Source organism: Pseudorca crassidens, chromosome 9, assembly GCF_039906515.1.
Source record: "Pseudorca crassidens isolate mPseCra1 chromosome 9, mPseCra1.hap1, whole genome shotgun sequence".
Taxonomy (NCBI): Eukaryota; Metazoa; Chordata; class Mammalia; order Artiodactyla; family Delphinidae; genus Pseudorca; species Pseudorca crassidens.
The window spans coordinates 71,592,407-71,736,585 of record NC_090304.1 but is presented as its reverse complement, the minus strand read 5'-3'; the positions used below and the strand labels follow the sequence as shown (position 1 = coordinate 71,736,585).

General features: G+C 39.2%; 1 protein-coding gene and 1 long non-coding RNA gene across 8 annotated transcripts; one reads left to right on the top strand and one right to left on the bottom strand.

Moving 5' to 3' along the window:
• Positions 1-37,908: 37,908 nt before the first annotated feature.
• On the bottom strand, positions 37,909-56,715 carry LOC137230758 (uncharacterized). 5 transcript variants are annotated; one of them, XR_010946244.1, is made up of 5 exons: positions 56,335-56,715; positions 54,087-54,168; positions 43,496-43,625; positions 42,928-42,981; positions 37,909-38,413 (listed from the first exon to the last, which is right to left on the bottom strand). It is a non-coding gene; the product is annotated as an uncharacterized lncRNA (long non-coding RNA). The 5 variants fall into 5 exon arrangements; XR_010946242.1 differs by having other exon boundaries at positions 43,496-43,628; positions 56,335-56,713; XR_010946245.1 differs by lacking the exon at positions 56,335-56,715 and adding an exon at positions 55,374-55,517 and having other exon boundaries at positions 43,496-43,628.
• SESN3 (sestrin 3) lies at positions 55,699-132,213 on the top strand. 3 transcript variants are annotated; one of them, XM_067750755.1, is made up of 10 exons: positions 55,699-56,050; positions 101,768-101,833; positions 104,420-104,617; positions 106,075-106,257; positions 108,291-108,527; positions 109,248-109,422; positions 115,031-115,170; positions 115,998-116,188; positions 118,575-118,719; positions 131,978-132,213. In XM_067750755.1, exons 1-10 carry the CDS (start codon positions 55,973-55,975, stop codon positions 132,014-132,016), a joined length of 1,452 nt encoding a protein of 483 aa, XP_067606856.1. In that variant the 5' UTR covers positions 55,699-55,972; the 3' UTR covers positions 132,017-132,213. The 3 variants fall into 3 exon arrangements, with proteins under 3 accessions (XP_067606856.1, XP_067606854.1, XP_067606855.1); XM_067750753.1 differs by lacking the exon at positions 131,978-132,213 and adding an exon at positions 120,779-128,803 and having other exon boundaries at positions 55,700-56,050; XM_067750754.1 differs by lacking the exon at positions 131,978-132,213 and adding an exon at positions 120,779-128,803 and having other exon boundaries at positions 55,701-56,050; positions 115,052-115,170.
• Positions 132,214-144,179: the final 11,966 nt, after the last annotated feature.

Sequence of the window (144,179 nt, the reverse complement as noted above, 5' to 3'; positions counted from 1 at the left end):
CATCAGGGCTAGCATGAAGGGTGTTTATTGGGAGGAAGTGAGAAATGAAGCCAAGGAGGCAGATTTTGAAAACTACCCTTGTGCCATACCAAAAATTCAGAGGAGAGCCAAGAAATGTACAAAGGTATAAAATGTCCAAAGAAGAAAGGAGCGAAGGAAGAGAAGGTTTTTAAGCAAGGGAGTGATAGAATCAGATCTGGGTTTTGGAAAGATGATGCTGGCAGTATCTGAACAGTGAATTTAAAGAGAAAGAGATTCGCAGACAGGGAGCCGAGTTAGGAGGCTACAGTCATTATTCAGGCAAGAGATGCCCTAAACTAACACGGTGACACTGGGAAAAAGTTAAATCTTATGCATTACTTTTATTTCCCCTATCCTACCCTTTACTTGACCACCTCTGTGGTCACCATTTCTGCACAAACTTCAGCTAGCTCTGGGCAGGTGCAAACGGAGGGTGCATCCCCCCAGCCACAGGCTATGTCCGCCATGCTTCTCAACCAGAATCTCCTCTGATGTTGCTGCGTGGAATGCCCCAAGAACCCACTCTTCAGCCTTTCACAAACAATCCAGAAATATGAAGGTATTAACGCTCAGGGGGGCCTGCTTAAATGATGCTGCGTGGGCGTCTCCCGTGTGGACTGTTCTGAGATGCATGTCATAAGGCTCCACAAGACATTTTGCAGGACCAAGACCCCATGGCAGTGACCAGCTCAGGACCACAACCTTGACTGTCCTCCTGTTCCTTCCAGATGCTCTCCCCTCTTCCTTTCGTGGCTCGCTGGGTCCACCGTCAAACACACCACCATAAACAGGTCTTACATTTAGTTTTGTTCTTGGTGGAACCCAGGCTACAGCAGGTAGTCACAGAACCTGATAACTCGCACCATGGTGGGTTCCAGAAAAGGAAAAGATTTTACAATGGCTGAGGTTTCCACTGTGGATGAAGGAACTGGCATGTGTTGGGGCTACTTGATGTGACTGTGTCCATCCCTGACACACACACACTCACACAGACAATTCCCTTTGCACTTTATGTGGCTAGAATCCAGCTCCTGGTTTGTGAGTAGCTGGCTCCCTGTAGCTCTGACTACCTTAGGACTGTTCGCTTTCTTCTTTCATGTATATGTTTTTTCATTTCTATGTTGTCTTCTCTCCTCCTCTCCCTCCTCCCTTTGTTCCCTTTTTCCCCTCATGTCTTTCTTTTTCACTCACATCACACAGTCCCTTTTCATGTCCTGAGGTAAAATTCTTTTCTAAAAGTTTTTATTGAAAGATAGTCGATTCACAATGTTGTGATAGTTTCAGATGTACAGCGAAGTGATTCAGTTATACATATATATAAATATATACATTCTTTTTTAAATAATTTTTTTATAATTCTCTTCCATTATAGGTTATTACAGGATATTGAGTATAGCTCCCTGTGCCATACAGTAGGTCCTTATTGATTATCTGTTTTATGTAGTAGGAGTGTATATATTTTAATCCTGAACTAACTGAGCTAAATTTACATAGAGAACCAATAAGTAAATTTGTATTCAAGATAGGAAGGCAAGAATAAAGTTAACCCATCACTTCACAGGGTGATTTGCTAGCTGGGTGGTCTGGTGATTTGGGGTACCCTACCTGGGTTCTCGTGAAAGGCAACCATGACCGGGTTTGTTCCTCCACCCACTGGGTGTGGAGGATGCCTCTCTGTACAGGTGGGGCAAGGAGGCAGCCTCTTCCGTCAGAGGCCCAGTGCAGGGTTGTACCAGGGTTGGGGGCAGGGCTGCCTCAGTGGTTGAGTTTGTCTGTTACCGAGCCAGGTTGCAATGAGACTCTCTTTCACATTATAAAGTCACAGTGACAAAAATGTGAGTATGGAAACATGACCATTCAACAAATCTTTACTGAGCAATACTTCCTTACTCTACCTAATTAGACTCATTGGAATAAAATCCCAGACATTTTTCGTGATGCAGAGAACCTGTTTTTTTTTTTTTTACAACCCATACCCCAGAACCTGGAGTAAGACAAATGAAAGTGAAGCCCTGTCCTCTACGTATAAGTCTCCAGACGCTTACAAGCGACAATAAAACGTCACCACCACGCCACCCCAGCCCTGCAGCCGTACACCCACCCCTTACTCCCTCTGATCCAGGTTACAGAAATCCAGTTCCTTTCTTATAATCTACAGAATGCATAGCAAAAGAGGTTGCTATGTTAAGACCCAGACTGGAAAAAATTTTTTCCTGTCTTTGTAGCAAGCTATCATTTTTAATTTCCTTCTAAGTCAGACACCACCTCTGAGATTTGCCTCTTTTCATTGATGTCAGCAGGAACTGACCTCTTGTCAAGCTGTCCTGGATCCCTACCGTCAGTTCGCCTTTGACCAGAAATATCTATATAAGCAGAGAGAGAATGAGAGCATTTATCTCTTTAAAAAAATTCCATGTTCTGTGTTTAAGGTCAGTTTCCCAAAGATTCACTTGAGGAGTTGGGGTGGAGGTGTTGGGACAACTTGCCAAAGAACCTGGGTCAAAAGCAACCAGATGAGATGCCATTTTTTTCACATGCAAACAGTGACAAAGAGATTTGTTTATGCCTTGTCATGACTGGACAACCCAAATACCATCAAGCCTGTATCAGCAGTTGGGTCTGGGTTTTGTCATTGTCAGTCCCTGTGGTATTCAGAAGAGATGCTGGCTCAGGAGGGCCAGCAGAGTTTAATTTCCAAATGCATCTGAAATCCTTTAAGCCTTTTGTTGGAGCCATTGCAAAATCATAGTGACAATAAGCCTTTTTTTTTTTTTTTTTTTCCCTTCAGTGGTTGCATCACAGTCACCAAGACAAGCACAACTGACTCTTTCTCCAGAGAGACATTGGCATCTGTGGTCCAAAGGTTAAGTATGCTGGGGCCTGGCTGGGTGAATTGCCTTTCATTTGAGACTCCAAGTGAGTGCAGGCTGAGCTCAGCGGCCCGCTGGGGAGTGAGAAGCAATTGCTAGCTGCTTTTTCTTCAGGGAAGGAGAGCAGCATATGGTGTTCTGTGTGTGACACAAACGGTTAATTTCTACAGCTTTTCTGTAGTTTCAGCAACTCTGGGATTAGAAGGGACAGGTTCTTTACAATTCCCTCCAATTTCTCTGTTACTTTCCAAGTCTCTGCTTTTGTCCTGCTGATTCTCTTTCAGCGGCTTTGTTTTGCTGGGAGGTAAACACTTGGCTTGGGATTGAGGGGGATTTAGCTGCTTTGATTTTTTTTTTGCTGCTTATACTCGAGTCGCTGGAACAGTTATTTCAAATCTTGAGATAATCTTAAGTGTTTCTATCCTACAGGTGTACGCAAACACCACACACACACACACACACACACACACACACACTCACACCCTTCCATATAATGTTTATTAATGATTGTGAAACTATATTGGTCCATATGGACTAAGGATCAGCTGGAACAAAGACAAAATATTTGACAGATTTGGAGGTGGGGGGAAGGAAGAGGGAGGGAGAAAGGGATGGAGGGAAGGAAGGAAAAAGAGAAACTATTAATAATAATAGCTGCCATTTATCGGGAACTTTCTATGCACTGGGCACACTAAGTATTTTACATGCATTCGTTCATTGAATTGTCTCCAAACCTTTCAGACACAGGGGTTATTACTATCCCCATTTTACAGATGAGAACATTGAGGCCTAGATTACTCAAGACATGATCACAGATCCAAGCCAGATTTTTCTGACCAAAAAGCTATTCCTAATCATGATGTCATAATGCCTATCAATAGCACACGACTGCCCCATTTTCTCAGAATTCTGTTTTAAAGAAGATAATTGTATCATTGCTTTTTCATGGTAACAAGTCCTGAGGGTTACAATGATAATGATAATAACTATAATTGTTGGTACTTTTAGGTATCAGACCCAACCATTGAAACTTACATAGAGTATCTCACTTAATGCTCACACAAACTTACATGTATGTAAATAATAATATATATTATTCCCACTTGACCAATGAGAGAAGCAAAGGTAAGACTTTTTAAGTAAGCATCTTGTCTCAGGTCACACAACAAGCAAATGGCAAACGGGAATTCCAACCTAAATCATCTGATTCCGAAGTCCTAAAACTTCTCAGAGTCTGTCCATTTTTTTCTTGCTCTTTTCTTAGGAAAAGAGCCCCAGAAGAGCACAGTTGTTTAACGATTTTCTAGTTTATTCGTGAGTGCCAGCAATCTCATTTCTAATGCATATAGAGATTCATGCATTGAACGTACCGTATAAGTAAATTTGGAGAGATAAATGCTTCATAAAATGAGAAACAAGCATTTATTGAACTTCTACTATATGTCAGGCACAATGCTGGGCTCTAGGAATACTAACATTCAAAGGAACCCTCAGTACACAGATAAGGAGGCTCTTAGACAAACACTCTCAATAAAATGTAGTGAGAACTGTGAGGGGCTATAGAGTGCATGCCCAGATGAGGGGCATTTAATGCAGTGCAGGCTCTGGGAGACTCTGGTGCCACACACTCATTGTTTGCAGATGCCCAAGTCTGCAAGGCTAACACAAGTTTAGAGGGTAACCGTGTTCTTAGCAGTTCATGAAACTGATAAACAAAGTAAAAGGTTCGCCATCGCCTGCTAAAAAATGGAACGACTCAGCCAGACCATCTCACAGCGTCCCCCCCCGCTCCAACCTCCGCCCGGGCCCCCAGCCCTGCCCACCCACCCCATCAGGACTCTCTTCCAAGGATGCTGAGTAGCCAGCAACCCTGTGACACCTCCCTTCTAGCCTTAGGTGACTTGACTAGGTGGACAGCCTGACTAAAGATGGCCAGTAAGAGTCTCTCCCTCAAAACCTTGTACCACAATCAAATGCACCACTAGTAGTTCATTTCTTAATGTATTTTCTGCTCTCTGCTCTTTAGATCGTTCCTTATTCTCTGTGCCCTGCTCTCAAAAAGACCGTAATTTTTCTTTTTGAAATGACTGCTAATAATATAAAGTCATAGTACCTCTAGGTTTGTATTAAAAAAAAAACAAATTTTCTTGACCAAAAAAAAAAAAAAACCTTGTACCACAAGACCTGGAAATGATTGTCTTTGCTCATCTCCAAATTTGAAAGATGAGTGGCTATATTCGCCTGGGCCATGAGAAAAACAAGTAAAATAGAGAAAATCAGTAAGGGAAAGAGAAGAGCGAAGCAGACAAATGATGAGAAGTAGAGACGAGACTTCACAGCCCCTGGGAGACGGAAAGAGAGCTGTTGAAACTTCCTAATTTCCTACAAGTTTCAGTGGGGCTCACTGGTACTTCCCTTGAATGCTGGCAATGCCTCTGTTTTATTTTAATAAATCCTTTTATGTGTTTTAGCTGGAGTGAGTTTCTGTTTCTTCCTACCAAAAGATCCATGACAAGAATACCTTCAAATCCTTCTCTGAGTCATAAACTTATCATTTTAATCCACCATTTCGCCTCAGCAATCAGACCCAGCCAGAGCTACTTATTATCCGTCAAACGCATTTAGCCTTTTGCTGCCTCCGTATGTTGCTTGATAGGTTCTCTCTGCTTGGAATGCCCATCACCTACAAGTTTAAGTGTCCATATCCCAGCCAGCCTTTGAACCCCAGCTGGAAACTTCCTCCATATGGCTTCTTGGAACCTTTCTGGTTACAAGTAATTTCTCACTCCTCTGTGGAGCCTTTTATGTAGGTTTCCTGGCTCTGACGCTTTCTTACTTACAATAGAGCTGTCAGTACACCCAGCTATTTTTCCTAGTAGAGTGTAAGCTCCTGGGGGCAGAGATTTTGTCTTGTTCTTTTCAAACGTCATCAGTGTTTATTTAGCACACAGTAGACATTCAAATGTTATTTATAGAATTAGAGAATAAATGAATGATTTCAAATTACCAGAATGCATAATTAACTGAAAAATGTCAATACTCAAATTTTAGAGGGAAAAAAAAGCCAAGTAGAGAACTTAGATCATATCAACTATATAGTTGAAGTATAAATTACAATACTTCAGAGATTAGTACAAATTCAATCAGGTCTTGAACTTAATCTCTAAGGTTTTTTCCACTACCAAAAAATAGCCATGCCTATGTGATTCCGTACTTCATCCATCTGCAATACTCCACAGGGAGACCTGAGGTTAATATCTGAGCCTTGAGATGCTGTATATTTTTGGTGACTAAAAGACAATCCTGTTAAAAAAACATTGGAACTAAACAAAGAGTTAAATTTTACTTGACTAAAAAAAAGAGAAAAAAAAAGGACAATCCTGTTATCCATTCACTATATAACACTGTATGTAATTATTTCTTATAACTATTTGCTTATTATCTCACATCCACTGGAATATGAGCTGCATGAGGGAATGATTTTTATTTCACTCATCAATGTATCCCATATGCCTATAAGAGTGCTTGGCAAAGATGTGGCACACAATTAATAATTGTTGAATGGAGACTTCCCTGGCAGTCCAGTGGTTAAGACACTGTGCTTCCACTGCAGGGGGCGTGGATTCGATCCCCGGTCAGGGAACTAAGATCCTACATGCAGCGCAGTACGGCCCATAATAATAATAATCTCAAAAAATTAAAAAAAATTGCTTAATGGATGATTGAATGATGAATGAATAGGACATATAAAAGCAGGTAAGATGTAGCCTCTGCCCTCAATCAGCATCCAGTTACCTTTAGTGTAGAAGACATTTTGAGTACCCTGCCCATATCCCCCTTACCAACCAGTGCCCCCATTCCCCAGATGTGCCTGCAAACAGCTGGCAGCTGCCCCCTTCCCCTGAGAACTGCACTTAGTATACAGGAACATCTCTTCCAGAAAGACCTGGGAGGTTGCACACTAACTCCAGAGGTAGCCTGTAGCCAATGGCTGACTGATAAAAGGATCTAAAAATTATCCTCCCTTGCTTTGGTGTGGGAAAGTTCTGTGGTGTTTTCACCATCTAGAGTTCCCCATGAGATCAAGCTAAAGCTAGCCTTCAGCTAAATATACATCTTTATCTGGCTCTTCCTCACCCTGCTTTTCTCACTTCTTCCCTTACAGGCTCACTGGAGAGCACTCCCTCAATAAATCATCGCCATAAAAATCCTTGTCTCAGGCTCTGTGTAAATTCTTGGGGATTATTTATTATCTATTATGTGCCAGGCACTATTTTTAAAATGATATATCTTTTTTTTTTTTTTTCAATACGCAGGCCTCTTACTGTTGTGGCCTCTCCCGCTGCGGAGCACAGGCTCCGGACGTACAGGCTCAGCGGCCATGGCTCATGGGCCCAGCCGCTCCGCGGCATGTGGGATCTTCCCGGACCGGGGCACGAACCCGTGTCCCCTGCATTGACAGGTGGACTCTCAACCACTGTGCCACCAGGGAAGCCCCTTAATATATCTATTTTGAAATCTAATTTAACTTAATCTTACCGTCACAACCAATTTTCAAGACAGTTATCATCCCTAAATTACTGATATAAGCTAAACATTTGCTTAATATATTCTATGTGGTCCAAGTGGAATTTGAACCCTGATCTACCTAACTCCAGAATCTCTGTGCCTCATACTATACAACATAAGTGCAGGAAGTTATTCATATGTTTTGGGAACATTTTTGATGACAAAAAGAGAACTACATGAGATTTTTGTGGCTGACCCCCAGTTAACCAGAATATGCAATTAATCACAACTTCCTGATCCTTAAAATTCAAAGTAATCAAATAGTCTCTCCTTTCCCAGACTTGCTATCCCTTCACATTCCGATGAGAGTCTGACTTAGGAGTTGATATGTTAGGGAGTCTTTCAGTACTTTTCACTGCATCAGATCTTTAAGTAAATTCTTGGCCCCATGGGAAAGTAGATATCTGTTGACCTATTCTGTTGATTGATGGAGACTTTCAGACATTGAGTGATGTCCACCAAGTCCTCATAACACATCTTCATCAGAACCAAGCATTTCAAATTCCTTACCCATGCCTCAGATTTTCAGATTGTTATCTTGCAAAAATCCACAGCTTTCACCATTCCTGAGAGAGAAGAGTCCCTGATAAAAACCTGTTTTGACTCTAGTCTGATTCTACTAGTCAAGAATGGGGGGAAAATATGTATATGTGAAGAATAATCATCTTTCCAGGGCAGAGTTTACAGCCTCATAGACCAGATTAAATGGAATTGGGGAAAGATAATATGTAGAATTAAATTCTTCAAAGTATTTAAAATTAAGAGAAATAGATAATTCAAACATTTCTTTTCTACTGGAGATACTTGGACTGCTTTGCTTCCAGAGCCCATCTCTTTCAAAGGCGTATTATATTTTTATAAAGGAGATTTTGAACTCCTAAACACTTAAAAAATTTTTTTTGCTGGTTTGAAAAAGGAGGGATAAATAATAGGTAGAAGTATTACAAGACAAATGTGGGCTAGAATGATAAAACACAAACATAATACTCATAGAATGGGAAATTATATAGACACTGTGGCTCATGGATGTTTCTGATGCTTTCAGTGGAACTATTAAAAAGGGATATAAGTTAGATTATGGAGTTCTGTATTCTTCTATCATGGGTATTTTTTGTTTCTATGAAAGCAGTGCTCTAGATCTTCAGACCCTATCTAGATTTGATTTGCACTGGCAACAAAAGACTTTGTATCAAAGAAGAAAATCCAAAAAAGAGATTTCATATAGGTCTTCTAGTATAAAAAAAGGAGAATTGCAATGTAATCCCCAGTATAAAAAAAAACAAAATTTGTAACTTCATTCTACTAATGAGTATGCATTTTTACGTGTTTTTGAACATCTCCTTTCTCTACAGCTGAATCTCCCCAAACAAAGATTGGCAAACATCCATTTTCATTGTAAAAATGAACACTTGGCTACCAACATCTCAAGGAATGATTATAGTGTGAAACACAAAAATAGTGTCATCAAGTGGAGAGACCAGTGCACTGGGCCTGGGAACCTGGATTCCAGCCCTATACAAACTAATTTTGTGATACTGGGTATTTACTCGTTCTTTCTTGGTTTCGTTTTCCTCAGTTGCATATTGAGAAGATTGAACTAGACAATCCCTAGGGTTTCTTCCAGCTCTATCTTTATGTGAATTCGCATTTATGAAATTAGTTTAAGTCCTTTGGAGAAAGATCTCAAAACCTCTATAATCATTTTCCCAAATTAAGTGAATTATATTTCTCAGAGCATTTCTTTCTAGGTTACGGTAAAATGATGAAACACAGCTCTCTCCCCAGAAACATATGTCATGTTGAGACCAGCTCCTTTGAAATATATTGGTATTATTGAAATCATGTTGAGGTCAGATACGCGAACAAGGAAAATGTGATGGACATAGGTGAGAGGAAATTATACAAGAGCAAAGATCTGGGTAGTGACTCCAGACTAAAAAGTTTGGACAGACAACGTAAACCTAGATAAGTCAGAAGTCAAGTCCAAACAGATCAGCCAATGCAATAAGAGTGGAGCAAATATGGTAGGTCAGAGCAGACAATGTTCAGAGTCTGGGATCAAAGAATGGGTAGTAATAGCATTGAAGAACAGAAGACATCAAGGAGAGATCAGACTTTAAGGCATAGCTTATTTCCCTCTATGCTATTTATATTTATAAGTAGCTGTGTCTATGGGTGCTCACTGTAGTCAGGATAATGTGAGAAGTTGTACTGATAGAGTAAGATACTGGTTCAAGTAGGAGATTGACAAAGATTTGGGAAGATTGCTTTCCATCAGAAAGCATCAGAAGATTCAGATGATTTAAGGATACTAGAGAGGAGATGAGATAAGGAAGGAGAAAGCAATATGTCTCTCTTAGACACTTGTTTTGTCCTGGCTCTGTATGGAAGGAAAACAAGCTACTCCCTACTTCCCTTTTGCTCTCATACCAAGATGAACCAGTAGAGCTAGCACCAGGGAACATGATCTGGGTAATGAAGGTAGGGCCGTAATCCCCACCCTCACAGAGGACTCCTCACAATAACCGGCATAACCTTCACCTCTTTCAGAGCAACCCCTTGGGTTATACACAAGAGAAAAATGTAGAAGGTCACTCTGTATAAGGACTCTCTTATCCATCTCTATCTGGCTGTGTGTGAAAATGCTCTGACTCATTCTTCATTCAAACAGAAAAATTTAAGAGAGCAGTTGTTATAGAAATACATGGCAACGTAGAAGGTTCTGTAGACACAATAAAGGTTCCTTTCCTAAGAGAGAAATCTTCTTCTGTACCAACTGACTAGTTGGGGAGGGATATTCTGATTTATATTTTCAATAAATCTTCTAGCAGCTCTATGGAGAGTATACTTTCAGGGCCGTAAGAATGGAAGCAGAAAAACCAGTTAGGAGGCTTTTTAGGAATCCAGTGAGAGATGATAGTGACTTAGAATTCCAGCATTCACCTGTATCTGTTTTCCTCACCTTCCATGCACGTGGAAGAATTATACTTCCTTTCCCCTTGCAGTTGGGTGGTGCTCCATGACTAGTTCTGGCCAATGGATTGGTGTAGAAATGGTATGTATTGCTTCCAGACTGGAGCATTTGATTTCTGGATGAGACCTTCTTGTGTTCTTTTATCCCCTCAAACTGTGGCTAGTAAATTTCCAGATTGTGCAGACACTTCAGTGAGGGGCCTGGAGTGTGGAGGAAGTGGAGCAGAGCTCCTCACTGATGTGCAGTGGACATGTAACTGAGTGAGAAGTAGATATTTGTTGTTTAAACCACAGAGATTCGGGGATTATTTGCTACCACAGCATAACTTAGCATATCCTAAATGATATTGACACTAACGGTAGAAATGGTGAAAATTAAGTAGATTTAGGATGCAGTTCAGAGGTTTGATTGACAGGACTTTCTGACAGATTAGAGATAAATGGCAAAACGAAGAAAAACCAAGGATGACCACGACAATACAATAAGCCCATAGCTGGCGTTGCTAATCAGTTATAGCTCTTGTTCATACCGAGCTCAATTCCGTTTCACAAGCCTTATTAACACAAGCTCTAGAAATGTACTAGAGTAAGAAGGAGAGATGAATGATACGACTGGCCTTACCTGGGAGAGTATGGTCTCTTGCATCTTCTAATTCTTATAGTCTTTGACTCTATTAGGGACTTAGAGTCAGTTGGTTAGAATTTTTTATCATTGGGTTGGGATGAAGTGAACACAACCAAATTCATTTCAACCTCCCCCAACAATAAAACTGAGGACATTTCTATACCATTACTAACTTCAGAGAAAGTCAGGAAATAACTGAAGCATTAAAAGACATCTACCTCACGGGCTTCCCTGGTGGCGCAGTGGTTGAGAGTCCGCCTGCCGATGCAGGGGACACGGGTTTGTGACCCGGTCTGGGAAGATCCCACATGCCGCGGAGCTGCTGCGCCCGTGAGCCATGTCCGCTGAGCCTGCGCGTCCGGAGCCTGTGCTCCACAACGGGAGAGGCCACAACAGTGAGAGGCCCGTGTACCGCAAAAAAACAAAACAAAACAAAACAAAAACATCTGCCTCAATAAATATTTTATGAAAACCAAAAATCAGAAAAGAAGAACTGACTTCTTGAGTAACAACTATTGGTAGATTTAGGTGTTCAAAAAACTTACCCTAAAATACTTCACCCTAAAGCTATATTTGATTGAACTAGATTTAAAAGGGAATTGACACAACAAACTGGTGAATATAACAAAAAAGAAGCAGACTCACAGATATAGAAAACAAACTAGTGGTTACCAGTGCGGGGGAGAGGCAATATAGGGTTGAGGGAGTGGGAGGTACAAACTATTGGGTGTAAGATAGGTTCAAGGATGTATTGTACAATGTAAGGAATATAGCTAATTTTTTGTAATAACTGTAAGTGGAAAGTAACCTTGTCAAGTTGTATAAAATTTTAAAATTAAAACTAAAAGATAAAAAGGAATTTCAAAAGTCCTTTGTTGAAAACCTTGCCTTCATAAGGACTGTGGCTCTGACACTGATTATGTGACTCTGGACAAGTCACTCTAACCTCTCTGAGGTTTAACTTAGTCATTTATAAATCAGGAGTAATCATGAAGGTTGTTTTGAGAATTAAATTAAGTAACGTGTATAAAACTCATTGTCAACTACACAGTAGTAGTCTAATAGGTGGAATTATTATTATTTTTAAAGACTGAACTACAGTCTTTCCCAGAAAAGTCTGGTTCTCTTTCCCTTATTTTTGAGCCCACATAAAACCTGATGAAGCTACGAAGGAGACATGAGAAGTTTAAATCACTATAAATTCGAATCATGACACTGTGGCATTGTCAATATATCACTGCCCTCTGACCCTGCATATCAACTCATGTGGGAGAAATTAAATCACTATTCACTGTTAGTTATTAGAACTAATGAAATCAGTAGAGCATGCTCTCACTAATTCAAGCATTTGTTAAGCAGTTTCTTTTTTTTTTTTTAATTTATTTGTTTATTTGGCTACGTTGGGTTTTTGTTGCTGTGCACAGGCTTTCTCTAGTTGCCGTGAGCGGGGGCTACTCTTCATTGTGGTGCACGGGCTTCTCATTGTGGTGGCTTCTCTTGTTGCAGAGCATGGGCTCTAGGCTCATGGGCTTCAGTAGTTGTGGCGCACAAGCTTAGCGGCTCCACGGCATGTGGGGTCTTCCTGGTCCAGGGCTCGAACCTGTCTCCCCTGCATTAGCAGTCAGATTCTTAACCACTGCGCCACCAGGGAAGCCCTGTTAAGCAGTTTCTGGTAATAATCACATAGACTAATCTTAGCTTCATTCTCCCCACCCCCAACAAACCCTACTTCTAAGAGGCTGATAGAAGGAACATATCCGAACCTAGCTCCCAAATCACTCCAACACCAATTTCTCAATTCCCTAGATTTTAACAATGGAATTAAAGCATGACAGCTGAACACCAGAGATACAAGGTATTGATAAAAGAAAGGGAGCCCACCAAAAAGAATCTTTGAGTGACCATTAAGTTTAATGCATGCACATAACAATAGCAATTTGGTCATAAGATTTGAAGACACCCTGTATCTCTATTACGGTGCTGCCATGAAAAATAAAGCAAACTAGTCTTGACAATAATTTAGAAATGTGATTAAATCCAATCATGGGTAGGTACAATTTTAAAGAGTTTCTCTAATTAGATTCTGAACAAATTCAACCACATCTTGACTTTTTTCCCTTTGGGATATCCAATAACTTAGATAAGACGTGTAATGTCTATTCCCTAAGTCATTAGTTTTAGTTAACAGCTAATTGAGTCCTAGTTTTTGATATCAAAATTCCTCTTTGCATCTATCTCCAGGTCTACACAGCACAAAGCAATTAAAAACTCGAACAATTATACAGTAAATCTAGGGAAGTTAACTAATAAGATACATTCAGACTCTGGTTCTGTTTAGAGTGTTTCATTCAAAATTACCTGAAGGCCTGTTTGTAGTATGAATCCACATGCTAGTTTCTGATTCTCCACTATGACAGTAGTTTTAAGAAATATTTATTGAACACTTATAATGGGCCAGATAGTTGTGTTAGGCACTAGGAGTGCAAAAATGATTTACACTTTCCTGCCCTCGAGGTGCTTAGAGTCTAATAAGAAAGACACACGAACCACACTGACACAATGTGATAAATGCTTAGGGAGATGCACAGGTGATGCTGAACTTTCAGCACACCTTGGCTTCCTCAAAGAGATGATACCTCAGCTGAATTATAAAGATACACAAGAGTTATTCACACAGATGGATTAAAGCAGGCACCTCGGACACAGGAAACAGCCTGATCAAAAGAAATGTAGGCGAAAACAACTATACCTCAACTAAACTAAAAAAAAAAAAGGAGGAGCCACAGATTTGGAGACAATGATTTGCAGTTCAGCTTGGGATGTGTTGTAGGAGAATGAAGTAAACCTAGCAGGCATCTTGATAGAAAACAAACAAAGCTGAGAGGAGAGTTAGGGCTGGGAATGGAGATTTGGAAGTCATCAAATGGCGCAGGAGAGGAAGACAGGGAAACACACCAAGGGAAAAGATCGTAAGGTGAGCTTGGGATCTTGAGGAGCACCCAGGCTTAAGGGGTGGAAAAAGGGGAAGAATTCATGACAGGAAAACAGAGAAATGGTCAGAATGCTAGAAGAACCAGGAAAGAAACCCAGAATGTTGAAAGTTTCAAGGAGATGGCCAACAATGGCAAATAAACACCAAAATGCAACTAATACCAGCCTAAAGTAATATGCATTCTATTTAGCCATAGGAAGAACATTTACAATCTCTTAAGCCATTTCAATGGTGTCGGAGGAGTAGGAAGGGGAGCACGAGTTTAGATTGCGCTTCTTGACTAAGAAGAGGAATGAGCTGAAGGAAAGTTAAAGAAATAAGAAGGCATTCTAAACTAAAAGGAAAGGAGTACTAGAAAGTAAGAGATTGACTAAGTAGAGAAGACAGAAGATAGTGGAAGTGTTGAGGATGCTGTGGAAATGTGAAGGAGTGGGGAGAACGGCTTTAGATAGGCCGATGTTCTTAATATTTTTTACTGTGGCCCACTGTAAGAAATACATCTCACACAGTACACCCTCAAAGATATACTCACAATCATAGATGTAAAGCAAAGTTTATGAGACAATATTTGCCCTTACAACATATTGTGTACCCTGAAATTTTCTTTTCATTCTACTTTATTCCATTAAAAAGTGCTAGTCATACCCTGATAGTTGATTTCATGCCCTCCTGACACATCAGGGCCCACAGTTTTCAAGAACACTGGAATGAATGACTCTTCAATCTCAAACTTCAATCTCTAAATCTCTAAACCTTCCAAAGTTAGAAAAAAAATAAAGTAGGATAGAGATGAGGATAAATATATAGTTATACAGAGTAAGTTGAGGTATTTCAGTCCTCACGGCCTCACTTTTCTTTCCTTTTTTTTAGTTGAAGTATAGTTGATTTACAATGTTGTGTTACTTTCAGGTGTGCAGCAAAGTGATTCAGTTATACATACATATATATCTTTTTTTTTTCAGATTCTTTTCCCTTATAGGTTATTACAAAATATTGAGTATAGTTCCCTGTGCTATACAGTAGGTCCTTGATGTCTATTTTGTATATAGCAGTCCATATCTGTTAATCCCAAATTCCAAATTTATCCCTCCCCCCCTTTCCCCTTAGGTAACCATAAGTTTGTTTACTGTGTCTATAGGTCTATTTCTATTTTGTATATAAGTTCATTTGTACATTTTTTAAGATTCCACATATAAGTGATATCATATGGTATTTTTCTTTCTGTCTGGCTTACTTCATTTAGTATGATCACCTCTAGGTCCATCCATGTTGCTGCAAAGGGCTTATTTCATTCTTTTTCACGGCTGAGTAATATTCCATTGTATATATGTACCACATCTTCTTTATCCATTCATCTGTGGATGGACACTTATGTAACTTCCACATCTTGGCTATTGTAAACAGTGTTTCAATGAACACTGGGGTGCACGTATCTTTTCAAATTATGGATTTCTCCAGATATATGCCCAGGAGTGGGATTGAAGAATCATATGGTAGCCCTATTTTTAGTTTTTTAGGGAACCTCCATACTGTTCTTCTTAGTGGCTGTACCAGTATACATTCCTACCCACAGTGTAGGAGCATTCCTCATTGTAGTTTTGATTTGCATTTCTTTAATAATTAGTGATGTTGAGCATCTTTTCCTGTTTCTTTTAGCCATCTATATGTCTCTTTTGGAGAAATGCCTGTTTAGATCTTCTGCCCATTTTTTGATTTTTTTTTTTTAATATATATTGAGTTGTGTGAGTTTTTTGTATATTTTGGAAATTAATCCCTTGTTGGTCACATCATTTGCAAATATTTTCTCCCATCCTGTAGGTGTCTTTTCATTTTGTTTATGGTTTCCTTCGCTTGCAAAAGCTTTTAAGTTTAACTAGGTCCCATTTGTTTATTTATGTTTTTATTTCCATTACTCTAGGAGACACAGTCAAAATGGTATTGCTAGAATTTATGTCAAAGAGATGGCCTCACTTTTCTTAAAGTAAAAGTTGAGGTCATTAGTTGAGTCCAGGGAGAATGGAGCAGGGTGGAGGGCATAATGACAATGATGAAGGTATAGAAAAGTCACTGAGGAAAATGAAACAGGATGCTGAGCAGAGAGAAGGAAAAGGCTGCCCAGTGGTGCTGAGGACCCATTTAAGCCAGAAAGCAAGCATTTGTTGTAGCCCCAGTCTTGATGGTTCTACTGATCAGGTTCTCGGTTCCATCAGGTTTGTCAGTTGTATTTGCTACTCTTTCACCAGAGAATCTGGTAAATTCTCAACAAATTGTTACTGAGTGAATGTTACTCTACCTAGGTGAGCTAGTTCACTACCTGAGTTGAAAATGTCATACTGGCCATTTCAATTCCTGTCTCTTGTGCAGAAAAGATACAATGCACCCTCCTTAGATCCTCCTACCTCCCGCCACCCCCACTAAGGCTTCCCTTGGGAGCTTCTGCACTCGGAGAAGTGTTGAACTGTCCAGTTGACAGCACTGAGCATGGCACTTGGCACCTTGTAGGTGCAAGTTGTTTATTGATTGGCATCTAGCTTGTGATACGTTGTGAGAGCGCTCTGTATAACCAACTTTGTGTTTATGCTGTTTGTCCAACAGGACAATTCTATGCAATGAAACTGTGAAACAGTTCTCTGTGTTTGAAGCAATCTAGCTCCATTCATTCATTCAACAAATATTTATTGAACCCCAACTACATGCCAAGCACTAGGGCAAGCACAGGGATTGAGTGTGAACAAGAATGACAGGGTCCCTGTGCTTAGGGAGATAATATCCTCTCTGGGGGAGAAAGAGAGATGACTTTGTTTTATTTGGTTTGGTTTTTGAGTGATGGGGGAGGGGGGTGTGGACCGTACACGTGCAGGAAGAGAGAACAGCACGTGCAAGCTTAAGGCTGTTATGACGTGGTTCATGGTGCTGGAATGTTCCAGGAACTGAGATGAAGCCAATATGACCACAGCCCAGTGATGGAGGGGACAGGCACAGACTGGGGGTCTTGCAGGCATGTTAAAAATATCCATCTCCTAAGAACAAAGGAAAGTCATTTTGGATAGGGGAATGATGAACAGGTTGCCATTCCTGGATGTACCTAGGCGTCTGAATACTTAACCAATTGTTTATCCTAGTGAGGTATCTCTCAGCTGGCAGATCAGTCGCAGATCTGGTTTCTGTTTTGCTTTGTTTTGCTCTTGTAAGTATTGCTGAGCAGGGTCTGCAGTTTTGAGCCACTTCCCTTCCACCCTCACAATTTCATTTTAATTGTCTAGGAGAATCTTCTTCTTCTCCCCCTTCCAACTTTCAGGCCAAATGGTGATAGGAGTCTTTGGAAGAAATTTACATTATTAAGAGCCTGGGGTTTGCAGAGAAGATAGGACTGAGCACTCAGGAAGTTTTAGAGGCGAGCTTAAATTTCAGTATCACAACAGAAGGCAGTAGGGAAATTTCTCTTTGTCAGAGTGGAGGGGTTTGCCTCCACTCCAGTCCACAATGTTGACTTCATTCCAAAGGGGGAATCTGGGAACTTCTAACTCCATTTTGCGGTGTCAGTTCTCTTCTGGATTGCCTGTTGCCCTGGGAGCTTCGGAATTCACAGGAACAACTCCCTTCCTTTCCCTCAGCTCCAGTGGTGACTGCGGTTCTAGGCTGGGGTGCAGAGCTGACTCGGGGAAGTACACCAGGCCGGGTGTGGCAAGGGAAACTAAGTTCCCAGGGCATGGACAAGGTTTATGTCTGGTGTCTGCAAATCCCCAGGCAGAATAATTCATTCAAATGACAACAGAGTCCTGCTCAAGGTGGGTGCCCAAGATTCAAGCACAGCTGTACCTCAGGGAGGCCTGGCAGTCTTGCCCCTGTGGCCACGGACATGGGGCTGATGCACTGTGTGTATTTTATTCAAAATAACTGCTCCTTGACAAGGAGACCATGACTCCAGTCTTAAGCAACCACCTTCGTTAACTGTGAAGGATGGAAGCTATTGTCGCCTTAGGAGAAAAAGCAGGAGCTGTTAGTTTTGTAATTATCTCCACTCCATTTGCTGACCTTTGACTTCTGCCTCTTATGCATTCTGAAACTCACCCTCCCACCCTGCTAAATCAACCCCAGTTCTGGGAAGTTTCGCATTTTCCCCTCAGCTCTTTGGACCCATCAAAGAAAATTTTCTTTAATTTAAAAAAATGTTCTATGATTGCAATGAAATGCAATTAACTCAACAAACAGAACTGGCTTTGAGGCCGAGCTCTGTGTTTTACTATTTCAGCAATCTAACCCCATCGAACCTTAGTTTCTCAGCTATACAATAGTGGAGATAATAAAAGTCATGTTGATGGGTTGTTGGGGAGATTAAATTCAATGAGATGATGCAGTGATTGGCACGTAGCATGTGCTCAATAAAGCATACACTATGTCCTCCACTAATCCAGGCAGCAGTGAATCATCTGGGGATTGATCTTATAGAGAGATCTTGGACACGAAGAAAATCTGAAGTTTGTCCACTGCAGCTCAGTTCTGTGTCTTCTTTGGTGGTGCAGAATTTAGACAGGATTTCCAGCAGCTCTAACTGCCTAGGTGAGGCGGTGTGGGTGGGGATGAACCACCTGCTAGATGCAGCTCTGCGTTATACAGATGTGCTTCAGGACTGCATGCCCTTCCAAGCAAATGGATTCATGTAATGGAAGTACAAGTATTCTTTATGTAGAGTCCAAATGCAGAGACAGGCTAGTTCCAAGCCAATAAACTCAGGGTTCCAAAGTCTTAATTTCCTAGAATTTGGTGAAATCCTCCCATAAACTGCTGGTGGGTGAGTTTGGAAACAACAGGCTAATCAATCCCATGCTTCATCCCTGTCTGTAGCTAATTCCACAGCGTGGAACCTTCTCACTGGGCCTTGGGGATGCTCGCTTTCACAGCCCTCCATTGAGGTGACTCATAGCTTGTTTACTGAACCTTGGATGGGCTTCTGGGCTCTGTGCAAAGTGTTCTGGAAACAACCCCTGTCCTTAAGTTCCCTTCCAGTCTTCTGTTTGTGAGTAAAATTGTACTTCTCCTTGCCCCCAAACGTACCTGGTTCTTTGCTACCTCCAGACCCTGGCTTGTGCTGTTTCACTTCCGGAATACCATCTCTGTTCCTTCCTCTCCTCCCTAACCCTGTTATCTCTGCTTGTCAACATTCTTCCTATTTGATTTAAGCTCAGTTCAAATACCACTCCCCCTTCTTCCTCTGAATTCTCAGCTTAAAGTCCTCATCTTATTCAAAGAATTACTTGGAGTATCATTTCTCCATGTATACATTTCTCTCCCCTAATTCAGTGTAATATACTAGGGAGAGAAATCATCATTACTAGTCTTGGTGTCTCCCATGACATTTACAGAACTTAACAGTGGACACTAAGGGTTGAGTGATTGATTGAGTCAATTCATTCATTCCACAAATATTTACTGACTGCCCACTATGGACCAGGCACTGTTCTAGATGTAGAGGATACAGAGGTGATTAGATAAGCAAAGTCCCTGTTCTTGAGAGTTCACATTCTGTATGAATAAATTCCAAAATTGTTTAAAAAGTAAAGGCAAGAGATATTAAAACAACAACAACAACAAAAAACAACTAAAAAACCTTGATGTTCTCACAAGACAAGAAACTATTGCAAATATCTACTCTCTTTGTTATTCCTATCCTGATTTTCCCATCGACTAATATTTGATTTAAATTATCACCTTCTATTGTTTAGTATTTGCTGGGAACTCTGCTAAGTGCTTCACAGAAAATATTTCATTTCATCGTCACAACAATGCTAAGAAACAAGAACTAGTAATCCATTTGAGGAAACCATAGCCCCTGAAGGCTAAATAGCCTACCCAGGCACAAGAGCGTAAGGGAATGAAAATGCTGAGATTAGAACCCCACTCTACCTGACTCCACACAGACTATCTCTCAACCACTGTGTTGTATCAACCTTCAAACCTTAGCAACAAGAGTCTCAATGCCATAAACCACATGACCTACAGCTTGCATTTGTTGGTCTTCTGCTAGGCAAAGTTCCCCTGAAACCAGCCTTCGTTGCCAAAGCGTTGCATGCCCCTTCTGATATACGTTATCAACTGGAAACATTTTCTCCATAAATTTCAACAAGCTCAATTGTTACATTTAGAAAAACATGAGTCCAGTGGTTCCTTTCTCCAAAGATCATGTGTTGGGACAGCAGCCATTGTTAACCTGGGGTTCACCGTGTCACGTGCAACAACAGCTTAACCCCTTGGCAGGATTGCCACACCCGTCCACCCAACATGGCAAACTACTCACAACGTGTCCGTTCTCCACACATTGTCAATGATTAATTTATAAATCACATTCTAAAGCTCTCATGATTTCAACATAAGATGCCCCTATTGGGATTTGATACGATTCTATCCAATATCTATCCAATTCTATCTATCCAATTCTATCCAATATCCAATACGATTCTTCCCTGTGGGAAGCAGATCCAAACAGAATCAGTTGACCTTACAGGCAGATTCACGTAGTCCTTAAAATAAGGCGTTGCGGAGCCAGCCCCAGTGGAGAACGACAGTCTTTCAAATTTATTATCTCCACTGACTATGTCTGGAACACACTCCTCATTCGATAAATGTCTGTTGAATAAATGAATGGGTAAATGATTTTTTGAATCAGTCTGAAAATAATTTAAGGTAACATGTATAGTGTGGCCAAAAGAACATTGAGCTTGCCGGTTTAAAAAAACTAAAAAAGAGGTTTTAATTCCTGGCTCTGCTACTTAAGACCTGTATTGTGTGCGGCATCATGCAAGTAAATGAACTGCTTTACAGTTGCTATAAATTGAGGATATTATTTGGCCCCACTGTTGAGAAGAAAAAATGGAATAACATGGCAGAGCACCCAACAGTCTTGGTACATGGTAGGTCCTCACTGTTGTTTCTCTCCTTCAAAAAAGAAAATCCACTTGGCTGGGTTGCACTTTTCTGTAAAACATAAATGGAAAGAGTTAGATTAGATCTGGGGTGCACTCTTCTCTTGAAACTCCTTGTTGTTTGGAGAAGGGAGTACGGAGTAGGGGTTCTATAATTTTAAAAAGTCATTGACGGTCCACAGACAAGTGCTGAGTTACTCTACTTGCTGGGAAGTCGGCAGTGGCACATTATCTCACAATGGCCAGGTTGTTGTGCTGCTTGAAATAGCTGCAGGATTTAGCTGTAAGTTAGTTGAACTTCATAATGGAGGGAGTTTCAAGTAACCAGAAGTTCCAATTATCCCACATCAGTGAATGTTACTCTCATCTTCCAGAGGTTTTCAGTCCAGTGATCTGATCTATCTCCAGATATCAGAGTCCAAATAAGGGAGAACGAAGTAAGCAAGATCTCAAGAAAACGCTCAAGAGTGCTTGAAACACGATAATGTAATGTCAGCTCATCTGACTTGTTCACGCATTTCCATAGGCTCTGCCATCAAGTAGCTTCAAGAACTGTAGGTAAAGCTCAGGGCGCCAGTTCCGGGTACAGAGCAGACTCTCAAGAAATGTTACTGCCTCTCCTCACTTTTCTCCTATAAGAGATCCTCATATCACAGACACGGTACTTGGGCAAAAGCTAAAAGTTGATCAGAGAAAGAGGAATAAGAGAGTGCAGGGCAGTGGCTTTAGCAGCTGCCAAGCTAGTGGCTTTGAGCATGTTTTTCGCCTGTGTAACTGAGTGACAACCACTTGCAAGTTAATTGTCTCTTTCTACCCTCTTATTGGTTCTTTGAGATAGGTATTGTTATCCTCCTGGTGACAGATAAGGACAACGGCTATCAGAAAGGTTAGAAAGTTCCCCAAGATCACACAGCTTGTGTGTACTAAAGCCTGATTAGAACCCAAGGTCCCTTTGACAGCAGATTATGGTTCTCATCTCCATACCTCCAGATCTTCAGCTCTAAAATGGCATATTAATCTTTTCGCATCTCTAAATCTCTAGCAATTTATTATTTAATTCATTCAAAAATATTTGAGGTTCTACTATGCTAGGTAGAGTTGGGTGATATTGGGAAGAATAAAACGTGAAATTTAAGATCTATGTGGACACACATAATAATAACACAAGATAGAAGTAGAGACAGTCCCCAAGCGGTTTTAGAAAAAGGGCCCAGGGACTTTAGAAGAGAAAGGAATTTGTCTTGCTGAGCAGGCCAAATGAGACTTCCTGGTGGAGAAAGAACCTGCTCTAGACCTCAAATGTCTACTCAGTGTCCAGAGCAAGAGACTCTTCTACTTCCCAGGGACTGAAACTCCTGAGCTTTTTCTGCTTCTCCATTAAAGTTGAGAGAACCCCTCTGTGAATTGAGAGCTTGATGGTATTTTGGACAATTTAAAAGCAAGAGAACTCCGAGTGTCCATAATAAAGTACACTTCAAAATGCTTGCTTTAAAAGGCCATGACATTTAAGTTTCAGTTCACCTAAATTCTTCAATTCATCATCTTTGCCATTTGTTCCACAAATCATGGACACATGGACATCCAAATAATACAGGAACCTTACCATAAAGCTTCTCCTCTTGGTTTGGGAGGGTAAGGGTTTGGATTTCAAACGCTTGACACTAAACAGAGCTCTGCTTGGGTAGAAGTCATGCTATGGCAACAGCAAACACAAGGACACTCAGTATTTGCCAGGTGTGGTTCTAAGTGCTTTACATATATTATTCTCATTTAATATACACAGTTACCCTATGAGGCAGATACTATTAATATTCCCATTCGCAGATGAAACTCCAAGAGGTTAATTAATTTGCCAAATGTCATCCAGCTAGTAAGTGTCAGAGCCCAGGAATAAACTGAAAAAGCCCAGTTCTGGAGAATATGCTCATCACCACGATTCCACATGGCTTCCTTCTATGCTTACCCAGGTTGATTTACCTGGTTTAAAAGTAATAAAGGAAGAACAACTAGCACTATTCTAATATTTGGGGAAAGCCAAAAGTGTTTTGTTGTTTGTTCATCTTTTTGTTTCACTGTAAACTTTTGGTTCAATGCATAGTCATAGTGGTCTCAATTTTGTAGGCTTAGATTTGAAAAATGATTGTTAAAATGTTTGTATTGCTATTTTCCTAACTATAAATGTAAATCAAGGTCATTGTAGAAAAATGTTTAAATACAGAAGAGACGAAAAAGAAAACAAGTCACTTATGAAGTAACCCCTGTTTACATTTTGGGGTATTTTGTGGTCAATTATTTTTTCCTACGTAGAGCTTTAGCTTTGCCTTCTAGAAGTGCCTATTGAGGATCATGGTATACCCAGTTTAGTTTCTTGACCTTTGTCCATTTTGTACCTTGTTACTAAAAATTCTTCTGAAGCCTGAGGCTTCAGAAGAGGGCAGAAAAATATTCCACCAATTGGATATCCTATGGCTTATTTCATCAAACCTCTATTTCAAGCATTCAGACTGTTTCCATTTTCCTGATTAAAATAAATGCTTCAATAAGCATCTTTGTACATTTTTATAACTGATATTACTTTCTTAGGCTTTGTTAAGATTATATCAGATTTGCTTAACTAATTCCACAAATACTAAATATCTACAATGTGCCAACTGCAGAGCCTGAGGACACTATGGTGTTACTGCGTCAAAGGGGAGGAATATGGTTAAGAATCTTGACATGTGGCTCAGGGTTTCATTTGAAAGGTTGTTTGAGTCATTTATGCTACGTGAGCTGTTGAAGAGTTTGCATTTCACTGAATCCTATATGGATTAAGAAACATATTTTCCAGTTGAAAGATGACAATTATGTTTCATTGTTGCCTTTGTATTTCTTTGATTTTGAGTGAGGTTATACTTTTTGGTATATTTATTATTCATAAATGTTTAATTTTTAAATTCTTGTTCACGCCTAGTCTAATTGAAGAAATTTCTCATTTCATATTTCTTTATAGCTTGAGAAAATGCAAAAATACTGCCTGAAAGCCTTAATGTTGCCTTTTAGTACCCATAAAAGTCAAGGTCAGGCTTTTGATGCCTTCAGCTCTCAGAAATCTGGGTTACTGGAGAATATCAAAACTGGGCACACTGTATGAACTGAGGGCTTAGAATTACCTGGGCAGAGATAGTAAACAAATTTGGGCAGAGGTATAAAATCTGTCTCCTGGCTGAAGGAAGTTAACTGTATTAATAGTTGGAGTTCTTCTTTCTACAAAATAGTTTTTAAATCCTAGTTTTGTCTCTAAGGTTAATTGTTACTTAATATAATAGCATAAATTAGCATAGTCATGTCACTTAATGGAACATGTGCATTTCACTGAATCTTAGATGCATACAGTATTTCAAAGTACTTTAAAAAGATTTTCACAATCTATTGTCAGAAATGATGTCCATTTACCTTTGCCATATTCCATCAGTTAGAAGTAACTAGGTCCAGCTCACACTTAAGTGGTCACACAAGGGCATGAAAATCAGAAGGTGGAGATTGTTGAGGACTGTCTCCGAGGCTGCCACTCACACTCTCTATGCTTTACAGTTTTATTTTTTTCATAACACTTATCATCAGCTAAAATTATTTGCTTATGTTTTTATTGTCTATCTCCCTTCTCTAAACCGTAGCTCCATAAGGGCAGGGGCTTTGCCTTGTTTGCCACATTACTCCCAGAACCTCAACTGTAATTGGCACATAGTAGGTTTTAAATAAACATTGTTTAGTTACTTAATTAACTTATTTATTAATCTGATAGACTACAATGGACTGGGAAAGCAGTATTTTAGTGGTCAAGGGCAAAGTCTGTTAAGTCAAACAGACCTGACTTAAATTCCTGTCTTTGCCACTCACTAGCTGTGTAACCTTGGGCACATTGCCTCAATGTCCACATCTGGAAAATGGGGATAACATTATGTACCTTGCTGAGTTATTGGAATTCACTTTAATCATATATAGAGATATGCAATATCATATATATTCACTTTATATCATATTGTATATATGTATTTTATTGTATTTATTTTATTTTGTATATATACACATATATATTTTAATACTACATAGATTTTATACCATATATAGTATATATTTTATATTTTTATATTTATTTTATATGTAGTATGTATGTGTGTGTATATATATATATATATAAAGACTGAGAGAGAGAGAGAGAACTTGGTACACAGTAAGCGTCCAGTACATGGTCATTATCACTACAATTATAACAATTCAAAAGATGATTCTCCTGACCTGTGGGTAAACGCAGCCCAGCAACTGATGCTTTGCACTGGGCTCCTCTGCTGTGAACAGCTGCCTGAAGAGGAGGGTGTGTGTCACTTCCTCACACCCACCCAGGGTCTTGTTTGGCCAAACGTAGCCATAGAGAAGGAGAAGTTGAGGGCGGGCATCCCAAAGGAGAGGTCCACATTGTGTGGAGCTCATTTCTAGTTACTCCCCAGCTCCTGGTCTCCGCCCTCAGGTCGAGCTGCTGACCTTCACGGTGAGCTTGTGCCAACCCCTCCACACCCTTTCACTCTGGTACCCTAGTAACGGAGGGGGAGGCCCTGCCCTGAAGTTTCCCAGTGCCACCTGGGGTTTGGGAGCTAGCTGCGCCTGACCCCAAAGGAGGGCAGGGCTCTATAGGAAACCAACCCTCGGCACATGTCTTGACCATCTGAACTAAAGTGCCAGGGTCACAGTCTGATGAAACAAGAGAAGTCAATCAGATTGGGGTTAAAATTTTCCACTTACAGCAAATGATTCAGTTTCACACTAATCAACAACAATACATACACACATTTATAGTAATAATGTGTCCATTATGTCTTTGTCCAACTACTCCACACACATTCATGTAGTACCATGTACCAAGTGGATTCACAGATGGGAGAAAGGATATTATAAAATCATGACAGAGTGCTGCAGGAGCTTGGAGGGAACACCTAATTCAGACAGTTATAAGGGAAAAAAAAACATTGAAATGGGTTTGGAGGAATAAGAGATTCCTTCCTTCAACTCATACTTATCTTACTTACTCTTACTCTGTGCTCTTACTCTATGCTCTATGCTCAGGTAAGTGCAAGGTAATGGAGAAAAACAGTGAATGAGATACAGTTCCTGCCCTCAAATTGCTCATGGTGCTGTGGGGAATCAATCGGTAGGTGAGAAGTCTCCTGGGAGTAGATGGGTGCAGGACTTTAGGAAAGGGAAGTCCATGGCTTGTTTGGGAGACAGTATGGTAGGTTGGCTAGAATACATGAAACGCAGGGTGAGGGGAACTTGGCGGGAGTTGGTGGGAGGCAGCCTGAAGGGAGAGGTTTGGTTTCGATGTGAAGAGCCTCATGCCAAGCTAAGGAGTTTCCGCAGTATTCTGTAGGCAACATCAAGCTGGAGAAGGTGTGTGCAGAGGAATGATGTTACTGGATCCATGTCTACAAACACCCCTCAGGCACTTGTGTTATGTATAGGTCGGGGAGAACTATTTTCCAATTTTCCAAGCAAGAAATGACTGGGCCCTGACCTAAGACATGGGCAAGTGCAGAGAGAGAGAGATGGGGAGGGATTCAAGAACTAGATCAGAGGAAGAAAAACTATCACATATTGGGAAATAACTGCCTATTCTCAAAGGATGTTAGAGTCCTTTTGAATCACCTACTCCATCTCTGTTTCACAGATCAGAAAACATTCTTCCAGGAAGGTCAATAATTTGCCCAAGCATACAGATGCCAGGTTCATCCAGTCTGAAGTGACATCAGTAATTTTGGTTAATGCCATATGTATTAGTTTCTTAGGACTGCTGTACCTCAAAGCAGGTGCCTTAAAACGACAAATTTATCACCTCACTTTTCTGGAGGCTAAAGTCTGACTGAAATCAAGGTGTCAGCAGGGCTGGCCGTGCTCCCTCTGAAACGTGTAGGAGAATGTGGTTTCCTGGCAATCTTTAGTGTTTCTTGGCTTGTGGATGAAGCCCTCCAATCCTCTGTCTTCGAACTGCATCCTCCCTGTACATGTCTATCTTCACACCATCATTATCTTGGAAGGACACCAGTTATATCTGATAAGGGACCAGCTCTACTCCAGTATGACTTCACTTAATTTAACTAATTACATCTGTAATGAACCTATGCCCAAATAAGGTTGCATTCTGAGGTACTGGGGGTTAGGACTTCAACATATTTTGGAAGGGGGACACAAATCAACCTATAGCACCATATCAAGTTGTCCTGACACAAAATGGCACTCTCTTGGAATAAATTAGCTTCACCTTGCCTAAATACAGGAAAGGATCTACTAGGGCCTATATACAGAGGTCCAATCAATCAAAAACAGGCAGGTCTGGACTCTTGGTTAAAGTGCAGGTGCAATTTTACCCATTTCTAACTTCTCTGCTTGGATTTGAAATGATTGTAATAACGGAGGTAGGTCAGGAGATCTCAGATTTCTGTCTTATTGTATCCCTACTCAGTATCTCCATTCTGCTGTCCTAATATGGGCTGATCTTTCACAAGTCCCTGAGCTTTGCCCACAAGCTATCAGTTTATCTCTCTGTAAAGTGGGATGAAGGTATCTTCTCAATACCTTCTCTCTGGTGCAATAAGCCTTGAGTGAACAGAGAATCTAAGACATTATATCTTAGACAAGCAAATGCATATTTCAAGAGAAAGGCCCTGTTGAAATAATAGAATGTTACCGTTTCTGTAATCTTCTTGACTGCTGACTAAAGAGGAACCAAGGAGTCTAAAATAGCTAATTCGGTCTCGCCCAGGAAGTACACCCCCCCACCCCGACTTCCTCCTGTCTTCTCCTCCGGGCACCACAGCTGCTCTGACCTCTAACCTGCCCCGGGGCTTTCACATCCTCTAAGACTCCCAGTCTGTCCCAGTCGCAGAACGCTTTTCTAAACTCTGGGCACAAGAAGCATGTGCCCTTCAGGGATGTTTAGATGAAGAAGGGGATGAACAGGATGGGTTCAGATACTTGACAGTTCCATCTTTCTTGTCAAGAGTGCCAGGGCTTTAGAGAAGTATTAGAAAGCCCACCGCATTCATCTCAAGGCTTCCAGAAAAGTGAAACTTAGATCACAATAAAGCCACCTTCATTTGGAGTTTGGGGTCATTCAAACAGAGCCTGAGCTGAAATTTAATTTCGTCCTAGCAGTAAGGATTTGCTGAGCAAATTAATGCTAGAGTGTAAACAAGGCTTCCCAAGTACGCCTAAGAGCCTGTAAGGGACGACCCGCTTTCAAGGCTTGGAAGCAATCTTTTTCATGGTAATTACAAACCCTTCGGTATTTGTGAATGCGGGTCCCTCTGGGATTTCTATTTGCCAACAAGTTGTTTATTTCCAGTGTAAAGGGGGCGGTGGGTCTATGAATTATTGAGTAGCTACAACGCGCCTGCCTGTGCTCAGTGAGAGATTGTTCCTCTATATCTTCACAGCCATCCTTGAAGCTAAGCATTGCCCCAGTCTGCACCTGTGGAACGGAGATTTGACCTCAAGGGGCAGAGCCGGTAAGTAGTGGAACTGGGATTCAACCTTGGGTGAATCTGATCTCCAGAACCCATATGCTTTCCTCCAGCAGAACCACCCTTTGAACATGTTAGGTCTGCTTTTCTCTAAAATAAATTCCCAGAGTCAGTCTTCTCAATATTTCAAAATGGCTTGCCCCTAATTAGCCCTAATTAGCTAGCTTTTCTCAACTCTGTCTTCATTTCAGTAATGAGGAAAAAAAGAGGCAGTCGTCCAAGAACCAAGCTGTCGAAGGAGAGAGAGGTTACGGCAGGTCTGGGCTTATAAAATCCTAGTCCGCGGTGCTTCCTGAGACCTATGGCACTGAAGGAGACAAGGTGGAAAAGCACTCCCTCTTTGTTACATACATTTTGCTTTTGGAAAGATGTTTCCACCACTTGCAGGAGAGATGCCTCTGGCCTTAGTGCCAAGTTAGTGCAATTGTCCTCCCGCAGTGCAGGCTGGGTAGGTGAGGAGCCGGCCTGGGAAGTGTAAGAAAGAGACTGGGATGCTGCGTGAGTAGATTTAACCTTTTGCGCCCTTTTCCGAGTCTGCTGTCACTGTATACTAAGGTCAGAAAAACTAATAAAATGCCAGAAGATAACTGCATGTTCTCAGCAGTACCACAAAGCTCTACCCTCACCAGCGTGAGCCGACTTCTGCAAGTCACCTCATAACCTTCCCACTTATTTTTAAAGCATACACAAAACACATTTTAGTGCAATTAGAGAACTGGAGCTTTTGACCCAGAAATGAAACAGCTGTTGACTTCCAGTCTGCCTGTCTCCTCAGAGAGGAGACTTGAAAAATCAGAAGCAAGTTCAAACTCTATAAGGTACAGTATTGAACTTCATATGTAGCTCATGGGCCCAGAGCTGCCCAGCAGCACATAATGCATGAAACGAAACAGGTTTCAAACAATTATAAGGCATGACATATAAATCAAGCCTTTAAAATATTTATTAATACTGCATTTTTAATTGCCAAAAAGTACTCGCCGGAGAGCATAGCTATGACTCTTATTACTCATAGGACTGGCTGTTTGGACGCGAATAATCTTAACTGCTTGCACGCCCATTGGTACCCTTTCAGCTGAGGAGCCATTGAGTCTCAGCTTCAAGTGCAGAGGAAGTGCAAAGAGCCTCTGCACTTCAGAGCTGAGCTTGCTTTGCTAGGAGACCGTTGAGCAGAATCCCAGCACGCTCTGATTCATTCTGCCTGCTGATTGGCGGTTCTCCTGGCCGCTGACGTCATCCTGTTGCTGGGTGGAAAACTTCTGCCGCACCATCCTCGACACTGACTTCATTCAGATTGTCCTGAAGGGGACGGTGTACCCAGCAGTGAAATTAGATTACAGCTCAAATGGAGTTAGAAGGTCTTCTTTTTGTGTGATCGTTTCAGTTACCTTACGCCTCTTAAATGAGAGCGTGCTTCCCCCTCCCCCATAATCTAGCAACCCGTTTTGTGTGGCAGTGTCTCCTCCAGGCCACCCAACCCCCAGCACCCTCTAGAGCACCATTTTCCTTTGAGTGTAGATGGAAGGCGTTTTAAATATCTACCAGTTGAGGCTGGCTTTCTGACTAGTTTACGTTTCCCTTTATCAACAGATTTGAAGTATGTCCTTCCTTGCCATAATGATTGTGAAGTAGTGCTTTGGACTTTCTATAATAAACCCTTTCTAGCTTTCATTTATTCTCCCAGTATTCTGTGAGGCACAGAAAACCAGGAGTGAGGGCTCACTTGTCTATTGCCTTTTACAGATTGCAAAGCCCTTTTTATGTGCATCATCTATTTGTCCCTCACAGCAATCCCACGAGTGAGGTACTATTACCTCCCCGATTTTGTAGATAAGGAAACAAGCCTCCAAATATGAAATTCTTTGCCAGCCACATAGCTCATAAATGACAAGGTGGGGACTCAAACTCAGGCTTTCTGACCTTCATTTCTGAGTTCTTCCCACCCGGACATAGCATCTTCTGGTCCTGGGAAATTAAGTGGTTTGCAAGAGCCAGTGCAGAGTAAAGAGCTAAACCAGTGCCAGGACCCACCAATCCCCCCTCTCCATACAGGGCCTTTTCTTCCAAACCTCTTGCTAGATCTCAAGAGGTTTTCTTTAGAGAGGTTCTTAGATATACATTTATTTTAGAAATTTCTAGGCTTTCACAAGCTTTTACTTATTAAGTGCAGCTTTGAGGGGGAAAAAAATAGAAGCCTAATAATTTAGATGCACATTTGCATACATTACATAATGCTTCTATAAGGGGTAAGAGTCTCTAGTTGCAGGCTTATTTTAACTTTTAATAGAATGACTTTGACAGAGCAGAAATAGCAGGCTTAGTACCCAGCTCAGGTGCTTAGATGTCAGAGACATTTTTGCCCTGGCAGGTGGGGCTCTTCCTCATCTCTGAGGAGACACTGGATTTCTCTTGTCGATCTCCAGCTGGGATGATTAACTGCTCTTTGCTTGGCTTTCATCTTGCCTGGCACAGATGTCTCTTTCATCGCAGTCATTGCTCCAAACCCTTTCTCTCTTGAACTTTTCATACCCATTTGAAATAGTTCAGCTTCCCTAAGTTCCTTTTACATAAGCAGAGCAAAAAAACATGGAATCCCTGGTTTGCTCAGGTGAAAACAATTCTCCCTCCCCCATCCTTATTTTTCAGTGAGACAGAATCCTTCAACAAAGGACATATTCATCAGAGACAAAAATGTTGGAGGAGGGAACGTGGGAGTGAGGGGCACAGATGACTCAGACACTAAAGTGTAAGTTTTTATTTCCTCTCTCAATCTCTGTGGCTGCAGCCCCCAAACACATAGCACTAGGACTTATGTTTCACAATTGACATAGCTGATTTCATGGACTTTACATGCTTCTATCATTTTCCCAAGAGTTACCTTTTTCCCTCTGGGGACATTGTGGGACCATGTGTCCCCCTCCATCCTCCTGTCTCTCGCTTGCTGTGTGTGACTGATGCACACACGTCACTCTCGATTTCAGCAAAATGCTCTCTCTGAAACTGGCTTCATTTCACACTGCTCAGATGTTCATGTTTTCACTGCCTGTGAAAGTACAAACTTATTGATTTTTATCTTTCTGGGTTATTTTAAGGTTACAAATAATTTTTCATATTGAAAAATAGAATTGGTCTCATGGACACTCCAGAGTGAACCTAGACAGTTCTGACATCCAGATCTCCCCTCTCTGTTCTGTGAACACAGTGCACCTTCACTCCTGCTATCCTTTTGCCTGAAATGTATGTCTTTAAAAATGCAATAGTTAAGACAGTAAATGTTTGGGAAAAAAATCCTTGGCCACATAGCTAGTTGATGGCAGTCAAAGCTAAAATGAGATTCCAACCTCAATTATTCAACAAATATTTTCTGCTGAAGTAATGCATTAATGTAGGCTTAGAATTTTGTATAATATCCATCCAATTCCAGAGCTTTGGACATGAAAGTCCTCTCCTGGGATCCCAGGAGTTAGAGTCACCCCCCTTCTCCCATTCCACCCATCCCCCTGCTCAGCCTGTCACTCTCCATTGGGAGGGTCATTTTGTCTAGAAAGTGATAGAGAGAATCAGGTTCATAAGTGTACATCATGTCCTAAGCCAGACAGTCTCAAAGGGCACTTCTAGCACAGCATTCTAAGTCTCTGGGCCCTTTGCAGAATTGTGTGTGCTGGCTTAAGAGTCTGGGTGCTGGAATCAGGCCTCATTCAAACCTCAGGTCTGCAACACTTTAGGAGCCTGGGAGGAGGCACAGAAACCAATATAAATGTGTAGGCAATTTAATCTCCCCCATTTATGTCATTTTTTTAATAAGTCAAGAATAGTCATATACATACCTCTTATAAATGAGGATTAAATAAGATAATGCCTGTGAAATCCATATTACAGAACTGGGATGTGGGGTGTAGAAAAGTCCCAATAAATGTTACCAAGAATTTTTTTAATTTTTTATACCATTTTTAAAGGTTACACTCCATTTACAGTTATTAAAAAATATTGTCTATATTCCCCTGTAGTACAATACATCCTTGTAGCCTATCTTACACCCAGTAGTTTCTATTCAATACCTCCCTCTCCTGACCAGTAACCACTGGTTTGTCTCTGTATCTGTGAGTTTGCTTCTTTTTTGTTATATTCACTAGTTTGTTGTATTTTTTAGTTTCCATGTGTAAGTGATATCATACAGTATTTGTCTTTCTCTGATTTATTTCACTTAGCATTATGCCCTCTAAGTCTATCCATGTTGCTGCAAATGGCAAAATTTCATTCTTTTTCATGGGTGAGTAATATTCGTGGTGTGTGTGTGTGTGTGTGTGTGTGTGTGTGTGTGTGTGTGTATACCACATCTTCTTTATCCATTCATCTGTTGATAGACACTAGGTTGCTTTCATATCTTGGCAATTGTAAATACTGCTGCTAGGAACATTGGGGTGCATGTAACTTTTCAAATTAGTGTTTTTGTTGTTTGTAGGGGATATATACCCAGGAGGTGAAATGCTAGGTCATATGGTAGTTCTATTTGTAGTTTTTTGAGAAACCTCCATACTGTTACCCACAGTGGCTTTACCAATTTACATTCCCACCAACAGGTTACCAAGTACTTTTGTCAAACTGACAGAATTTCAGATACAATAAGAAAAAATCAAGGTAGCAAGGTATTAATAAAAGAAAATTTCAAAAATGAGTTATCTGTAGTATCCCATGGTTAAAAAAACACAAGTGCAGGAATTCCCTGGTGGTCCAATGGTTAGGACTTGGCACTCTCATTGCCAGGCCCTGGGTTCAACCCTTGGTTGGGGAACTAAGATCCCGCAAGCCGTGCAATGAGGCCAAAAAATAAATAAAAGAAAATAGGAAACATGCAGGGATAATATGAAAAGCTATAAATTTGTCTAGATGATTAACATCAAAAAGAAGGATTTTTTTATTTTTATCTTTTTTTGGCCTCACAGCATGTGGGATCCTAGTTCCCCAGCCAGGGATGGAACCCGTGCCCCCTGCCTTGGAAGCGCAGAGACTTATCCACTGAACCGCCAGGGAAGTCCCTGATTGTTGTTATTAATAACCTTTGCCAAATTAAACCATGGCTGTTATTATATTTGGTATACCTATTAACCAAAGTTCTGTTGGCAAAATCCAGCCAATATGTTGGGCACCATACAGTATTTTTTTCCTAGAAAGAGTCTTCCTATCTTGTAGCTAGAGATAAGTGTACTCTTTATAAGAATCCATAGGACTTGTGAATACCCACATCACAGTATGTGTGACATCGCATTTTAATTTTGTTACCTATCTGACTCTCAGTATGGGGCTGACATACCCTGCCCATGAAATTGCAGGATTAGTTATGTGCAGAAGGGGTTACACATCTCTTTTCTCCAGATTTCACTGCATCACTTGCAGAATCTCTAGGATAAACTGAAGACACTAAAAACTTTTATGAAATATCAGGAAATGTTCCAGAAAGCAAAGGGTATGATACTGTGGCACCGACTCTGGGGAATGAATGTGAGGCCTTATTACTGACCCGTGTAGAGCTAAACTGGCCACAGACCTGGGAAAGGTCTGGAGGGCTAAACTCTATATTTCAATCCTTGAAGTGTATCAAATAGCCTGGCTGTTTCTGCAAATTCATAAAAAATCATGCAGGCTAAGTCACTGAATAAAGTGTGTATTGAGTGCCCACCATATGCAATACACTGTGCTTGCTGTTGGGAATATGGTGATAAGCGAAACAGCAGCCCTGTAATGATGGTCAGAGAGGTAACAAATTAAAATACAATGTTACAAATACTGTGACACAGGTATTCACAGGTGCTGTAGGTTCCCATAAATAGTGCACTTTAGCTACAAGATAGAGAGATTCTTCCCAGGAAAAAATACTATAAGGTGCCCAAGATGTATGGATTAATCAGTCAATAATCACCCAGAAGGGAAACTCTGTTACTACCGTGCTAAGAGGCTTAAGGTCCCTCTGATACCTGTCAACAATTTTCAATGTAGGGTCTTAAGTTTTCTTAAAAAGAGGACATATTCATCAGATGGGCATGGGGCATAAAGTTGGAAGAGAGAGCTAGAAAATTGATGACCAAAGCAAGATTCAAAAAGATATCGCAGGTTGGGAGGATGGCCTGAAACCAAGAAAAAATGTGAAATTTTGTATAAAAATATACATAAGAACAGAAAGAGGGAAAACTGGCTCAGAAGCAGCCTATGTGGGAAGACTTAGGGAATGATTAACTGGAAGTTCTTCTTGGTCTGACTGTAAGCTTCTTTAACAAAGCAAAACATCATTACTAAACTATGGTATCCTTGAGGGCAGGAATCACATCTTAAATATTGAATACCCCTCCCTTGCCTTGCATAGGACCTGATACAGAGTGTGAGCTCCGTAAAACTTTCTTAAATGGAGTCAAAACTAAAGAGCCCAAAGTAGTAGACTCCACGAACGAATGGACTTTGGTCAGAATCATCAGGAAAGACTATCAGCTCTCCCCCTATGTACCACCTTCCTGATACCACTCTGGGCTTTCTCCTCCTAGTTTCTTCTTGCAATAAAAATCAGAATCCTCTGCATGATTGACGAGTTGACCCCATCTCCCACCTGACCTCCAGCCCCACCTCACAGAACCTTCCTCTATCCTCACACGCTGCTCCGGCACTTTTCATTCCTCCAAGGCCCCAGTGGCCCTTCCAGCCTGGTCTCTGATGGGAGATTCCACCCCACGCCCTCATACATATACACATGTGTTCCACTTGCTTCTCCTGGTTCACCCTGGCTTTTCACTGTAACCTATGCAGGGAAACCTCCCCTGAGCCCCCAGCCCTGGGCATGTCCAAGTTCCTGATATGTCCCCTTTCTAGCACTTATCACCATCATCATCCAATGCTGACCATGGAATTCTTGTTTCAGATCTTCCTCCCATGCAAAAGTGTGAACTCCATGATGGTACAGACCTCAGCTGTCTTGTGTCTTCACCACTAAATCTCAGGCACCAAGAGCAGTATTTCTCAAGCTTTAATGTGCCTATGAATGAATGAATGACCTGGCGGATCTTGTTAAGCTGCAGATTCTGATCCAGTAGGTCTGGGGTGGGGACCGAGAACCTGCTTTTCTTCCAAGTGATGCTGATGCTACGGGTCCTCTGAATCACTTTGAGTAGCCGAGTCTTACAGCACAGCTTGTCCCTGTGTCCTCACTGCCTTTAATCCATCCCCTTCTTTCCATCCTTACAGCTATTGCCTTAATGGAATCCTTTTGCATCTCTTATCCAGATGACCTTATCTCCCAGCTGTTCTTCCTGCCTCAGTTTCCTAGAGGTCCAACGCCTGGGTCTTACACCTTCAAAGTGTCTTTCTAATATGTAAACCCGTCATGCTGTCCCTCTTCTTTAAAAACTTTAGAGATTCCCTGTCACCTTGTAGGAAAAAAGTCTAAGCTCCTCAGTATGGCATTCAAGGCTCTACCCTGCCTACCTTTCTGATCCTACCTCTTTTGTACCCCAATCTCATATCCCACACTCCTGACCTATCAAGGCCTTTGCGGTTCCATGGACTCACTAGGCGGTTTCATTCCTCCCTACCTTTGCTCAGGCTGCTGACTCTCCCAGAAATACCCTCCCCCAGCTCCATCTGCCTGTCAGAAGTCCACACTCGTACTCTGAATTACCTCCCCTTGGTAGGAAGCATTTCCAAGGATTCCCCTCTCCAAGGTGAACTGGCAGCTCCCTCATTTTCTTACCAAGTCCAAGCTTGTACTGCTCACCACATGACAGGTCAATAAATTGAGGGACAATTTGTTGGGGCAAGGAGTAGGGACTTTATTTGGAAAGGCAGCAGGCCGAGAAGATGGTGGACTAGTGTCCCAAAGAACCATCTTCCCTGAGTTAAATTCAGGCTTCCTTAATACTAAAAGGAGAGGGGGTAAAGTCCTGGTTCCAGGATGTGTTAATTTCTTCTTTCCTGTAGCCATTTACAGGTGGGCCTGGTCAGGAGGTTTCCTGTGGGCTAAACAAAGGTATTTTAGCCTAACGCTCATTATATGGGAGGCAGGGTTCTCAGAGATGAGCTATTATGTATACCTTAAGCTACAGGCAACATCCCTTTAGTGATTAACTTGTAGCAAAAGCAACAGAATACGAAGGTTAAAGTAATCTGTTCTTCCCTATTACAATTTGGGTTTCACTGTAGCTGTCTATGCTGGACTATCTTATTTACAGAGCAGCCTCCTCCTTCTGGGCAGTGAGTCCTCTGAGCACAAACCTGTCTCATTCATCCGTGTTACCCTTATACCTGGCACATGGGACACTTAAGTCATGTTTAACACATGTGAATGGATGTTATCATGCTTTGCTCCAGATGCCGTATTTTAAAGGTGATGTTTGACACAGTGGAGGCCTCCTAAGGAGGGAACACCAGTACTGGTCCAGAATCCCCGTGACACGAGAAACAGTTCAAAGAACAGTCTAAACGTAAATCCTGAAGAAAAGATGTGCCTGCACATTGTAGGTGCTCAATATTTATTGAACGGATGAACAAATGAGTCATAATAGCTCTCTTCATATGGAGCTGTCAGGTAGAAGAGAGCACACACGCATCCTGAGTTACCTGTAGCTCCCGAAGCTCCAACATTCTATCTAAGGCAGAGATTTCGGTCCATTAAAATAATGAATTTCCTAACAAGACCAAGATGTACCAAACCGCACTTCCTCTAGGAGCCACCTAAATGATTTCTTTCTTTTACAAAGACAAAAACAAAGTAACACAACACATTCTCTGGACCAGTTAGAGTTATTTTTGTGGCAAATGACAGAAAAAAGTTACGTTGTGGGTGATTTATTGTCTCTAATGATGTATGTCCTCAGGACCCTCTCTCTCCTGCCCTCTTTCCCTTTATCTCCCCACTCCCCACGTTCTCCTCTGTTGGCTTCAGTGTAGAGACTCCACACAAAGCTCCAGCTCACTTCTCCCCAAAGCAAAGAAAGGACATGCTCCTCTGACAGGACCAGCTGGAACTGTGGCTGAACAAAGCCCAGTGGCCCCGGAAGACGGTTCTCTGGTACACACAGGATCACCTACCAGGGTAGGACCCAGTGTACCTGGGGGAGGAGAATAAGATGGGACTGAGGGTGAAGGAGGGGGCAATTTCCTAGACTAACACTGGCTGAGAGTTACCCGAAGTAAAAATAAAAGCTGGAGGACAAAAACAGCACTTAGCCACCGTGGCCTGAACACTTGTCCCTATTCCAGAACTTATAACTGCATTCAGTATTACATTTTCCCATAATATACTTTCAGCTGACAAACACTGGTTATTAAAAATTCCTGAGCAATTCAACCCACATTTTACTAACCTAAAAAGATTTCACTATTCCTATAACATAGACTAGAAGACTTTTTCTGAGTTGACTTTCTTTATTCATTTCTTCAAAAAAAAACGTTGTTACTGTATTGAGGATACAATGAGGAGGAAAACTGTCCTCATGAAGCCTATAATCTCGCAGAGAAGGCAGCCAAGTAAAATGACAATCACAAAGCAGGTGACAAGTACTTTAAGAAAATAACTCGTCTCCATATTGTGGTATTGAGATAGAAAAAGATAAAGCGAAAGTTTCATCACACTCCTTTATGACCAAACATCGTTTTCTTTGTTAGCACGACTAGCTGCCTCTCTGAGTTAGGATGTCAGCTGGCAGAAATGTTATTTTGGCTGAAGTAATCTCAACGTTTCCCCGGCATAGCAGCAGAAGAAAAGGGATCTTCTTGCTTGGAGCGCTCAGTTTCAAAGCTGGAAGAACTCATGGATGTAACATTGCAGTCGTTGGAAATCAGCACCTTCAGAGCACAAAAAGCAACTGATCACTTCACATGAAATCGGCAGCTCCTATCAGTGGCTGGGTCTATAAAGAATAAAAAAAGGAGGAAGCGAGGAGATTAGCAATGTCTTGATTCCCACACCATTTAATCCCTTGTGCCACCCATACTTCCCACTCAGTCATCAGTTTCACTTATTTTTCTCAGATTGATGTTTTGAACTTCTATCATGATCCCACAAACTATATGACCTCTCAGATGTCACCTTGGCTGTGGACATCCTTTTCTCTGTCCATAGTGACATGGCATACTACTCGTCTTTCAGAATCTGCAGTAGGTGAAAAGGTTTGGGTGATACCCTTTTCTCAGGCAGAGAATAACAACATTTTCTTTTACTTGCCGCTCCAGCCTTGATCATATATTTCAGGTTATTTAGGTTTTGAGTGATGGCAGTGGTTGCTGAATTACAAAGCTCATCAGAATTCTGAACTCTGCTTCTCACCTTGCTTTTAAAAAATTTTCCTGTCGCTTATAAAAATCTTAGTTGCTGTTGTTAAGTAGCAACTGTGTTAACACTGAGTTAAAGAGACATCTAAAATAACTGCTCTGGATTCTTTTGCTGTCCCTTCTGCAGGAGGCACAGATGTGGTGCACTCAGGTGATCGAAGAGGCAATGGGTTCCATTGTAATTGCTGTGGGCCCAGCTGGGCTGACATTTTAATTTCTGTCTCTTTTGTGGCTCCCATTATCCTGGGGGCCAAGGTAAGAACGTGTCTGGAATCACAATTTGTGGAAGGTTAGTGAAATTCTGGAACAGGGCCAGGACCATTCAGTGCTTGGGATGGATTTCTTGGAGTCTCTCCAAATGTATGGGTTGTCCATTAGTGCCACGTGGCCAGACCTGAGTTTAGAATAGAGAGTTAAGACAAAATTACGCTTACTGCAGCCTGGTTGTACAATGGAAAAGAACAGAACGGAGATGAGTGGTCTGGAGAGAGTTGCTTCAGTGCTTTAGAAAGCTAGCTCCACAGAGGAATGCTCCCTGGGTGTATAAAGGGTTTAGGGTGCTTAGAAAGCAGTTCTTAAATAAATATAAAAGATGAATTACAGGGAAAGTAATGGCTAAGACTGAAAAGGCTCTGGTTTGGGGAAAATGTTCTGTCTCCCAAAAAGAAGGTAGTTCTATGTAATGAATAAAAGCATGGCATTCTGGTTCAGCCTGGGTGGGTGTCCCAGCTTCACCAGTTATCAGCTGTAAGACTTTGAGAAAGTTAACTTCTCAGAAAAGCAGCAGTCTTGTGAAGTTACAGTTAAATGAGGTAAGACATATAAAGTGTTTCAGCATAATGCCTGACACATAGAAAGTGTTATTTCAAGCCTTATAAGGAGACAATCTAAAATGTTATAATCCAGTGGCTTGTAAGGTTTTGGGGTCTCAAACTACCTTGGGAATTTGATGAAAACTATGGATCCTTGTTCCTCAGGGGAAAAAATGCACATATATAAAATTTGTATGCACGGTTTTAGGGAACTCAGATATACAAGGAAGTACAACCCTACACTTCAGGTTAAGATTTTTTGTTCTAGGGCTACACTCATTCCCAAAAGAGAGACTAAAGACGTCAGTTTTATTTGTTTTTTATATTTTTTGATGATTTATAATTGTGTAGTCTCAACTTTTTAGAATTGGAGGGAATTTTATCTAGTCTGAAGCCCCCTTGACCCCTGCTTTTTAGGAATAATAATATTAAGGTCCTAGGAAAACTTGGTGTTTCAGATAAACAGTAAATTCTTTATCAATTTCACATTTCTATAATTAAAAAGCTTAATTTTCTCTTTATCAGCTACCCTTCATGTTCAAGATGCTCCTTAAAATTTAATATATTTCTACTCCATTCTTAGTCCTGTTCTCTGAAATACATTTACAGCCCTCAGAAGCTCACGTTCATTCAAAGCCCATGGTATTTACAATGATCTTTTTTTCCCCTTGTGTATATTAATTAGCATATTAAAATCGACTCTGCTATACCTGTTTGATATTGTGCTATTTGGTGGAGAAGAGCCTTGCTGAAATGCGGTACTAAAGTAACAATTCCATCGGGCGGGAATTCAAATTAACAGACTTATCGGGCACCTACAATGGGACAGGCTCCGTTCTGTGCACCTGGTTTACATGAATGAAAAGAAATCAGACAGAGATGTGTGCCCTCAGGGAGCCTACAGTCTACAATGCACATGATCTTTGCTTTTGGAAGGATTTGGCTGGGGTTGAGATTCTGTTCGTGGGCAGGACCAGAGCTAACCTGAAAGGTTATTATCTACATGAATGTCACCCACGCCTCCATCACTGTTCCTCAAGGATACTTACCTTCATTTGTTTCAACAATAGCTGACTCAGCACGAGCAGCACAAAACACAGAATGGCCAAAGCGTGCCTGGGCAAAATCCCACCATACCTTCCCCCTGGCCAGAGCATGAACTACATCAAGCAGCAAATAGGCCATGCTTAGGTAAGTCATCTCTAGGCTTTCCACTGCAAAAATAGTTTAAGCTCTTCTCCTTTGCTTCCTGGAAACTTTGGGTGACTTTTGAGGGGAATGTGAACAAGAGAGCAAAGGTACTGGGGTTGGCAGTTTGCTCTAGTGAGAAGGGAGCAGAAAGTAGGGCTGATGATATGGGAAAGAGTCAGATGAAATAAAAGGGATGGGAGATTGGAACATGAAAAGTTGGAAGTAGGTCAGATAAGTGACATGCCAAAGGCAAGAGACATTAAAAGGCTCTGAAAAATCATGTGATCTTGTTGAATCTGCTTCTGGAGAAGCAGAGGTGACACAAAGCTGGTGTAGCTAACATGTCACTGGGATCCGTGGGCTCTGAGGAAGTCACCTAATCTCACTCTGAAATAGGGTAGAATGATGTCAATGAAGCCCCGAAGATAAAGAGCAGATAGAACCAAGCTGAGGGGGCGCGGAGCTGGCAGGTGGAGCTAGAGCCGCTCTTCACCCCCAGGTCGTTGTCCTGTCTTGGGGCTCAGATGGCTGGTCTTCACTCTGAAGATACTTTGGGCAGCTCCAGGGCTACAGAAATTAGGCCACCGACACACCCAAGCATCTGCCTTCCCTTTGCTTTTTCCACCTAGAAAAATCTTACCGCTCCTTGTTACCCTCCACATCTAGAACCTTATCCTCGTCTGGCTAAATCTACTCCTTAGTTCTTTGAAAAAGGGGAGAAAATCTTATTGATGTTCTCAGGAGGATCCAACTCAGACTTTGCTTCAGGCCCTTTTTACCTGAGATGTCACTGCACAAGCAACTAAGAACTATAGTGAAAAAGCAAAAATTATGTTCATGACATCTGAGGAAGGCGAAATCAACCTAAATGAGTTACATCATTTGTTCAAGAGAACAAAATCATTGTCTTATGACGTGGTAATGCGGTGACTTCTTTCTCGTGCACTCAGAATCTTCAAGCCGCATTATTTTTGTCAGATGAATCGCTTATCTCTTCTTCCAGTGAATGCTATGATAGACAACAGTATAAATATCCTGTGTCCTGGGCCCTTGGTTTTGTAAACAATCATGAAATAAATAAGGCATTTTCCCTGATGACCAGGGCAGACTCATAAATAGGTTTCTATAAACAGAGGGCAATTGTAAAAGGCAAAGAGGAAAGAATCCATGGCTTGGTCCATGCTTTATATATCCTGCCCATTACACCTCCCAGAAGACCCTCTCAGCCCAGACCTATATTTAAAAAAAAAAAAAAAGACCTATTTATAGTATGGTTAAGTTCTTCTAGAGTCATACAGAATACATGAGGTATATTATCTTTTGTGATTTTGTCCATCTCCCTAAAGATAGTTACCTCCTGTAGAGTAAAACTGAGAATCATCAGCTATTAGCTAGTAGGCAAAGCTCTTGATGGCAAGAGCCAACGCACTCTATCTTAGGACTCCAGCTCTTAAATGGGTTAATATGTCCCGTTCATTAACTGGCAAACTGCAGTTCTTCAGTTAAAAGCTTAAGGAATGGGACTTCCCTGGTGGTGCAGTGATTAAGAATCCTCCTGCCAGTGCAGGTGACATGGATTCGATCCCTGGACCGGGAAGATCCCACATGCCATGGAGCAACTAAGCACGTGCGCCACAACTACTGAGCCCACGCGCTGCAACTACTGAAGCCTGTGCACCTAGAGCCTGTGCTCCACAAGAGAAGCCACTGCAATTAGGAAGAGACCCACACACCGGAACGAAGAATAGCCCCTGCTCGACACAACTGGAGAAAGCCCGTGTGCAGCAATGAAGACCCAACAAAGCCAAAAATAAATAAATAATTAATTAAAAAAAAAAAAACCAAGGAATGATTATGACTCACTATCTCTAGCTTAGCAAAAAAGAATTTGTTGGGAATTCCCTGGCAGTCCAGTGGTTAGGACTCCACTGCGCTTCCAAAAGCAGGGGGCTCCAGTTCAATCCCTGGTCGAGGAACTACGAAGAACTAAGATCCTGCAAGCTGTGAGGCACGGCCAAAAAAAAAAAAGAATTTGTTGAGAGCAGGACACATAAAGGCATATATCCATGCGTGTGGACGCATACACTCACCTAATACGCGTGAGAGCCCAAGTCCCAGAGAAGATGGTCCTTCTTCATCTTCATCTAGAGAGAGGTTACAATGGGGGTTACATTGTGGTCATTTAATTTCTCCAGACACTTAGGTTCTTCATTTTCCCACAGGCTCTCTGACACAGAATTCTCTATCTTGTAATGTGATTGAACAGACTAACTAAAAGAAGACCAAAATGTACTTTGTGAACACAAGTGCAATAAAGATGCTTTGATGATCAACCTTGCATGTTATCAAGTAATTGAGGCCCTTTTAAATCAAAACAAACAGTGGTAAATGGCATCAGGGAACCCAAAATATTAAAATTCAAGTAAATTTCAATTGCTACTGAACAAATATATTATTGTTGTATGAAAAATTTAAAAAATAATAATAACTAACATTTATTGAGTGCTCATAATAGGAGGAACACTGTTCTATGCACTTTACAGAATTTTTTTCATTTAATCCTCAAAAAACCCTACAAAGTAAGTACTAAAAAATGAAATTTGAAGAGTTTTTGAACAGCAACTTGATTATACAATACCGAGATAGAAAAAATTTCACCTGTACAGAGTTCTTAGGTAATACATTTCAGGTCACAGCTGAAGTTCCACTTGTGTAATATATTTCCATTTGTTTCCATTCCTCAGCATTCCAATTCCCCATAGACATGTGACTCTCTAGATGTTCATGTCTTCTTGAAGAAACAGAAAATGAAAAGCGACAGGCCTTGAGTATACAGAAATAACTGTAGAGTTATTGCATCAACAGCAAGTCCAACACGACCACAACCCTTCTAGTATGGCCCAGGGAGAAGCACCACTTCCTTTAATTTCCCATCCACAAAGTTTCCAAAGTTGTGGCAAAAACAATCCTCACTGGTCAGGTGAAGTACCTCCTTTATTTTCCAAGGTCTTAGCAAATCCTAAGAACTATTTTACCTACAAGATAGAGAATGGGTTCAAGGGTGGCTGAGCTCAGAATAAGCCCAATATAAATGAGAGAGAGAGAGAGAAGGAGAAGGGGAAAGGGAAGAAGAAGAAGGAGAAGGAGAAGAAGGAGAAGAAGGAGGAGAAGGAGGAGAAGAAGAAGAAGAAAGAAGAAGAAGAAGAGGGAGGAGGAGGAGGAGAAGGAGAAGGAGAAGAAGAAGAAGAAGAAGGAGGAGGAGGAGGGAGGAGGAGGAGGAGGAGGGAGGAGGAGAAGGAGTAGGAGACAGAGAAGGAGGAGAAGAAGGAGAAGAATGAGAAGGAGAAGGAGAAGAAGGAGAAGGAGGAGAAGGAGAAGAAGGAAAAGAAGTAGAAGAAGGAGAATAAGAAGAAGAAGGAGAAGGAGGAGAAGGAGAAGAAGGAGAAGAAGGAGAAGAAGAAGAAGAAGGAGAGGGAGGAGGAGGAAGGGGGAAGGGAGGGCGGAAGAAGGAGAAAGAGGGAAAGAGGGAAGGGGAGAGGGAAGGAAGGGAGGAAGGAGGGGAGAGAGAGACTTAGAAAGGGAAGGAAAAGCAGCGGCTCCTGCAGAGACAAGGCATGTGAGGCACAGGAATGGAAACCAAGAATATTCCAGATCTATTCTGGTTAGCTGAGTTGAGCTCCTCCAAGGCTAGTGATTGGCCCTATGGAAACAGATCACTTGTTGAGGCACATTCCTCACCTGGCAAGTTGAGTCAAATTAAAGCATTTATACCTGTTCATATTTATATGCCTGGTCCCCTTTGTATTTCATAAAGACCACCACAGTGATCTTTAACCTGCCAACTGACACAAAGCTGCCCTTATTCACTTTATCTTTTTCTTGACTAACTACTTAGTTCTTGGAAACATTCAAGGACATTTAACTTTGACTTCTGTTTTTACTTTTTAAAAAAATCTTTTTGGTTCAAAAACTCTAGAAAATCATTAAACTGGGCCAGCAGGCATGAGATCTGAATGAAGGATAAAGAGTGGAAAGGGAGAAAGCCTTTTGTCTCTCAAAGTTTTCTTCACAGGCAGTTGCTCACATAGACACATTAGAATCACTTTGACATTAAACTTGGAGAGAAGCAGTTCGGCTAATAGATTACTGATCTCCATTCTCCAACTGGGAACACAAAATGTTCTAAAAAGTTTTGAGAGCAGCCTTTCTTAATGAAACGTATGCTTAATGAAACGTAAAAATTTTCTATGTGCAAAAATCAAAATGTGGTTTTCTGGCTCAGCGCATTCCAGTTCTTTCTTTTGAATGTCTGACTTTTCACATCCATTTACTAATGAGAACTAAGAGTAATACTTCATATTTGTAAGTGCTTGACATGTAAGGGAAGGAAGATGGTTTTAGTCTCTTTTGATGGAAAGAAACAGGTGCACTCAAGTTACTTCACAAAATTAGTGGTGGAAGGAGATTCAGATAGGGGAACGGGCGGTTACAGGGATACATGGCAGGGACCAGAACTGGAAACACCCAGGATCGAAGGCACTTCTAAATACAAGTGTCTTAGTGTCTTCGCCTTCTTCCTGTGCATTGTCTCTATGCTTCTTTTCCAACCAGCTTCCTCAGCCTTTACTCTCTATCTGTTCTGCCCCTTCATAGTTTTAGCGTCCATATGGTTCATGGCATCCTCTCACAATCTGACTTTGCTGCCAGCTGGCCTGGTGCCTTAGTTTCCAATTGCTGAATTTCCCAGAACGGCAACTGATCGGCCCAAATCATCATTTTAAGTTAGTCCATCCAGATGGCTGGCCAGGTCACAGAATGTCTGTCTTCCAGCAAGCATCTACCCCTTGGTCCACTCATCTGAGACAAGGGGCAAACACACAGTATAGAGCACCACTGTGTAGAATGAGGCCACAAGCAGAAAGGTTTCCTTAGAGGAGAATCTGGATGGGACAGGTTGAGATAAATATCTCTAGTTCGCTGGCAGATTATGTGGAAACCAGTTCATTCACCTTCTTTCTTAGAGGAGCTAATCTCAACCAATCACAATGGACCCGGATCATCCTTGATACAGCATGTAAGAGGAGCATTGACAACTTCTTTCCTCTCCCCTCTCCCTCAACTTTATCTCCATTACATCCATCACTTTACCTTCATGACTAACCAAGTGCCTAGGAATCATCAGACTTATATATCAAAACATTTGGCATTTCAACTTAAAGTGTCAACAAAAGAATTTTTCACATCCCAGGATCATTTAGTTTTATTTTAGAGTAACATGCCAGTGGGCAATAAAATATTAGAATAGGGAATAATGAGTATTTCTTTTCCTACTCCCATAACATTGATCTCAGTAGGAATCCGACTACTGGAGGTGCCCACACTGTATTTGGTGGATGTTGGGAGATCTAAGTCAGTGGACCTCACAGTTTGGTAACCTATCACAGAGAATTAGTTCAAAGAATATTTACAATATTCTGAATGTACAATGCCAAGGCAAGACTGAATAATACTATAAACACTGGCATCGAGCAAATCTGGGTTCAAATCTCAAATGTCTTGTAATAACTGTGACTTTGACCAAACTTTTAATCCCTATAAATCATTTGAAAAATGGAGATAATAATAACCATTTCATAGGCATCTTATAAATATTAGGTAAGATAATGTATATAGGATATTGCAAAATGACTGGTACATAGTTAGCTTTCAGTAAGTGATAGTGGTTGCTTTTATCACTATATCTATTATGATTATAGTATCATTACCATGGATGTTGTGGGGATTAGAGAAAATAGGTTAGAGATATGAGGATTACCTTCAAATACTTTAGAGTCTTAAGAGAGATAAAATAGATGTACCTCTTAGAAATGGTGCCTACATTTAACTTGCACATGCACGGATGGAACTCATCATGGTGGTGGCCTGAGTGAGAACGGTCAAGTGTGAAATAATGATGTTAAATGATATTCTTTAATCTGGAAAAAGAAGTTAAATAGGGATAGTGCCTCTTAGAAAAAGAAAGGAGGATGGCTTCCAGCATAAAAGTTTGTCTACTGTACTGTAAGAAGTCAGGATTCATAGGAGTTTTATAACTGGAACAGGAACTATATTAAAAGGAGAATTGAAACAACAAGATGAGAGTTGCAGATGGAAAGGACCTACTGGCTGGAATATGGGGGAGTCACTGTCAGAAACAGTGGACACCCCGCCACTTGGGTTTCCATTTTACTTCCTCAGGGAGGCCTGGACCAGGTTAGATTCCCCTGCTCTATGTTCCCTTCCTGTGTTTTCCCTACTATAATACTCATTACATATTGGCATTACTTGTTTGAAGTCCATCTTCTCTGCTAGATTATCTGTTCTGTAAGACCCTGACTCTCATGTTTATCACTTTATCTCCATGGCTAGCCAAGAGCCTGGCACGTGGTAAGTACTCCACAGACATACGTTGAGGAAATTAATGTGTGACTGCAGGAATGAATTGAGTAATGAACATGGAATTAAAAGGTGATCTCATTATATACTCTTCTGTATTGTTCTGTAGTATTTGTAAGGGTTAATCCTATCCTCCTGTTGACATTGTAAATTGCATGGAGACACAGCAAGAATTCTGTATCATGTGTCTCCATCACTACCACTAAGGCATCCAGTTACAGGCATAAATGCTCAAAGGAGCTTTCTGAGTTCTTTGCTAATAATTCTCTTACCCTCTATTCTCCATTTTCTATTTATCTTCTACACCAATGCAGAGATTATACCCCAGTCTCACTATTAGATTATAAACTTATCTTTTGTTATTTTTTGTCGCCAGGACTTACTACTTGCTGAGGGTCCAATAAATAAATGAGCAAATAAAAAACTATCTGTACAGCATGTATTTCACAGCATACTCTTCCAAAGTTGCAGCCTTCCAGAATCTTACAAGATGCTATTGTGATTCCAAGCTTGCAGCTCATGTGGGAATGCCAACATTTTATCTTTGAAATTGCTGTGTTTGTTACATTTATATAATTGTTGAAAGTTGCTTCTTGAGAACAAGGCAAATTTTACCTTTGCATGAAAATCATTTTACAGTTTTAAGACAACTTGGGAACTTTATTTGGTAAAAATATGTGTACTCACTTTCCAGTTAACAAACTCTAATACATCCAACCATTTCATCTAACAAGGTTTTTCAAGCACCTCCTCTTAGGTTCCAAGTACTTGAAATACTCAGATGAATAAGACTCATCCCTGAAGATGCTCCAAGTCTGTATGTAATTGTCACTTTCAGAAGGTCTGAAAGTGGAAGTATAGACTGTTTCCTTCTAAAGGTCCCTTCAATCCCACCTTGGTTCTACATGTTGATTTCCTGCAAATCCTTCACAATAGAATACTATGTCATCTAAGATACCCGAGTCTAAAAATTATAACTCTTCTGTGCTCTTAATTGGATCGTACTCCCAAACTCCTTCACTCTCATGTGGATTTTTGTTTATTCACCCACTTTCTTTTCTAACACCCAGACAGCCAGCATATTTCACAATGATCTTTCCTTAAAATATATAAAATTATTTCTCTATCTCAGTTTCCTTACATCTGAAAGAAGGATACTGAGAACTGGGGAGAGTGAATTTAGATTATCAAGGAGACGAGCAGACTCACAGAAGAAATAAGGGAACAAAGGAATACCAAGGCAACTTTGGGGATTTTTGAGACTAGAGCTCCTTTTACTTTCTCCCTGCTTACTTGCAGAAATTCTCCTACTTCTCCTATCTTACTAATCCTGCTTGCACTAGATTCTCATGGAAATCCTAAGACAAAACAAATTCACAGAATTTTAGAGCTTGGAAAGGTCTTTGCAATTCTCAGACACGGATTAACCACAAATTTAATAAAATTTAAAATTTAGTGTCCATCACTAGCACTGGCCCCTTCCAAGGCCCTTGGAGAGGCCAGAGCAATGTGTTCACGTGGTCATATTCTTAATTAAATTTCAAAGGCAAGCTATTTTAACCATTATTGGTAAAGACCACAGTCTCTTTTCACTCAAGTTACCTCTTTCAAACTCTCCTTCATGCTGGAAGAATTGGGAAGCCATGTGTATTTTTGTTATTCTGGCTAAGGGAAAGTTAAGATGCAGACACCTTTAGCTTGGGTTTGGTGGGTTAGAGAGAGAGAGCAAGATCACAGTCATTTCAGTGTGTGGTTGCTGTTTTGAGTTGTCCCAACGTAAGAAGGGGTTCTAGGAATATTTCTATCGCCCACCGGGCCAATTCACATGCATCAGATCACAAAGATGTAGGTTGGAGGACGTTTCATGATGCCTAACTATCCTAGGGCACTAGACTAGAGAAAAAAATTGAATTACCTTTCTATTTTCTCCATAGAAGATAACATTTCAAAAATTGTTGTCATATGAAGAGGAAATCAAAATATACTGCCCAAAATATGTAGGGAAAAAAGTAATACAGGGTTGTGTCAGGTAGTTAATTAATAGAGATTTGTTATTTATTTGGATTTTGTGATGTTTATAGTATTTTCAACTTTTTAAAGTTTATTGATTCTATTGATGATTTTAAATAAGTATTTGCTTTCATAAATAATTTTGCATCCATAGTTTTATATTCTTTTATTAAGTAAGGTCCCCACATTATATAAGCTTCAATTTTCCTACAATCTGGATTTGGCCCTGACCCTACTTAATCACCCTTCCACATTTAATAGATAAGAGAACTGAGACCCAAAATCACATCGTTTACAGCACTACTGAACTAAACCCTGGATCCTCTGACTTTCTGTCCATTGCTATTTCTACTACCCTACATTACCTTTTGAGAAGTACCTTGAAAATCAAAGATCTTCACAGAAAAAAAAGAAACAAATAAAAAAGATCTCCTGACCACTGTATATAATAATAGTAAATATTTATATAGCATTTCTTATATGCGAGGCATTGTTTTACAGTGCTTTACATATAGCTCATTTAATCTTCAAAACAACTCTATGACTAAGCTAATATCAATATCCTCTTTTCAGATGACAAAAATCAAGACATAGAACAGTTAAGTAACTAGACCAAGGTCACACAGTATGTAGAGAACATAACATCCTTTGTATTGTGGCAGCTAGCAGCAAACATTTTCTGAGGGCTTGCAATGTTCTAGTCACTTTGCTGAACACTACAGTGCATTAATCTCATTCAATCTTCACAATCACTCTTTGAGGAGGTAGCATTATTACTCGGTCTTACAGATGAGGAAACTGAAGCCTAAAGACGGTAAGTAACTTGCCCAAGGCCATATATCTAGTAAGGGGCAAAGTCAGTGCTCAAATCCATACCTGACTAGGAAGAAACACTCTCATGGTCCTTCTACTGTTGCCACATTCCCCTTGGTCCCTTTCTCCTAAAGCTACAATTAGAATGGGGATGTGGGCAGACTTAGAATAAGGAGTGGGGTGAAGAGTGTAAAGGACATAATAGTCCCTTCTTAGACAACTGTCCTTCCCATTTTGTACACACACATGCACACACACACACACACACACACACACACACACACACACGTGTCAGGGTACCTAGCTATCCATCATGATATTCCTTTTTAAATATATTTTTTTATTGAAGTATAGTTGATTTACATATCATGATAATCTTTACATCTGACCCCTTTCCTCAACGTTTGCTATAGCCAAGAGATGACGTTTCTTTTCAATTCATATTCTATAATAAAGTTAAGAGGGACAGTCAGCAGATCAGTAATTTAGGTATTTAGGTGCTGGAGAAAGTTTATAGAGGTGGCGAATCCTTACAAGGATCAAGAAGATAATGTAAATAAAGTGGCAAAATAGAACCCCAAAGAGTGACAGAGATGTTGGTAAACTAGAAAGTGCATGTCCAAACCCAAAGAGCAGGTACTGGGTTCCAGTAGATGGTTGCCATGTGGCAGTATGAGTCCAGTGTGATCAGATCTGACAAATTTTCAGGAGACGCCAGAAATCTAGAGTTGGGGGTGGGGGGCAAAATATCCTAAATTATAAATATTTAAAGTAATTCAATGTTTAAAAAGCACTGTGCTGGCTAACATCTTGCAGGCCAAACAAATAGCAACAAACCCACGTCTGAGGGCCTCGCTCGCCTTTGCAGTCTGCTTTACATGGGGTTAAATGCAGGAAACTCTGAAATAGGAAGTTAGAGGAGAAAGCCGACAAAAATTTGGATGTTGGTGGAATATTTGTTCTTTGAAAAATGAGCTTTAGTAAGAATAATTTTCTCAGTGGAGGTGGGCGATGGAGGGGGTGGGACGGGAATGGGCACTCAAGCAGTGGCCTTTTTGGATCAGATCCTCATAATTTCTCCTTTGGAGTAGTATTGGTCTTGGACCGCAGGAATCTAATTAACAGCTCAAAGGGAGCAATCAATTTATAATTGTGTGAAGTACAAATTCCTTTGTGCACAAAACAAATTACAATATTTGCAAATTTGTAAATAATGCAGTACTTTCCCTGAAATCCAAAGGCTTTGGGTGCTCCCAGGGGAAAGAAAAAGAAGTCTGAGGAGGCAAAACGTTAGAAAATGACCTATTGTCTCAAGAAATGGAATTTAAAAAATATCTTTAGTAATTGATTTTTTTCAATCGAATCCTTATTTAGGAACTATAAAGGGGCCTGTTCTTAGGTCAGTAGAATGAGAATATCTAGAGAAATAAACAGTTTCAAGTCCAAAAGTCACAGCACGTTACTAACAGGGTATCTTCTTTTGAAAGCACCGAGCATAAAAATGTGCCTCAGCCCTCCCTCCCTACACCCTTGGTTTGTGGTAGGAAGTTTCATTTTATAAAAGAGATAGCAAGTCCCAGTTATGATCATTATGTACAATGTCAGAGAAGGAATTGGTGACAGATAAGGACACGAATCCAATCTCTCTGCTTTGCCAAATAGTTGTTTTGAGCCATTCAATTCACAAATATGTACTGGGATCCTTTTATAAGTTCCTGTAGCTGTTATTAGAGATTCAAAAGAGATGTTCTAGAAGAACTTATGGTGTACTGAGGAAAGTCAGAGTGAAAACTCCTTATTTTCTCCAAGATTTTTTAAGCACTTCTCTTCAAGTTGGTTGAGCTAGGAGTTGGGAGTGGATAAGTGAATGGAGTCCATCCCTGCCCTTCAGGGGTTCACCAGTCTAATGAGAACATAGAATTTGAACCAATCATTTCAGTATTGAGCTTGATGCTAAGGAAGAGCTACAGGAAAGCACTTTGGATGCTTTGGCAAGTGCTTATTTCTACCGGGAGATCTTTCAAAGAGAAAGAGATGGAGGGCATTCGAAGTAGAGTTAAGTGGACTATTGACTGGCCTTCTATAGGAGGATGACAGATCAGATTTGTGCTTTCAAATGATTCTCTCCCCTGTGCTCTTATTCACTGTGAGTTGGTTGCAAATTGGTTAAACCTTTCCACAAAATCTTTTAGCAAATTGCATCAAAAGCCTTAAAACATATTCATATCCTTTAGGTTAGAAATTCCATATCTAGGAATAAAAGATGCTGCCAGAAACTTATATATGAGGAAGCTTATCAGAGCATTATTATTTATAATCATGAGAAGCTGGAAACAACCTACATGTTCCATAGTGGAGTAATGGTTAAATAATTTACGGTACATCCAAGCCATGTGATTTTATGCACAACTAGGAAAAAAAAGTCACATTGAAAAAAAATAGTTCAAAACAAGCAAAAACTATTTTTAAATGATGTGAAATGTTTCGTGAAGTGTCATTCTCATTTTGTAATTAAAAAATTAAGGAGTAGTGCTCCACATTGGTTGTTAATTTTCACCCAGATCTTACTTTCCTAAAGTTCTTTCTTGTTTTAGATCAACCAGACAACAAAAGGGGCGGAGTTTTTCCTTGCTCTGTACAAAGTTCAAAGAATGGGCTTTTGTTTCCTTCCCTCTTAACTAACAATGTGATCCAGGATTTGCAAGTCACTTATTCTCTAAGTTACAGTCTCCTTCTGGTATCCAGGCTAGCTGGGAAAGAAAGGGAGGTCAGGTGAGGAATGGAAGAGAAAGGAAGTGTCCGGAAGTTGAACATTACCGTGAGAGGGGAGAAGAAGGATGATGGGACTGAGGGTGTGAGAACCAGAAGAAAGAGTGGTCATTGTGTATTGAGAATGAGTTACTGGATTGGAGATTTCAGGGGTGGGACACAGACACATATACCGTGGTTCAATAGAAGAAATGTTACAGTGCAGTACATGGTTGACTGCCAAATAAATGACAGTATAGACAATGTTACAACAGTTTGGAGGATTTGGTGGAGAGGGCCATCATTTGGTCACATACATGTATATGACCATGGATCAATGAAGAGATTCCTCTAAAACCTCCTTTTAGCAATTTTTGTTAGACGGTATAACTGTATAGGGCTGGCCTCTCTTGGCCTCCCTCTTGAGAGATTTAGTTATGGAAGAACTTAAAGGACTGCACTGTGAAAGAATTTTAGCTATTAAATAGAAGGAAAGGATATAAAAAGTATATGATAGAAAATAATTTGAAGTTAAAATACTGTTTGAGAAAACTCAGTCTCTGCACAAAAATTCACTTCATCCTTCAATTTCTCCTTTCCTTTAAAATGTATTCACATAAAATCTGCTTTACAAGCCAGGAACATAATTCAAGATATTTACCATTAAATGGGGACACCTATGTGTTTCAGTTCTTAGGACAACTGAGACTTCCTTTCTCCCTGGATTTCTTGGTTCTCTGCGTTGAAGTGTACGTAGTAATTTCTCCCTTTGCTGAATCTTCTTGCTTTTACAGTTTCTTCTAACTGCATGTTATACACCTTCCCCATGCCATTGCTATTCTAGGCTCTATAAATCTGCACAGCACCAAGAGAACTTTAGCTATCACTAGTTAAATGGATCAACACATTTACCCAACCACATAACTTAGACCCTTTGGGGGTTTTCCAGTCTATTTTAATCTATTTAAACCTGACACTGGCAGATTTCCATTTCCTTTGTTCCTTGTGTAGACTTGGTTTATGCCTGTTGGTCTCTAAAAGGGACAGAGAGGAGGCAGCTGTCGAAAAATGAGGAGATTGGCAGTTTTAACCACACAATTTGGTCTAATAGCTTTGATATGCTAAACTTGCTAGCTCCTCCAAGTGTACCTTTCTGATTTTGCATCACAACACTACACTGAATCCCTAAGGAAACCAGGGTAGTTTTTTAAAAAGAAAGGGAAGAAAAGAAAGAAATGCAAACCAGTGAAACCGTTCTTTTAAACCATCTCCACAGATTCATTCTGCCAACTGCAGGCCTTCACAAATCCTCGTACACCAGAGACCTTTAAAAAAAAGAGAAGCAGAGAATACCGATCGTGTTCTCAACAGCGAAAACAGGTGATGTCATAACGCACAGTCCTATGTGGTCCCGGCCAAGGCCGGGTGGGGAGCTGGGGCGTCAGTGCGCACGGAGCTCCGCGCCAGTGGGCAGAGCAAGTTATCTCCGGGGTCCGGAGGACACCGGTGAGGACCGGGCACCAATCAGGTTCTCGCTCGGAGCCTGCCTTTGTTCTCACTGGGGAGCAGGTTTCGGGGCGTCTCGCGTCGTCGGGAACCAGCATTCGACTAGCATGCGCGCTGCTAGCTCCTCGGGAGACCTCGCTCCCCCACTCGCCTGTCCCCCACACCCTGCCAGCCTGAGCTTTCCCCAATTACATCTGCCTTCTCTCCCCAGAGCGTGAACGCCAAAATCCTAAATCCATTTTTAGCTTCGGAAGAGGCAGGTCCAGCCCAACAGTTTTAAATGGCAATTTGTTCTCTGAACCTTCGCTCCCAGGCAGAGCTCCATGCTCTGCGTTTATCTAACGAGCTACCTCAGAAGGACTTTTGGGTGGAAGACAACCCTGTCTCTTTGGCCTTTTCGTGTTGGACAAATAAAGGAATTTTCGTTGCTGAGAGACTGCGAGAAGGGGCTTTAGATGGAGGAGGAAACCACTCACCCACAGGTTTTGTGTCTTTTCTTCCCTCTAACTCGATTATTGGTGCAAATATACTTAAACATCTATCCCCTACCCGCTGCCGAAGCCTCAGGTAACTGGTCTTTTGCAAAACAGGGCTCACGATAAATGATGCATAAAGTTCTTTGAGATCCTTGGATGCAAAGTGCTACGTGATTGCAGTCTTCTTTACAGCTAAGATTTTGGTTAAGAGAAAGCCTAACCACTGCCCTGACGGTAAGGACGTTTTAGCTCCCCCCACCCCCATCCTCTTTCTCAAGAAATCAGGAAATATTTAGCTCAGTCTTAGACCCACTAGTGAGCTCTAGCTCCCAGTTATTTATCTCATTCCCTCACCATTTCTGCAGAGACCTAGAGCAGGGGCTGTGCCTTGTCTTAGGGGAGGGGCTGGACTTCACGGGGTTATTTGCATATGACACACCCTCTTCCTCCTATTGGTGGAGCAGCACACTGTATTCCCACCCACCCCACTACCTAACTAACCCGCCATCTCCCTTCAGTTCGGAGCCTCGGAGACAAACTTAACTTGCCCAGAGATTCAAGGCGTCTTCGGCCTCTCTGATTGGCCGGTGCAGCTCCCAGCCGGGCTCTAGTTGCTCATTGGCTGTGGGCTAGCGCCCGGGGGGCGTGGCTGGAGCGGTCCGATTGGCGGGAGGGGGCGGTGCCCGAGCGTGGAGGTGGTGAAGGTGGTGGGGAGGCGGGGGCGGGGCCGCACTGAGGCGCTGCTGCTGCGGCGGCGGCGGCGGCGGCGGCGGCGGCGGCGGCGGCGGCGGCGGCGGCGGCGGCGGTAGCGGCAGCAGCGCGGCGGTGGCGGCTGCTCGTCCTAGCCTGGCGGGGGCGGGGGTCTGGAGGATGGGGGCGGGTGGAACAACGGGCCGGTGAGGAGCAGCCGCCACCGTCTCCGCCGTCGCTTCGGTAGCCGCCGCGGTGGTCGCTTCGGGCAGCCGTTCGCTCTCGGGGCGTCGCCTCCCATCCCGACATCCCGCCCGGAGGACGCTGAGGCTGAAGCGCGGCCGGCGGCTGGGGGACGGTCCGGCCCCTCAGCTGCGCGGGCGGCCGCAGTGACAGCCCGGCCCCAGCCCGCCGCCCGCCTTCGCCCTCGCCCTCGCCCTCGGTGCCCGCAGCCACGATGAACCGGGGCAGCAGCAGCCCGTCGGCCGCCGCCAACTACCTGCTCTGTACCAACTGCCGGAAAGTACTGCGGAAGGTACGGGCTCGGCCTGGGGTCCGGCCCGAAAAGGGCGCTTCCTGCCGGCCGCGGCTCGGGCTGCTCGGCCCCGGGGCGCACTCTTGGAGCAAGGCTCAAAGGGATCCCGGGGCACCTTCCCTACGCCGAGACCCAAAAAGGGGGCATGGGTTGAGAGTGGAGGGTTTAGCCTGCTGCTGCTTTTGATGTCTGCCGGGACAGACGCTAGTCCCCAGGGGTTGGGGATTTGGGGCCGCGGGGGGGGCGGGGGGACCTGTGGTCTGTTCCTCCGTTCACCTCCTTACCTTGCCACCCCCGGCCTGCTCCCAGGGCGGAGGGAGGGACGGACCTGTTCGATCCTTCTCCCAGTGCTCTTGATGGAGGTCGGTGTGAAATCAGAACTGCTTGGTCTGGTCCAGAGGAGCCTGGCTCCCTCTTTGCTGTGCCTAACTCTTGCGGGTGTTGTTTTTGTTTATTCGGTTGCTTCTGCCTTCCTTGCACGCTTTCCCCGAACACTCCCTTTTTACATTCTTTGGATGGTCGTCTTGTGGCTGCAGTTCGATCCTGAAAGGAACTGGTAAAGCAGCTTGAACTTTATGCCCATGGGAAATGCTATTCGACGTTACAGTTTCTCAAGCTGGGGTTGGGGGAGGTGGAGACTGAGGTGGACATGAGTTATCCCTTTTTAGCACTTACTCATCCTCAGCCCCCCGGTGTTGCTCCAGAAAAATCAGACGCACAATCAGCTTATTGCTTCCCAGAGTGACTGATAGAAAGTTTACTCCAGTATTGTTTAGCTTACTTGGCTTAGTCGCTCCGTTAAGGGGGGTGGGGTGAGGGGGCTGTGAAAAGATGTCGTTTTAGACCGAGAAAAGCTTTTAATCAGACTTTAACAGCCGCCACTGGGTAATATTATAATCAGTTTATTCTTCTCGAGACTCTATTTTTACATTTCATTAAGTGGAAACAGTAGTTGAGGTGCTTCTGTTTGTCCAGTACAAATGAATTAAAATTGCTGAGCTGTGCAAATGCGTCGGGACTGAAAGACTAAGATGAATACTGCACCGTTTTTAGTCAATTTCTCTAAATACAGTTCAATTGGGATTGTTCTTTATATATTAAAAAAAGAAAGAAAGAAAGAAAGAAAGCATGTAAGTAAGCAAGCTCAAATATTTGCGCTCTTTGTCCAAAAACTGTTTTTCTTCCTCTGTGGGTCAGGCCAAGTGCCAATCAAAGTTGTTTTTCAAGCCTCTTTTCCCTGCAGTAGGGCTGCTGCTTCCCCCCCCCCGCCCCCCCCATTTTATTTGAGAGCACGAAGAAAGCAAAGGGGTTGCATATTTGAAGTTAATCAAACAGTGAAATATGCCTTAAATTGTGTTTATCGGATATGTTTTTCTTGAAACAGATTTTTATTAAATGTGCATGTTGAGTATGTGCAGTTATTTTTTTCCATAAACTCTGGGATCAAATTACAGTTGATACTTGCTCAGCTCATTGTAGGGCAGCTCGTGAGAAATGTAATGGATCAGAAGCGCAGAGCAGCTTAGTTGAATGTTAACTCTTTCACTTCTGGGCCAGATGGCATCTGAACTTAGCTTTTTAAAAAATGATGATGATGATGATTTTCCAACTTTAAAAGTGATGTTATGTCTTTAACATGAAAAAAAAAGTGTTGTTGAGACATGTTTGATTAAACTAAAGCCTGGTTTAAAAAAAACAGCTAATTTTTTTTTTTAACTGAATAAGGGGAAAATGAACTGTATTGACTTGGACTTTTTTTAATGGCTCTGGCAATTTGGTGGACTAATTAAATTTTTGGAGGTAGTATTAAGTTTCAAAATCTATTTTTCTTTCGAGAGAACCATGGCTGTGGATCCATGACCCTTTGCTAGCTTTCAAGACATCTTTATATCTTTCTCTTAGCTTTTAAGAAACTATTTCTATTTACCTAGAAGGAACATCCTCATTTCTAGCTATTATTAAAAGACAGAGGTAGTATATGGAAAATGGATAGTCACCATTTTCATATCTTATAATTGCTATGCACACCTCTGCTAATTCCCAGTTTTCAGTAACTCCAAGGTATTTAATATTGATTCATGCAGTAGCATGAAATAACTTTAGATGGAAATGGGATTGTTTGAGCCAGTTATGGCATGACTTGGCAGACATTTGTAGCTTTTTAAGAGTGCCTTAAGTGCTCTTAAAAGATATCAAGTGTTTAGCATTTTAAGTTCTTCATCATTCTAAAAATAGCATGTAAGAGTTTTCTAATAAAGAAATGGTTTTCTTTTTGATAGAAAGTATATAACTCTAAGCAAAATTCATCTATAACGCTCAAAATGGGATTCTCTGGATTTATCTTGTGTTTTCCACTTAATAAAGTGTTCAGTAATAACCATGTGAGTCACAGCATTTTGAATTTTAGTTCAGTGTAGTTCATGATGGAAGAATGAAAATCATGCACATCCAGTGTGAATTACTCTTTGCTGTTATAATCCTAATTAATGATGGAGGAAGAGTTACCTTTATTTATGTGGCATGACACCTTTTTCTCTAAGTGGCTTAATTTGTTGCAATGTATTGAATTGGGGGGGAACTTCAAAAAGAACTGGATTCACCTTCAAAGAAAATAATTTGGTTCAACCCAACATCTGAAAATTTAATTGTATATTGTATGAGAATTACATTTATTCTTAGAAGTACCTTCATAATTTTGATTCAGTGTCTACCAAAAAAAAGAGACTTTTTTACGTATTAAATATACCTAATTTGGTAACCTTAGGTCAGTAAAAAGAATGGAGAGGTAAACCACATAGGGAAAGAAATGAACAAACAAAACTCTCCTCAAATCTATAACTCCTACTTATTCTAACTTGCTCTGTTATCAAAAATAATTCAATAAAGGTTTTAATAAAAGAGGAAATGTTTCTATTTACTTTGGAAAAGTTAATGAGTTGTGAAGTGTAATACATTTTACTTGAAGAAATTCCACTGACAACTAGATAAATTTCAAAGTGGAGTGCCAAACTGCATTAAGAAAGGTAGGTAACTCTCAGTCCACTCATCTTCCAATAAATAAAAGGGTGCATATTACAATGTATTTTGAGTATTGAGCAGTTAGTGCTACTGAAGTGAATAAAACTCTGCACTTTAAGTTAGAGGATTTACCACTTTATAATTCTTAATATGTTTAGGTAGTTCCAGTGATTTATCTTTGTTGGATATTGCACTTTTTCCCCTTTGCTTATATGATCACTTATTTTGACAACTTTTTGATGAGTGAAGAGACTGGGAAAATAAAATGGGAAGTATTAGTTTAAGTCATATGAACCTCATTTTTATAGTCAAAATTGTCAGTTAATAGCAGTTTTATATGGTTCAACCAAAAGAATCGTATTGCTTTGACTGTGGATGAGTAGCTGTATTTTTCTTTGGTTAATCAGGTTTCTTATGTACATATTTTTGATTGTCAAAAGTAGTTTTTTATTTAGTTTTATCTGAAAATGAACTAGACAGAGACCAAGCAGTGAATTTATGACAGCAAGCCATTATGCAGTGGTTTTCAAACTGCTTTTTACGGAGCCCTAAGATGCTTCAGTGTTCAAAAATACTTGAGTTGGATTAAATTTTAAGTACTTTTTAAAATCATAATTTAAAAATACAACCACCCAAAAATCTTTTGTTATGAGACTATTCTTGTGCCGGCCTTGAATTAAAATTTATTCTGCTCCCTTTGTACGTATACTTGAACATTTTTGTTAATAAGACATTGATCAGAAAGATTGTCATTGATTATGAAGGCACTGGCCTTTAAAAAAACTTCCTTCCTGTGCATATCTACTCATGTTCAATTTTCACTTGTGAGAAAAACTTATCAGTAATTGTTCATTTATAACTAAAACACTTATAAAAACGCTTTTGTGTATTTATGTGTTTCATAGTTCAGATTCAATATAAGGTTTCATTTGTAAAGGGATTCTACTGCTTCTATAACCTCCCCACCACCAAATAAATAAACTGCTAAAATATAACTGCAAATGTAGTGATACTGGGAGTCACAAGATATGCTCATCATTAGGTCTTTGATACGTGTTTGAATTTTGGGCAAGTTAGTTAACTTCTTGCAGCCTAGTTTTCTCTGTAAAATGTACATCATTTCTACTTGCCTTTCAGGTTGCTGCATAGCTGGAGAGAGGTAATCTGTGTTAAAGTACTTTGTAAGCCATAAAGTACAACTACAAATATAAGAAAGACAAGTCTATGTATTTTCCCTATTCCTAGAATAGGTCTTTTGTGTGTTGTGGCAATATATCTCAATACATACGGAGTAATTTGGTTAGTCTTCACTTTTCTGTCTTGTCTAATGATTGCCTGTAAGTGAGAGGTAAAGATATTATGCTTTTAATTAGCGTGATCAACATACCGATTTTTATTTGCATATTCTACCCCTCCTGCTCCTTAAATAGTAATCCAACGCATTGATTTTGATGTTTCAAATAATTAAATAAAGTAAAATTGCCTTTTGGACACCTCAGCAGATGAGGGATATTGGTATTAAGTTTGAAAAGACTAAGAGTTAAGGATGATCGTGCTTAATAGAAGTTGGGGCAAATCTAGGGTAAAGCAAAGAATGTTTAATTATTTTAATTTAGGAGAAGAGCCTGGAAGTAAAAACATGTCTCAATCTTTTTCTCCCAATTTCTTCATCCTCTTTTTCCCCTTTGAAGGGACTGGGTTATAACTTATGTTTGGGTAGACCTTCACAATTTTTACAGTGCTTTCACATTATCAGTTGATTCTCATAAACTGAGAAAACTTAAAAGGCATGGACTCTGTCATACAACTCGTATGAAGTCCATTTAATTTTTAATAACACCTCTGTAATAAGCTATAAACTACATTCGAATTGTCCCCTGTAGTATTGAGGCCATCAGGGAATATCCATCCCCCCCATCCCCCAGCTTCAGCATCTGTGGAATGCCTATAGGTACCTAAAACTCTCCAGGTAACATTAGTTAGAAATGTGACTTTTAGCCACTCTTTGACACATTATTGCAGATCAACTGGAGGGGAAAGAGAAGAGTTAGCTGGCTATTTTTATTATCTCTTTAACAGTAGTTTGGTTAATTCTTTAACGAGGTAAAGCACAGTTCTCAAATATGATCTTCAGACCCTGGGAGTATCCAAGATCATTTCAGCAGGCCTGGGAGGTCAAAACTATTTTCATGATCATACAAGACTTTATTTCTTCTTTCACTGTGCAAAAGCAGTGGAGGTAAAACTGTGCTGGCCCCTTAGTGTAACTCAGGGTAGTGGCACCAAACGATAATCACTGTTAAATTTTGTTAAATCCTGACCCTTGAGTGATGAGAAGTATACTATGTGCTTCTACTGCACAGCAATCTGGTTGTCTCTAGGGAAAGAATCTGTGCAGTTGTTTTAGTTGCAAGCTAAACTAGCCACTTTTAAAATGAACCCCATTTTTACTTAAAAGAACACCTGTTAGGCAAACTTTGGTTTGTCATACTTGGGTATTTGATAACGATTTTCTTAAGATTGAGTAATGTGACCCTGAAAATTTAAGGAAAAACACTGACAATATTTATTGCCAGTGATAAAATTCAAGCTTTCAAGGAATAATTCAAATTTTGGAAAATGTATATCTGTCACCATTAGCCTGAAAGCTTCCCAGTTCTTAAAGGTTCTCCTTTTGAAAGCAAGGGTGATTAATGGGTGTGATTTTTTTATAGTATATTATATTACAAAATGTGTCAACGTTTGGAAGATCTGCATGACTCAATGAGCCAGTATCTTTTAAGTGACCAATGCATGAAGACATTGCTACTCAGGACCTTGCTTGCCTTCTCAGCTCAGAACCAACCAATTAGAGCACAATGGACATAATCTTTGCCATCTGACCATTCTTTTTACCACTGCCAATGAATATTGTCAGTTGTTTTCCTTGAATTTTCAGGATCACTTGACTCATTTTTGAGAAACTTTATCAAAATCATGCATGGGTAAAAAATCCATTCAAAATACAACATAGAGAAATGAATTTTAATATAATATAGAAAGTGAAGTTTACTGATTGGGCTTCAGATTCCACATTGTGACTCACCTTTCAGAAGCTCTACTTGTCAAGTTTTGGTGTAGTATCAAAGCAGGTATTCACAATTATCTCTTGCATTGTCCAACTAAATATCTGTGTGAGGCCAGATTTTCCTTCCATACCTTCAATCAAAACCTATCACGACAGATTGAATACAGAAGCAGATATGAAATCCAGCTGTCTTACATTGAACAGACATTGAAGAGATTTACAAAAATGTAAATCTCTTCCATTTCTTCTGTTTTGAAAATAAAATTATTTTTATAAAAACCATGTGCCATGATAACATGTAGTGGATTTGTTATTATTTTAAATGAATTAATAGACATTCAAAAATTTCTGTTTTAACTTCTACACTAAATCCAATAGTAAATATTGACAGTTATAACGCACACATAAAGAGAAGCTCTTTGGGGACCTCAAGAGGAGGTCCTCTTTGGAGTTCCAAGACCAAAACTTTTGAGAACTGCTGAGCCAGAGATCCTGACAGCAGTGTATGTTGCATATACATGTAATTCTTCAGAGTGTCTATGGGGGAAATAAAATATCACTGGCAGAAAATGTAGATAAACCCAAACCAGTCATCTCTGCTCTATGTGGGGATCACTTGCAGATGCTGCCAGCACCTTTCAGTGACATCTCAGAAGCTTCTCTAGTACCACAGTACAGATGGTCCTTGATTGAGGAAGGTTTGACTTACAATGTTTTGACTTTATGGTGGTACAAAGGTGATAGGCTTTCAGTAGAAACTGTATCTTTGAATTTTGAATTTTGATCTTTTCCTGGACCAGTGATATGCTTTATGATGCTCTCTTGTGATGCTGGGCAGCAGTAGCAAGTGGAGCTCCCGGTCTGCCATGTGATCATGAAGGTAAACAGCCAATTCACTTACAACCATTCCAGACACATACAATCATTCTGTTTTTCACCTTCAGTACAGTATACAATAAGTTCCATGATGTATTCAACACTTTATTTTAAAATAGGCTTTGTGTTAGTTGATTTTGCCCAACTGTAGGCTAATGTAATTGTCCTGAGCACATTTAAGGTAGGCTAGGTGTATTAAATGCATTTTTGACCTAGGATATTTTTGATTTATGATGGATTTATTGGGATGTAACCCAATAAGTGGAGTAAGAGCTGTAGTAAGACTTAGACTAGCTAGAGATATCTTTCTGTAAGTTTTGTGAGCATCCCTTTACCTGGTAGAAACCGGGGATGGACAAAAACAAAGCTCTTTGGCTCTAAAGGAATGCTCTCCTTAGTACTTACTATGCAACAACTAAAGAATGGTCAGATCCAAAGATTATGTCCATTGTGCTCTAATTGGTTGGTTCTTGGCTGAAAAGGAAAGAAAGGCCCTGAGTAGCAAGGTTAGCCTTTTTTTCTTGAAAGCTGAGAAGTGTGGGAGAAGCAACAGAAGAAGGGACAAGAATCAGAAGAAAGAGGAGTATCAATGTAGACTACTGATAACTAGATTGTTTCAATAAAGAACAAGAAAACCACTACTGTAGACAAGAGATAGGACAGCTCTGAATGTGGAAATCCCTAAATATTGCAGCCCTTTAAGGTATAGGGCATTTTCCACTTTATGTGTGTGTGTGTGTGTGTGTGTGGTTGGGAGAGGGGGGGTTACCCTGTACACAAAGCTATGGCAGCCAACAACTACCTGTAATTCAGTGTGGTGTTGAAGGCATGGGCGTAAGGATCTATCTGATTACATCTGGTGAGACCTATGAATGACTACCAGTAGCTGACCTGTCCATTAGACATCACTGTGGTAGGAGTGGGGATAGAGGGAGGAGGTGGAATTCACAATACACAGTACATACGTTGCCAAGCCAAAACATTTAGTCATGTATTGTGTTAACAGTTACGTTAAATGTATGAGTAGATGTATAAACTATTTGAAAATATCTATCCTATACCATCTAAACCTACAGTTAACATGTAGAATTTCTATTGTTCAAACTTTTTCTTAACAACTGTGACATCTCTAAAAAGTCTTTCCTAATCTTCAAACGTTTTTTTCTTCTGTCTTCTGGACTGCTATGCTAGTCAAGCATACTGCATTTATTGCACTTTGCATGTTGAATTATAATTAAAATTTATATATATCTTTCCCCTACTAGGTTGCCTCTTATTTGGGATCAGGTTAATGGAAAGTTTATTTTTAGCAAATATTGGCAGTACATTTATATTGAATACAGTATAATCTAGCTAAGAAAATGACAACTCTTTTCTCACTTTCCAAGATTTGTCTGTTCTTTATAGCCATATTTTGTCCTCTTTATTGATAAGATTTATCTGAACACTTTGAGAAGTTTAATAACAAAAATTATTTTTTCATCTTTGTGACCATGAGAATGTTTCGATTAAATATCATACCACTTTTTCGAGGGAGTTCTGATAGGCAGCAAGAATGTTAGTTCACTAAGAGGATCAGGACACTGGCCTTAGCAGTTGGTCTCTCTCAGAAATGTAAAATGGCCATTGCTTTGATAGGTACACATGCTTCATCTCCTGGAATCTGCTAGACTTCTCTAAGGGAAGGCTACTTTAAAGGAGTAACCTTTAAACCCCAATTTCTCTGCAGGTCTCCTCCTGAGGTTTGTTTCACCAGAGAATTCTGGCTAAACCTTTCCCTCTTCTACCTCCCCCAAGTCTTTTACTTTGATCTCCTTGGCCACCAAGGAGATCACCCTTGGTAACTGTTAACCAGAGAATTCTTCATAGGCCTGGACTACCTCTTAGCTAGCCTTTAATTTTTAGATACTCCCAGAAGTTATTTATTGGTCTATGGGCCAGAATACTGACTGCCGCGCTAAGGGACACATGAATATTATGGGTTATTCAGTGGTGGGTTGCATTTTGCTGCTCCAAGCTAATAAGGAATGACAGCCATTTTACCTATGTTTCACAAAGAATGTATTGAACATAGCATATGCGTAAGTATGATCAAGTGTAAAACTGGCTGACTAGGGCCATGTTATTTTTTGTACCAGAGATTCTTTAAAGTATAGATTTGAGTAAGACTTACTTTCTCTACTAATTAATAGCTACTTGTACTGCAGGTATATGTTCTCATTTCTAGATATATATTTTATTTTTGCATCTTCCTATATTGCAAAGATGGAACTAGGCAGTTGAAGAAATGAAATCTCTCTTTCTTTTTTTTTTAGATATATGCAGAATTAGAAAGGTCAAATTTACCACACAGGTAACTAAAACTGGATTTTGTGGAAGATTATGGTAATTATCTGAAACTGTAACTCTTAGTTTTGAAATGCATTTTATAATGTCAATAACAATAGTAGCTTCTATTGAATACCACCTATGTGCCATGGACTGTGCTAAGTATTCAGGCTCTACATGTGTATTATTATATTTAATCATCACAACAAACCTATAAAGAATTATTATTCACACTTTATGGATGAAGAAACTAGAGCTCAGAGAGCCTTAGTTACTTGCTTAAAATCATAGTACCAATAAGTGACAGACTCAGGATTTAAAACCAGTCTAACTCCAAAGCCTGGCTCTTTATACAGCTATAAACACTGCATTCCCTTGTACTCCACATGTTTTCTTTATGTACAAGATTCAGAAAACATAAAATTAATGAAACAATAGGACCTGATTACTTGAGATTAATAGGAGTGATTTCAAGTTCAGATATTTTCTACTACTTTAATTTTACATGAAAAATGTAATTTTTTCTCTTTATAAGATTAAATCAATGAGAATCAAATTGAAGTTCTCATTGGACAGTTTTGACCTGTCTAGTTCATTGTTTTATCTATGTAAATCTATTGTTAATTTTGTGACCATTCTTATCCCAGGATATATTTTTCCTAATTTCCCAGCAAACTTTGACCGACTCCTTTTGCCAGCCAGCCATACATTAGTTCAATAACATTGATTCATTCAATAGTGCTATAATGTCTGTGACCAACGACACTGTCTAGAAACATTTTACGTATTGTGTCTCATAAAGAGGACCTCTAGAAAACATTCTCACTTTTTGGTAAATTTTTTTTTGCAGTAACAAAGAGTTAATTTATGAAGATAAGAAGTAGCATGAATGATTATTTCCACTATTCATTTTATTTAATTAATTAATTTTTATTTTTGGCTGCGTTGGGTCTTCGTCACTGTGTGCGGGCGTTCTCTAGTTGCGGTGAGTGGGGGCTACTCTTCGTTGAGGTGTGCGGCTTCTCAGCAGCAGCTTCTCTTGTTGCAGAGCATGAGCTCTAGGCATGTGGGCTTCAGTAGTTGTGGCACATGGGCTCAGTAGTTGTGGCTCACGGGCTCTAGAGCGCAGGCTCAGTAGTTGTGGCGCACGGGCTTAGTTGCTCCGCGGCATGTGGGATCTTTCTGGACCAGGGATCGAACCCGTGTCCCCTGCATTGGCAGTCAGATTCTTAACCACTGTGCCGCCAGGGAAGTCCCTCCACTATTCATTTTGGCTTCCTGTGTTAAGGCAACAATGATAATGAAAGAAAACGAGGAAACCCTGGGACTTCATCCTTCCACTGGCCTTCCCCTGCCAACACTCCTACAGTACTGTGTCTACAGAAGAGTTTTTTGTCTTACAAAGGGAGAGAGATTTGTGGGAAGACGTGGTTTTGCTATTTGTTAATTGGAACTCTTGAGAGTTTTCTATAGAAACACAGTTAAGATATCTAGTTAGGTTCTGCAGTACTATTAATGTAACTAGTATTCTTAATAGCCATTTACTGATTGGGCTGGAAACCTAACTACTAGGTATAAGATTGTTTCCAGGGGAAGATACATTGTGAAATCGTAAGTAACTGCTTCACTGGAGCTGTCTTTCCTAACTTGTATGCTTAACACTAAGAAGGGTAATGATTTTGACAAAAAATATTTTTTAATATGTTCACTCTGAGAATATGTTTGGTTATTGGTTGTTGTGTCTAATAGGAAGACTGCAGTATCATCCAATATTCAAGCAGGAGTTGATGGAAGGGATAAAAATTGGATGATAATCAGGATGTTGAGATAACCAAGGGCCAGTATCAAGCTGACCTATCTTTATTCACTTTGTGCTCAGTAAGACTCTAGTCCAGAATGGTGCATTTTAAGCTGTTTCTACTACCCATTGTTGTCTTTAAGGTAATATAAATGAAAAAAATAATCAATTTTAACTCCCCAGCAAGTTTCCTTTTTATTTGAAATTAGGAATTTAACATGTGTATCTTAATTCTTTTGATATAAATTAATAAAGAAAACAAATTAGCCCAGCAAGTTTACTCCACTCAAAAAGAATTAAAACAAAACAAAAATCATCTAAGCTAAAGGTACCTTAGCACTAAACCCCAAGTGATGCTCAAATTCTTTTATCAAAGCTTTTTTGTATAATATATTACTTGAAATTAATGAATTCTCAGATGGAGTGTGGAATCCTATTTGTGTTATAGTTTTATTTTTTTAAGTATGACATATAGTTAATAATCTTGTGAAATATCAATTGTTTTATATTGTACAACTATTAAAATGACTACAAGGTCTAGGTTCTAATATTCTTTACACAAAGTATGTTGATTATTGAGCACCCAAGATTAACATGAACTTATAAGTATTCTTTTGACTATGCTAGAGACCTATTTAACATTTAGTGCCCTTAAAAATGAGGGGAAATATATATTTTGGTAAATAGGATTGTAGAAACAATTTTCCTTTTTTGGTAAAAATATATGGATTGCCATTTTACACTCATTCTGTGTCTCAATGCTATCACCCTTTAATGGCTTTCATATTCTTAAGCAGGCAAGAAATGTAAAGGCTGTAAACATTTATAAACCACTCACAAACTTTGTGAATATCTTTCATTCATTTATTCATTCAACAGACATGAAGTGCCCCTGCCTGTTAGACGCAGAAAGAACCCCAAGTGAGGACATCAGGGTTCTTGCCTAAGCAACGTGATGAGTTGCAACACACACCTGGATCTCACAAAGAGATCTTCAAGATTATGCCCCTCCCCTGGCAGATAGTATAGATCATGTTTGGCAACTGTTTCTATAAAGGGGTAGATAGTAGGTATTTTAGGCTTGCTGGCCCAAAGTAAGGGCTAAGGAGCTGTCTCTGTGACAGCTACTCACTTCTGCCTCTGTATTGTGAACTCAGCCATAGACAATTCATTAAAGAATGGATTCGGCTTTATTCCAATACAGTTTTATTTAGGGGTCCTGAAATTGTAATTTTGTATAATTTTCACATGTCATAAACATTCTTTTGATTTTTTTTCAGTCATTTAAAAATATAAAACCCATTCCTAGCTCCCAAGCAGCAGAAAAAGAGGTGGCAGGCCAGATTTAGCCAGCAGTCAGAAGTTTGCTGACTTCTTGGTGTAGAAGCAGTGCAAAGCATTTTGCATCAGAGACCTCGGTTAGGTGACCTTTCTGATAGGCCTATTAAAAAGTTTTTTCTATGTAATTCTATCTACTTTCATTGGTGTACAAAATTAATCAAAAGCCAACTATGTAATAAACATTACCATTTGTAAAAACAACTAACTGGAATGACCTGCCTATTTAGTACCTGGATAGAGAGCATGTAATTTGGATGGATCCAAAGTAAAACTTTAAAAATCTGTAGATACTGAATATACTTGAAAGCACATTTGTCAGGTCATTTAGCACCTATAAACAGAGTGTTTTTTACCTCTTTTGAAATTGTCACACCTTGTTTGAGTTCAGTGGAAGTGCCATTAGTATTACAGAGGCTAACATTTTAATTAAAGTTACATTTCGAGAGTTTTCCAAAATCTAATATGAGTTGTTTGGATTGATATGTCACAGTGCACAACTTATCACTTAAGAATCTGTTTTTGTGCTGGCCAGAGTCCCCGTGTTAGTATCACAGAGCTCTGTTACTCATGCTATCTTTGAGGTCTCACATGAAGAGAATATACAGTAGCTCCATAGACATTCCTATGACTACAGATTGGCAGTGCAACAAGCATTGTAGTTTTTTGTTTGTTTGTTTGGTTTTGGTTTTTTTGCGGTACGCGGGCTTCTCACTGCTGTGGCCTCTTACTGCTGTGGCCTCTCCCGTTGCGGAGCACAGGCTCCGGACGCGCAGCCTCAGCGGCCATGGCTCACGGGCCCAGCCGCTCCGCGGCATGTGGGATCTTCCCGGTTCGGGGGCACGAACCCGTGTCCCCTGCATCGGCAGGCGGACTCTCAACCACTGCGCCACCAGGGAAGCCCTGTAATTTTTATAGTAAATAATTTTAAAGAGTTGAACTCTGTCTTATTCCATTAAAGTCCTAATTCCTTATCTACCTTCCTCAACCAACATTCACATAGCGGCACTCAAGAACATTAAATGAAATGAACAGATGCTCCAGAGCTGACAAGAGTAGTACCTGAATGCAGAGATACGTGAATGTTGGTATTGGAGGGTGTGTGTGAGGGGAGGATAATTCCATGGAAACAAACCCCTTTCTGGTGAGTAGAAGTGATGGCTATCAATAATTTAAACCTGGAAAATCATTAGCTATTCAAAATACTTTTTATGGAAATGAGCTTTAAAATTTTCACACTGAGCATTTAATCAGTGACTATAACATGGCACCATTTATCCAGGTCCCACATTTGTAAAAGCATCAGTATATGATATTTTCCATGCTTGAGATCTAATGATACCCAGAGCAATGACACAGCTAGTGCAACGTGCAAGATTCAAACCTAGTCAGTCACTCAGAATTTTCATTGAAATGAAGATCGGTAGCTATGCATTTTAATAATGTGTCCTCCAAACTACATCTGGTAGGGAGTTCTACTGACCAACTCTTGTTACGATTGCATATGGTTATGATGATATATGGGAGAATTAAATGTACATAACCCATGTATTGATACGGATGATCATTCTTGTTCTTCTATCTTATGAAGTAATCACAAATCTGATGCACTTGGTTTAAAAAAACAAATTTCCATAATGTCTAAGCAGCAGATATTAATGGAACACATTTTACTTTTAACTGATGTTAAACTTCTCAAGGTAAGTACATGACATCAATGTGTTTTTCTCTTGCTTCCTTTACTAATGATCTGGATCAAAGCTATTGCAGAGAACATATTTGTCACAATGGCAAATGGAAAGATTTGATAATTAATGAATACCTGGATGATAAGTTCATTTAACTTCAGATATTTTTAAGGAACAATTTCTTACTGAGTAAGAAGCTAACTCAGGTTCCTGCCATCAATGTGCTACAGGGTGTTGAATCTTTTAGAGTGCCAGTAAAATTTGAACATGTGTGGCAGTGTGCATTTAGTAATTTTAGCATTTAACAAACCACTGTGTTTCATGAAAGGTACTCTGATGTCATGAAAGTGAAGTAATTTGTCCTCTAGAACTCCTAACTCGTCCATCACTTTTTTTAGTGACAGGTATGCATTTCATGACCATAAAAAAGGAGAGGAGTGCGCTGTTACTATAAAAGGCCATTTCCTTTTATTCTGTCTTTATAGTCATTTTAATGCATTTTAGTGTTTATGGGTAATTAACTATCTGACAGAGCTGTAGAGCACTTGAAAACTAAAACATAATGTGCTGTCAGTTTTGGATCAATCAATCCAAGATCAAGGATTTCTAAAAATGAAGATGTAAGTCAGTGGAAAAGCTAGATGGGACTCATAGAAACTCGATACATATACATTTTCTGGAGCATATGTAATTGTCATAATTGATTTACAGTTATTTCTAAGAAAATTTTACATTCAAGTACTAAGTTCCTCTGCACAATTTAATAGTAGATACTTGTTTTTCAAGGATTCACAGGCGACACAAGCCATTTATTGCTGGTCAGGGGGTTATTTTCCTGAATGTCATTGTAACCTCACAGCAGTTATCCAACCACTAGATAGCAGTTTTTTAGAAATTAACATAGTCTTGATTGAATTAATAGCCTTTCCAAATTGCTATGATTTACTGTTTTCCCCGAGGGACTGAAGCTATTGTTTTCTTTAAAATGGTTCATTTTGGGAAAGATTGAAGTAATTTTTAACAAGGAATAACAATAATCTAAGGAGTTTGTTTAAGGTCTAGGACAATGGTTCTTGAAGTGTCGTCCTGGAGCTTGCAGCATCAGCATCACCTGGGACTTCCTTAGAAGTGCAAATTCCTATACCCCATCCCAGACCTGCTGAATAGGAAACTCTGGAGGTGGGACCCATCAATCTGTATTTGAATAAGCCCCCCCAGGTGATACAGATGCACTCTATGGATTGAACATTACTAGTCTAGGCTTCTTATCTAAATACTTCTACAAATCAAAATTTACACATCCATTTTATGTTCAGTATGCGTTATCAATTATTTGAGAAATATGGTAAAGGAGGAAATTGTTTCCAGTTAAATTGATTCTAAAGCTCTACTCTTTAGAGATAATAATGGCAAGTACCAGCTCTAGAATCAGGAAGATTTCTTTTGCCTGTTTTAAAAATACAGATTTGAGACTTTCAGGTACAATTTGCTCTTACCTTGAGAAAAATGTTATTACGTTGTTGCTAGATTCTGAACTTCAGCTTAAGGAAAAAAGAGATGGGTTTTGGAAACTTGTTTATGACTGAAATCAAGTGAAAATATCTCCTGGAATTGCTTGTCTACATAAAAATAGGTGTTTTAGCACTAACACTGGTAGACTCTGATGGGTTTTATCATCTTAGGTGACTTTTATTGCAAGGAAGATTGATGTTTTAAGTTTTCATGGAAAATAAATTATCTTAGACAGTTTTTTCTTAAATAGAAGGAGAAATGAATATGTGTCTTAAAGACAGATTTAGAATTGCCACATTGTCTTTTTAAAATTATTTTGAGTCTCTTAGATAAGATTAAATATGTATATAAATTATGAGTGTTCTTTTTTACCTGTAAACTGGTAGCTTACTCTTCAATTACGAATGGGATGTCAGGAAGCCTGAAAATTAAAACAAACTTAAGGAATGTATATTACACATGGGCCCTAGATAAAAGGATAAAAGATTGCTCTTTGAAAAGGAAAGATAGTTCCAGTTAGTTGCAGTTCATCTAGGATAGTGAATATAAGTACTTTTATTTTGTTGCATCTAATTTTGAGGTAATGGGAGTTTTCTTCATATTGTCTCTACCTTAGTACTAAAATTTAACCTGTGTTGCTCTTACTCAGGAAAAATAATGGACTGTATTAAATTGCCCCCTCCGAACCCACTCCCAAATTTCCCTTATGTGTTGGCTGCCCAAGAAGCATTTTTAGTGATTTAATTCTAAACCATGGAGATCGATGCCTTTTTATTGACCACTTTTTTATCCTCCTTCTGTGAGGAAAGGACTAATGTAGTACCTTAAATAGAACTGTCTCCATGGCAATGGGCAGTCAGCTTTTGACTTTGAGACTTATAAAAAAGGAAATTTTAAAAGGCATTTTCATGGTCTAAAATAGCAGTACAGCAAAACTAAGGTATGAGACTATTTCCTGTCAGTTATTGCATGACTGATTAAGCTAGCATAACATCTTTCTTTACATAGCACTTTTTGTCTGAGTATTTCAAAATGCTATACAACAATTCCTTCCCTTAATTAATGAGTGATAATTGTTATCTTCAGATTAATAGAAAATTTGAGGAGCTCAGATATAAGATTAGAATTGGGTCCCTGAGAGAAAAGGGTTGCCTAGGTCTGGCTGTATTTTTTTTTTTTTTTTGCGGTACGCGGGCCTCTCACTGTTGTGGCCTCTCCCGTTGCGGAGCACAGGCTCCGGACGCGCAGGCTCAGCGGCCTTGGCTCACGGGCACAACCGCTCCGCGGCATGTGGGATCTTCCCGGACCGGGGCACGAACCCGTGTCCCCTGCATCGGCAGGCGGACTCTCAACCACTGCGCCACCAGGGAAGCCCTGGGCCATTCTTGATTATAGTTAAACAGAATTATCTCTGAAACACTGGAAACAATGACAAGATTAAAAATAAAAGCTTAACAATTTCTGCCATCTTTTTCTAACTGGTTCCTACAATTGGGGATCTGTGCATTACTTCTCCTGTTAAAAGACTTCCCTGGCAACCGCCTCCCTTGTTGCCTCTTGCATCCACACCCACTTAAGAGGTAAAGCCCTGTAGTTCTCATTGTTGGGCCACCTAGCCTTCCGTAAATGTCAGGAGTGTGCTGTATATTAGAGGTTAAAGAGTAAGACCACATTATCCTTTGTAATCTTCTTTTGTCCTTTTCTTTTCTGTATTCATTTCCTCCTTGACTAAGCCTTATCTTAGTATGGGGTTAATTTCCAGTTGAATCATCTCTCAACTTAAAAGTATCATCAGTAAATACTTAATACTCTGATGTTACCGTTAACAAGGGAATTGATTAAACAAATTATGTGACATAAATGCAGTGGAGCACTAGACAACTCTCAGGATGTAGATCTATGTGATGTCCATAATAGGTTATTGGATGGAAAAAAAAACCTTTATTAAGGATATTAGGTTTTCCCTTTTTTTAAAAAAGATAATACAGAAGGAGAGACTCCAAAATAAATAGTATTTGTTTCTGGGTGGTGAGGTTACTGGAAATTATTTTTACCATCTGTTTCTCTTCATTGCCTTTTGTTTGTTTTAACAATAAATATGTCTTTTATAAAAATGTTAAGACTCTCAGCATTTTGAAATAATAGAGTAGAACAAATTAAGTGAGGGATAGTGCTGAGAGCAAATCCAAGTGAGATGGTAAATTGAAGATGCCTTGAGATGAAAACAAAAGTTCATGCATTTAATAGATATCCATCGAAGCTACAGATAAACTGCCAAAGGAATAATAATGTGTGTGTAGGTGGCTAATGAGAGCGCAGATATGTAGTCACAGATGTATACAATCTGAAAATGAATGAAGGTATCGTAGCTGTTTCTATACCATATTCCTTTATGTTATCATAGCAATCATTCCAGGATTTCCCTTTAGGAACCTTATGCACTTACTAATATTTAATCAGAAAACTAGTTTTTTCTCTTTAACTTAGAATTCAAAAGGTAGCTGCAATTGTATTCTTTTGCTTTTATACTGTATGGTAGGTGAGACATTGTATTTTCAGAAGTGTATCAAATCTGTAATTTGAACATTATATATTAATCTAGAGGTGTTTTCAATTAAGACCTAAAGGTAGGAAAATATGCTTAATTTGTGAAATAGTTTAATTTACAGTTACTTAATTGGTATTTATGTTCAAGGGTTTTTGAAGAATACAAAGGTATACAGAATATGACCTAGATTTTAGAGAGCTTACTGTGTGGTTGGAAAGGAAGACCTTTTCTAAATTACTATGAAGGGAGGTAAAAAGGAAAACATATACCCTTTTGGCTTTTTATAGATAATCATAGATTATTATTTATCTTTAACAATTATGAAGTCATGAATAAAACTTCAATCACCCAAATATGCTAGTGTATCGACAGAAAGGTTAATCAAGTATTAAATATCAAATACTTGTTCTTATTTTTAAGGCAGAGTGATGTGATCTTGATGACTTTCTGCATTTTTAAGGATTTTTTTAAATCTAAATTTTAATTCTTGAAAATGAGCATCACATTATAGAGTATCTATAACCAATTATTTTGTAAATGAGTGTTTCTCACTTAAGTAGCTTTATTTTCTAATTTTGTTTTCCATTTTTAACTGTCTGGGTCATTTGTTGAGCAAAATATTGAATTAAGCGACTACTGTGAGTCAGTAGTTTTCTAAATCCAGTCTACTCTATAAATCTTTTCTTTGACTTGTTAGATAATGATTAAGCACTTTGACTAGTTACACTGAACTTTATGAACTTGATGTTGCATAATTCTAATAATAGCAAACACATGTAGTAGATAATATGGCACTGTTTTAAGAGCTTGACAGGTATTAGCTCATATAATGTTTTTACTATCTGTTTCAATAGCCTTTTATTCACCCCATTAGTGAGGAAGGGATTCCTAGCTTTGGGTCATGGGGATCACCAAAGAAACAACGCTCAACACTGGACAGGTGAGATCAACAGTTTATTAGTTACATATACCACAGCCCAGGGAAAGAAAACACCGCATGCCACTCAGGCCATAGGGAGGTTGCACTCAGGAGTGAGCAATCAGGGGCCCTGGGAGGGAGGTTTTGTAGTATCAAGAAAGTGAGGTACCTATTGGTTCCTGTGGGAATCTGTGATTGTCTTGCTTGAGTAATTCCATGGCTGGTGGGGAACTGAAACCTGCCACTCAGAGATCAGCAGGAATTGCACCTGGTCCCTTTGATAAGAAGGGTTATTTCGCCAAGGGACCTTATCTGCATAAGCAGAGTGGGGAGAGGAACTTGCGTTTGAGCCATTTGAGGTCTTCCTGATTTCATCAGATACCTAGGCAAATTAACTTTGTCAAATTAACTTTTTTTTTTTTAAATAAAAACAATTTCACATCTATTTATTAAATAGTCTTGAGTCATCTGGTCCATAGGGATAATAAACTTTTTTAGTATTCTTTCTGTCTTAATGAGAGCTGTGCTTCACTGATGTAGTGTCATAATGCAACATGCTGTTAATTCTGCTGTAACACTTATGCAGATTTGTTCCAATTGATGTATTAGGGAATAATTTGAGCATGATGGTGAATTTTGCATTTGCTTATGGGCAATTTCATCCAAGAGAAATACTAGATGAATTCAGAAAACCACACCTAGTTGACCTGAACTGCCTAGGAATACCCTAAACACACATGTTGCTCAAACATTCACCCTCCACCTCAGTTCACCAGTGTGTTTTGAGCTCTGTCCATCCACATCTGGTGTCACAACTTTCCATCCAATTTCAGATCATCTTCCTTCCACTGCTTCATAACTCACAAGCTGTAGACCCTCCAGCACGCACTTCCATAAACAATCTTCAGATCTTTTTCAAGGTAATGGGCCATATTTACTGTAATGCTTATATATTTTTTAGCAATTTAATGTGTGTGAAACTTTGATACTATTTTTTATTAGGTTCTTTTTTTAAAGTGTAAAACTGATGCACTTTTTTTAGTATTGTGCCCTTAACTTCACTTTCCCCATAAGCCTGTGGTTTTATTGCATGATTTTGCACAGTGCAGTGAATTTTTAGGGGTACATATATTGTGTTATAGCAGAATGACTGTAATTGTAAAGGTTATCTTTTTTTTTTTTCCCTAAATTACCCTTGGCTTTTAGTTAATTCATTGTAATAGTGTGATTAGTTTAGTAAATTTACTAATTATAAATGTGATAAATCAGGCATAGAAACTCAGTAGATTTTTTAAAATAATTAGATCATTAGAGATCACAGATATCTTTAAAATATGTCACCTGTGAGGGCCCCAGAGGGAACTGTCATGTACTCATCACCTAAATTCATGGTTAAAAGCATAATTTATTATTGTAACATTATTAAAATTTATGTTTGGGGGAAATTATGGGGAAAAGGAAATTACAAAGTTGTAAAAAATCATGATCTCTAGTACATTTATATTTATGCATCTACATATGTATGCTTAGAAAAACATTGGAAGGATAGAAATCACCATGTTAACAGTGGTAGTTTTTGTATGAAGAAATTATGAAGAATTTTTGTTTGTTCTCTGTGTTTTTCTTTATTTTCCATCATGAGTAAAAGTTAAGCTTTATAATGAGAAAGAAAGAAAAACTACAGAGGGGGGAAGAGCACACAAGTTGTGGGGTGCAGTATAGTACTAACAATCATGTAATTTAATTTTTAATGAAGCTCTTAGGAAAACATAATCCAGAATGGAGGGAAATTAGTAAATCTTGCCAGAAATTCTGTCTAAAATTTGAATATAGGGCTACTTTTCATTTTGTGCCCACTATATTCTTGACACAGTACTAAATTTTTTTCTTCATACCTTATCTCATTTAATCCTTATAACGTATCTTATGAAGTTGAGATACCATCCCCACTTGAAGAGAATAAATTGAGGCTTGAAGAGATTAAATATTTACCTGCTGCCTTGGATGCTGCACTATTATCAATATAATGCATTACTTTTTCTCTGAGGAAATGTGTGTTTTTGAAACACTTTTGTTTATTTTTTATTTGTAATAAGAAAAACTATCATATTGTTCTCTAAATTAGAAAAAAGCACTTATTTGGGGGAAAAATGTTGTTAACTTTTGTAGAGAAGGACCCCATTGCCTTAAAATCTTGTAGAACATTGCCACTCAAGGCTTATGAATCTGTATTTCATGTTTTGCCGCTAAAGGAATAAATGTTACTTCAAGGCTTATCCGTGAAATTAAACTGGGCCCTCTGTTCCATATAGCATTCTTATTTGATATTTTCATGTTTTTCTCTGAGAAATCAAATAATAACATTAACAAAATACAAAAGAAATCATTGGCTATCGGAAATGCAGATGTCCCTTGGTACCTTGCAATTATTTAAAAAGTATTTGCCAACTAAATTCTGATGATTCAATAATCACACGTCTATTCAAACTGTTATTTAAAATAATTGTATTCACATGGGTAAGAGAGTCAACTTCGTTAAGTTCACTTCTGCTCTTGAGTATAACATAAAATCACCATTTGATTCGTCTTTAAATCCTCTAAAAACTATCATTCGACTAGTTTTATTGATTTGGAAATGTACTTTCTCATATGAACTTAATCGTGAGGTCTTATAACCACTTATATAATTGTGCTGAGAAAACTCAGAGTTGTTCCCACTGTAATACACTCCTCTTAGAGAAAAGATAGTTTGGAGCACAACTAGGGAAAAAAATTCTTTGCTTTAGAAAGTAAAATTAAGCTTTGAAGGGCAAACAATAAAAACTCATGGGGAAGATCTGCAGCTTCAGCTTTTCCATTTGTATGCTTCTTTTTGGACCCACTGCCATACTTGGAGGAAGCAAAAGCATCTTCTTCTCCATGTGGAGAAGCAGCAAGACACCCATTAGACAGCCAGCACCAGCTGCCAGCAATTGAGTGAGGCATCTTGACCTATCAGGCAGTCTGTACGTGCTGATAATTATATACATGTTTGGCATAGCAATGATCATGTGGCTCTTCTTATAGAGGAGAAAAATCTTGTATCTTTTGGAGACTGCATTCTAGGGAAGAAACAGCTGTATCTGAAGACCTCTAAGATTATATAAACTCCCTAAAAATATGTTAGGGAAAATTAGAACTCACAAATATAGACAGGCCTAGTAATCCTTAATGCTGAAGATAAAAATCTGTAATACATTTTTAAATAGAAATATCTGAGAACAACAAGTCCGTACATCATTTTGTGATGACTTTGAAAAATAATTTATGGTATTTATAAGAGATTATAAAGATTATTAATCTTATAAAGATTACTTACAACGCTTTCATCATTCACATAAAACAGCTTATCATAATCCCTTGACTTATTTTGGGGGAAAAAGAAACGAGAGAAAGAAGAAAACCTTTAAGCAACATGGATCCTGACAAGAAATAGATTTTTTTATTTTTAACTTTTTTGGAGTATAGTATGTTTTCTTAACTGGATTATTGAAAAGAATCTTAGATATACTTAAAGTCATTCTGTTTTAAATATGTATACATTATATATATATTTATCTATAATATAGGTTATCTTCTAATCTTGGCTTTATAACATTTTATTGAAAACTCTTTTTTAGTTTATTAATAGACTATAAGTAAAATGGTTATTTTTAAAATAACATTTATTTTAAACTAGTTAAAACAATGAGAAAGTAATTCTAAAACAAATTGGTTATTTTGCTTCTGAAAACTTTCTACCAGCATTTAGGGCCCCTCACAACATTGTGTATTACCAGAGAATGTTAATGCAAAAAGGCCCTTAGAGATCATCTTTCTCATTTTTTATTTTTCAAATGAGAAAAGTGATGCTTCAGAAACTGATCAAAGTCTCTCAGTGCTTGAGAAGGGAAAAGAACTCAGGTTTTTCATACCCTTTTCATTATATTACCTTGCCTATACGATTCAGTTACATATCATTCTGTTTATTATTGTTTGAGGTATATATGTCTAATTTCACCAGCTAGGTTGTAAGCTCCTTTTAGGTAGCTTTTATATTGATACTTTGTATATTCTTAAGAGAGCTATTACATAAGCTGTTTAACAATGAAGAATTCAGTGCATAACTGAATGGTTATGGATGGTTGTTTGATTTGAATATGTGTTTTTAACTTAGAATGCTTAGTGCAGTGTTCTGGTTCCCATTAGATGTCCTTTTAATGCTTAAAAATTAGTAATGTTTAAATCACATGAATGATCGTTATTTATTTTGAGTTAACCAGAAGACAATTCAGTATGCTAACACTGAAGACTTAAGTACAGGCCATCCTTAGTTAAAATAAGTTGTCTGTTAAAATAGAATAAGAAAGAACAGAACATTGCATGGATAACATCTGTATGTAAGCTAACCTGGAAAGTGGGAGGAACTATCAAGAGAATGACAAATTAAAGAAAGTCTTCTTGATTATTAGAAAATAATTATTTTCACAGATCTCAATTGTAACATAATTGCAGCATGTTCCTTCAATCAAAAACTACATTATGAGAAATTTTTTGCCAAAACAAATTCAAAAGCTTTGGATGTTGTGAAATAGCAGTCCCCAACCTTTTTGGCACCAGGGACAGATTTCATGGAAGACAGTTTTTCTGCGGGGGAGGGGGGATGGTTCAGGCGGTAATGTGAGCGATGGGGAGCGGCAGATGAAGCTTTGCGTGCTCCATGGCCACTCACCTTCTGCTGTGCAGCTGGTGGTGGAGGACCCCTGTTGTAAAATAATTCTATTCATTTATAATAGGGGTGTGTGTGTGTGTGTGTGTGTGTGTGTGTGTGTGTGTGTGGTGTTTTTTAGGACTACCATGAGTCCAGAATGCCAAGAAATGATTTTTAAAGTGGTTTTTGTCCAAAAATTGTTACTTAGTATCATTAAATGCGTAATAGGCTCAGTAATACATAGGAAAATTGTGATCAATCAACATTTATTGAGCACCTGATTTGAATTAATTATTCAAGTTAATTAAGATGGAACACTTCTTTTATAATCAAATTGGTGATAGAGAAGATAAAGACATGTGTAAAGGTATGACCCAGAAAGGAGACAGTTCACTGGATTTGAATGATTCAATATAGTGTATGTGGGAACTCAGTTGGGCCTCATGAGATGAGTGAGCAACATTGTAATAAATATGAAGAGGGGACATGGCATTCCACATGGAGGTTCAGGGATGAAGGAACAGAAATATGCAAAGGAATATTTCGGAGTCAGCAAATCAGTGTAGCCAAAGTGAAGTGTTCAATTCGGGAACACTTGGAAAACAAACACTGGAAAGCTAGGTAAGGGCCAGAATGTTGAAAACCTTACCTTCTTTGTTTCTACTGTACTTCCTCCAATCCCCATCCCCCACCCCCACCCCAGCTGGGGATAAAGTAATAGCCTAAAATCGGTAGTGGTGATGGAAACAGAAAACATAATAGAGTCACTGAAAGAAAGTTTGTGAGCAGGCGGTATTAGAACCTGGTATGAAGTTATTAAGTGTTATGGTGTTATGCATGATAGGAAATTTGGGTCTTTAAGTGCAGATTAAAATGATAAAGCACTTGACTCTTGCCAGCAATTTCATCTCCCTGAACCCCATATCCTTTCATATACCTGCCTTATAAACGTATATCTCTGGATTATTAGAATCAACCTCAATCCAAGCTGCCTCATTCTCCTGATTTCTTTTATACCAGTTGGTGTCACCATTATTCATCCATCCATTCATCCAATTCCGAATTCTGCGAGGCATCCTAGACATCTCACTATCCTCATAGCCAATCAGTCACTCAATTCCATTTATTCTACCTCCTAAAAAGCTCTCAACATAATTCCTTTTCTTAATCCATACTGCTTAGTTAAGCCAAGTCATCTCTTTCCTAGAACTTAGAGTAGCCTTATAATGGGCTTTATTTCCTCCAACTTCCCCACCCCAGTCCATTTTCCAACTGATGTCAGAAATGCTTTCTCAAAAGACAATATCCTTTTAATATTGTCTGTCATTTATATGAATTCAAAACTCTTGGCATTCATGATATGGCTCTTGCTTATGTCTCAAGTCTTATTCCCTGAGAAATATTCAGGGATCATATAGAAACAGCATATGGTTCTCCAAATGTATCATGACTTTGTATTTTCTTTTCTTTTTTTTTTTTAACATCTTTATTGGAGTATAATTGTCTTTGTATTTTCTATTCCTTTTCTCCGGGATGTTGTACCCTCATGGACCTAGCCATCCTTTTCTAGGTAGTCTAACAAATCTTTATTTCTTCGTAAAGAATTATCCCATCTGGAGGGCAATTTTGAACCATCCTCTTGCAGAGTTAGGCTTTCCTATCTTGGTCATCTCCATTAAAGCTCCTAACAGGTATTGTAACTGTGCATCCAAATTTATTCACCTTGTGTTTCCTTGAGGTCAGCACCTATACTTTATTTATCTTTATACTTCCAGTTCTTAGCCCAAGACCTTCCAGATAACAATCTTTAAAAAATCAAAAAAAAATATTGAATGAATTAATAGTTCTTCTTTATAAAAGTTACAACGCTTAATCTTAGTAAGGTTTAAATATACATAACACATTTTTTCCTCTTTAACTTGTAAAGTACCAAAACTTTATTGTAATAATTGCCATTTATTAAATGCCTGTTGCATGTCAGGGACTTTGCTAGGCACCGTTAAAAAACTATCATGAAAAATGTCACTCTACACAAAAGCAGAAAGAACAGTGTAATGAGCCTCCAAAACCTATCACCAAATTCAATATTGGCAAGATTTTGCTACTCTTACTTTATCAATACTGTGGTGGTGTTATTGTTGCTGAAGTAATTTGAATTAAATCTCAAAACTCATTTCCTTTTACCCCTACATATGTTAGTATGCATTTCTAAAATATACAGACACATTCTTGTATAGCTACAATGCCAGTATCACACTTAACAAAATTAGCAATAATTGCTTGATGTCATTTAATACCTCATCTTATTCAAGTTCCTGCCAATTGTTTAATGTCTTTTTCGAGGTAACTCTTTCTGAATTAGGTTCACCATTACATTTGGTTGTTAGGTCTTTTAAGTCTCTCTTAGGAGTAGTTCCTCCTTTTATTTTTGTTTTTCATGGCTTTAACTTGTTGTTTTCAGCTGTCCTCTAGAATATTTTGTAACCTAGATAGTTTTCTATGCTTCCTCATGTCATTTCACTTGCTCCTCTGACCTTCTATTTCCTATGAATTTGAAGTTGGGCCTGAAGGCTTGATTAAGTTCAGGTTCAAATTATTTTTGTATATAGACGTTTTCCTCATCCTATTTTATGGCTGTATTGATAGGTTAGATTCCTGCAAGTGGGATTGCTGGGTCAAAGGGTAGATGAATATGTAGTTTTTCTAGACATTGTCAAATTCCTATCGGTGGGGAGGGGTTTGTTTGATTTTGCATTCCCACAGTTTTTGGGACTGCCTGTTCCCCTATAGTTTTGTCAATAAATATGTTGCCTAACTTGGATTTTTGTCAATCTGGTGTGTGAAATATAATATTTGCTTTTCTTTTTATGAGTTACTTCTGTGAATTGCTCATTCTTTGTTCACTTTTTGATCTTGTTGTTGGTTTTTCCCTCATGATTTACAGGAGCTCCTTATATAATTGATATATTAGCCATTGTCTGTGTTAAATTGCAAATATTTGTCTTCTGATTTTGTTTATTGTATTTTTGTACCATACAAAAGGTTTTTTTTTTAAGTGTGTGTGTGTGTGTGTGTGTGTGTGTGTAGTTGAATTAGCAATTTTGTATTGTTTCTGGATTTTGAGTCATCATTAGGGAAGTTCCACTGGTTTGTCTATGTGCTAACACAACTCCTTTAATTATAAAAGTGCTATGTTTTACTATATGGCAGAGCTTGCATCCCTTCTACATTGCTCTTCTGTTATAGGGTTTTCTTGATCGTTCACGCTTAACTGTTTTACAATTAAGTTTATTTTACAAATAAGGAAATGAACACTTCCACAGAAGTTCTATGACCATGTAGTAATGAGAAAAGTAAAAAATAATAATTGTTCTTAATGGTTTCTTAACACTTTGTCTTCGCGTGAAGGTTACTTTTAGCAATCCTTTTGCAACTGTAACCGTTTATAAGGATACATAATTAAAAGGAGGAGAGACGAGAGTGTATTGGAAACATTTATTTCAATCAGTGGTTCCCAAAGTGTGGCAGTGGACCTCTAGCTTTTAGCACAAATCAAAGCAGTGGCATTACACTGAAATAATAATCATTATTTAACTCAACAGCCTGTATTCACACACACACAAAAAGTCAGTTTCACTGAAGAATATCCTTGATGAAACAGTAAAACTTATGCATTTTATTAAATCCTGACCATTGAATACTTATCATTTTAATAATCCCTGTTTCAAAATGGAGAATAAAAACAAAGCTCTTCTCCATGCCAAAGTATGGTGGCTGTCTTGAGGAAAAGCAGCTGTGGGACAGAGTTGTGAGCCAAACTAGTCATTTTTTTGAACACCATTTATTTTTATTTATTTATTTATTTTTTTGCGGTACGCGGGCCTCTCACTGCTGTGGCCCCTCCCGTTGCGGAGCACAGGCTCCGGACGCACAGCCTCAGCGTCGCGTCCATGGCTCACAGGCCCAGCCGCTCCGCGGCATGTGGGATCTTCCCGGACCGGGGCATGAACCCGTGTCCCCTGCATCGGCAGGCGGACTCTCAACCACTGCGCCACCAGGGAAGCCCTGAACACCATTTTTATATGAAAAAATGACCGACTCATAGCTATGGTTATTCAGACTTGGGTATTTAGTAGATACTTTTATAAAAATGAACAAAGTGAATCCATCACTCCCGGGAAAACACTGATAGGATTTATTGCCAATGATAAAATTTGAACTTTGAGGAGAAAAGAATTTTGGAAAACAGGTATCCCGACCATGAGCTTGACCGCTTCTCAAAACTTAAAGATTTTTCTGATATGAACAGTGCTGACATTAACACATTTTATTTTAAATAATATATTTGATGTGTCAACTTTGGACAACCTGTCAAATGCAGTGATCCACTATTTTCTAAATGACCAATGGTTAATAATACAAAATCTTGCATGGATAAATGATCCCTTGAAAGTATAAGATAAACCAATGGATTTTTTTTAAATTTTTTAATTTAATTTTATTTATACAGCAGGTTCTTATTAGTTATCTGTTTTATACATATTAGTGTATATATGTTAATCCCAATCTCCCAATTTATCCCACCACCACCACCACCCCCCTGCCACTTTCCCCCCTTGGTGTCCATACGTTCTCTACATCTGTGTCTCTATTTCTGCCCTGCAAACCGGTTCATCTGTACCATTTTTCTAGGTTCCACATATATGTGTTAATATATGATATTTGTTTTTCTCTTTATGACTTACTTGACTCTGTATGACAGCCTCTAGATCCATCCATGTCTCTACAAATGACCCAATTGCATTCCTTCTTATGGCTGAGTAATATTCCATTGTGTATATGTACCACATCTTCTTTATCCATTCATCTGTTGATGGGCATTTATTTAGGTTGCTTTCATGACCTGGCTATTGTAAAAAGTGCTGCAATGAACATTGGGGTGCATGTGTCTTTTTGAATTATGGTTTTCTCTGGATATATGCCCAGTAGTGGGATTGCTGGGTCATATGGTAATTCTATTTTAAGTTGTTTTTTTTTGTTTTGTTTTGTTTTTGGGGGGGTACATGGGCCTCTCACTGTTGTGGCCTCTCCCGTTGTGGAGCACAGGCTCTGGACGCACAGGCTCACGGCCATGGCTCACAGGCCTAGCCGCTCCGCGGCATGTGGGATCTTCCCAGAATGGGGCACGAACCCGTGTCCCCTGCATTGGCAGGTGGACTCTCAACCACTGCACCACCAGGGAAGCCCTATTTTTAGTTTTTTTTTTTTAGCGGTACGCGGGCCTCTCACTGTTGTGGCCTCTCCCGTTATGGAGCACAGGCTCCGGACGCGCAGGCTCAGCCACTCCGCGGCATGTGGGATCTTCCCGGACCGGGGCACGAACCCGTGTCCCCTACATCGGCAGGCGGACTCTCAACCACTGCGCCACCAGGGAAGCCCTATTTTTAGTTTTTTGAGGAACCTCCATACTGTTCTCCATAGTGGCTGTATCAATTTACATTCCCACCAACAGTGCAAGAGGGTTCCCTTTTCTCCACACCCTCTCCAGCATTTGTTGTTTGTAGATTTTCTGATGATGCCCATTCTAACTGGTGTGAGGTGATACCTCATTGTAGTTTTGATTTGCATTTCTCTAATAATTAGTGATGCTGAGCAGCTTTTCACGTGCTTCTTGGGCATCTGTATTTCTTCTTTGGAGAAATGTCTATTTAGGTCCTCTGCCCATTTTTGGATGGGGTTGTTTGTTTATTTTAATATTGAGCTGCATGAGCTGTTTATGTATTTTGGAGATTAATCCTTTGTCCGTTCATTCATTTGCAAATATTTTCTCCCATTCTGAGGGTTGTCATTTCGTCTTGATTGTAGTTTCCTTTGCTTTGCAAAAGCTTTTAAGTGTCATTAAGTCCCATTTGTTCATTTTTGTTTTTATTTCCATTACTCTAGGAGGTGGGTCAAAAAAGATCTTGCTGTGATTTATATCAAAGCGTGTTCTGCCTATGCTTTCCTCTAAGAGTTTTATAGTGTCCAGTATTTCACTAAGGTCTCTAATCCATTTTGAGTTTATTTTTGTGTAAGGTGTTAGGGGGTATTCTAATTTCATTCTTTTACATTTATCTGTCCAGTTTTCCCAGCAGCACTTATTGAAAAGACTGTCTTTTCTCTGTTGTATATCCTTGCCTCCTTTGTCATAGATTAGTTGAGCATAGGTGTGTGCGTTTATCTCTGGGCTTTCTATCTTGTTCCATTGATCTATATTTCTGTTTTTGTGCCAGTACCATATTGTCTTGATTACTGTAGCTTTGTAGTATAGTCTGAAGTCAGCAAGTCTGATTCGTCCACCTCCGTTTTCTTCCCTCAAGGCTTTGGCTATTCAGGGTCTTTTGTGTCTCCATACAAATTTTAAGATTTTTGTTCTAGTTCTGCAAAAAAATGCCATTGGTAATTTGATAGAGATTGCATTGAATCTGAAGATTGCTTTGGGTAGTATAGTCATTTTCACAATATTGATTCTTCCAATCCAAGAACATGGTATATCTCTCCATCTGTTTGTGTCATCTTTGATTTCTTTCATCAGTGTCTTATAGTTTTCTGAGTACAGGTCTTTTACCTCTTTAGGTAGGTTTATTCCTAGGTATTTTATTCTTTTTGTTGCAATGGTAAATGGGATTGTTTCCTTAATTTCTCTTTCTGATCTTTTGTTGTTGGTGTATAGGAATGCCAGAGATTTCTGTGCATTAATTTTATAACGTGCTACTTTACCAAATTTATTGATTAGCTCTAGTAGCTTTCTGATGGCATCTTTAGGATTCTCTATGTATAGTATGTCATCTGCAAACAGTGACAGTTTTACTTCTTCTTTTCCAATTTGTATTTCTTTTTCTTCTGTGATTGCCGAGGCTATGACTTCCAAAACTATGTTGAATAATAGTGGTGAGAGTGGACATCCTTGCCTTATTCCTGATCTTAGAGGAAATGCTTTCAGTTTTTCACCATTGAGAACAATGTTGGCTGTGGGTTTGTCATATATGGCCTTTATTATGTTGAGGTAGGTTCCCTCTATGCCCACTTTCGGGAAAGTTTTTATCATAAATTGGTGTTGAGTTTTGTCAAAAGCTTTTTCTGCATCTGTTGAGGTGATCATATGGTTTTTATTCTTCAGTTTGTTAATGTGGTGTATCACATTGATTAATTTGCATATATTGAAGAATCCTTGCCTCCCTGGTATAAATCCCACTTGATCATGGTGTATGATCCTTTTAATGTGTTTTTGGATCCTATTTGCTAGTATTTTGTTGAGGATTTTTGCATCTATATTCATCAGTGATAATGATCTGTAATTTTCTTTTTTTGAAGTATCTTTGTCTGGTTTTGGTATCAGAGTGATGGTGGCCTCATAGAATGAGTTTGGGAGTGTTCCTTCCTCCTTAATTTTTTGGAAGAGTTTGAGAAGGATGGGTGTTAGCTCTTCTCTAAATGTTTGATAGAATTCACCTGTGAAGCCATCTGGTCCTGAACTTTTGTTTGTTGGAAGATTTTTTTAATCACAGTTTCAATTTCATTACTTGTGATTGGTCTGTTCATATTTTCTATTTCTTCCTGGTTCAGTCTTGGAAGGTTATACCTTTCAGAAAGTTTGTCCATTTCTTCCAGGTTGTCCATTTTATTGGCATAGAGTTGCTTGTAGTAGTCTCTTATGATGCTTTGTATTTCTGCGGTGTCCGTTGTAACTTCTCCTTTTTCATTTTGAATATTATTGATTTGAGTCCTCTCTCTCTTTTTCTTGATGTGTCTGGCTAAAGTTTTATCAATCTGTTTATCTTTTCAAAGAAGCAGCTTTTAGTTTTATTGATCTTTGCTATTGGATCATCATGTTTTCGTTGTCATTTGTCTCTAGGTACTTTCTGATTTCCTCTTTGATTTCTTCAGTGATCTCTTAGTTATTTAGTAACGTATTGTTTAGCCTCCACGTGTTTGTGGTTTTTACGTTTTTTCCCCTGTAATTTATTTCTAATCTCATAGCATTGTGGTCGAAAAAGATGCTTGGTATGATTTCAATTTTCTTAAAGTTACCGAGGCTTGATTTGTGACCCAAGATGTGATCTATCCTGGAGAATGTTCCATGCACACTTTAGAAGAAAGTGTAATCTGCTGTTTGGGGATGGAATGTCCTATAAATATCAATTAAATCTATCTGGTCTATTGTGTCATTTAAAGCTTGTGTTTCCTTATTAATTTTCTGTCTGGATGATCTGTCCATTGGTGTAAGTGAGGTGTTAAAATCTTCCACTATTACTGTGTTACTGTTGATTTCCTCTTTTATAGCTGTTAGCAGTTGCCTTATGTATTGAGGTACTCCTATGTTGGGTGCATATCTATTTATAATTGTTATATATTGTTATATATTCTTGGATTGATCCCTTGATCATTGTGTAGTGTCCTTCTTTGTCTCTTGTAACATTCTATATTTTGAAGTCTATTTTATCTGATATGAGTATTGCTACTCCAGCTTTCTTTTGATTTCCATATTCATGGAATATCTTTTTCCATCCCCTCACTTTCAGTCTATATGTGTCCCTAGGTCTGAAGTGGGTCTCTTGTAGACAGCATATATATGGGTCTTGCTTTTGCATCCATTCAGTGAGCTTGTGTCTTTTGGTTGGAGTATTTAATCCATTCACGTTTAAGGTAATTATCAATATGTATGTTCCTATTACCATTTTCTTAATTGTTATGGGTGTGTTTTTGTAGGTCCTTTTGTTCTCTTGTGTTTCCCACTTAGAGAAGTTCCTTTAGCATTTGCTGTAGAGCTTGTTTGGTGGTGCTGAATTCTTTTAGCTTTTGCTTGTCTGTAAAGCTTTTGATTTCTCCATTGAATCTGAATGAGATCCTTGCCGAGTAGGGTAATCTTGGTTGTAGGTTCTTGCCTTTCATCATTTTAAATATATTGTGCCACTCCCTTCTGGCTTGTAGAGTTTCTGCTGAGAAATCAGCTGTTAACCTTATGGGAGTTCCCTTGTATGTTATTTTTCATTTTTTCCCTTGTTGCTTTCAGTAACTTTTCTTTGTCTTTAATTTTTGTCAATTTGATTACTATGTGTCTCGGCATGTTTCTTCTTGGGTTTATCCTGCCTGGAACTCTGTGCTTCCTGGACTTGGGTGGCGATTTCCTTTCCCATGTTAGGGAAGTTTTCGACTATAATCTCTTCAGATATTTTCTCGGGTCCTTTCTCTCTCTCTTCTCCTTCTGGGACCCCTATAATGCAAATGCTGTTGTGTTTAATATTGTCCCAGAGGTCTCTTAGGCTGTCTTCATTTATTTCCATCTTTCTTCTTTATTCTGTTCCATGGCAGTGAATTCCACCATTCTGTCTTCCAGGTCACTTATCCGTTCTTCTGCCTCAGTTATTCTGCTATTGATTCCTTTTAGTGTATTTTTCATTTCAGTTATTGTGTTGTTCATCTCCATTTGTTTGTTCTTTAATTCTTCTAGGTGTTTGTTCTTTAATTCTTCTAGGTCTTTTTTAATCATTTCTTGCATCTTCTTAATTTTTGCCTCCATTCTTTTTCCGAGGTCCTAGATCATCTTCATTATCATTATTCTGAATTCTTTTCCTGGAAGGTTGCCTATCTCCACTTCTTTTAGTTGTTTTTCTCGGGTTTTATCTTGTTCCTTCATCTGATACAAAGCCCTCTTCTTTTTCATTTTATCTATCTTTCTGTGAATGTGGTTTTTCTTCCACAGGCTGCAGAATTGTAGTTCTTGCTTCTGCTGTCTGCCCTCTGGTGGATGAGGCTATCTAAGAGGCTTGTACAAGCTTCCTGATGGGAGGGACTGGTGGTGGGTAGAGCTGGGTGTTGCTCTGGTGGGCAGAGCTCAGTAAAACTTTAATCCGCTTGTCTGCTGATGGGTGGGGCTGGGTTTCCTCCCTGTTGGTTGTTTGGCCTGAGGTGACTCAGCTCTGGAGCCTACCTGGCTCTTTGGTGGGGCTAATGGCGGACTCTGGGAGGGCTCACGCCAAGGAGCACTTTCCAGATCTTCTGCTGCCAGTGACCTTATCCCCACAGTGAGCCACAGCCACCCCCCTGTCTCTACAGGAGACCCTCCAACACTAGCATGTAGGTCTGGTTCAGTCTCCTATGGGGTCACTGCTCCTTCCCTCAGGTCCCAATGTGCACACTACTTTGTGTGTGCCCTCCAAGAGTGGAGTCTCTGTTTCCTCCAGTCCTGTCAAAGTCCTACAGTCAAATCCCGCTAGCCTTCAAAGTCTGATTCTCTAGGAATTCCTCCCTCCGTTGCCAGACCCCCAGGTTGGGAAGCCTCATGTGGAGCTCAGAATCTTCACTCCAGTGGGTGGACTTCTGTGGTATAAGTGTTCACCAGTTTGTGAGTCACCTACCCAGCAATTATGGGATTTGATTTTATTGTGATTGCACCCCTCCTACCATCTCATTGGTGCTTCTCCTTTGTTTTTGGATGTGGGGTATCTTTTTTTTTTGAGTTCCAGTGCCTTCCTCTTGATGATTGTTCAGCAGTTAGTTGTGATTACGGTGCTCTCGCAAGAGGGAGTGAGCACACGTCCTTCTACTCCGCCATCTTGAACCAATCTCAAACCAATGGATTTTTATGTAACAGAGTAAGAAGTTTATTGATGTGGTTTCAGATTCTACATTCCAACAAACTTAAAAGCTACTACTTATCAAGTCTTAATGTAGTATCTGTGAGGCTGGATTTTCTTCATGTTGTACAACAAACAGATTGAATACAGAAGTGGATATAAGAATCCCGTTTTCTTTAATTAAGCCAGATATTTACACAAATGTATAATGATGTTACTCTTCTTAGTAAATTTGTTTTGTTTTGTTTTGGAAACTGTAGTTTCAAAAACATTCATTTGTGTTAAAATGTAATGGGTTTATTCTATTTTTATTTTTAAATGAATTAATATTTAAATTTTTTCTTTGATTTAATTTCTAATGTAATAATTATTGATAGATATCACTCACATTAACAAAAGCTTTTGGGGTCAATATTTTTTAGCAATATAAAGAGGTTCTGATATCAAAAAGTTTGTGAGCCATCTACTTACATGAGCATAACAACTGGTTTTAATTCTGATTATAACAGGTTTTAAGTTTACCTGTATACACTAAAGCACAGTTTTGTAGTCCTCTGTTAGTAGATTTAGGGATTGACAAAATAGAGATGAAGAGATGAAGTTCATGAGACAAATCCTATTTTCTATTCTAGGCAAAAATTAAAACACAATTGTTCCTTTCAAACTTCTATTCTTTTCAGTTGTATTGAAACTGAAGTTTAATATAATTCGATGTAAAACTGAACATACTTTAATTTGCTCAGTTGTGTTCCTGGCAGGCTGTGTGAAAGGTACTTTCTCAATTTAAATGAGAGCATGAGTTCTTGTTATTTTTGACAACTCAGTGTATAAAGAAGTACTGGTTTTTCAAATGGCTAAATGCTTGTTTTGAAAATCTCTAGAACTCAATTGTATTTAATGTTTTTTTCCCTGATTCCTCTAAGCTGAGCAAGAGACCTGTATTTTGTTAATCATTGGGTTTTGAAAAACCTGGAAACTGTCCCGTCATTCTGTTTCATTAGAAAAACTTAGAGGCCTTTTGATTTTGTTACAACATGGGTGTTAGATACTAAATACAGATGTTTGACTTAAAACTCTACTTTTCCTTCATATACCAGGTAACTACATTCACAGCATATTTTTTGTTTCTCCAAAAGACTAGTAGCTATCAGCCATATACTGAGTAATATTAGAATATTCTGTAGCCATAATTGTCTCTAATAGGAGTCTTAATTTCAAAAACTCCCAACTTTTATTTCTTTTAATCTAATTGGAACATAATTTTAATAGGTAAAGCTTTCTAAAATTAAAAGCAAGTTTTACTATTACACATTACAGACATTAAAAATTGTTTGAGGGAATTCCCTGGTGGTGCAGTGGTTAGGACTCTGCACTTCCACTGCCAGGGGCCTGGGTTCGATCCCTGGTCTTGGTGAACTAAGATCCCACAAGCCTGCGGTGCAGCCAAAACTAACTAAATGAATAAAAATCGTTTGTATGGAAGTAAAGCACTTCTTAATACTTTTGTGGGACCTGGGAGTGATCTTATAATTAGTGGTAGTAAAGTATATTGTCTATATGTTAATAAGGAAGCATTGAGTTAGGTAGCTATTATGAAGTTGCATTATCTCAGGTACAAGGCATAGTTCTCTTCTCATTTTCTTGGCCTTAGCCCAAAATTTTACAGCATGTTCAATGAGTATATTTTGTCATTCTGCATCTCTAAAGAAAGTGCTTAACACCTAAAAGCTTTTATAGGAGTCTTTGTTGCTCAAGATCAGTGTCATGACATGCAATATTATTACTGGTTTTTAAGAAAGTAGTACAAATTATAGGAAGTGTGCAGGTCTTGCTTGTTTTAACAACATAAAAAGATAAACAAATGGAGAAAAGTGAATATTTGTCACATAGGGGGCCCAGACAGTACAAGGAAGGTAATGGATTGATGTCCAGGACTGTGGTTATTAGTTTAATTTATTGGTATTTCTCAATAAGAGTGCAGAGAACTGCCTCGAGTCCACAGGATGCTCTTCCCTGCTGAAGGAAGAGAAAAGGGGTGGAAGAGCCTGTACCAGACTCCTGTCTCCTCAGTTTAACTCAACAAATGTATGAGCGTTTACTATTTTCATGTTGCTGTACTGTAATGCTATAGATACCATGTTAGAAATGGATCCTGCTCTCTAAGGAGCTTACTTATGGTCCGAAGGGAGTGATAAGATAATGATATATGTTAATAGCTATAAGAGAGAAACAAAGTATGATTGTGAATCTTAAGAAGAATAGATTTAAATTACTAGAAGAGCTTGAGAGTTGGTGGGAGTGGAGGAAGACCAAAAGAGTTGGTATTTGAGCTGGGTCTTAGAGGAAGAATGGGTAGAATTTCAATAGAGATAAAAAGGGAGGGCAGAGCCTCAGGAAATGCTGGTTCAGATCTATCTAAATTCCACAGGACACAGAGAAGATCTGCCATGTTAGAAATACCAATTTTTAATTTACAAGTAAACCTAACTTAATTGATTTACGCTACTCTGTGGTATTACATGGAAAGTGGAAAATGAGGTGTATTCTTTGCTACTTGCCTCTGGATGGCACTGGACTGGAGCATGATTTTAGGTTTACTTTCAGTTTAAACGATTAGCTAATGGTGTAGTTTAAAGGCTGTCCTAGGCCCATATTTGTTCTTCTTTGTAGGTTTGTGTCACTGTGTGGTTGTAGAGGGTACTTGTGGTCCTTTGTTTTTAGAAGTTTGCTATTTCATAGACAGGATGTAAATATGAAAACTTGCCTGCACTTTGAACAGGGTCACCCATGTGTTCTAATGAGTAAAATTTAAGGGATTTTGTTACTAGCCAAGGGGAAGCTCATTTAGAAACTCAAAGTTTAGAAACTTTGCTCTATGGATATTCATTTTTAATTCTTTTAGTGCTAGGATGAGGTCCGTTTATCTTTGCGTACTTAATTGCATCTACTACAACAACTACTGCTGATTTCTACTAGTAATAGTAATACTCATGGCTACTGTTTCCAGAGTACTCAGTAGGTGAGTTTGTTTATCTTTAGGCCCACAAGTTAGTAAACCAAAATTTATCTAACTGTTCCTACCGAATGGCACACCAAGGTTTTTTGGTTTTTTAGTGAGAGTTGCTTAATTCATTTCCTGCAACTCATTTTTTGAAAAGAGATTCTGTTATTCAAATGGCCACTATGTAGAACTTTCAAAAATGGACCTGAAGTTTACCTGACACCATACACCATACTAAAGTTGAAATACTCCAAGATGAACAAGGTACTGTCCCAACCCAATAGCACCTGACAGCTTAGTAGGGGAATGAGGAGGTAGGGAAATTGATAAATGCAGTACTTTTAGTGGAAATGTTTTGAGATTTCAAGTTAAAAATCTTACTCAGTATATGTTGTTGAAGAAGGCTGAAATTCATGTTATTAGTGACAAGATCTTTGCAGTGTTCCTCAAGTGACTATACCCAGTGGTGGAGCTGTTGCAGGAAGGGCTTGGTAGCCTTGGTTTTAATAGCGTGGTTAGAAGGGGAACTGAAATCTCAGGATCTTGGAGACAGGATTCCCCACTTACGAAGGGGAATTTCTAGTGCTCTTAAGAGCGTCTGCAAATTTCTGCCACACCCTACATGTGGGGCTGGGCTCCTGGTACTCTTGGGGTCCCTATACCACTCTAGCTCCAAGGAATGGAAGAGATGTTGTGTGATTTGCAAGATTCTTGCCCTTGATGCTATTGCTGTTTTCTGCTTACCAGTCTTTTCTCACTAAATGACCTTAGATCTCAGTTAGTTATTATAATACATATCTTTATTGTATTGAAGATCAATACATATTTTAACCTAGAGTAGGAGAAGTCACAATTTTATTAAATAGTCTTTTAGGCCATTTTGGGATGGTGGGAAGTAATGTATATTCCAGGTAATGACAGACATTTAAATTTGAGTTTACTATAAAATTAAAAATCTATTACAATTAATCTAATTTAAAACCCATCCTTTTCTCATTTAGGGATAGACAGTTTTTAGAATATCTCTGTGTTCTTTTCCATTTGCCCTTTCCTTCTGAAATATGTAATGTCATCAATTTCTATAAACCCAGTCATTATTCCTGAGATTGTCTGCTAAGGAATAAAAAGACGACATCAGCATTATTTCTTAGCATAGAGCCATCTACCCATCTCTGCCCTTTCTGCAGTGGTTTCTGCCAAAATGGAACATCTAAAAAGAATAGAAGGAGAGTCAACAACTGTAATTTACTGTTTGTATTGATAATTGCAGTTAGCTTTCTTATGGTCACAATTAAAATTTTTATTTGGGGTATGTGTTTTATACTTAAGATATTTTGTCATTACAGTATGTTAAAAAATGTTGAAGTTATTAAACTATCTTCTAAGGATACCTTTAAAAATCTTCAAAAATTGAGGGATTAGTATGTTAAGTGGAGTCAAATTTCTGTTTTGCCAGAATTTTTTATATGTTGAACACATTTTTTTAACCTCTTAATGTCTGTATGTAAAGTTAATTATACACATTACTCTCAATATTATTGTCTCCCATAGATATAAATTCATAAGCAGCTTTTACATTTTAATGGATAGAATTTGTATGTTTTTTGCTTTTCCATTTTTAATGAAATAAACTAAAGAAGATAAATGTAAAAATTAACTTGAATAATTTATTTTAAAGATATTTAGTAGCTTAAAATGCAGCAATTATTTCTCCTTAGCAGTTGGCCTTTTAGGGGCAAGTAATTTGCTGATTACCTCTAAAGTCTCATAATTTTAAGAATTCCTAACGTCCACATAATTTTCTAGTGGGATTAATTTATATAAAGTGATCTAGTAAATTGCCTAGCAGTTAAGTGTCAAAATAAGCAATTTCTAAATATAATTCATCTTTATCCTTTTAGTGTTTTGTTTTCCAGCACATAATTACTTAATAGGCATAATTTTACCTGATGAATTTCAAGCATAGCTTCTTTCAGCTATAATAACACATCTGAAGAAAGAAACTTTCCTTATGTAGCATTCTTGAGATCACAACCCTTGTAAAATAATCTATTAGGACACATGGAACTGATACATAAAAAGTATCAGTTCTTATTTTATAACTAGTTTTTCTCTTGATTAAAATCGTAGGATTTTATGGGAAAAAAATTTAAGCAAATACTGTGACTGCTGTCTAAGATATTTGAAGACAAATCACAATTAAATTTACTATTGTTTAAAATTTCTTAAATATTTTATACCCCCTTTTATTTTTAACATGAGTCAACATTTTAGAGAATTTCCTTTCTTCTTTTTAAGTTAGTGACTTGAAAGTTGTCATCAAATTAAGACTCTGGGGGCTTCCCTGGTGGCGCAGTGGTTGAGAGTCTGCCTGCTGATGCAGGGGACACGGGGTTCGTGCCCCGGTCCTGGAGGAAAAAAAAATTAAGACTCTGAAGAATGGCATCTGCCAACTTTTCTGCCATCGTCGTTAATTTGTTGGTTTTATTGGTTTTGCAGTCTTACTATCCAAATAATTTTTATATTTCTATGAAGTTACCTTAATACTTGTCTATTCTGCTTATGTTCATTCCTGAATTTTTAACCATTTTGTATCTTTGCATTATCCGAGTAGCTGAAATCAAGACTAATCAATGCTATGGAGCAGTGCTGTACCATAGAACTTTTGGCAATGATAGAAAAATCCAGCTTGGTACCCACTAGTTACATGTAGCTATTATACACTTTAAATGTGGCTAGTGCAATCAAGACACTTAGTTTTTAACTTCTATTTAATGTTAACCAACTTAAATTTAAAGAGCCACATGTGACTAGTGGATACTGTAATGGAAAGTACAGTTTTTTAAAAATCCAGGACTTGTTTTTTGGTTTTACTTTTTCACAGAAATGAAACAAGGTTTATGATTTCAAGGTCATTGTGTAAGATTCACTAGTATGATCAAAGTCACATATTCCCCAGGATAAGATATTAGCTTTATACTTAAGAGAGGAAAACATGGCAATATTATTCCTCAAAATTAGTGTAGCTATGGGTTATTTTCACTTCTAATATAGAACAACCCTGGAATTCTTCTATTAAGAGTAGCATCTGTTGAGAAAGTATATTACAGCTGTTACAGTTTGGGGTGTTTTATTATGCTTTAGGGAAAATTGACAGAAGAAAAATTTAAAATGAAGTATTATTTTGTCTTGTACTTTGCGAGTTTTTTTTACATTTTTATGTGTTATCTCCTCAAAAGCAAGGGCCTGGAATTGACATGATTCTCAGCTGTGAGGGGAAAATATTTCTCAGCATAAGAGACACTCTTATGGTTGAGATGGAGCTGGGGAAAGGGTAACTGAAAGATTTTGTTGGGAAAAGGCAATTATAGGATTTAGCGGCTGTTTGAATGCAGATTCCTAGGATGGAGAGTCAAAGATAACCCTCAGAGCCAGGGTTACTGGTGTCGTGTGGTGATTTATAACTTATAGAGGAAAGTGAGGAACAATCTGTTTAGGGTAGGAGATTAGTCTGAAACATGTTGATTTTAAGGTTCCAAAATGCCCCAGCAGTTCAAAATGCCCCAAAGCCAGATGGAAGGGCAGAGCAGAGCTAGCTCTGAGCTCAATAGCAAAGATGCAGCAGTCAGTCGCAGGGCTTGCTTGTTTTTCACATCACATGCCCTTCTCTCTCCTTAATCTGCTCCACCCTCCTCCCCGCAATATAGTGAAGCTCAACAGTTCAGTAGAGTTTTGTTTGTATCAAGAAGATGGAAGCTATGGACGAGAACGCTCACTTGAGAGAATGAATGTCAATGAAGGAAGTGCAAGGGATGTCTAGGAAGAGTGTAGAAGTGTTCAAAGAAGTCAGTGTATTGGATGGTTCAGTGCTAGGAAAGCTGAGCAAGGGGAGAGTTGCCTAGCAAGAAGCAGATGTGAATTGTCCATGGAGGTGAGAAGGCCAGTGATTGCAGGGGTAAGCATCTCAGCTGGGATCTGAAGAGTGTGGGCAACTGTTGTTCAGTGGGTGTAAAGTTTCAGTTATGCCAGATGACAAAGTCCTGGACATCTGTTTTCAGTACTGTACTGTGCACTTGTTAGGAGGGTAGAGTTCATGTTATGTGTTTTTTTACCGTAATTTTTTAAAAGGGGAAAAAAAAAGTCCTTGATATCTTTTTGCAGGCTGTAATATGTGCAGACATTGAGACAAAGATTCTCAGAACTGGCTGATTTTGGGTTTTTTTTCTTTTCCTGAATTGTTTCTGTCTGGATTCACTTTCAATTCGGTTGAGCGGATTTCTGCAATTACATTAAGATGCTTAGTTATGGGATTCAGTAGGTGTGACCATCAGACCAAAAACTCTGCAGAGCAGTCATTTAACATTTCAAAAAGGCATTAAAATGCCTGAAGATGTGATTAAAAGAAAATCAGATGTAGTCTCAAGCAGCGTTTCTGTGATGGTGGAACCTTCTGTGACGGAGATGCCTGCACAGGCCTGTACAGTAGGAGCCAGAGCCACGTGTGGCTGCTGGGCACTTGAAATGTGACCAGCATGATTAAGCAACTGGATTTTGAACTTTATTTAATTTTAATTAATTTAAATGTAGTCACATGTGGCTGATGGCTGCCACATAAGGCAACACAGGTCTGGAGACTTCAGAAAAGTGAATCAGGACATAAATAAAGTAGGAACCCAGTCCTTGGGCATTTTAAATTTGAAATAAAAGCTGAGGAAAGGTATTGCAGGGGACCAGAACTCCAGCTTATGGTTGTAAAGGGAATCTTTTGGATATGGTGCTATCCTATTTCTTTTGTGTTTTATCTTATCAACTTTAAAAAGATACAGAAATAGAAAGTAGGTGGGGAATAAACTTTCAGGAAAATGAGTTTTAAGTAGAATTTACAAGCTGCCTTGATTGTTAAAAAAATTTTTTTTCACCTTCATATAAATATGCAACACGGTCAACTGAGACAATAGTAGAGTCTTCACCAGAAAATATGCTTCTTTTACAGAAGCTGGAAGTAGACTCATCCTTTCAATAGTGACGCCATTTAAAAAATATAACCGAAGAAGGATACATGCTGGTATAACTTTAAAATGTTAGTTTTCCCTTCTCTTCAGTGTATAAATAGCTCTCTTAGGTGAGGCCACGTCATCTATCCCCTGGGCTATTGCACTAGCTTCCCAACTAGGGTTTTGTTTTGTTTTTTGTTTTAGGGTGTTTTTTTGTAGTTTTTTTTTGTTTTGTTTTGTTCTGTTTGTTTGTTTGTTTTGTTTTTGTTTTTTGTCTCTGGCCCAGGGACCACATCACTCCCAGAATTGTATTATTAAAAACACAGATCTGATCACAACTCTGCTTCAGGAATTTTACCTCAAATATGTATACAATTAAAAGTTTCAAACACATTTTTGAAGGCTGTTTTTCACTTTTGAAGTTAGTGGGTTAAGTGAACATTTTCTCAGCTGATGAAAATAGAATTGGTAAAACATTTCCATTAGCATATGGGTAGTATGCAACAAGAACTTTAAAGATTTATAACCTAAACCCTAGTAAATCCACATCTGGGAATTTTTCTAAAGAAACCGTCTTAAATACCACAAAATGTGCCCCCAAATCTCTTTATACAAAGATATTCATCATAGCATTATTTATAATAGTGAAAACTGTATATAACTTTAATGGAAAATGACAAAGTAAATGATAATTAATAAAATGATGTCTTCCCATATCACTTTGTATATGCATCTGCTATGGACTATATCATATGATGTAGTTAATGCATTTTTGCCAATCTACTCCTTTTTTGTGTCCCCACTGTGCCTAGCACATTGTGAATGCTCAGTGAATATTTGCTGAATAAATGAACAAATGAATGTTGACACAAATGAAATCGTGTCAGTTGCTTCTTATCAATTGGTTAAAATTAATAGATGTTATATTCTTTTAAGTGCAGTAGTGTGCAGTTCCATTTGTGATGAAACTGTATTTCAGATTTAATTCTCTGCTATTCCAGAAAATATTTTTGTAGGCAAAATAACTATTTCAGACATTTAAAGGTAAATTCAGTTGATAAATATATCAAGTAATGATTTTTATAAATAAATCATATTAGTAATAAATCATTCTCTTTCTCCAAAGTCCCTTTGTACACTTTTAGTTTATTTTTCTCTCCCTGTATTTTCTCTGAATTTTATGTATTTTTATGCACATAAATAAAAGCCTCCACTTATCTCCCTGTTGATATTTTTCCCCTCAAACCTGTGATTTGTCCTCACAATCAGTTCCTCTGGCTGCTTTGTTTATTTGGAATGATCATTTGTCAAGGAAATTGCTTTTCACATACTAGCGCATTAGGCTATACTATATAGAGAGTATTTGAAATTTTATTTTCTATAATTTACTAAGGCTAGCAAAGGGAAGAAATCTGTTATTTTCTTTTAAATTATTTTTCCAGGTAAATCTAGATGATAGTTGATGCAGACAAGAAATACCAATATTAGAAATTCTAAATTATTCCTTTTTACATGGAATCCTCTAATGTACTTCACCAGTAGATAGAGATCTATTTGTCATCACTTCACAAATATAACCTAGATGCCTACTTCTTTCTGAAACATTGGCAGTTTGAGAAGATTATTATTTAATATATTTATTTCAGTAGAACCCTGAAATTGTTGAAGACTGTGTGCCAAGCTCCCAATGGCAGGGACCATATCTGTTTTGCTCGCCCTATGTCTTCAGTCTATCACAGTATCTGATTAGGTTCTCAAAGAATTGTTCAATGTCTGACTGCTTCCTAATGAAGTAAGGGATTTAAATAACTGTTTTGTGTTTGGTAGGCTCTTGGATTGTAAGGAACAAAAAAAAATTCAGGTTACCTTGTGGAGAAAAAAAGAGAGCGGGGGAATGGAGAGAAAGAAGAGATGATTAGGCTCTTCTCTTGCGAATCTGTAGGAACTCTAGTGGTTTTCCCATAGAGGCTGGTATCTGTTGATGCCACTCTGCTGCTGCTTCATTGTTTTCTCTTTGCCTCTGCTTCTGAGAGCTATTTTGTATCTCTTCTCTGTCGGATTACATTACTTTCCTATAACTCTAGTACTCTAGAATCTTACTGGTCCAGCCAACTACCCTCAGCTCTGTCTGGGTAGAACTTTTTTCATCAAGGCACTCGTGGGCTGCAGATCAGCTTCTGTGTTGATTGGTCTAGTTGGCTGTGGCCAGGACACAAGGTCATGTGAAATAGTTATTGCCATCCTCAGATAGGAACCACCTAGAGCTGCTTCCTCATTTTAGCAGTTTCCTGAGGAGGGCTTGGTGGCAAGCTTAATATTAACACTCCTTTCCAGCAGACATCTGTTCCCATGTTCTTCAGTTTCCCAGTCTTTATAATATTTATAAACCATGGCATAGTCCCTATTTTTATGTAATGACTTTGGAGGGCTTCTATTTCAGAATCTTAGGCTATCGCTTTTATTATAGAAAATTAAGTGGCCATTCCTCCTATCTCTTCTCCTGGTTAAAAAGGATTTCAAAGCCTGAGAGTTCTTCATCATGCGTACCGAGAAGGAAGTTAGTCCCTGATTGAATGGGGACACCAAAACAATTTAACAAAAAAATTAAAAACTTAAAAAAATAAACACTCAGACATACCACTGGCAATCTAGCAGTTGTTAATACTAAATAGAATAGCAGTGGAGCAATAAGCATTGCTATAGTCTACATTTCTTAGATTAAATTAACCTCTGCTTCTCCAAGGTTTACATTTTTCTTACTTAAAGCTTCAAAACTTTATATTAAATATGCTTATCCCTATTTTATTCAGAAAGAAGAACACAAGTCAGATCATTGCTTTGGGTAGTTGTGTGTAATCCTCTTAGAATTTAACCTTTCCTTTAGCTTTCAAATTGAGGTCTAACAGTGTACTAGTATACTATTAGATATGATTTTATTAGGAAGGTTGATGGTTTTCAGTCACGTCAAATATGGGCTAAAAAATCTATGGTGCTGTAGAGTGTTACTGAGGGAAATGACATTTGGGAAGCCTCCTGTGTGCCCAGCACTGTGGTAGGAGCTTGTCTGTCCCATTATCTTGTTCATGCAATGGCCATATGGGGTTTTTGTTGTTGTTTGTGTTTTGCGGGGTGGGTGGGGGGAACCAAGACCTAACACTTACTCTGATTTTACATAATTCTATTTATTTATTCCATTTATTTTAGTACCTCAGCAGTCAATCTGCACCGATTTAACTTTACATAGAAAGTCATCATTAATACATAAAATTTTTCTTTTAAAAACAGGATAAAAGAATCAGAGTATCTCAACCCTTGACAAGAGGACCAAGTGCCTTTATTCCAGAGAAGGAAGTAAGTTGATGTCTTAATATACATAAAGTGTGATTTAAAAAGTAGCTTAATTATGTCAAAGAATATCTCCATTTTTTTAACATGGAAGTAAACCTGTGTTTTGCTCTTATTTCTTATTTATATGTCAGAAAACCACACAGGTATTTTCGTTTCAACTTCACTTAAAAGACTGTGCGTGTGATAATCTGCCTTTTTATTTTGGAGTTAGGTAGTACTGCAAAGTTAGAATAATATAAATTTTACCATATTTGATTTCAAATATAACTTTTCTAAATAAAGCTGCTAACAATAATAAAACAATATTATTTTGAAGGTTTAAGGTTTTAAAACGGCTAGTGTTTCATGGTGATTATAGGTTACATAAATGTTAAGAAAAGACATTTTGAAATGAAAAAGTGAGTTTTCCAACTAAACCTGTTGAAGAAAACATGATATTATATCACTAGTAGTTAATCTTTTCATTTGGTTCTAAGTCTCTGGTGGGACAGAATGTCACAGGATCTCCACTCCAAGCTGCACCTTTGATGAGGGTGGGAAGTTAAGATGGTAAATGTTGAAAGAAAGGATGTAAAATGACACAAAGGAGATTATAATCAATACAAGGTTTCTGTACCTATTTAATGGGTATATATCTCTATGAAAGATCACAGCAATGTTTAGGACCTGTAGATTCCTAGATGCCTCTAAGTTATACTTGGGCTAAGAAAAGTTTAAGGACCACTAAATGAGTTTTTCTCTGTTTCAAGGAGTTATTAATTCATATTAACTATGGTTACATATACTGATTTACTATTGGCTGCAAAGATATCATTTATCTTAAAGCACCAGCATTATTCTTTATTGTTCAGAAATTAGTCAACACATATTTATAGAGTACCTATTATGTTTCAGGCAACGCTTAAAAGAAGGGATGAGTAGAATTTGATTAATAACACAGGCCAGGCCATTGCCACAGTCAGCAATTCCATCATGTTCATTTGCCTTTTTAGTGACCTTACCATCTACATGAAACTCCAAAGTTAACAGTAATGTTTCAGGAGCTCAGTGACTGTGGCTGATCTAGGTGGTGACCATTCATTAGAGAAACTGCTGTGCTTGTCCTATTTCCCTCATAGAGCACAGGGTTGCTCTTAGTGGAGTGATTGCCTCATATATATATAAAGACTTCCTGAAACACAGCCATTTACACAGTATGTATTTGAAGACAATCTGGTTTGCAGAAGCAGCTGCTGTTTTCAGGCTCTGTTGCATCATATGAATCTATTAATGTATTTTAGGCATCAGTTAAACAGAAGAATCTGCTGCTGGAAAACAAAACAAAAACAGCAAATAGTCTGTCCCTAATTATATGTAGTTTATCTTGATCCTATCATATTTTTAACTATCATCTTGGTTCCCTGTAGTTGACAAAATGGGAGGAAATGGGCAAATGGAAATATATTTGGTTTTATAATGAGCCAAAGTGGAATTGCCTCTTTTTTACACCATTGTAATTAACATTTCCTCACAATTTATACTTTTCAAACATTACATTTCCTTTGGGATTAAATTTTCCTCAGTCAGTAGTGTCTTTGTATAATTTGTACTTATTTTCAGACTGTGAAGCCAGCCCTGAAAAGTAAACAGAATTTCTTAAGAGCAGTGTGGATCTTTGGAAAGACCATGAGTCTGGACTTTAGGAGATTAGATTTTAGACCGGGCTGTGCTATTAAATAGCTTGTATGAGTTGAATTTAATCTTGAGTCTGTTTCCTTATCTAAAATAAGGGACACATTCTTCTTAGGTCTAGAACTCTAATTCTAAAATACCAATAAATAATGAACCAATCTGAGAAATACACATCTGATGTGTATTAATTCCCACAGAGCATGGTCCTTCTAAGAGGTGCTAATAAGCTCTTAACACCTTCGGAGCCAATTCTTGGTATGACACCCGAGCTGTCATTGTTTATAAAGCTATATGTAAATAATCTATTTTTGAGAAAGCTCTTTTGATTCTCTCCAATGCAGCATGTTCATTGTAATAATTTACTTTGTTTTTAGTAATTAATATGATAGGCTCAAAATAGGAATTCTAGTGTCCTTATTAATTTTTCAATTAACACTTTCCTATAAATTATCATATTTTTCTTTGTCCCTAAAAAGACTGCAGAAAGCTTTTTTATGTTGAATAATGAAAAAAGCAAAGGATCAGTCTGAAAATACTTGTCTTAAGATATAGTGATTAAGTATCTTCATAGGCTATTGAGATAAAATTGTAAATATATGTAATCAGATGCCAGTGCTTTTGCCTCCCCAATTTTGCCTTATGTGCCTGGCAAAGCAGATGGGAGCTTCTTTTCTCCAGTTTCATAGCTGTGTGTATAATGTTTGATAATTTGACATTTGTTGTTTAATAAATTGTGGTCCCAGAGCCAGAAATGCATGGGCTTTCTTTTTCATTTCTGTTTCTAATATGAGCAACTACATAATTTCAGTGTCTGTTAATATAAAAAGAACATTCATTTGCTTCAATCGTGGCATAATGTATGTAAACCAAGGGTGTGTTTACAAAAATCATGATATTGTTTTGTTTCTTGATGGGAAGGTTGTCCAAGCAAACACAGTGGATGAACGTACTAACTTTCTTGTGGAAGAATACTCTACATCCGGTCGCCTGGACAACATCACCCAGGTCATGAGTCTGCACACGCAGTACCTGGAGTCCTTCCTGAGGAGCCAGTTCTACATGCTGCGCATGGACGGCCCCCTTCCTCTACCGCACCGGCACTACATCGCCATCATGGTGCGCTGTGTTCACGTGACATCATCCTCACTTGGTCCCTCTCCCTCCTAGTATTATATGTGTGTGCACAGCTAAGTATAATTAGGTAGAAATAAGAACTGAAAAAGCCTGTGGACTTTTGGATCCCAAGTCCATTGGATACATTTTGAATGCTTTAAGCCACTCAATGTACTGAATGTTTCTCATTTAATTATTAGTAAAGTCATTTTCCATGTTTAATCTCTTATAATTAAAGATGCTTGTAGGGTCCAAAGTAATATCTCTAGTAGCCCACAAGTTTTGTTTTTGCTCCTGATAGCTTTGTTTTATTATTAATATAAAACAGGTTGTTTGTGCCATTTTAGTCATTCTTTACAAGATGAACATCACTAATTTGGCCAAATAAGAGGAAAGTATCAGCCAGCACCAAAGGAGGCTCTGGATAAGAGAAGAATTCTTAAGTGAACTCTTACACTTCTAAGTTTAGTAGTTGGTACAAACTAGTTAGCTAGTTAATGTCTGGGGGGGGAGAATTATAAATTGGGGTGATAGGCAGCAGGAGTAATAAGGGTAGAAGCAGTGCTACAGTTGGACTATTGCTGGAGGAAAGAAGAAGACAAGATGCAAGTGCTATATATTTGGAGGAGTTAGTGGAACGGCTGGGCTGGCAGAGTGAGCAGAGCCGGCCAAGAGTTAGTTTTTATCCAGTTTAATTTGTTTATGCTCTCACTGAAGTTTTAAACAACAAAAAAGGGCTGCATCCTGTGTTTTATTAAATGATGAACTTGACAAAGATTACTCAGCTTAAGGCTTTGATGACAGTAAGGCCGAAAGCCAACTTAGAATGGTCACCAATGAAGAGAGAAATAAGATGTAGAAAATAGAATAAAACAATACTGTTGAACTGAGAAGCAGCCTTGAGGAAATGAGAGGTGAAAAGTCTGTTTTGCATGGATTTACCAACTTATCAAGGCTGACGCTGGCTTACATATGAAAGAAAGGGTCAGTGAGCTTCAGTTTCACCTCAATAGGAGGATGGGCACAGATAAGGCTGATTTACAGTTATCTCAAAGGGAGTACGAGAAATACTCAAATTAGCATACATTCTGAATTGGTACAGTACAAGTTAATGAGATTTTATTGCTTTTTAGGTAGAATACAGTTGATATCATTTACCATAATGAAATGAACATGTATTTCCTTAACATAAATAGAAAATGGGTTCTAGGTTGACCCGTACCACTTCTGGATGGGAAGTAATTGGCTTCTTGTGACATTAGCTTATATAAAGTATCAGCTTTATGTATTGACTCAAGAATCTATGACAGCATTGTGATGAAAGTTTTAGGAAGAGGATTTTGTTAGAAAAGAATTATTAGCTATAAAAATTAACTCTATCTCAGCGATTGGCTTAGTAATAGTAGAATAAGACCATACCATGACTATTTTATCCACTAACTTTTTTCTTTGTGTTTCAGGCTGCAGCTAGACATCAGTGTTCTTACTTAATAAACATGCATGTGGATGAATTTTTAAAGACAGGAGGTATTGCTGAGTGGTTGAATGGTTTGGAATATGTACCACAAAGACTGAAAAATCTTAATGAAATAAACAAGCTGTTAGCACACCGACCCTGGCTGATCACAAAAGAGCACATTCAGGTACTGAGTGTTTCTTTTGGGAAAAAAAAAATAGTTTACTAACGGTTCTCACTAAGAGTTAATTCTTTAGTTAAGTATTTTACTTAAGACTTAATTTTAAATACTTGCATATTAGGAACTTGAAAAATAAAAAATAGTGTAATAATATGTGTAAAAAAGATAAATTTAGAAAGTCAGTGGGTTTAATTTAAATGTAAATGAATATTTCTCTTCAAGTAATCAGTAATTAGTTTATACTAGTGCTTTAGCGAGTAGCTATAAGAAAAGTTGATTCCTATTTTCAAGCCGTAGATAGAACAAAGAACATGCACTAGCAGGATAAGATACCTGGGTTCTAGTCTCCTAACTTTTTTACCCACAAGTTTGTGACCTTTAGTAAGTTTACTTCTGTGGGCCTTGGTAGTTCACCCTGCTATAAAATGAGGGACTTAGATTGAATGAGTTCTAAACTCTTTTCTAGTTCTAACATTTCATAATTTTAAGATTTTGAAAAAGTGGTTTTGCAAATAAAAATGATTTGCTAACTGGTGTGTGTATGCTTACATGCCTCTAGAAACTAGAACTTAGATAAGAGAGAGAACTGTGATTGACTGGAGCACTTGCCCTTCAAAAGGAGTGTCTGTGAAAGGCCTCCAGGGTGAGGTTGTTGTATAATGTGCTTAGCACTGTGTTTGGCACTTGGTCACTATTCAATAAGTAGGAGTCATCATCTAAATCACTATCAGTAGAAGCCTTAGGTATTTAAAATCCCTGCTTCTAATGCATAGAAATGTCCTTGGTTTTGTTTTGTTTTGTTTTTTCCTCATCTTGTTAGTTATTTACCCAGTTAAACCAAACTTAGCTTTTGTCAATATGCATACTCTCAGACTTTTATTATCTATTAGGGATTGTTTATAAAAATATGAACAAAGTTATAGCAATTTGAACGTGTAAGGGAATGGAGATATAGTCCTGGGCTACAATATAGCCCATGCTTAATAATTAATAGAAGACAGTGGAGCCCCATGAACATTGCACTTTTCAAAAAGTTTGAAAAGCAGAGAAAAATGTATGTATACTCGGATTATATAATACTACTTATAAAAATAAAAGAAGATATGTAAAAGTTATATTAGAGTGGTAGAATATGATTGATTTTCCCTTTTTTTCCCCTGAGCTTTTGGTAATATATTAAATTTGTATGTAGTTAAATAATGGAGAGTAAGGCAAAAGCAGTTTTTTGGTTTTGGGTTTTAGCTGTGAAGTGAAACAAATGAAGGTTTTACATTTGTGGTGGGGTGGGGGGGGGGGGTGAAGGCACAGCAGGACATATCCCCACACATCCACACGCACTGAGAAAGAGACAGACAGACAGATAGACAGAGATGGATGGGAGAGGATCCCTGACGGATTAACAGCTGGAATTGGTATTGGAGGGATTGCTGCTTTTAATGGCTTCACTTACGATTCCATCATTCATCTGGAGGATCCAGTAAAATAACGTATAAAAAAGTGCTTTGATATTCTTTATGTCCTTTCAAATGTGAGCTAGTATTCTACAGTTTCTCTCATCTGCTATAGGTTCTTCCTCCGTCAGAGAAGATATCTAAAAGATAACTAAAAGTTAACTTACTGAATAAATTTTTATGTGATTTTTAAGGTAGAGTCTCTACCTTAAAACCATAAAATGAATGATTTTGCTAGAGAATCTTTAAAGTCCCTTCCCTACTTAAAGTAGCTTCAGTGTTCTTGGATTCTCTAAAATACCTTATTAAAACAGCATAATATGTAAAAGTGCTTTGGAAGCAGAAGTTCCATTGTATATATAAGGAATTTCAGAGAAGCCACGACATACTTCTGCTGTTAGGTTTGATAGGTTTAATGTAACATTGTTTGAGCAAAGCTGTATCTTTAATATATGAAACATGTTTAAAGGGAATTTTAAGTATTATAAATGGACATGTGAAATTTTATAGATTTTTCCATACTTTCTAAAATTGCTTTGTAGCATTGTATGATTTTCACTTTTACTCTGATTTGCTTTTTCATTTCAGAAACTTGTCAAAACCGGAGAAAATAATTGGTCTCTGCCCGAACTGGTACATGCTGTGGTCCTACTGGCACATTATCATGCTTTGGCAAGCTTTGTTTTTGGTAGTGGCATCAATCCAGAAAGAGATCCAGAAATCTCCAATGGATTCAGGCTAATATCAGTCAACAATTTCTGTGTGTGTGATCTCGCTAATGACAACAACATAGAGAATGCATCTCTAACAGGCAGCAACTTTGGGGTTAGTTTTCTTAACTGTTTTCTTTACGACTTTGCCTTTTAACTTGCTACGTCAAAAATATCTAGAGGGCTTCCCTGGTGGCGCAGTGGTTGGGAGTCCGCCTGCCGATGCAGGGAACACGGGTTCGTGTCCCGGCCCGGGAGGATCCCACGTGCCGCGGAGCAGCTGGACCCGTGCGCCATGGCCGCTGAGCCTGCGTGTCCGGAGCCTGTGCTCCGCAACGGGAGAGGCCACAACAGTGAGAGGCCCTAGTACCGCAAAAAAAAAAAAAAAAAATCTAGAGAATTTATCTGATTAAACAGGATATTATGTACTTGAAATATTTCATATAATTTTTATTACTGTAAAAATTTAACCTGTACCTGAAGTTCTGAATTGTCTTAAGGAAGCTTTTAAAGCAAATAGATTACAAATCGTAAGCCTGCCTCAATTTTCAAAATAAGTGTTAATGTAATTTAATATATACCAAATTCTAGAATTCTAGATTAAATAAATCCATTCATATAAACTTTTTGTATTTATAGCTGAAGCAGAAACACTACACTTCTGAAAATGTTTGATTTTGTCATATGATTTTCTTTGGAGTTACTGGAAAACCCACTTAGGAACTTAATAACTCTGCTAGTGCCACTATGCATAAGGTGACATTGGGAGATGGAGACATTGACTGGAACAACTTTTAATATTAATAACACCCAGTATTATCTTCTCTGGCTCCAGATCGTCGATTCTCTAAGTGAGCTAGAGGCCTTAATGGAAAGAATGAAAAGGCTTCAAGAAGAAAGGGAAGATGAAGAGGCATCTCAGGAAGAAATGACCACTCGCTTTGAGAAGGAGAAGAAAGAAAGTCTTTTTGTGGTCTCTGGAGATACTTTTCATTCATTTCCTCATTCAGGTGCTTTTTTATTTCACTGTCTTTGCCTTTTAGTTGTTCTTAGAACCCTGACAGACCACCTTCAGTATTTTCCATATGGATATGTCCAAACGGTTTTACTACCACGTTCCTTTAATTTAGTTCTCCTCTACCTGACCCTGATGCCATTGCTTCCCCTCTTATGTTGGTGTATCTTTGAATATATTTCAGATTCAGTTGAGAGGTACTTCAGTTTTGTAGTTCATATTCTATCCTGAATAAAATGTTTTTTCAGAGCAGACCAGTTGCTTATAAGGTTAGATAGGAATATTTAATCCATCCTACTTTTGTAATTTTTTTTAATGATAAGTAAAATTCTGTTTCGACAGATGTAATTTGTAAGAACTATCTCTGCCTTTTTTGTGGGTGGGGAGTTATGTGGGAGGATTGTTCTCAACACTGCCACTTTTTTCCAGATTAGTTCTAAAATTATACTGCACTTGCATTTGCATTTCTTTGGAGAAACCTTTGGAATTTTATAAAAATATATTATTTAGGTCATTTTCTTAGATTAAATTTGGAGGAATTCATTCTGTATTAAAAGCTAGGCTTCTTTGCTCTAGTCTTAAGAGCACACTTTTTTCCTAATACTCTGAGAGACTTTGAAATAGGAGAGAAACTTTCCAATTATGACTAAAAAAGATATTGAACACCACATAGTAAATGTTATTAAAATAGCATAGACTCAGTAGACTTTGAAAGCTTAAACCCTTCAAAGTCATCAATCTACATAACATTTATTTTTACAGTTCCCTTGGTTTAAAAGAGGGCTTCCAAATGACTAGTCATAAAGCTAGTCAGTCTCATAAATCCTGAGGGTAATTGATTTGGCTATGTTTGTTAAATATAACGTTGACCAATAGCTCTCAGAAGTTTTACCAGGAAGAACAAGAACCCCTTTTATCATTTCCCCAATGATTTTTATTATGAAAGATTTTATCTACCAAACTGAGTATATTTAGTAATAATTTCTCAGAGCTTCTAACCAGCAGGAAATGCCGAATATAAAGAAGCTTATTGTTTTGGTTATTGATTTACTGTTCATACTACAAACATTTATTGTACCCTATGTAATCTCAGCAGGGTGGTAGGTACTAAGCTTTCCAGGCTAAATAAGGCATGATTCCTGCCCTCTGGGGGGGCTCTCATTGCTAGTGGGAGAGAAAGAAATAATTACAATACATGACAGAATGTGAAGGGTATATGGACCCAGTCGTGGTGGGGGAGGAGTGTGGACAGAAGGGGTCCTAGAGGAGGACTTCCTCCAGCTGCCTGGCTCGAAGCTAAATCTTAGACACTTGAGTGCAAGGGAGTCTGACAGTGGCTGGGGGATGGGGAGTTGGTGGTGAACAGCATACCTGCCTGAGCCAAGGCATGGTGGTAAGGAAACAGGATGCTGGGTGCAGAAGCAAGTGGTTCTGCATTAGGACGTAACTCACGAGGTAGGTAATGTGAGGAGGAAGCTGATTAGGTAGGTAGAGGCCTTATCATGATGACCTTTCTAACCTTAAAGAGCAAGTAACCTGCCCTATTTTGGACATGTTGAGTTGTGATGTCTCTAAAGCTTCCAGTCTGGAGACATCTAGTACAGTGCTTCTCAAACTTTAATGTACACTTGAGTCACTGAGGAATCTTGTTGAAATGCAGATTTCTATTTGGTCCATCTGGGCCAGGACCTGAGAAGCCTCATTTCTATCACGTCTCCAAGTGATGCCCGTGCTGCTGGTCAGCAAACCACACTTGGAGCAGCAAGTGTTGAGCAGGAGAGAGTTTTAAGCTCAAGATAAAGTTTTGGAAGTTATCAGCATATATTTGGGAGTTAAAATCAAAAGCGTTGTTTATAAAAATCATCCAGGGAAAACAAATGGGACAAAGGAAAGTAATGAGCCTTCTAGGTAAACCAATATTTTAAAATGTAATTGTATTAAGGTTAGTAATATCTGTTCACTTTTAGACATTAATTTTTGTGTGTATGTATGAAAAATTTTAATATACACCTCTTTATAACTGAAAGAGTGAGTAGACAAAAATCCAGAGAGTATTTAAACTTATTTAGCACACTTTAGCTAACTGACATATATAAAACACTATATCCCAATCTGCAACATATAGCATTTTTTCAAGTGCACATAGAAAATTTCCCAATGTCAACCATATACTGTTAATAAAACAAATCTCAACAAATTTTGAGATTAAAATTTCATGGAGCATAACTTTTGACTGTAATGGAAGTAAGCTAGAAATCAGTAACAAAAATAACTGGAAACTTCTCAAGTGTTTAAAAATTAAGCAGTATACTTCTAAATAGCACAGAGTGAAAGAAAAAGTTACAATGGTTAGAAAATACTTGGAGCTGAATAGCGGTGAAACATGGCATAGACATTAATTTTTTAAAGCTTCTCTAAGACCATTAGAGCTTAAAGGACATATAAATGTTTTATTTCTTTTAGGTTTCTTTTTTTAGTATTGAAAATATATTTTACCTTCTTGGACCCTTGAGCAAGGACTTCTAGCTTCTATAGTGAATTTTGACTAGCAAGTCTTAGACCCTAGCCAAAAATTATGTTCTGGTTTTAACAGAAAAGGCTGCATCATTTATAAATTATTCAAGGAAATAAATTGTTTCATTATTAACTCTTCACCATTCCCAGTACTAAATTTGCTGGTCACACAAAGATAACAGAAAAATGACTCAGTATGTGGCTAATTGAGTTATTTTTATAGACTTACTACGTTTTAAAATGGAAATAGAAATTTATTTTTCCCTATAACAAGTTTCTTGGTTTGATCAGTGTGATAAAAGCATTTTAGATTCCATGCAGAGATTCTAAGAATAGTTTTTCAAACCTCTTGGAGAAAATAAATGTTTAAATTGTTCTACAAGGGGAGAATTCTGTAGCTTGATAACAGAGTTAACTAGCTTTTATTGTTGTTGTTTTTTTTTTTTTCCAAATTAGAATGGTTCTCCATTACTGTAACACAGTATTTTCTGTAGTATATTAGTAGCCACCTCTTAGGAGCAGAAGAATGCAAGTAATATGTAAAATAATATTTTGAGTCCAGAGTTTGAAATATTTGTTTAGATAGAATTAAGATTAGAGTTTTATATTTGTCGATCAGACACATTTTTTTTAATTTAACTTCTTAAGGTAAATTTAGGAAAAAAATATTTGTAGTATGAGAGAACTTTGTATATTTCCTTCTATGGACAAAATTGTCTAGAACACAGATCTTGACTGACTCCTAATTTGAAAATGAATAGATGGATATTATTTGTAGGATAAATTCTATCATATTTGGTTTTACTCTTTATTGTTTATTTTAAAATGTTTAAAGTTCCTGTGACAATTTAGAAATATATATGAGCAAAACAAAAGCTAAGAGCAAAGTCAAAGGAGCCAGCTGTGTAATAGTCAACTCCAGGATCGATGTCCGCCAAATTAGACCACCTGGCTGTACAGTGTAGGGGGAAGATCACTTCAAGAGAGGAACTATTTTATAGAACTTATTTATCAGTTCTATAAAATAAGTTTATTTTATAGAACTGATAAATAAAATAAGTTTATAGAACTTATTTATCAGAGACTTACTCACTGGTCTTGGTTTAACCCGCAAGACTCCTAGTTTTCATAGCAGCCTCAGTGATTGCTACTACATTTTACATTTTTGGCTTCATTTATATTTATTATGTGATGAACTGAATTCAGGAAAGCATAACGTCATCCATACATGTTAGGAGAGAATGCATTGAAAACACCATTTTTTAAGTGTTTCTATTTATCTGAACAGAGGCTGGAGCACAAGGAGACAGGGCAGTGGTTGTGGGGTTGGGTGGGAAGAAGCCTGAGCTTTCTCTTCGGAGAACTGCAAGTCACCTAAAAGCTTCAGATCAGTTTAAGTAGTTTAATGTGTACAAGTTTCCCACATCATCTTAAACTAACCCACACTGTATTCGTTACTGACACTCAGTACTGATAATGGTATTAGTAACTTACAGTTAGTTTTATTTCTTAAGTATATATTTCTTAAGTATATATTTATTTTCATATTATTTCTTAAGTATATATTTCTTTTCATATTAATGAAACAATGAAAAAATAGATATTAAGTACATAGCATAGTATCTGGTATATTGTAAGTACTCAACAAATGCTAGTTTCTTCTCTTTATGTGTAATAAGTTACGTAAGATTTTAATAAGCTGCTTCCTAGGTTGGGTAGCCTGGGCACTTGAGCTTTCCTGCCTATATTAAGCACCCTAATTAGTCCATGCCAAGGGAACTAAGGAAGGGTCAAAACTCATGAGAAAAGAATAATTGCTAGGATTTTCATGAATAGCAAAGATTAAAGATAATTCAGGTACTACTAGTCTATTAGGTCTTTCAGATGAATTACTGTAATTGCACTTGTATTTTAAGCTTCTCAAGACTGTCCACTTGAGGATTGTAATTTTTATTATGTCACAAAATTGTTTCATTAACTACTTATTTAATATTTATTTATTTATTAAATGTTAAATTTACTTAATATTAATTAAAACACTTATTAGGAAAATACTGTTCTTTATGTGGAAGAAACTAGTGTTTTATTTTGAAAAATATGTGTTCATTTTCTAGAGTAGAAGGTAGTAAATAAAGGTTGTTCATTCCCTTTTAGTGGTTGAAATCAGAAAAAGAGTAATTATAAAGACAGACTAACCTAGGAAAAAAAAATAAGTTAAAAAAGAATTATCTTTAAATCAAATTAACATGCATTGGGCATTTACAATTTTTCAGTGGTAAATTTTTAATATTATCAAGTATACAGAAGTCAACTGTCTTAAAATATTATTATAGTCTTCTGTCTTTCTGAATGCCATTTTGATAATATTCTAATCACAGTCTCAGAAGCACATTGTTTACTTCATATGTTGTATACCTTGTTGTTTTCATGTACACAGAAAAGCGCATGTATCTTAGGTGTAAAACTTAATGAACTTTACACACAAACTGATCCTTCCTGTTTAACTAGCACCCAAATCAACTCAGGGAATAAGAGTGGTCCCCAAAAGTCTACTTTCCTCCCTATTGTGAACCCTTACAAGTTCTCCCTGGATGCCTCTTTGTAAGCTAAAAATGAACTCTATTGAACTAATTTTCACTGTGAATACATCCAGATGAAACACCATCTGATTTTAATAAAATTCATCTTAACATTAAACTCAATTTTAAGTGGTCTTTCACCTCATCCCTTCTCTTTCCCCACATCCTACTTCATCCCCTGGAAAGATCAAAAATTTTTTTAAGCTTTATATTCAAAGGCCTGTGCTATCTTCCTTTTCTAAATAAGTAAAACACATGTATTGATCCTTGACTACTACTATTTAGATATTTAGTCAATTTTTTGCCTGGGTAACTACAGCTGAATGTTACAATTGCCAATATTTGGTAATGAAATTGTATTCAAAACGTCAGGTAAAGGTATTTTATGTGAATTTAAGCCATGTAGTCAATATTGTCACTTTGGAAAGCCATGGAAAAGCTAAATGAAAAAGTGGAGGAAAATGAAGCTGATTCATTTGTTCTAACTCCGTATGGTTTCCTTAACACTAGGTTGTTCATTATTGTCCTTAGATTTTGAGGATGACATGATTATAACATCTGATGTCTCCCGATATATCGAAGACCCTGGTTTTGGGTATGAAGACTTTGCCAGACGAGGAGAGGAGCATTTGCCAACATTCCGAGCTCAGGTAGGAGATGCCTTTAATTCAGAGAAACTGGAGAAGAGATACTCTCATTTTAATTGTGAAATGTTGAAATGTAAATAAATTGACTTCTAAATAAATTAATAGAGCATTTCGATAGAATCTGTAACTATCTTTATTTAACCTAGTTTTTGGCCTTGTCTAATTTGATGTCCCAGGTGATGGATTATTATTTCAACATTAACCCCCTTAGAAGGCAAAAGGAAACTGCTTTATTCAGTTACTTGCATTATTACATGATAGTTGTTTAATGTCCTTTTTTGGAGAGGGCAGGGAGGAAATTGAGTGATATGTTCACATTTATAATAAAAAGGCATTTTGTAATAAAATCATATACATCAGTAGTTACGGGCTTAAGGACCAGCCCCTCCCCAGCCCTAGAAAAGAGCCATAGTAGTGATGTGTTTCATAAAAAGAGAATGAGTGTGAATAAAGACAGACTCCTCCATGCTTGCTTCATATGATCTGCTAACCATCCGTGTCACTGAGTAGGTTTAGTCACATAGGAATATTCCAAGGTCTTCTGGGGTCCTTCCAAATGATGGCATAGTTTGCATAGTACTTGACGACAGGAGGTAACCAGAGTTCATCACCAGTGTGCCGAACCCTGGACCCACCGAGGAAACAGCACAGCACTCCCATCTACAAACTGATGTGAAGCATTCTTGGTAAAGCTGCAAACTTGGAATTAGTGAAAGAATTACGGACTTTGAAATATCTCCACTTACTTGCTTCAGTAGTTACACTTAAAAACATAGACTTTAAATGGAGAGTGACCATTTTGTAATTGGAGATACATTTTATGTTTTTAGGACTATACCTGGGAAAATCATGGGTTCTCCCTGGTGAACAGACTTTATTCTGACATTGGACATCTTCTTGATGAGAAGTTCCGCATGGTCTACAATCTCACGTATAACACTATGGCCACCCATGAGGATGTTGACACAACCATGCTGCGCAGAGCTTTATTTAACTATGTTCACTGTATGTTCGGAATCAGGTATGGTCATCATGGAGACAGTTTTATATGTTTCTAAGTGAAAATTCTGGCATGCATCTTACTTCTATCCCATTGAGAAGTATATGCTTCTGGGGAGAAAATATTACATGTGGACTTCTGATTTTTAAAAATTAATTCTGTCTTATAGAAAAGCATTTTTCTTTGTTTAGCTGTTACAAATCTTAACATGCATATATAACTATAGTAGTTAGAATCTACTAAGAAGGGAAAAGAATATCAGTAATCATTGGGGATAGGAGAGAATCACTCAATTTGAGAAACCTTACTGGACGAACTGGACATTTAAAAATGTCTATATTATGTCCCTTTAGATGGGACATAGTGCTGGGACAAGAAGTGCTGGTTGGTTGGTTGGTTGGTTAGTTTTTGGAGGAATGGTAATTAAGGTATAAATAAAACTAGGGTAGAGTCCTCCCTCATAAAGCTCACATAAGAACACTGAAACGGGGCTTCCCTGGTGGCACAGGGGTTGAGAGTCCGCCTGCCGATGCATGGGACACGGGTTCGTGCCCCGGTCCGGGAGGATCCCACATGCCGCGGGGCGGCTGGGCCCGTGAGCCATGGCCGCTGAGGCTGTGCGTCCGGAGCCTGTGCTCCGTGACGGGAGAGGCCACAGCAGTGAGAGGCCCACATATCGCAAAAAAAAAAAAAAAAAAAAAAAACACTGAAACGAAACTGTAAGTCAATATAAATTAGTGGTCTCTAAATTTAGAAAATTAGAATTGAGAGGACAGGGAGTCAATGAGTGAACGAGACTGAATGGTCTAATCAGGAAAGCTCTTTTGGAGAACATCCTTTTTGAGCTGGGTTTTGAAGACTTTTATGGAGAGGGATTTGCAGAAGGAGAAAATCCCCTTCAGTCAACTGAATGAATACATTCAGTTGACTGAAGAAAATCCTCATTCAGTCAACTGAATGGATACATTCAGTCGACTCTATACTATATCCTTTCTGATATAGTATCAGAAAGCCTTTATGGAATGGAATTAAAATTCAATTTGTTAAGCAACGTGGTTTCTATAACTTTTTAAAAGATCCCAAATTTCCTGAAAAATCAACTAATAATGAAATAGTCCACCTAAAGGACACTATTACAGTGGTAAATAATAAATCTGCTATTTGCCCATTTACCATTCTAGAAAGAATCATCACACTTTAAAACAGATATTATACCAACCTAATTAAGAAAAATAAACACTAATAGATTTTAATTCAGTTGCAATAAATATTTATTATGTTCAAGACAATAAATAACAAATATTATGGTGATTATTTTTCTCTGTTGGATGCTACTAAATAAAGTTTATATAAAATCCTGGAGGCTTTTTTTTTTTTTTTAAACTAAGCGTTATGTTTGGGTTAGAAAGTAACAGAAAATATAGAAGAGAAATCCCACAAGCTCCCACTACTACATTTACCCTTGTATCTGCCTCTGTGCCTGTTTGCTCTTTCTTCTCTCATATTGTGGATGAACTGTCTATACTCCTATGCTCTTGGGCATAGAATCCCATCTCCTCTCATCTTCAGAAGATCCCTGTTCTAGCAATTCTCCCTTCTCCCTCCTGCATAATCAACTTTACTCTCTTAATCAGATCTTTCCCATCAGTATATAAACATGCTATTATTTCTCTCATCATCTCAAAAAAACAAAAATCCTTTCTTCATCCTTCTATTCCCTCTGGCTATTGCCTCATGTTTCTGCTCCCATGCACAGCAAATCTCTTTGAAAAAGCTTTGTGTGTCTACTGTCACCATTTTCTCATCTCCCATTCTCTTGTGAACCGACTGCAGTATCAGGCTTTTACTCCTGTTATGTCAACAGAGCTGCTCTTACTGAGGTTGTCCGTGACCTCTGCATAGCTCCTTGCCATGGTCAGTTCTCAGTAGCATCTTCTTTGACTAGTCAGTAGCATTGGACGCAATTGATTATCCTCTCTTCCTTGAAATGGGAAGCCCTAGACTCCTGCCTTAGGGCTCAAATGTCAGCATCTCAGAGAAGCCTTCCTGCCCGCTCTATCTAAAATCACAATTCCCCTCCCGGCCTCCAGTTGCATTTTATCTCCATAGCAGTTATCACTATCTGATACATTGTATGGTTTTCTTTTTCATTTCTTTCTTTTTTCTCCAGTAGAATTTAAATTCCACGGGTCCAGTGATTTTTGTCTATTTTGTTCATTTGTGTATCACCAGTGCCTAGGGGGGAGTAACATGGCACATAATAGACACTCAGTAACTATTTGTTAGGTGAATTAACGAATGAGCGTTTGGTATTTAATTACTAGATAATTATTGTGTCTTGGTATAATTTTAGAAATCAGAAATTTTGATTCTGTCATTCTAAAGCTTGTTGTCATATTGCTTATAGGTATGATGACTATGATTATGGAGAAGTTAATCAATTACTTGAACGAAGCCTGAAGGTTTACATTAAGACAGTGACCTGCTATCCTGAGAGGACTACCAAGCGCATGTATGATAGTTACTGGCGTCAGTTCAAACACTCAGAAAAGGTGTGTTTCATGACTAAACCTTTTATCGTAGACAAATATTCAATATAAGAAGTCATGATTATGAAAAAATTATACATGAAAATATTAATAAATTAGCTCCATCAAAGAAATGGAAGTGGCATTATCTGGCCATCTGTTTTTCTTTCCGTGATTTTAAATTAGGGTTTATTAACTAAATTTTGGTTCTGTGTTTTGTCCAGTGTGCTGTATAAAGTAAAAGTTTAGCATTGGCCTTTGAAAGATTGGATCTGAATATTGATATTTTAAAAGGACATTTGGGAAACTGTCCACCATCCTACTAGTAAAAATCAAACCTTCAGAGATGTTGTGCGAGCTATAATTGTATATTATTGTATGCCCAGAAGGCATACCCATTTAGAGATTCCTTCACTCTAGCCATTACAGTTAACCTCTTAGAACAAGGGTGTCTCACTCCAATTTGGTAATTTGGTATTTTGACAATATAATGGATTTGGATCTTTGAGCCAAATATGTTATTATATGAGGATATTTCTTTGGATTGAAATATATAGGAATCCTTATTTAAGACCTAATAAATGTTAAGGATCTTTACCAATATACTAGTACAGTATAAGTATGGCTATAAATCCTAGGTCTTTGACCTTAAAGGCCACGAATCTTCCATTTATATCACAGTTTCTAAGCTTGAGAGTAAGAAAACCTTTTCAGGGTCCTAATATTCACTCAATAACCATATGACTTAGATAAAGAATGTTATGACCTCAATCCCTAGCAGACCTTCTTGAAGTCTTAGAGCCGATCACACATCATATAAATACCCATTTGCCTCCAGCATCTCTCCGAGATGGATCGCTATGCTCTGCTTATATGTTTGCATTAGATTTTCTCCCTTTACTAGGTGGTATCTAGAAATTCTCCTTACTCATCAAGAGAATAGATCCAACAATACATCTAACCTATAGAAAGATACCAAAATAATCTAAATATATCACAACATATTTCTTTGTAAACATTTTGAAAATATGTGGGTACATAATTTAACCTATCGGATGAGCTGTATCCCCCCCCAAAAAAGTTAGGTGCTTGTTCACAGCTGTATCTGAAAGACTCTAGGCAAGCTGTGCATATCTAAGTACCAGACACTAATTCCAAACTGCTTTAAACGTCACATTTTCACTTTAATATCTCCCAAGTACAGGCATACCTCAAAGATATTATGGGTTTGGTTCCAGACCACTGCACTAAAGTGAATATCACAATAAAGGGAGTCACATGAATTTTTGATTTCCCAGTGCATATAAAAGTTATGTTTACACTATATTGTAGTCTATTAAGTGTATAATAGCATTATGTCTTAAAAAACAGTGTACATACCTTAATTAAAAAAATACTTTATCACTAAAAAGTGCTAACCATCATTTGAACCTTCAGTGAGTCATAATCTTTTTGCTGGTGGAGGGTTTGAAATGTTGTGAGGATTCCCAAATGTGACACAGAGACACAAAGTGAGCAAACGCTGTTGGAAAAATGATGCCGATAGACTTGCTTGACGCAGGGTTGCCACAAACCTTCAGTTTGTAAAAAACACAGTACCTGTAAGGTGCCATAAAGCAAAGCACGATAAAACGAGGTATGCCTGCAAATCGTAAGCAATGTTTTTAAAAGCTTTCCAAGGAATAAGCATAGGCTATAAGAAATGTGGGGCTGAGTTTTAGCCATATAAACTTTTACAACTGGAAGAAAGTATAATTTGTAGGAAAATTGTGATTTGTAAAAATCAGTTTTATTTTATAACCCAAAAGAGTGACTGGCTTTACATAACATCGATCCTAACAAAATTATTGGACTCTTTAAGACTTTCGGGGTCATTTTTACTGCTCACTTTTTTTTATAAACACAGTTTTCTTATGAGTATTACATCACGTACCCGCATAAATATGCCCAGACATGTGTGTTTGTACATGTGTCTGTAATACCCATGAAAAACATTTGTGAATGTCTGATATATGAAAAAAAAATTAAGGTTTTTTCAGTTGTTTATGATGGTCACTAAATTGGTAACACTTTCATTTTCTAGGTTCACGTAAATTTACTTCTAATGGAAGCACGGATGCAAGCTGAGCTTCTCTATGCTCTTCGTGCCATAACTCGGCATTTGACCTGAAGCATCATCCAGGGAAAATGTCATATATGTGTAAAGACCTTTTCACATAGGCTATACATCAGAAGCTGTTTGTGATGTAGCATCAAACATTATTCAATTCTCTAGTGTCAAAGTTTTAGCCGTTTTTTTGGGGGCGGCTGTAATGTGCAATGATGTATTTTCTTTTTCTTGATGCTTAACATGACTAACAATTGCAAAAATAATACTGAGGAGCACTACTTGGCATTGTTTATAGTTGGGTTTTTGGATACTGATCATAAGTCATGAACCTGGTTTGTTAATGCTTAACTTCAGTGCTTTGGGGTTTGTGTGTATGTGTATTTTTGTTCTTTCCTTTTTTTTTTTTTTAAATATGGAAAAGCGCTTACAATCTGCTCAAGCAATTGTTTTTCAGATATCGGAATTCAGCAATGAATGACCTCCTCTGGCCATTCTAGAATTTTAATGTTGTGTCCTAAATCTGGTGGAGGAGAAGCATGCGCTGTTGAACTAAGCTGCTCACAGGACACTCATCTGTGTCCCCAGGAGATTATTTGTCAGGCACTGTTTATTTTTTTTATTTGTTTGTTTGTTTTTTTTTACTGCTATTGGCGATAACATGAAATGTGATACAGCCATTGTCCATAATTTAATGTGAAATTGATCATGATGAATTCTATAGCATGCTACTGAAATGCCAAATTCAGCTAGTTTCTTTCTCTTCTGAAACAGAAGTTTCCGTTTTCCATATCAGATGTATATATTAAAAGTGGAATTATGCACAATCCTTTCTATCACTGACAGTAATCCTCAGTCATCAGAAATAATCAGTGCTTGCAGGGCTACTTACAGTTCACTTAGTTGGCACATATAAACATGTACCCACATAAGACTGACCAAAAATTTTCTTTGCACATTTTTCTTTTCTCATAGTGTTTTCTATATTGCAGTAAGCGGAGGAAGGTTATAATATACCTATATTTTTTCCTGTTAGGCTTTTAGAACTTATTTTCCATGGTTTTTCTTATGATAGGTTAAACAGTTTATTATTCAAAGGTAAAAATTGTGTTTCTATGCATTAATGTGATTGAACGACAACAACAAAAGAGTGCAATATGTTAAAAAAAAAAAAATACTCAACAGACTTTCCCCCTACTATGTCACTGCAGAAGTGTCCTTTTAACACAGAGCCATAAAGAAATTTGGTTCAGATTTCTTTATCGCCCAAGGCTTTTGCCTTCCTGGGGTTGAACAATGTTCCTTTCATAATGCCAAAGCATCCCCTTCCCCAGAAAAATCTCTTTGGACAACTGGTTAAAAAAAGATCTCAAGTCTTAAGGGAAGAAAAAGCATCCCAAAAGTCACATTTTTGCATTGGTTTATGTTGCTTGATTAGATTATCTTCACAGAGCACAACATTATGTGTTTATAGCTTTAATTTATATTATGTTAATGAACCAGTGAAGTGCCTAAAGAGATGCTTACAGCTATCCAGTAGGACACAACTGCACTGCTTAAACACTTTTTGGTTAACTAAGGGTGACTTGAATTTTACACAAACATGCTAATTGTTTTAAAACAGATCCATTTTTTCATAGTGAATAAGATAGTTAAAATTTTCCGTTAGAGTTCCCACAAAGATTTCATTTTAGACTTACTTGTTATCTAGGACTTACTTTTTTTCTCTCATGAAAGAATTGTGGACTGGTGTTCTGTTCAGTCATTTTCCCCTTCCATTTATCATCCTTTTCTGGTACGATCCATTAGGTTGCTTTCTTTTAGGCTTTGTTCTAGATAAGAAAATAGAAAGATGACTGTAAACCTATGAATATGAGATAGTTCTGCATTTTTAGATTCCAGGATTTTGTTTGAAATCTTCCACGTGAGGAAAAAAATTGCTAATTTTTTTTAAGACAGGGTGGTTTATTTAAAGAGATTATTCAAAGAACTCATGTCAGATCTAGTCTGTTTTGTTTATTGTGTATACCATATGTTGATTTTATGCCATATCACATTATATAGATATCTGTTAAATACGAAGAAAGTCTTTAGGGGAATGGCAAAATACGAATGACAACATGCATGTCCATTTGACTTCCCCAATTTTAGAACTTTCAAGTTGAGGATATCCTTTACTCTTGACTTTTTTTTTTTTTTTTTTTAACTAGAATTCTTTCAGTTAATATCCCTATGTTTTTGTGCAGGTGACCTGTATTACAGGATAAAAAATGATTTTTATATATTGAAAAGGAGGAGAAATTCTCACAGAACACCATATGAGCTTTAGACCAAAAGGGGAAACAAGGTTTAAGTAACTAAAATGGCCACTTAGTTTTTGTTTTTTGTGTTCCCCCCAACCCCCGGAAATGTAGGTAGTTGGAGTTGGGTTATGGAAATCTTAGTGCCTTTACTAGATCTCTTTCCTAGCAAGGTTTCGTATTAGCTCAGCATTGATCTGTCTCATCACTAATCAGGAAAATCAGTTGACTTGGAACTATAAACAAAGACAAAACAATATATTTATGAACCTCACTGAATCAGCCTAGAAAAGTTGACTCTGAAGGTGCCAAAGCACCTGCCGAGATGCAGCGCGCACAGCCTTCCGGGTTGTGAAATCCATTGTACAGCGAGTTTGCTGTGAACTTCAGCTAATGCAAACTTGAAATTCTGATGCGGTTTTCCAGGGTGGTATTTTTTCAGAGTATTGAATTTACTATGTAGTAATTTATAGTATAGCTTTTTATATTAAAATGTGATATTTTTAAAAGAGATATCTGGTTCAATTGGTGTATTGATGTGACTATACGATCTGCTAACCCACACCTTGGGCTCGCATTGTGCCAAACTGAGATGTGCAGGTGTGCGTGAGAAAAGCACACGTGAATGGGAAGCCTCTAACTCCGTTGCTTATTATTTTCAAAATAGTCTAATGATCCACTGCTGTATATGCTTGGTGGATAGCCGTTTACTTTTGAATTTCAAATTTTCCCACTTCCAGTTATAACTCTCAATTTCTCAGATCACCTTAGGAAAATCCAGCTACTCTCCTCTCTGAAAGTAAATCTTGAACCCGACCCCTTGACTGCGGGAGTGGCCAGGCAGGTGCCTCCTTGGGAGCCTTTTGATGAGGCTTCCTCAGATGGACTTGTGATAATTAGAGGAAAACAGGCTTTTGAGACGGGACAACTTATTATTTCTTCACCTTTTTGAGCTAAGGATACTATCTCAGTCTCAGGAAGAATCTTTGTCCCATTTGGGGTACTTTTTAAATAAAGAATGGCTAGTGTGGAATCTGGGGCATGGCCTTGGCCTCTAATTATGACTTTAAACTCAAATAATATTGACAGAGCAACACAGGACTGTCTTAGAACAGAAAACTCGATGTCAGCTTTATATTAGAATCATATTTGAACCAGAGCCCCTATTTTAATTGTATTATAAAGTCCCTTAAATTGGGATTGACCTATATACACTAACTAATATGTATACAATAGATAACTAATGAGAACCTGCTGTATAGCACAGGGAACTCTACTTCATTTCGCTGTACAGTAGAAACTAACACAACATTGTGAAACAAATATACCCCAATACAAAATAATTAATTAATTAAGTCCCTTAAAGATTTTAAATGCTTCTAACAGCTAGTTAACATTATTCCTGAGCAACTTTTTTTCCCACCTTATAGAGTTTTTAAATCCAAAATCTTAGATTTTTATGCCACAGCAAAATGAAATTATCACGAACAATTAAAGATCTGTACTTAAAAATAGTTCACCACTTTCATGCAGAGCGCATGCATATATGATGGTAAGATTCTTTTAAACACTAAGGACAATTCGTGAGGGAAAAAAAAATTTCAGTGCATATTATAAAAATGATTTGCACTGTGCTAGTAAAATGAGGTTTTTGTTTTGTTTTATGTTGTGTTTTAAAGACAATTCTAAATCATTCCTCTGGAAAGCAAGACCTTAAACTCTTCTCTTTATCTAAGGGGACTTTTCTTCTTTTATGCAAATAGACGGTCTTGCATGAAGCGAAAATTATGCAACAATAATGTTATATAAATAGTAGAGGAAATTTGCTAATAGTATAATTCAACAATAAACTGAAAGGTATATGGCTCCTCTATTCAGATCGAGTTTTATGTTACCTAATTTTATAGTCAGAACCTATTCTAGGTGGCCATAATCATAAACTGTGTTTCCCGATTATATCCCTCTGGAGACTGAGAATCAAATAATCTTTCCTTAAAACAGTACTGTAACACGAATGTATTCATCTCAGTCAACAGAACTTCAGTGCCCCCTGTATGTGGGGCTTACTTCCATGCTAATTTGGCTTTGTTAATAGTATCCGCTCAGGTGAGACCTAGAACAAAAATATCTGGGGTGAAATGGATCATAGAGGTAGAGGTACCTGTCAAGGCAGAAACCTGTGAGGAAGGAAGAATCTTTCAAAGAACACATGGACCATAATTCTAAGAGCGTGGCTGCCGTCAGCATCACACACCTAATCTAAAGGAGCACTTCCTATTGTGGGAGCTTCTGCCTACATTCAGCCCGTCCTTTCCTGCCTGCTTTCTCTTCCTCCAAGTGCCTCGACCTCTACCACGCTCGCTCTCTTCCCCTCCCCTCAGCCCATCTTGGTCTGAGCGCCTTTTCACAATCCAAACGAAACATCACCAGCCACCTGCTGATCGTCACCAGCACTTACTTTTCCCAGTTACTTCTTCTCCATCCGTGAGGAATACGACTTGTCCCAACTCCCTCGAAATCCCTCTACCATCTAGCTATATTTTGGCTAACCTTTGCCCTGGACACCCTCCCAGATCTAACGCAGCACCACGTGTAATCTCGTCCATCCCATACTGTTCTACCCTTTCCCAGCTGCCAAAATATCTTGCTCTCCTCTACCTCATCCCCAAAGAGCCTATAAACTCAGAGTATCCAACCTTTTCATGGATTCACTCTCCGTTGTTCAGTAATACTACTTCCATATTTTAAATAAATCATAGAAGATTTTTGCCTTCTATCAAAGTAGGAATCTTTATATTTATACATGATACAGAAATTGAACTATTTCTACCATGCAGAATTTAGCATTTAGCAGGATTTTAAAGTGATTGAATTGCCATCTTAACCTGGATCTATATTTGGTTAGTCCAAGTTATTTGAATGTAAAGTGAAAATTCTCCAACAATCCAGATTGATCTGTAACCTATCAATGGAACAGGAAGTTTCTGGCATACAAATGGGTGGTGTTTCAGACATTTGTTTTATTGGTGTCATTTGGGCCTTGAAACACATTTCCAATAGAAGGACATATGATAAAGCATGTTTAGGTGGTCCCACTGGATCACAGAAGACCATTTGATTTATAATATAGATAAAATACCATAAAATTGGCTACATAATGGTTTGATTAAGCTTCCCTAGGTTAGACTAAGCTTCTAACCCCTATTCCTACCCTATTCTCATGCGGGAAAATGAGCTACGGGATGAAAAGGGAATGCACTGCCTTCGTAGTCCTTACAACCATGGCTGCACTTCCGGTATATCTAGACAGTATCATTAAGGAACAGGAAACGCACAGAAGGGGAAGAAGCATCAGTTCTTCCTCTCTGGCCAGTGCCTGCTCAGTGTGGTCCATAGATGAACACTGTCAGGCTTCTGACGTGGGGCGTGTTTATCTATAGACCTAAAGACAAACCCCCCTTGTTTGAAAGTACAGATTATTATGATCTACAGTGGTATTTGGATGGCCTTCCACGCCCGTTCATGAACAACCCAACCTGATAACAGAGTCTAGTCGATTCCTTTAAGGGCCCAGAAATGAATAGATGCCTAGTTAAGAAATGAGACTTGAATGATGGAGACTGAAAGGATGGTTTTTATTAAATCATACGTCATGAAGTGTTCATTCTAGCTTTAATTACGACTGCACCACCATGAAGTCCAGAGTTGAAAAAAGAAGGAATATGGGGGCGGTGGGCGGGGGGATGCCTATCTGATTCTTTTCAATGCTTGTGGAAATCTTTGAAATAAGAAAATGCATACTATAAAATAGCCATTAGAACAAACACCCCATTTTACAGCTCATAGGACAGCATCAAATGTTAGTAAGTCTAAATATGATCAATGTAATTTTTGGTATATAAATTTGCTAAAACAGTCTATTTTCTTGCACCCCTCAGTTTAACCTCTTAAAAGTGAATGTATAATTTTAACAGAAAGAATATCAAAAGGAGAGACACTCTCTAGTCTTCAATGTTAAAATATTGTTTATGAATGCTGATTAGCTTAAGTATTCATTATGACACTTACTGAATGGAACTGATCATACGTCTCTTTCTTGAGTTAGTCCTTACAGATTGTCAGCTGACTCCCAAATCTGGTAAGGAAGGATCAAAAGGTAGGATAAAGGAAATGTATCAGTTGGGTAGCCAAGAAATTTCCTTCGTAATGTTGAGACTGTTTTCTCCTTTCTGAATTTCACTGGTTCGCTAAAATAAAGGGTAAGCATTAAATGGTACCCTTGTTCATCAAGGAAAGAAAGTCATCCCAACTCTATATCTACTGCAGATAATTTCCTTTACATCCATATATCTTCCCTGGAAAGAAAATGCAATTTTTCCCTTCCTCTTTCTCCTCACGTTTACTCTTTTCAATCCGATAAGATAGACACAGAAAGCAAACCACAAGCCAGTTTGGCATCTTCTCCATGCTAATAGAATACTCACAGCCACATGCAGAGTTGGAGCAAGGTTACAAAGAACCTTGTCAGGTCAACTTGGAACATGGCCTTGCTACTGGGATTAGCTCCTTCAAACCTGAAAATAACTTTCCTGGTCATGGAAGAACTGGATGTATCCTTTAGCTTAAGAAATAGGATTTGAACTTGAAATCTCTTTTTTTTTTTAACCTGATTTTGCAGAGCAGCTACATCATGAATGTATATATTAAGACTTTGTAGCTGAATTGCACATGAAATCAGATTGCCAACTTCTTATCTTTCAATTTTAGACATCATTTTATCCTTAAGTTGTGAGTGATATATGTAGCATGCTGTGAAACGTCTGTTATAGTTCTTTAATTCATCAGTATTAATACAGAATTATCTTTTGCGTTCCTTGGTACTTTTTATTCCATGTAATCAGAAGCTGTGATGTTTTGCCTTTGTAGTCCTGTGCTTTGTTACTGTAATTTTTTTTTTACGAAGCACGTGACTTTGGACTAACGTGAGGCGGATGACGTGATCTTTAAGACTGCTATATATCTATCAGTCTCTTACTATATAAGGTTTTCAATTAGAATAAGCTTTTATCAAATAGATCATTGATGCAATTTAGGACTCACACAATTTTCAGTGTCAAATGGCGGTCATACATTTATAGTTTCAATTCTGAAAATAGCAAACTTGCTAAACAGCCACTTTAAACTTGTTCTGGCAAATCAGACCCTGCTGTAGATATAGTCTAAGTTAGTTAACCATATAAGGCTTTTCAACTATTATGCCCTCCACATAAGTCAGCAGTTAAGAAGATTATAGAACCCATGAAAGCTTTTTGTGTGTATAACTAGGTTTTATTTTTCTTATGTTGCTGATTCTACAGTTCTGACTAAAGCTGACCTGAATGGATCAGTTTTTGTGTAATATTCTAGTGCTTTAATGCCTCTTTTTTTTTCCTTTTTTTTTTTTTTTGGAGGGATGGGTAATATTATTTGAACAGATGCAGAAGGAACTGTTGGTGAGTCAAGGCAAACACATTTGAAATAAAGGAACTGTGTATTAACATGTTAACAATTCATAACTGCACTTTTTATGACATTTTGAAAATCTATTTATAGGTACAGAACAATGGGTTTTGTTAAACTGTATCACATTTATACTTGCAGAAATTTATTTCATTGTTATTAGTAGGAATTTTATTGGTTCAATAAAATTGGCAAAACTGAACACTGTTTGCTTTTATATATATATTTAAATTAATATTGGAGTAGCATTCTTGCCTAGGTTTGTTTCTGCTTAAATTACTGGACATGCATTCTGAAAGACATCAGCATTGTAAGAGTCATTTTTTCCCCCTTATTTCTTCCTGACCCAGTTTTCTTGTGATATTTCTTACAGTCACTTGATACTGCATTAATAGAATACTGCAATAGTGTAAGTTGTGCAAAACGTACAGTTATTGTTACCTTTGAAAATGTCCATTGTGATCTCAGCAATAGGCAAATTAGTTTCACTATTATCTCTTATTAACCAAAAATAGTAAGGTAGAATGTGGAAAGGGGCATTGAACCTGGGGTCAGAGCTTGAATTCAAAGCTCGTTTTTCACATTCTACTAGCTTTGTGACCTTAAGGAATTTGATCTCTAGGAACGTCGATTTCTGTCCCACAATCTGAGGGGGATAATGCCTTCTTGAGATGGTTGTTTGAGATTAGGTGAAGTGTAATAATATATTTGAAATATGCAGTACAGTGATGACTCTGAGTGAATAAATGAGAAAGCCCAGAGAATACTCTTGTTGCTAACTGAAATAAAGAGTTAGGAAGGAGAATTTGGGGGGAGGGGGGTTTATACATGTGTAATGTGAGGTGACAGTAAGACTCCCAAGTAGAAATGTAAAATAGTCTTTGGGAAAGTTATAGAGGATGTGCAAAGCCTTTTGTGCAAGGTATTCCAAGGAGAGCCCTTTTTACTTCTCTTAGCTCGCTGATTACATAAAAATTCATAGCAAAGGCAAGAACTCTCCCTTTGTGCCATGTGTCCAGCTGTACTGAGAGATCAGCAAAAACCAGCTTCTTGCTAATTAGAGTCTGCCTTTTTCAATAATATGCAACCTCTGGGAGAGATAAAGGACAGGACACATCAGACCAAACTCAGCCAACAGCTAAGTTTCCACTTCTCCCCCAGTTCAAACTCCAGCTTTTTGACCCTAGCTCCCTAGGAATTGATTAATAACTTTGAGCCATTTTTAAAAGTAAAATGAAACTCCTTGTTTATGTGTGTATTTGATCTTTTCACATATATGATCTCATTTAATCCTCATAATAACTTTGTAAAGAAAGGATGACATTTTACAGAAGAGGAACTGAGTCTTGAGAGCTTTGCCCAAGAGTTGGCACTTAGAATCAGCACAGTGGGAATTTGAACTCTGTCTTTCTGATGCCACTTTTATACTAAACTTCACTACCTTAATTCAGCCTAAGTTTCTTAGGTTAATGATATAAATGACTATGCTCTCAACAGGACATTTTAACTGAAAAATAAAAGGATAGTCCGTGCTCCAAACAAGAGGTTAGATAACTTACCTCTCTGGCTAACTTGCAACTTTTTTTAAATTTTAAAAAACAGATTTTTTTTTCCTCCAGTCCTGAATGGGCCTTACGATTTAAAAGACGCTCCCCGAGGGAGAGGTTCACAGACCAATATATAAAAGCAGGACTTGTCAATTTAAAGGCCAGAAGTCTCTCCAAAGAGAACAATAAGCCTGATCCTAAAGAAGACTCAGGAAAGCTTACAACCGTGTTACTTTTTTATTTTTAGGACCATTCTGTATGGTGGAAGTTACCAATGCAAAGTCATAGTTTCTAATGTATTTAATTTTCTTCTCCCATAATCTCACGTACTTGAGATGTTTCAAAACACAGGTGGGCCCAAATCTTTCCATAGAACTCTTTTTTAAATATATAAACTTACTTACTTTATTTATTTTGGCTGCGCTGGGTCTTCGTTGCTATACACAGGCTTTCTGTAGCTGCAGCGAGCGGGTCTACTCTTTGTTGCAGAGCACGGGCTCTAGGCACGCAGACTTCAGTAGTTGTGGCACGCGGGCTTCAGTAGTTGTGGCTCGTGGGCTCTAGAGCCCAGGCTCAGTAGTTGTGGCGCACGGGCTTCATGCTCTGTGGCATGTGGGATCTTCCCAGACCAGGGATCGAACCTGTGTCCCCTGCGTTGGCAGGCGGATTCTTAACCACTGAGCCACCAGGGAAGTCCCTCTTTTTTTTTTTTTTTTTTTTTAATTCATCCATAGAACTCTTTAAAAGGAGTTTGAGACAAGAATTCTTAATACTCGCTCTTACACTGGCCTGCTTCTAAAATAAACATAAACAAACCCTTCATCTTCACATCAAGAGGAAACTCAGGAAGAGTCTCCTGGTTACAGTACTTTCACCGCCCACTGACTGTCTCCTTTATTTGTTGAGGCAGCGGCGCCAGCCACTCCACACACACCAGCTGCTTCACACATCAACCACTTTACCGTGGCCCATCGCTAACTCCCTCCTGCCCTGTGCTGTGGCCACCAGCTCCGCTCAGGCTGGGGCCAGGTTTTCCCAGAGACAGTGGGAAAGCACCTCTTAGGTCTGGCTTCCTGCCCCGGGGCTGCTCTGAGTGCTTGTGGCAGGGTGCCAGATGGACCTGCCTCGACACTGATCGTGCACAACCACAAGTGAAGGGAGTTAACAGTTAACCCCTGAGCAGTGACTAACTAGAGACAAGGGATGAGTGTTTCCTTCTTTCCATCTCCCAGGTTGCAGTTCAGAGACTCAGAGGGCCTGGTGGAATCGAATACCAGTCTACTCTTTCCTCCTTTTCCTATTTCACTCCCCCGGTCCTCCACTCCGGCCACTTGATCTCAAAGAAACCTTGTTCTCGGGCCTTGCTTCCTGGAAGTCCACACCAACATAAGGCAGGGCAGTGCAGTGCTGGGGTTTATCAAGCAGGTCCTAGAATAAATTCAAATCTCAACTCCACCATCGGGAACTATCTGGACTTGAACAAACTACCTGATCTTGTGGTTCCTCCGTTTCCTCATCTGTAAATACAGATAACGGTAATGACAAAGAAGACATAGCCCTTGTCGTTAAGAAGGGGGAAGTGTGGGTAAGAAGAGGGTAAAACAGGCAACATCAGACAGCATAGGAAAGAAGATAATAGCTTGTAATGTGGGGTCGTAAAAAGAGCCATCATTTATCAAGTTATCATGTGTCCTATCTAAACGTTAGAAACTTTAAATACATTATTTTATTATAGCCCCCCTGCAAGCAGGTATTATCCCCATTTTAGAGAGTTAAAAAGAACCTTCCTTCCGAGGTCATGAGCATTAAGCTAAAATACCTTTGTTTAGCTCACAGGAAACATCCTGACCAGGTCCACCTGTGAATGACTGCAGGGAGGAAGAAATTAACACATCTCCTCCGGAGGCTGATGGGAGCCAGGACGTGTTTGACTTTACTCCCTCCCCTTTTAGTATAAGAGGAGTCTGAATTCTAACTCAGGCAAGATGGTTCTTTAGGCCACGAGTCCACCATCTTCTCGGTCTGCTGGCTTTCCGAATAAAGTCGTTATTCCTTGCCTCAACAACTCGTCTCTCGATTATTGGCCTGTCGTGCGGCGAGCAGCACGAGCTTAGACTCAGTAACCAGATGCCAAATAAAGAGGAGAGTCGTGCATTTTTGTCTGCTGTTAACAGTGATGGCTTTTAAAACAGTGAATATTGAAACAGGCACTTCTAGAATTGCTACGATTTGGACTTGCAGAGATTGAGGAACTACATGTTTGGGCAAGGAGGTCGGAGGGAGCAAAAGCCTGCTGCAACATGCAGTGCACGTGTGCGGGACCTACATTAGAAGATGAATTTGGAAATTGTAATTTGGTCAGATGTGCAGGGTCTGAAAGGTCAGGCTAAAGGACTTGTATTTATTCATTTGGAAAAGGAGACGAAAGCCATTTTCAATGGGTCTTTAGCACAGGATGGATGTGTCCCACTTTAAAACAATAGCATCTCCTTGGCAACCAGAGCCCAACTAGAATTTCAGGGCAGCATGGAAACAGGATCTGCAAGGTAACTGTGATGCCTTCTTTGGGACGTTTTCTGAATATCTTGAATAATTTCCTGAATACTTTTGCACATCCCCCTGGATGATGTACTCCAGGCCATGACTGGTAAAGCTTAACATACTCGAAGCAGACAGTTGCCATACAAGGCCTTACCTTCCCACCTACGTGCACAGAGGCTCCTTCGATGCCCAGGACCAGTGTGAGACCCTTCAGAACTTGGTGCCTTCTAGCCATGCGATACCTAAACGGATAACGATTAAGTGATGGATGTGGTAGATTATTTGTATAAATGGTACCATTTGATGTCCTCCCTGGACCCACACGCTTTGGAATGTGACTTTACAGCTTATCTTATTAAGAGGTAGGGTCTGTTTCTCCACCTCCTTGAATGCGGGCCCTTCCTGTGACCAAGTTGGCCAACAGCGTGGCAGAAGTGGCATTGTACAAGTCGCAGAGCTAGGCTCTAAGGCCTTGCACGCTTCCACACTCTCTCAGAATTTGGGCATGCCTGGGCTAGCCTGCTGGAGGACTAGCCACTTGGAACAAGCTGGATTGCCCCAGGGGTTCTGGCCAAGGTGTGGGAAAGCCCAAGCAAGATCATTCGAGTCATTTAGCCTGACTGCTAGCCTGACAACTGACTGCTGACTCAGGGAGGTGCCTCACCCAGCCCAGTTCAGATCAGCAGAATCACCCCGCCAACCCACAGACTCATGAACAGCATTGTAATTGTACACCATTGAGGTTTTAGGGTTGTATGTTACACAGCATGGCTGTGGCAGTAGATAACTGATATCACATCAGTGCTGGAGGTGGTTAGCACTTCATCCACAGAGAAACTGGATTGGAAAAATTATTCTTATGTCACAGTCTCTGAAGGATAGCCTTGAGAATAGTTGTAGGGATTTTCATTTATAATCTCTAAACTAGAGTCAGCGTCGTTGGTAAAAACAATCAGCCCTTTGCTCATCCCTGTCCTCAGAATGTCCATCTTCATGGGGTGAAATGTATCACATTCCTGTTAAGCTTGTTCTTAGGTCTTCATCCTCAATATTTTGGATCCAAAGTATGACTGTACTCATAACGGGGCTGGTGAGGTTAGGGCCAAAAAACCCAAACTTTAGAGTATAAGAGTCCCTGAGGAACTTGTTAAAAATCCAGGTTCATGGAACCATCCCCATTAATTCCGATTTAATGAATATGGGCAGAGACCATATTCATTTGGAATTTGGAATTTTTGAATTTTATTTAATTTATTTTTCTATACAGCATGTTCTTATTAGTTATCTATTTTATACATATGAATCTCCATTTTTAAAAAGTATCTCTGGTAACTGGGGGCGGCATGGTCAGACTTTGAGGGGAAAATGGTTCAGGTTACAAGACGAGCTTTCCAGTTCTGAATGTAATAAAACTATAATATGGGGTCATGCAACCGGGTAATAATTGAAGTCTGTGAAAAGATAAAAAGCAAACCAATCCACAGAAAGACAAGTGGACACAGAAAGTCATCATGAATAAGGTACAAGGAAAAGAAATATTTTTCTCCTGGCCTTTCACTAAAGTTTCCTGCGCTACTTCTATTTCTACCTCAAGTGAAGTTTAGGCTAGATTAATAGTTCTCGACCATGTTGCACCTAGAATCACATGAGGACTTTAAAAATACTGATATCTGAGAACCCCACACCCACCCCGAGATTCTGGTGGACTTAGTCTGAGGAGCCAGCAAGACATTTGGTTTTGAAAAGCTCTCCTGGTGATTCCAGCGTCCAGCACATTTTGAGAACCAGTGGACAAAATAAATAACACCTCCCACCAAGTAGATCTCTTCCTAACAGTGGAGAGAATCACAGCCCAATTTATGACCTCCGGGCAGAATGGAGAGAAGACAGCTGGATTAGGCAGAGAAGAAAAGGAATTCTCATCTGCTTCTAAAACCATACTTCATGGCAGAGTCTTAGAAGTGCTGGGACAGTGAACACGGAAACATACACCCAGTTCACGTGACCCCAGGAAAAGAAGGCAAGTGTCGACGCTTGCTTGTGGGCAGAACAAGTTTTGCATACTGAAGTCATTCTAGATGTCTCTGTCTCTGCAGTGTGTACACTTAAAAGTGTGGTATACAGGTTACATCGGGTCTTTGATAATTAACTCTCTCCCTCTAAATTTGTGGTAAGAATGCTTGTCTGGTATTTCAGATAGTTCTTGAATGCACAGATCCTGTGTGACGTACAATAGTCCCATGAAAATAAGACTTAGGGGAATTCTTTAAAAACTAAATGGACTCTGGAAGATTACAAGTCTAAGCAATGGTTCTCAAACCTTCTCCCTGTGCATCGAAATCTACAGGGAAGCTTCTTAAAAACAGAGATTCCTGGAAACCACCCGAACTTACTAAATCAGAATGGGAGGTCAGGGGTCAATACAATTTCCCTTTTTACAAGTTCCCCACACAAATTTTTATGCACTCAGTACCACAAGAGTCTCCTTTTGAGAACCATGTATCTTTGGGGACAGGCCCCCTTAGGGGGTTTTTACACAGAGTTACACAGCCTTAAATCCACTTGGACTGTCTCCACCCTCTCTCCATGTTCAGTATATGACTGGGAAACCAAAGAAGGTTGCCATGTTATCAAAGCAGCAAATCAAAAGGCATCCAGAAGAAGCTGCATCAAAGATGGGTTCCTGGGCTTCCCTGGTGGCGCAGTGGTTGAATATCTGCCTGCTGATGCAGGGGACACGGGTTCGAGCCCTGATCTGGAAAGATCCCACATGCCGCGGAGCAACTGGGCCCGTGAGCCACAACTACGGAGCCTGCACGTCTGGAGCCTGTGCTCCGCAACAGGAGAGGCCGTGATAGTGAGAGGCCCGCGCACCGCGATGAAGAGTGGCCCCTGCTTGCCACAACTAGAGAAAGCCCTCGCACAGAAACGAAGATCCAACACAGCAAAAATAAATTAATTAATTAATAAACTCCTACCCTCAACATCTTCTTTAAAAAAACAAAAAACGCATACGCCCTTAAAAAAAAAAAAAGATGGGTTTCCCACGGTGAAAATGAGCTCCCATTATAAACTTTGGTTACAAATGTCTACTGAAATGGAACTTCTCAGTCAAAAGGCAAAAACACTCTTAATGCTCTTCATACACATTTCTGAATTGCTTCCCAGAAAGGTTGTGCCAGTTTACACCTTGACAATGTGCATGAGATGCCCATCCCTATGGTCACAAGCACTTCAGACGAACTGTAGCTCCTACCTAAGTTTGCCCAGCGCTGGCCTTGATGGGATAAGATAGAAATACACTGTGCCTGGACCAAGGAGTCAGTGAGGGGCAAGGCTCAGACAGCCATGGGACTTCTGAGCCAGAGAGAAGGACTCTGACCCCCTGATTGATTCTCTGTGGTTTTCAAGAGAAGTGTGGCTCTCAGCCCGGAGAGGCTGTGGGGGCCCCAGCTGCTTGGCAGAAGGTTGGGGGATGCTGCCTATGGAAGCAGCTCCTCTGGGCTGAGGCCAGGGCTGACTCCACGGAGAGGGCCCCCAGGTGGGGTAAGGGAGTGACTGAGAGGGTGGGAGGTCAACAGAGGCAGCGAGGTTGAAGGCTTCAGAAGACCCTGTCCTCTAACTTCAGGTGACACAGCCAAGTTATTCCTGTGTCCTCTCTCTCAGCTTCCTGGTGCTGCCATGGGACTCCAGGCTGCTTGGGGCTGTGCCTACCAGACTTCTCCTAAAGCAACATACCCATGTCTCTGAGGGGTAGATTCTAGCCAACTCCTTCCATAGAGCACTTTCTATGTAAAACAGTATTCTGTACCTAGAACCTTTTTTACTCAGTTCTGGTGGGCCCCAAAGGATTTAGGAGTTGGCGACGTGCTCCCATATTCCAAAGTGAAATAATGGCTCATGAACTCAGGAGTAGCAAGAGAGGTCCTCCCACACCTGTTTGTGACCCTTAACCTCAACCCCACTCCTGGCTAAAGGAGCTGAGGTTGAAAAGGCAGGAGGAGATTTCTTTACAAAGAACTATGTTTGAGCTCCTCACAGAGACTATTCTGAGGCATTTATACACGTCTGGTGCGGTTTAAAGAACCCCATGGACAGTGCTCGCCTCCAATCTAGAAGAAAGCACACAGGCTAGATTACGACTCAAGTTGCCCAGGGTGGCATTTGGCAGGGGACGGTGCGTGAGCACTCTTAGACCAGAGGAGACCTTGGAAGATAAGCTGGCTGGAGCCATCTTGAAGGGACACCGTCTAAGAGGGGGCCTGCCAGAGGAAGGTGGGATCACAAGAGGACACCCAGAGAGTGCATGTCCTGAGTCAGCCCCCGTGTTGTCAAGCCTGTCTCAAATTGTGTGTGTGGAGGAGGGAGGGATGACGTGATCGGATCTGCATTTCAAGAACATTCTGGCTGGAGCATGGAGAATGGAGGGGACCAGAAGAGCGGTAAGAAGGCGTGTTAGTAAGCCAATCAGGTGAAAGGAGCAGGTAGCATGGACCAGGACGGGGACTGCAGAGATGGTGAGAAGTAGCTGGATCTAGGAGATGCGAAAGAGGTCAAAGTGATTGAATTGGGGGGAGGGTAAACAAGGAGGCACCCACGACTCCTTGTTTCCTGGTTTGCCCATGTAGCTGCCTGATGGAGCCATGGACTCAGAGAACCCTGGAAAAGGACCACGTTCCAGGGAAGAAACCATGCGTTTTGCCTTGGTCATGGGAATTCGGGTGACTTGAAGACACACAGACAAAAATGTTAAGAAAGCAAATGGAAGCTTTGGGCAGGGGTGAGATGGCTTAGGAAAAAGAGTGAGACGTGAAGGCAGCCTAAGAGCCCACCTTGAGAAACTCAACAGTCAAGGCCAGGACGAGGAGAAGGCACCAGTGCCGGAAAAAGAGGAAGAGAAGGAGCTGCCAGAGACCTGACCAAAACGCCATGTGCTGCACCTGTTCTCAACGCTGGCTGCACAACAGGGAATAAAATAGATGAGTTCCCTGCCCGCACGGAGTTTACAGTCAGGGGCAGGGAGGCAGGGAACAGTAAGCAAGAAAATCTTAACATTATAGAACTAGAAATCAGAATAAATGTTGTAAAGGGAAAGACAGGGAACAAGAGTGAATTGTGGGGCAGGGAAGGGTTCTCGGAGGAGGTGACATTTATGCAGATTAGCTCACCCACACAGGATGCTAATTTGGGGCAGCTGTCCCGGGGCAAATGTCACCGGGATCCCTGGCGATTTCTTAAACCCTTGGCATTGGAGGCGCCAGTGCACAATGAAGAGAGAAGTGTTTGGAGAAGGGGAACTCCCTGGTGCCTGTTATCTGCTTCCCCACTGGAGAATGTTCTTCCCTCCCCAGCTCCTTCCCTGCAGCTGCCAGGGGCCCAGTGACTAAGTGTCTTCAACTAGTGAGTGTCTCCCCAAAGAACGGGAGAGGACCTGCAGAACTGACCCAGGACACAAACGCCCGGCCGTGAATGGGTGGGAGAGAAGCTGTCACAGCCCCTGGTCCAGTCGGAAGGTGTTTGGGCTCTTGTTCAAGGCCTGAGACCTGAAGACCTGGCTGGCACTGGCCACTAAGGGAGCCAAGTCCTTGTTCAAAGCCAAGTGCCCCAGAGGGTGTCAGGTACCACTCAGCCCTGCCCAGCAGTCTGCAAAGAAATGCTAACTGGGGTTGCCATGGTGATTGCTGTGCTACCGGCACGCGGGTGGGGTTGAGGGGTGGGTGTCAGCTGGCGGTGCCTCTGGGGCCTGAGCGTTGGGAATACAGCCCAAGAGCTCCACCACCCGCCTGAAAGACACCCCGGCCTAAGGGTGCATTTACACACCCAAAGCCCCTGTCAGACTGCTCTATTGGGTTTCTTTTAATTGATTTCTTTCAAAGTAAACAGTATAGTATTATTTATATACAATCCCATTAACTAAGCAAATGGGAAGCCCCGTTTTAAGGCAGCCTCCTTAAGCGCTGTGAGAAAGCGCGAAGCCACAGTGAAGAGCTTAGGCTCTGGGGTCAGACAGACGCAGGTTCAAAATCCAGCTCCACCACCTGCCGGCTCTGCCCCCTACCGGTTCAGTGACAGGCAAATTCCAAAACTTCCTTCCGCCTTCCTTTGGTTTTATAGGATGAGATGACAGAACCTTCTTTGCAGGGGTGTTGTGAGGATTCAACGAGATGATATCTGTAAGGGACTCGATAATAATAGTAATGATAACAATGCTAACATTTATCGAACACTTCAAGTACGTTGAACGTGGTCAAAGTGACTCACCCGAATGAATTCATGACCTAGCTCATGGAACTGGAGATTCTTAGGTTGATATCCTGAAGATCCTGTCCCAATCTTAGCCTGACCCCACCTTTCTGGACTCCTTTTATGATTTTACTCCCTCCCCAAGCCAGACACAAGTCCTTGGCTACAGCGGCGCCGGCCTCTCTTCTCCTTTTCCAGCCGCTGCCTTCTCTCACGCCTCTGACCATGCTCCCCCCTCCCTGGGTTTACTCGGCGCCACCTTGGTCTACCAAACTCCTACTCATCTTGCAGGGTGCAGTGCAAATGTCACCTGCTCTTTGAAGCCTCCCCCGCCGCATCCAGGCAGTCAGCTGCACCCTCGTCCGTGCCCCCACGCACTTCCTGCACACCTTCTGAATGATAATAATAAACACAGGTGCCAAGCACCATGCTGAAGTCCTTTATTTTAGCTCATTCGATCCTCACAGGCACCCTATAACATAGGATTGGTAATGAACCCCGTTTTAGGATGCAAAACTTAAGGCCCAGAGAAGCTAAGTAACTTGCCCAGTGCCATGTAGCCCATAAGCAGCAGAGCCAGGGCACAGGCCTTGCGACTCCAGAGTCGGTGCTGGTAACCGCTGCACCAGACCGCTTCTCCCTGCCGCTGGGGGCCCAAGCCCACCTCCTCCAGCAGGTGGGGAGAGCCAGAGATGGCGCTGCATTCATTTCAGCAACGCTGCCATCCAGCATAGCAGCTGGCGCCCAGGCACATGCGAACTCCCCCTCCACGCAACCCCACACACACTAAACTAGACTATTTAAGGAGAAACCACTAATCCAGTAAACTCACCCATGTGTCCTGGTCTCTTTTTCTTTCTGCCCTTGATTAGGAAACTCAGCTCTGAGTCCTGTCCAAGGGGCCCAGTAGAGTCTCTTTGAAGTTGATGAATAATAAAGAGCTTCTTCAAGTTTATTGAATTAAAAACAAACAAACAAAAAACAGCTGTTTTTTTCCCCTGGGGAGAAGTCTGGAGCCTAATGATAAAATAGAGACATATTATTTGTCATGACACCTTTTCCCGTTGAAAGGAAGGGAATCCATTTCTAAAGAAAAGAGTAATAACAGAATTCAAAAGGTAACCGGGCTTCCAGAAGGGTCCCTCTCTGTCCGGGCAGCTCCCAGAGGCAGCTGTGAGGCCAGAGGAAGTCTTAAACAGAGAGTTTGAGAGGGCACCGATGGCCACGAAGTCATAGCAGTAGCCCAAGGCCCCAGCCCAGCTCAGCACCTCTCAGCCAGCGCTAGCTGGGGAGGCCAGGAATCGCAATAAGGGGAGAATATTTGAAAAATCTTTGGAGTTAGAAAGACTGAAAAGTTGCCCAGCCGGTGCTGGTCCCTTTGTTTGTTTGTTTGTTTCCCAAGTCTAGTTTCTAATTTGGGTGTTTCCAGGATTCTAGCCCTTTCCTCGTTGGAAGCAGATCATGTCTGGGGCCAACCGGTCCTTTGCTCCAAGTCACCCATGTTCCTCGGGACATTTTCCCCCTTAGAAACAAAAGGTGGGGCTTTGTCAAGATTCAGCGGCATTCCTCTCAAAGCCCCAAGGCTGCCTCAGTTCAGCGTGCACAAGAGGAGGCCTTTGAAGGTGCGAGGGCTCATTTCCTAATAAAGCAGGCCAAGAAAGAACCAACATCTTTCAAATTCAGGTCCTAATCAGCTCTGTAAAAAATGGATTTTTAAGCCGAAGGCTTAAATTTGGACAAAAGCCTCAGATTCGAAAAATGCTTGAAAGTAGAATTGGGAGGGGCCGGGGGTGTGGTAAGGAAGCATGGGAGTGGGGAAACACGGGTACAGGGTTTTGCCTTCAGTCTGCAGTTACTAAGTTCACGAGTTTGTACCTTCCTGGTCCCATTGCTAAGTATACCCTGAGCACATATTTGTACCAAAACTCAACACGGAAATCAGTTATATGTCACAGGGTTGCTGTCCTTGAGTGAGTCACCATCCCACCAAGGACAGGAGACCCAAAATAAGCAAACATCTGCATATAAAGGTCTTGGCACATGGTAAGGGTCTCTCAAAGTCACTTCCTGGCCTCCCTTCGGGCTGCTGGAGAGGACAATGATGTGACCACTGGTGGTGTCTCTGGGTGGAAAGGAGCACACTCTCATGTCGGAAAGAGAAAGTTCACTGTGGATCTAAGTGCCCAGCAGGACTGGTGAGGTGGGAAATGGCCAGGGGGTCCATGATGAGTGAGAATTGGCTGGTGGGGGGCAGGGGTGGGTGGGCAGGAGGAGGGTGGGAGTGGAGGGCAGAACTCTTGATCAGGGGCGCCGATGCCAGGCACAGTGGTTGGGCCTCGCCTGAGTTTCACATGGAAGCCAGACTCTGACAGCCATGTATGTGTTATGTGTGTATGTGCGTATGTCTGTTTGCTTGCTTGCTTTTTGCTTTAATATTTTATTTAAAATACTTAATACGGGCTTCCCTGGTGGCGCAGTGGTTGAGAGTCCGCCTGCCGATGCAGGGGGACACGGGTTCGTGCCCCGGTCCGGAAGGATCCCACATGCCGCAGAGCGGCTGGGCCCGTGAGCCATGGCCGCTGAGCCTGCATGTCCGGAACCTGTGCTCCACAACGGGAGAGGCCCGTGTACCGCAAAAAAAAAAAAATAATAATAATAAAATACTTAATACTATTATAATATTCTGAATTCGAATGTCTAGAGTGGGGGAATATTTGCTCTTCGATTTTCAATTTAGTTCCAGGCCCCGTTCCTATTACTCATCACTCAATTCATACATTTATGTCCCCTGCCCACACTCCACAGAAGCTTATGGCCTCAGCCCTATAGCTAACAGGGAAATTGGACATCTTCAGAATGACGTAAATGGTTGTTCAGAACTGTCACTTGCATGTAGAGTTACCAGATAAAATACAGGTGCTCAGTTAAATCTGAGTTTTAGATAAACAGAAACTTTTGGGGGGGGGGGGCATGCCATGCGGCATGTGGGATCTTAGTTCCCCAACCAGGGATTGAATCTGCACCCCCTGCGTTGGAAGCGTGGCATCTTAGCCACTGGATGGCCAGGGAAGTCCCCTAGATAAACGGAAACATTTTAATATGTCCATACAATAAAAATTATTCATTTTTTCTAAATTTCCAATTTAACTGAACATCTCGTTTTTGGTTTTTGCTATATCTGACGACCCTACTCCTATAGCATATGTCAAATTAATGGGAAGAAAGAGAGGATAAGACCAAATGCAGAAGTTGTACAGCCCCAGAAAGAGACAGATAACAGCTCCTATAATAGGGCAGATGGCTGCATTGGAGATGAACGATGTTCTGAAAAAAGAAGGAGCAGAACATGCAGCCTGGTTAGAGACATGGGGCCAAAGCAGAGAATAACCCAGGAGTCACAGAAATGCAATTCACGCTATAGCTCCACCACACATGGGTAATCAGACGAGATGCTCCCAGCCTCGGTTTCCCCATTACCACCTCCTAGCCTGTAGAGAGGAGTAAAAAGATCATGGAATTGCTGCACAAACAGGAGTTGTTATCACAAAGGCCCCAGCCCTGTTCTTCCCCACACACACCACTACTCCAGCCAGGCCTCTTCCATGCTATCTCTGCCCAACTATTTTGAGCACAGGGTAAATGTCCCCTTGTTCCATCTCCCCGTTGCCCACTCTTCCACATGGGTACTTGTAGGACTCAAGAGTTTCCTGTCCTTGGCAAACTGGATGACCTTTCCTCTGCTTTTTTTTTTTTTTTTTTTTTTTGCGGTACGCGGGCCTCTCACTGTTGAGGCCTCTCCCGTTGCGGAGCACAGGCTCCGGACGCGCAGACTCCGCGGCCATGGCTCACGGGCCCAGCCGCTCCGCGGCATGTGGGATCTTCCCGAACCGGGGCACGAACCCATGTCCCCTGCATCGGCAGGCAGATTCTCAACCACTGCGCCACCAGGGAAGCCCTCCTCTGCTTTTTAATGAGCTGTTGGTAAATGTTTATTAGGGCAGAGGGGGACACGGTCCCACAAGCCAGAAGCTCTGACGATCCAGGTCTCCATCAGCCCATGACCAAACAGCCTCTGGGTCGGAGCGAATGTACTTGGACCTACACCGGGTTCCTCTACCAGGCAGAAACCTGCTTTGCAGACGACACAGGGCAATGGCCCTGAAACTGACCCTCCCCTCCCCACTTTCTGTGACTTGGGACAGATCATGTGGCTTTTCCATCCAAACGTAAGGTTTCACTTTGTTACTGGATGTCCTTTTATTTTCGTTGTTTTTTTTCCTTTCTTCATACCCATGTTACAACTAGTGCTAACACTGCAAGTGTCTAAACAATTTCTTTCTGAGTTATACTTGATGGAGACATAAGAATCTCTCTCTTGCTTGGATTCCTTCAAGTCACTTGCCCCACCCTCAGAAAGCTTTGCCTTCCTTACATACACGCCCGGAGAGGGGCTCAGGACGGGAGCTGCACTTTTCCTTGGCCTCTGTTGCCACCTGCAGGATCATTTGGGGGAGAGTTCAAGGATGCTGGGTGGCGGCACAAAGAGAAGGCAAAGGTAGCGTGGAGTCTTTGGGCTTCACCGGTTGTCAAGAGATTTCATAAGGCACGACCTCATCGCCTCTCTGGCGCTCCAGATCCAATATTTAATTAGCTGCATGGCTTTGCGCAGTCACTTCTGCGAGTCTGTTTCCTCATCTCTGAAACAGTATTTGATATCCATAAAATCGCTTTGATAGTGATTATTGGGGGGTCACTCATTCATTTATGTGTTTATGAAGCAAATACCACATCGGATACAAAGACATGAAAAATAAAAACGATTTCCTGGAGGAAATCACAGTCTTACCGTGGCATCAGTCAAACACATAGGAAACTGTCCGTTGTTGTGAGAGAGGTATGACCAAAGTGTCGTGGGAAGTAAGTAGTGACTAACTCTGTCTGGTGCAAGCAGGGAAGGTTTCACAGTGGAAGTACCGCACGAGCTGGATTTGGAAAAACAAACTGGAGTTGACCAGAATTCGGAAGAATGCACAGGAGTCATCCACCATATAAAGGAGAGGGGAAAGGACATTCCAGAGAGAGGGAGCAATGAACCAAAATGCTTTGACTCAGCTTGCTCTAGAAAGTTCCCAAGGAGTGAATGAACTTTCGCATCCTGCAGCAGCCTTGGTAGGAGAGAAGTGTGAGGAGAGAGAATTTTTCTAACTTCAAAGCCAGGAGGCAGCCGCTCACGCTGCCTGTGGCAAG

Coding starts and splice junctions, on each gene's coding strand:
- SESN3 (XM_067750753.1), top strand. CDS start 55,973: ATGAACCGGGGCAGCAGCAGCCCGTCGGCCGCCGCCAACTACCTGCTC. Junction 106,258..108,290: donor TCACAAAAGAGCACATTCAG/GTACTGAGTGTT, acceptor TTTTCATTTCAG/AAACTTGTCAAAACCGGAGA. Junction 109,423..115,030: donor TCATTCATTTCCTCATTCAG/GTGCTTTTTTAT, acceptor CCTTAACACTAG/GTTGTTCATTATTGTCCTTA.